The sequence below is a fragment of the Tachypleus tridentatus genome, chromosome 8 (genome assembly GCF_004210375.1).
Source record: "Tachypleus tridentatus isolate NWPU-2018 chromosome 8, ASM421037v1, whole genome shotgun sequence".
Taxonomy (NCBI): domain Eukaryota; kingdom Metazoa; phylum Arthropoda; class Merostomata; order Xiphosura; family Limulidae; genus Tachypleus; species Tachypleus tridentatus.
Window position 1 is genome coordinate 5,892,413 of NC_134832.1, and position 144,179 is coordinate 6,036,591.

The 144,179-nt window shown below is 32.3% G+C and overlaps 3 protein-coding genes and 3 long non-coding RNA genes across 28 annotated transcripts; 4 read left to right on the forward strand and 2 right to left on the reverse strand.

Annotated features, from left to right (window-relative positions):
* Positions 1–14,137: 14,137 nt before the first annotated feature.
* LOC143258449 (uncharacterized) lies at positions 14,138–69,550 on the reverse strand. 7 transcript variants are annotated; one of them, XM_076517431.1, is made up of 11 exons: positions 69,415–69,550; positions 67,840–68,027; positions 53,023–53,146; positions 52,114–52,314; positions 47,950–48,031; positions 45,943–46,177; positions 44,323–44,524; positions 28,457–28,619; positions 26,587–26,947; positions 23,722–23,941; positions 14,138–22,016 (listed from the first exon to the last, which is right to left on the reverse strand). In XM_076517431.1, exons 3-6 carry the CDS (start codon positions 53,037–53,039, stop codon positions 46,049–46,051), a joined length of 429 nt encoding a protein of 142 aa, XP_076373546.1. In that variant the 5' UTR covers positions 53,040–53,146; positions 67,840–68,027; positions 69,415–69,550; the 3' UTR covers positions 14,138–22,016; positions 23,722–23,941; positions 26,587–26,947; positions 28,457–28,619; positions 44,323–44,524; positions 45,943–46,048. The 7 variants fall into 7 exon arrangements, with proteins under 7 accessions (XP_076373546.1, XP_076373548.1, XP_076373545.1 ...); XM_076517433.1 differs by lacking the exon at positions 28,457–28,619 and having other exon boundaries at positions 23,819–23,941; XM_076517430.1 differs by lacking the exon at positions 28,457–28,619.
* On the forward strand, positions 54,902–58,486 carry LOC143258450 (uncharacterized). The gene is made up of 2 exons (XR_013032285.1): positions 54,902–55,539; positions 56,713–58,486. It is a non-coding gene; the product is annotated as an uncharacterized LOC143258450 (long non-coding RNA).
* Positions 69,551–76,150: 6,600 nt separating the features above from the next.
* On the forward strand, positions 76,151–81,377 carry LOC143224091 (uncharacterized). Its single transcript, XR_013013203.1, has 3 exons — positions 76,151–76,630; positions 78,871–78,940; positions 80,835–81,377. It is a non-coding gene; the product is annotated as an uncharacterized LOC143224091 (long non-coding RNA).
* A 5,917-nt stretch (positions 81,378–87,294) lies between these two features.
* Positions 87,295–90,572, reverse strand: LOC143258451 (uncharacterized). Its single transcript, XR_013032286.1, has 2 exons — positions 89,506–90,572; positions 87,295–88,523 (listed from the first exon to the last, which is right to left on the reverse strand). It is a non-coding gene; the product is annotated as an uncharacterized LOC143258451 (long non-coding RNA).
* A 10,999-nt stretch (positions 90,573–101,571) lies between these two features.
* On the forward strand, positions 101,572–117,717 carry LOC143258453 (motile sperm domain-containing protein 2-like). Of its 2 annotated transcripts, none has more exons than XR_013032287.1 (8): positions 101,572–101,871; positions 105,540–105,686; positions 107,075–107,161; positions 109,211–109,365; positions 110,356–110,416; positions 111,071–111,109; positions 113,530–113,619; positions 117,209–117,349. XR_013032287.1 is itself a non-coding variant. In XM_076517437.1 (8 exons), exons 1-8 carry the CDS (start codon positions 101,757–101,759, stop codon positions 117,323–117,325), a joined length of 846 nt encoding a protein of 281 aa, XP_076373552.1. In that variant the 5' UTR covers positions 101,572–101,756; the 3' UTR covers positions 117,326–117,717. The 2 variants fall into 2 exon arrangements, 1 of the variants encoding a protein (XP_076373552.1); XM_076517437.1 differs by having other exon boundaries at positions 113,495–113,619; positions 117,209–117,717.
* A 3,240-nt stretch (positions 117,718–120,957) lies between these two features.
* Positions 120,958–137,745, forward strand: LOC143258454 (uncharacterized). 16 transcript variants are annotated; one of them, XM_076517442.1, is made up of 5 exons: positions 121,192–121,617; positions 126,557–126,717; positions 126,958–127,592; positions 128,396–128,600; positions 137,398–137,745. In XM_076517442.1, exons 3-5 carry the CDS (start codon positions 127,584–127,586, stop codon positions 137,529–137,531), a joined length of 348 nt encoding a protein of 115 aa, XP_076373557.1. In that variant the 5' UTR covers positions 121,192–121,617; positions 126,557–126,717; positions 126,958–127,583; the 3' UTR covers positions 137,532–137,745. The 16 variants fall into 16 exon arrangements, with proteins under 16 accessions (XP_076373553.1, XP_076373564.1, XP_076373554.1 ...); XM_076517444.1 differs by having other exon boundaries at positions 126,557–126,649; XM_076517451.1 differs by lacking the exon at positions 126,557–126,717 and having other exon boundaries at positions 121,196–121,335; positions 121,590–121,617; positions 127,546–127,592.
* The last annotated feature ends 6,434 nt before the right edge of the window (positions 137,746–144,179 follow it).

Here is a 144,179-nt window from a genome sequence, read left to right on the forward strand (position 1 = left end):
TGTTTATATGACGCACACTTTTTCCCAAAACTAAAGTTATGTGTCGAAACAAATTAATTTTGTGTAACGTTACCTATAAATTACAAATTTATTTTTTGTTTCACTTATCACTTAGTAGAAAGTTTGTATGTTTGTTTTTGAATTTCGCACAAACTACATGAGGGCTATTTGCGCTAACCGTCCCTAATTTAGTAGGATAAGACTAGAGGGAAGGCAGCCAGTCATCACCACCCACCGCCAACTCTTGGGCTGCTCTTTTACCAACGAATAGTAAGATTGACTGTCACATCATAACGCCCTCACGGCTGAAAGGGCGAGCATGTTTGGTGCGACTGAGATTCGAACCCGCGACCCTCAGATTACGAGTCGAACGTTTTAACCCACCTGGCCATGTCGGACCATTAGTTTAAAGTAAATTTTTTACCAGTTTTCTAAGACTTTCCTAAACATGATTTCAAACATGAACCAAGATAGTAGCTCATAATAAGGATCGCCCATAATTGTTTGTTTGTTTTTGAATTTCGCACAAAGCTACAAGAGTCTAGTCTGCACTAGTCGTCCCTAATTTAGCAGTATAAGACTAGAGGGAAGGCAGATTGTCATCATCACCCACCGCCAACTCTTGAGCTACTCTTTGATCAACCAATAGTAAGATTGATCGAATATAATAACGCCCTCACGGCTGGAAGGCCGAACATATTTGTTATAACGGGGAATCAAACCCGCGATCCCCAGATTACTAATCCAGCGCCCTAACTATCTGGTCATGCTATGCCCATCGCCCTGGAATTTCACAAAGAATATTCGGGCAAAACATATATTAAAATCAGACTTTTTCTTCAAACAACACTCGAGACCTGCTATCCAAATTGTTAAGGCTGATAATAGTTGTTGTTGTTACTTTGAATTAAGCACAAAGCTACACAATCGAAACCCGGTTGTTAGCGTCATAAGTCCGCAGACATACCGCTGAGCCACTGGGAGGCCTACTGATAATAGAAAAAAACAAAAACAAGACGACTTTCCGATTGTTAGACAAAGTTCAAAATCCATCGATTTCTTATTCATATTGTTATTATCCATATTTTTGTTATACAAGCCTATAGAAGAAATGACTATGAATATTTTATTTAAACCTAGATAAACCGAATAAAAAAAACTTCTCCGCAGGCCATATAACTAAGTTTATGTTTATTCTTGGAAGATTTATCAGTTTTTCATCTAAAAACGTAACGAACAAAATAATTAAATATTGTTTTAAAAAGAGGTGAAAAGGAACGTCAAACTGCTTATTAGTAAAATTGATAAGTATTGTAGAAGTAGAGTCAAAATAGAAATTTGTAGCTTGTGATAATAATGTATACACTATCAAACAGCCTAATCTGTTTACTTTTTTTAGAATCCCTAATTTTATGCGTGAAAATATAATCTTTGCATTTTTATTCAACTAATTTTTTTATTTTAACAATTTTTAACTATCTTGTAGAGGAAAGAATGTTTCATTCTTGCCTTAAAATTGATTGTTTTGAATTTTGCGCAAAGCTATAATGCACTAGCTGTCTATAATTTAGTAGCAATAGACTAGAAGAAAGACAGCTAGTCAATACAACCTACTGTCAACTCTTGAACTACTTTTTAACGAACGAATAGTGTGAGAATCTTCAATGAGAGAGTTTCGACCCCAGACCCTCTGGTTGAAAGTTGAGCGCTCCAACAACCAGGCGATTCCAGGCTACATGGTAGTGGTACTTGACTCGCAATCTAATGGTCGTAGGTTCGAATTCCTTTGCTCGCCCTTTATGCGTGGGGACGTTATAATGTAACGGTCAATGTCACTATTCGTTTGCAAGGGAAAATTTAATTAAAAATAAGAAAAATAAGGTACTACCATCTGAGGGTAAGTAAATTAAAAACTTATCTCTTGAAGTTAGCATTCCAGCCCCCATTATGGTAGAAAGGTACTAATTGATAGCCTAGTAAACGAATTATTCTTAATATTATTTTTCAACTAATGTTTTCTTTTTTTACTATGGAGAGCAGTCACCTTCCCACAACTGCCTCCAGACAGTGAAGAATGATATAGATGTGGGACGTTGTTGACTTGATCACCCACATCTCGCTCTCCTAATTTCTATTTCTATATCTTTTTCACTCCTATATGTTATTTCTTTATGTGAGACTGGCGAAAGGAGGTTAAGACTAATTAATAGAAGGTGTATCCTCACGGCAACGTGGGTCCTACTCTCTCAGTCACCTCCAAAACCTAGGGTACATTTTATATCCAACATTATAGCTGATACCCTGGGACCTTTTTAATTAATGCAGCTTTTTTGTTTATTATTTATTAATTTATTTTTGTTATCGCTTGTTTTTAGGTTATAGCAAATTAATATGTATATTACACTTAAAATTATTTTTGCAGCTTTTAATTAACAATATGGATTTAGAATTAAGCTAAACCTTCTCAACTGGCTGGAGCTTATGAGGTATTATTGAAATTGCAAATAGAAATATCGGTTGAACGCACCAGTAAATGCTTTAGCTTTATCGTGTAGTAACTTTAAGTACTTCTAATCAGTCAAATTATTGGCTTCATCAGTTTCTAAACTAACATTTTGTTCCTGATCTATATAACGTAATAATTTGATCAGAGTTTTTGGTTTGCTCATGCCCACAGAATAATTGTTTATATGTTTAGTATATCTTGACACAAACTGAGTGATTCAGTCAAAGGACGAGTATGTGTTCAAACGAATCACTTTTTTTTTCACTGCCTCACTATTTGACTTATCTCTGCCTTTGTTCCCACCTCCTTTCTACTATCTTTCTGTTGAATTTGCCTATTTTTTGCTGCACCCTTTTTCTAATACAGAGAATAGTGTGGCTCATTAGTTAACTTTTCAGACTGTAGCTATAAGGTTTCTTGGTTTCCATTCCGTTTCCGCTAAAAAAAATTACCTTCCGAACTTTGGAGCCGTGGATGCGTTATAAAAATGACGATGAAATCTAATTATTCACTCTAACAAAAATGGGCCAAGGATTTATGAGATAGGTAGTCTATTGCTTCAAAATGAGGGCCCACTAGCGCAGAAAGCCTTTATGTAGCTTTGCGTGAAATTCAATAAAAACAAAAGCATTTTTACCACTGTTGCTACTTCGCTGTTTGAAATAACTCTGTTTTGTTACTTCATTTTTCATTGTCTTATTTGTATGTGATTGGTTTTACTGATGTCGTGAGAGTTCTATGTTAAAAACGTCATATAATATTTTATATCTACAACATAGCATATTTGTAAGATCAATAAAGTATATCCATTAAGATAATAGTCGTCCAATATAAACGAATAGAGATTGGTACATATGTATATACGTATGTATGTGTGTTTGTACGTAGGCAAAGGGCTATTTGCTGAGTCACTGAAAAGAAGTTGTTAGACAAAAGCAACAAAAAAAGAAGTTGAAAAGACAAGAGGGCAAGTACCATCCCAAGTACCCGTTCAATAAGCAAAATTCAAATAGATACCAAATTCGAATTTCTCCGGTTGTTTAATCATTTAAACTCGATCTTTGGAAGGTGAGAGGATTCCACCTGAATACCTCTATCAAATTTCACCGAAATGGGTTCAGCAAGTTTTTCAGAATAATCTGTGAAGTTAAGACGGCTCTCTTTATATAGATAGATAGATACTTGCACTCTACTGGACGTGTTCAGCCTAAAGGTAGAAATGTTAAATTAATTTAGTGTTCGCTTGGTGAAAAGGCGAACGAGGGCGTTTAAGCAAACCACGGTTGCACATGTTAGACAAGAATAAGTAAAACTTATGATTCAGTTGGAAATAAAGTATGAAACAACTAAAACCAATATACACAAGGGAAAGTAAGTGTCGAAGTTCCACCTACGTTAACTCAACACTATAACTTATTTTCTTTTAACCTTCTCTGTGTAAGGCTTATTTACGAAATGGGCTGAAAAAATCCGGTATTTTAATTTCACTTTTTTGATAACATATGCATATACATTAATGAAACAAAAGTTCATTTAGGATCTGTTACTACATTTATACACAAAATATACTTGTTTAATAAATGTTACATGTCTGGATTTACACGTGATATATCGTATTTCAATGAAACTACAATAAAGAATAGGAACTCTTTTCTCTAATGTTTGATCTGGAGTGGTCATGAAGTTCGGGCGTTCGACTCGTGCTCTGAGGGTCGTGGGTTCACCACTTTCAGCTTTGAGGACGGTATAAGGTTCACTCAATCCCACTATTAGTTAGTAAAATAGTAGCTCAATGGTTGGAGGTGGATGATGATAATTGCTAAATTACGAACGGCTGGCGTAAATAGCCGTCGCGTAGCTTTGCGAGAAATTACAAACAAACAACCTCTAGCTCTTATGGTGCTTAATTCAGAATTATTGTAAGTATTTTGAAGCATAGAAGGCGCTCGAGTTATTTCGAGCTACTTGTCCAAGAGGTTAACATCCTCTTTTATCCCTTTTACACCTTATTTACTTCCAAACTATATGGATGTTTCCAGAAATTCATATATGAAATACATCATATTTGAAGTGTTTGTTTGTTATTAATAACAAAGCTACACGATGAGACATCTATGCTATGCCTACAACGAGTATTACAAACAATTTTTTCAGCGTTATAAGCCTACAGGCATTCAAAGAGATCTGTTAAATCCTTAGCACTTCAAAAGGTGGACCTGTTTTCTTTATTTTCTTTCACTTTTTATCGTCTGTTTTGTGCTGAATAAAAAATATATAATAGTAAACAAATCCATACTGATGAGAAAATGTTTTTAATTTTTAATTGTTCTTTGTACTATATGACACTCAAAGTGATCCATGAGTTAAGTATAATATTTAACAACATAGTAAGCCTACTATAATTATTTTGTGACAAATATAACTTATTATAATCATTTTCGCTAGCTTACAAAAAAAATGCGTTTACACCAAAAATAAAATCTATAACAAGTTTCCTGACATCTTATTTCATTTTATGTCCTATAATTAATAGAATATATTCGTATTTCTGTTTCTTATGATGGAATTGTACCATGTACAAATATATCGAATAAGATAAAATATTCATGCTATTGTAGAGAAACAGTTAATTGTTATCTTCTACGGGCGTTTAAATAATCCGAACGTACGTATCCATTTTTTCCTTCTTTCATCTTAACAGTTCTGTAACAAAACGTATCTGAAATCTCATATACGAAGAAATCATAAAAAAAAAAAAACTGATACATATAATCTCTGTTCAATTGAAGGATTTTATGAGTATCACAACGAAACTCAAACATCTGAAACCTCTCACTCTCTCTAAATCCTCTTGGCAGCATATTCTACGAACGTGTGCTTTTCTTTCTGAATTTTTATTGAGCTGTTATCTAAAAACAAATTGTCGTTATAGGTAAATCCTATGTAATAAAAACGCTCACCGTAAACTGTTATTTCATTTTCCTTCCATATTAATAGTACTTAAGATTTTTAAACCTTTCTATTATTGTGTCGTTCCTGGTATTTCGCTGTTATGTTTTTATTTACGACTGTCAGAGATTAAAGTTCGTGATTAGTAGTTTTCCTCGTCATCTTTATTTGGTATTTTATTGATTTTTTTCTTAGAATTTTGTATTATTTTAACGTATTTTGATTTTTAAATTAAATTTCTACAGGTATTTGTAAGCGAAATTCAATTATTCTCTCTAAAAGGTAGGCTAATTTCTATAAATGTTTGATCATTAAAGATGATATGATATGTTTCATATGTTTCATATTGCTCAATTTGTTTGAGAATATACCAATATTGTCTATATTGTTCCCTCTAGTTAACCTAAGGTAAACATATCTTGAGAAAAATTCCCCGAAATATAACTTTTTGTACTCTTTCGTCCGGAAAACAAGTATTATCATAAGGATGTTATAACAGGAGAAGAAACACAATACATGCTATACAAAATATTTCCTCGTATACACTTTTTGCAACAAAATCATAATTTTTTAAAAATATCTGAGAGACACCCTTTAGTGATAAACAAATCATATACAAAATTACAAGTCATATCAACACCTGAGAAAGTTAGTAGATTAGATACAAAACATTCACAAAGCCATAAATTTCTAATAATACTCTCTGGCTGACATTATTTAATGCTTGTAGCTGTGTAACAAACACGCTTACATAGTTATCAGTGCGCTCAGTAGAACAATAGGACAGGGACCATGTGCTAGTATTAACGTTTTTCTATACTAAACATCAATAGAAAGCTGTTTCAGGTGCATCAGGTAATACCTAGAAAAGAGATGCCATTTTAAAATGCATACGTCCGCTCGCTCACTCTGTAGACTGAGTAAGCGTAATCATAAAACAGTGAAGAGTGGTGCGGACTTCTCGATGCACAGTTCTGTGTCACAAGATCTGGAAATTATGAGTAATGTGGGGTATGTCATCATAGAGTGGGCCATGTAAGGAATATATAATACGTATTGTAAATTAAATCAAGTTTGCATTCTTGAAATATTTAATACATAGTGTAATATTATGATGCACACTCACACTGATGATATAAATACAGGAAATCACAAATGAATGGATGATACATGAGATCATGTAACCTTGTGTGAAAAAACTGCATGAACAAGTGGAAAAATATTTGTGAACACACTGAAAGTGTAGCCACGAATGTATTAAAAAGTGAAGAAACAAGGTAGGAATAGGCATAGTGTAATAAAGCTTCCTCTACAGAACCTCAGAAGCGGACGTGAGGTCCAGATCTACTTTATTTTTCTCTGTCCATGATATCATACAACTTATAAGTACATACAGAAGTGTGTCTATAATTCCTCTATTTTTGTATTGACAGTAACGAATCAGCGATACCGATACACAGAAACCTCTTAAGATTTTTTTATAGCTAATGTATGGAATCTTGTTGCCTTCTTATGCAATTGCAATAGAAGGGACAATTTGTAAAGAAAACAATACGTACAAGTTATGGGTCTACATGAATATTGTATTCTTGTGATACCGTATAAACAGACTTTACAGTTCATGTATTACCTCCAATAATTCAATTCACAGAAATTTTTAGTCATTATTTGATAAGCCTAGCTAAGTTTGATAAATTTAGTCCATCCGACTTATTGTATACAGGACAGAAAGAATAAACAAAGTAGGCATGAACCGGATGTTGAACCGTGTGAGATTGTACAAAGGATATTTTATTTGCCCATCTCTACTTTGTTTCCTCACTTTTTTGGTGCATCCATTCCTAAACTTTAAGTTTGTTTGCAAAAACAATTCTATATGTATTCACAAAACAGAATAAATTTAACAATGTTTTTAGTGATGACGCCGAAGATGACGCTAATAAAATTAAATACGTTATAAAATAACATCTTTTCTGCTTCTAAAGTTTTCGTAATTACTATAGCAAACTGACAAGAAGTCTGATTTCAAACATAAAACAAAATCATTTGTATCTAGTAGTCCTTCTGGAAGATGTTTATCCACCAAGCTTTGAGAAACCGGCAATTAAATAAACCAATTATTGTTCGATCCCGAAATTATTTAAGATGTTCTTAGCAATTTGTAGTTTGTTACTTAATGTTCAACAGACAGTGTGATAAATCCTGTATTTTCTATACATTGGGTTTTAGACACCTGTCGACAACGACCTAAGGTATTATTCAAAATGCTTAATTAATTAGTGCCATAGGTTGTTGTTTCAGCTCAAAGCTACACAAAGAGCAGTCTACGCGGGAAATCGAACCCTGAATTTTAGCGTTGTAAGTCCGTAACTTTACCACTTCCCTACTTGGGAACTAATAAACACAACATTCGTCTATATAAATTCATTCGGCCCGGCATGGCCAAGCGTGTTAAGGCGCGCGATTCGTAATCCGAGGGTCGCGGGTTCGCATCCCCGTCGCACCAAACATGCTCGCCCTTTCAGCCGTGGGGGCGTTATAATGTTACGGTCAATCCCACTATTCGTTGGTAAAAGAGTAGCCCAAGAGTTGGCGGTGGGTGGTGATGACTAGCTGATTTCCCTCAAGTCTTACACTGCTAAATTAGGGACAGCTAGCGCAGATAGCCCTCGAGTAGCTTTGCGCGAAATTTAAAACAAACAAACAAATCGTCACAAAAAGTGTACGTTATGGCACTGGTGGATGAACCAATACAAAATAAATTTAATTGCTTCCTCGGCCGACGTTATATAGCGATATAACTTTATTTATCAGAAGCTTGAACAATGTTAGATAAGGGTATACAAGACACTAAGTATGCTCTATCACAACAAGTACAAAGCATTTTCCTAAGTTAACTAATTTAATATCCTACTTCTCAATGATTTATTAAAACACTTAAAAACTAGTAGTTTACCTTCAATAAATGTTGAGGAAACTGTTAAACCAAGTCGAGGAGATATTGTTTTCCAAGTACACAAAATTGATTGTATAACAAAAATGATGGCATTAGTTTTACACCAATAAATAGCATCATATTTTTAAGTAAGCGTTAAAAGTGTTTGAACCAACCAATCATGAGGTAGAAAAGTACTTAAATGTTTGAATTTCATGGTTCTGTCAAAGTTAAATATTTATGATTATTTGTTTCTAGTTAAGCACCAGTCTACACAATGAGTTATCTGTGCTCTTCCCACCACGGGTATCGAAACCCGATTTCTAGAGATGTAATTTCGTAATATCCGTAAGAAGACTTCAGCAGGAGGCCCTAATGTTATCCAGACAGCTGGTTCCTCGTCATGAAAACCTGCTTGAGGCACACTAATTACCTGAACTTACAAAAATTTGTTTTTCATGTGAAAAAGAAAATTTGATAAACTAATAAAGAAAAAATAATAATGGTTCAGTCCTTGAAACGAATGTCATGTTTTCTGATACGAATCTTAAGACATTTATTAAAGGTCATCCGTTAAAGCAATCCATGTACAAAATGTTACAGTGTTTTGAAGGTCTTCTATGATCTGATGATAAGGGGTTTGACATATAAGATATGGGTGGTGGGTTCGAATCCCATCATCTAATATGCTCATACGTTCAGCCATGAAGGCGTCATAATGGGACCATCAATCCCTTCCTATTCGATTAGAGTAGTTCTTGAGTTGGGGATGGATAATGTTGAGTAGCTGCTATCTTTTTAGTTATTTCGCTTATAAATTACAGACAGCTATGGCAGCTAGTCCTCGAGTAGTTTTGCGCGGAGTTCAATAAACAATTAAACAGGTTTCGATCCATAGACACTGCATCTGAAATTTTTGTCACCCGTATGTAGAGAAAAATGTGATTTATATATTTATTATATTTTAAAACGTCTTTTATTACTATTCCCAATTCATTACGCTAAAGAAAATGTCAAACCAGTAGTTTTTAACAAAATTTTGTTCTATTTTTCTATTCTATACTTTTAAACAGTGCGACTAAAAGTTACAAATATGTAGACTATAATCTCAAACATTACATACACATAAAGTATCAGTGTATCTAAACTCAAACAGAGACAGCTTTGCGGATTGGGTTTAACTTCTAATTGTAAATCTGACGTGTAAAACAAAACCAATTTTGAAGTTCGATCAGTTCTATGTACCATTACATCTACTGTAATGTACCATTACATCTACTGCTGTCGAAGGAAATTTAATCCTTCCACTCTTTGCAGAACAAAACAACAACAACTTACAAACAAGGTTAAAAAAGTTTTATACATGAAAAAAAACAGAATCAAAAATCGCAATTATCAAAACTCGTTTTTGCAGTCAATTTTATCTAATGAACTCATGACAATCTTTAACCCTCCATCTACATTTTAATGAGCCAATGGATGAAAATATTAAACAGTTGTATTGTTCATTGACCGCTTTCAGCTTCCTGTGCTGACGGCTTCCAAAGAAAAAATAATTTTATTAATGGATTTTAAAATATTTTTTTTTATATCTTCAAAGCTAAACAAGTCCATTCAAGTTAAGATCTATGCATAACCATTCTTAAATAAACACAACAACAAACTTCAAAGCTAAACAAGTCCATTCAAGTAAAGATCTATGCATAACCATTCTTAAATAAACACAACAACAAACTTAAGTAACTTTGAAACTTCCTTTGACGATTTTTTTTTTACTCTTTCTCTCTCTCACTTTTACATCGTTTTCTATTCCTGGGACAAATATAAATAACTAAAACGGATTTTATACATCACATTGGTACTAAAGATGGTTATTACTTCGTACCGTAGTATATAATCATTTTAACAGTTTATTTTTTTATGTTGAAATATTCTTGCAGTTTTTGTATTTAATACGATACTAATTTGTTCTCGGTGTTTCAGACAATTGGTAAATACTTGAGTGATTTGTTTTTCCTCAGTGTTGAGTTTTTTTAACGAATATTTTAAAAAATGAACACATAATGAACAAATAATTAACACATAATCTATAGACAAATTAAAATATTTGCTTGAAAGATCATTAAAGAGAGATTTCAGCAATTACTGTCACCTATATCCTACTGAACAGTACACCAGCAGTATCTACTGCATCGTTTGCAAGATATACGTTTTTATTTTATATGAAAGTGTAAGATATCATATTTGAGACATTCTTTTAATGGAAACTTTACTGAAACTTCTTAAGAGTAAAGTAAATTGAAAATAGCGGGTTTTACCACGAACCCGGAATTAAATGCAATCTCGCCATAGAAATGTTTCCCGTGAATGTCCTATTATGTGTTCAGTAGCAACCGTTTACGAAAATGATGTCTGTGTAAATTGTACCCGAGAGAAATTAGTTAAAACATCAGTACAGACTTTCAATAAATGTGTTGAGCTTATTTATTTCAACATCGAATGGACGGCCATTCTGAAGACGGGAATAAAATTGGATACACAGAAATACTCTTAAACTCTTTCAATATGTTAGTCTTTAATTTAGAAACCAGACTGGAATTATTCAACTCCCGAATTCTTAAACTTTATCTAAGTCTAATTAAATTGAAGTGACCTATATTTTCGCTTGTTATATTACCCCATTTTAATTGTGCATTGCATTAGGAGTTAAATTTGGCGCCTTGCCTAATTAAACATACTCTTAAACTTTGGCGACATTGAACTTCCGCATAATGCGACGAGATAGGAGATGAATTCAATTGTTTATTGAAAGTACTAGAGTTGCCTCTCACATTCCAAATCGTTATTCCAAACTCTGAAGTAATTTGCTAATGTAATCTTGAAAATTACTTGTGAACAAATTCAAGTCTATTCAATTATAAAGCCATATGTTTACATATATATGTGTGTATTATATAATAGAAGTCTGTAATTAAATATTTCATATTATTTTTCTTTCCCGCTGGTAGAGCGGTAAGTCTACGGACTTACAACGCTAAAATAAGGAGTTGGACTCCCCTCGGTGGGCTCAGCAAATAGTCCGATGTGGCTTTGCAAAAAAAAAAAAAAAACCTAAACGTATTACTTTTAGAAACAAAATTTGAATTTTTTTAAGTAACTAAAAAATAAACTAACTTAGACCTTTATTGTATATTTTATAATTTGGTTTACCAAGATATTTTTATTCCTTTGAAATTATCTTGAGTAAAAGGTTATCACAATAAACTGTAAAAGGAAAACAAAATATAATGACGCAATTATGAAAATACGATAACAGAGATAAGATAAACGTCAATTAACAGTAAAACTTTTTTAAATTAGCATCTTTTAAAGAAATAAATACATTTTAACAACATTTTAGTGCAGTGTCGTACCGAAACAAATATTTGAAACTTATATCAAAATTTTGATTCTATAACCTATAAAGATAATTTTGTTTCTAATTGAGAACATATAACATTTTGAGTCAAAATATACGTTCTGAGGTAAGATATATTATATCTTTTCAGATTCATAAATTTTCAGTATTACGAACATTAAAATAACTAGTTTAAGTCTAAAATTATTTTAGACCAAAATAATTAAATATGTGGATTTCACTTTTGACCTCCTATTGTGTGTATGTTTTCATATACCAAAGTCACATCGGGCTATCTGCTGTAACCACCGAATGGATTAGAACCCCTGACTTTAACGTTGTAAGATTTCTTATTAGGAAACTTAACATGTCTTGAAAAGAGTTGAAATTTTGGAGATCTGGGCACTTGACTCTCAACGTGAGAGCTACAACTACGAATACCCGAATAAAAGCTGGTTATTTAAGGTATATATGCTTTGTTTCGAATTTCGTGCAAAGCTACAGGAGGGTTATCTGTGACGCCAGTTCATACCTTGACAGAGAACGACTAGACGAAGAGCAACTAATTATAAACACACGCACACAAATCACCAACGAACAGTAGGGTTGGCCGAAACGTTATAACGCACTAACAGAGTAAAGGGAGAGGATGATTGCTGAAATAAGTATTCAAACCCGCGAACCTCAGTTCGCTAGTAGAGCCTACTAACCACCTTGTCATGTGGGCTTCAGCCATTTAACAAAAGAGCACATCACATCAGTGACAGCGAATCCCGTTACTCGATTCAAGTTTAATAACTAAGTTCTTCTAATACTCTGTCTACACTCCTTCAGTTACTGAAATTTGCGAACCACGAAACATTAATCGTGATATATTTGTTACGTTCATGTGTACATTCAATTAGCTAGTAAAATATAGCTATTATAGTTATTATAAGAACATACGAAGAACATTACTCAAATACAACCTGCTATTTTAGATATTTGATTGGTATACAATAAAAAACCAAGCATTTTCTACATCATTTTCAGTACTCTTCAAACAATATTAAAATAAGCAAGAGAAAGGTAATGAATTCAAGTCTACTTGATTCTTGGAAATATTTTCACACCTATTTCTACATGGACAACAAAAGAAGACAAGTCAAAATTGGAAACGATATCTTCACTACTTCAAAGAATACGTAGAATATTTATTGAAATTTAAATTACTTCTATAGCCCACTGTCACATTTTAAACTTAGCGAGTCCAGTAAATTGACGGATAATTGACAAACCGTTTTTCCTACCGATATCTCAAACAAAATATCCTCAAACATGATTTTGTGAAATAAAATGCTCTTGATAAAAAACTTTCTTAAGAATGTTAATCTCAAACGACATTACGAAAGACCACGCATCAAAATTTCTAACAAGTCCTAACCTTCTCCGATTCCCCTTCGTCTTTAAACTCGAAAGGTTTTTACTTCGTTCCATAAATAAAGAAAAAAAGCTATCACATAAGTATGAAAATAATTTAAACATAGTTTTATGCTTCCATTTTCTACAGTACAAAGAGTAATTTTTTCTTTAACAATTATGAGATTCTACATTTTCATCTAATATTCTTTTTAAATTACTTGTTGCGGCACGGTTTCTAGCAGTTAGAGTAGAGAGCTTCGGGAAATGACACGAGTTCCACACTTCATCGCAAAAAAAAATCTCCGCCATTTAAGCTAAGAGCGCTTTATATCAGAGACAATCAATCGCCGTATTTGATTCAAAGGGCCAAGCAATGCCAAGCGTGTTAAGGCGTGCGACTCGTAATCTGAGGGTCGCGGGTTCGCATCCCCGTCGCGCCAAATATGCTCGCCCTTTCAGCCGTGGGGGCATTATAATGGGACGGTCAATCCCACTATTCGTTTGTAAAAGGGTAGCACAACAGTTGGCAGTGGGTGGTGATGACTAGCTGCCTTTCCTGTAGTCTTACACTGCAAAATTAAGGACGGCTAGCGCAGATAGCCCTCGAGTAACTTTGTGTGAAATTCAAAAACAAGCAAACACATGAAGTTCTTCCCTGTCGACTGGTTTATTTTCTTCCCAGACAAAGTGAAAAATGTTAGTTAAGTTTTGTTACACTTATCCAATATGTAGTCTATCCACGTAAAGTAGACCTCAACTATATTGTTAGTGTTTTGTTACGTATTATGATTTATGTCACTTCAGCTTCCAATTTATTAGGTTACGTATAACCATTTCAAATAGCCTAAAATTGAGTTAAATTAAAATTAGAATTTAGAGGTTAATTAAATGTAGAGATGTACCAAATGTACGATATTTCCCAATAAGATTGATACGTACAGTTGTCTTTCTCAATATTTTAATATTCAAACAATAACACAATTTATAATGATGGTTATTATAAGTAATTAATACAAATAACGATTTATATACAAAGGGTATACAAACTTACAAATAATATTGAGTCTTCTTTCCGGTATGGAACATCCTTTATATCTTATCGAGGGTTCACGATGAGTAAATGAATTCCGAGGTAACGTAAATACAATTCACTTAATAGGGAGCTAGCTTGTATTCTTCATTGGACTCACGCCATTTACAAGCAGATTTTTCACTACTGGAGTTATGTAACGTATTCGTTAAAATATTGATGTCCAATGCGAATTCACTGAAATTGAATATTTTGTAACGTTCGTGATCTACAAATATTCTAGGTCAAATGTATGTAGTTTCCCGATTAAAAAGCGTTAATCACAGTTATAGCTTTCGAGGTTTATAGAATACTAATTATAGCAAACCAACAATACACACTGTCTCTCTGCGTTGCGTTGGTTATATTTTATAAGCCTGAGAAATTTTTTTTAGAAATTTTAACTAAGACAACAATACTGGTAACTACTAGTATTTACACACACATATAGTATAATGATGATTTTTACACTCGACAATTTTCTAGAACTTTAGTAAATAGGCGGGAATTTCGCAATACACATTTATTAGTATAAGTAACATGCATTTCTAAAAATGTTTAATTGAAACAAAAATCGATATTAAAATAAACGTATAATAGTAAATCCATCAAGTTAAAATTCGAAATTATAACACAATAAACATAACAGTAAGAGCTTTTTAATTTCTTTGTATACAAATTAAACAACCGACTATTCTATACATAGAAACCACTAACTGCATTTCTCGTAGAATTTACAAAAAACACATGAAGTTGGCCCAGCATGGCCAGGTGGGTTAAGGCGTTCGACTCGTAATCTGAAGGTCGTGGGTTCGAATCCCGGTCACACCAAACATGCTCGTCCTTTTAGCCGTGAAGGCATTATAATGTGACGGTCAATCTAACTATTCGTTGGTAAAAGAGTAGCACAAGAGTTGGCGGTGGGTGGTGATGACTTGCTGCCTTCCCTCTAGTCTTACACTGCTAAATAAGGGACACATAGCCCTCGAGTATCTTTGTGCGAAATTCAAAAAACAAATACATGAAGTTTTTCCCTGTCGACTGGTTTATTTTCTTCAATTTTATAAAAAAAATTTCCCCGCAAACAATGTTACAATGCAAATAAAAAATTATTTATATATATGTTATTTTACCACTCCTTTATTTGTTTCTTTCCATATTTGGTAGCTTTATACTAAGTTCACTGCATAATCAGCCTGAAGTGCATAATGCTTTGAAAGAAAAATCATCTACAAAATCTAAAGAAAAGAAACTCGAAGCCTAACGGGATTTGAACCTATTATTCTTATTGAGTACAAACCACGTAACCTATCAGGCGTTAAATATTTTTTGTTTACACTGATGGCAAAGCCATTACGGTTACATGCCGCGTTTCCTGACTAGCATCCTACCATCCACGCTAGAGGACTGACTGTCACTCTTATAGAATGCACTCACAATTTAACGTGCAGGTAATAGCTTGTCTCGCACAATTTGAAATATGGTCGTCAGCCAACCTGTCATTGCTTCTTTCCAAACGAAATACGCACCGACTTTAGAATAAGGAATCTCAATGTAACTATCATTATATCAAGTAAACAAAACCAAACGAAATTTAGAGTATTCAATAAAATTAATCTTCTATATATGGCCTGTAAGGGGATCGGACCCACCCCCTTCGTCTTATTAGCACGACGCTCTAGCCAAGTGAATGAACAAGCCACGCGACAAGTTATATTTTTTATCAATATTTATTTCAATACTGGTGCACTTTTTACCGGAATTGCATATTTTATTAGATCGATATCCGTATTATCACAACTAGAACACATATTACTTTTTCTACTTTACATTACTGTTCTAGTGATAGCGATTGACAGGAAAACTCATGAAACTGTTTTACGGTACCAATTCACTTCTTATATCTACAAATACTAATTATTATGACTCCTTGTACTATATTTTACAAGCATTAGAAGAATCTTTTACTGTTAATGTCAAAAACATTTACATCGCTAGCTCGTAAGTCTCTTGTTAACTACTGTCGTTCAATTAGTACCCGCTATTCTTTATTTCGAATTTGCTTTCTGACTCTTTATTAAAATCATTGTTTTCTCACGAAAGAAAATAACTTAGATTTCAAATGTTTTGTACTTTTACGTTATTCTTCTTTCTTTTATTATGGACTTCAAGTTGACGTTACATTTACATGCTTATGGTTTGAAATTCCTAACGAGCGAGTTATGAAAAATGTCATCTGAAACAAAACTAACAGTTTAATATTCTCTTTTCACCAATATTACTTCTATATGATTTCATATTTCGCTGACTATCGAAACGTAACAGTTAGAGATATTCATATAACCTGCGTAAAACATTACCCATTTACGACTTGCGATTTGAGACATTTGATTGATATAAAACTCAGAGCTAAGCATTTCCTAAATCATTTTTAGTAGTCTTCAAACAATAACAAATAAAACATGTACAACAGAAAGGGTAGTAAATTCAAGTCTACTTCATTCTTGGGAATATTTTCATAGCCATTTCTGCATCGGCAATCAAAGGAGAAAAGTCGAAATTGGAAACAATATTTTCACTACTTCAAAGAATACGTAAAATATTTATTGAAATTTAAATTACTTCTATTCCACACTGTCACATTTTAATCTTATAAAGAAAGTCCGAGAGGTGTGAACCACTACAGTTAACACAGCGAGGCACTCTTTGCCACCACAACGAGCACATGACAACAAGCCTTTGAATGACCTTATCACTGATATTGGAAAGATCGAAGATGGTTGGAAATATATGGCTGTACTGCCTTGAAGGTGGCAGGTGGCCGTGATTTTGTAAACGTCAGTATTAGAACACTGATAGGCAGCATTATTCCGTCCTTATGAGTGGAGATAAGGCACACTGCAGAAACACCTTGGCTGGAGAAACCAGCGAGAATCTCCAACTCAGGAACGTTCTTTATACCTCTCTCAACTTTAACACCTCTTGAGGAATTCAAAGTAGCATGGGGAGTAACCTCAATGGCCTTTGAATTCAACAGGAGTTTGGGGTGTTGTGATGTTTCCAATAATATGTCTCCAGAGTGCAAATTCCTTATTTACTTCCTCAGACCAGAAATGAAGGATGATAAATCAAGGCGTGCGATTGGACTGTGACTGTTAAACAGAGTCACCATGTGTGGTGGTTTTTCGATAATCTGTTTTGTTGTTTTTTTCAGTTTTAATATTATTTTTTTCATGGATTGGGGTAATAAGGACATTGTAGCAATGCTAGGGTTTCGTGAGCACTATGCCAAACACTAGCATCAGACACAATGTCCACAACGCTGCTTGTTGAGAACATCCAACACTGGTACTCAGTTGACCCAAGACCAAGAGGACCAGCAGATTGATTCTTGGGTTCACACCAAGGCTGCCCGTCTACAGGATTTCAAGACCAAAATAACGTGTTGGAGTTAAACCCCTCAACCACCAGGATCCTCTCCTCCCTTTTATGGATCGCCATGTACAGCAAACACGTGGGTGCATGTTCAGATCCCAGAGGTAAACCGAAAGTAATAAAACCTTCTCTGGGAGGTCTCCTCACCAGGTACAGGAACCCACCTTGAGGAGTAATAGATCCATCTATAGACTTTGATTAGAACTGTTTTAAAGTGGCCAGGCTATGTTAGTTTACTGTTGTACGTGATGCCTATAAATTTTATGGTGGGGTTAATTTTAGTTCTGTATTGTGCATTTTGAGATTGACTTTGGAGAGCAATTTTCTTTTGTGAGATATCCTTCTTTTGAAAATTATTGCTTGGGTTTTTGACACATTAAGTGCCACTTTTCAAGTATTGCACAAGATTATTATACAGTTGAGGGAAATATGGACTTTGGAAGCTGCAAGCGTGGGTTTTTGAGAAGTGCTTCAGATGGCAATGTTTTCTGCATATTGTCAGGTGTTTATATATATTAGCTTCGGGAATGGTATGTCATTAACAAACATGATGTAGAGTTGGGATCTGTTGGTGTTACTGTGCTAGATATAGAGTTTTTGATTTTCACTCTGGCTGTTCTTCTGGCAAGAAAGCTCAAGACCTATCTTGTTCCTTGTCACCAGTGGAAACATAATATGACAATTAGTTTCACTATTTTTTAGTAAAAGAATGTGTGTGTGTGTCTTTCATATAGCAAAGCCACATCAGACTATCTTCTGTGTTCACTGAGAGGAACTGAACCCCTGATTTTGGCATTGTAAATCTGAAGACTTGGGAATGGCATTGTGCTGTAGTCTTTGTGCAGCTTTGCACAAAATTCTAAAACATAAACTATAATTACATTGACCACATGACACACAAGTTTGGCAGAACATACTGTCAAATCCCACAGGATCCACTGTGACTCAGCAGCATGAGGGCTTATGACACTAAAAATGGGTTTTGATCCCACTATGGAAACAGCAAAGATATGCAGAGAGTCTATTTTGTATGTTTTATACTTCATGATAAATTGCAACAAGCTCATAATTAACATCTTTTAAATTATGTTTCTGAACTTGTGAAACCTTCAGATTGTTTTTTTACCACAAATAACTTCCAAAAATATCAGCTAGCTGTACAGAAATGAAACCAATTTGTAGTCAATGCTCTGATTTCACAGGGCTTTACGCAAATGATAAAACAACAATTAAAATATATGACCTATTCCAGGTTCAATCAAAGGTATCACCTGTCATTACAAATTCTGATATCTTTAATACATTAAATATTCCTATACTTTACATTTGTACAAATTTCAATATTTTTAAAGCAAAGTTACTGATATAGTACAGTATTAAGTATGTTGTATGAAAAATACTTTAAATACACAAATCAGTAGTCCACACTACCACTACAAACAATATAAAGTTGAGGTAGAATAACATGTCAGAACTACATATTGTAGATAGCGTGAATCAGTGTGATGCCACTAAAAATTGATCACTTTCAGAAAGGTGTGTAGTATCCTTTTCTAATGCAAAATAAATACCCATTCAGGACATAAAGATGCATCGAGATCCTGAATTTGAATTTAAAGACTAGAATACTCCTTATATTTAATGGCTTTAAAAACCAAAAGCAATATGGATCAACTGGGGAAGTGGTAACTATTTAAAAGAATAAAAAAAGAACTTGCTGCAAGTCATACCTCAACTGTGAAAAGAAAAGCATAGCATCTTAGTAATGGGTGGGAACCCACAAACACAAAGGTTAGTGACAAAACCATCCACGGGACTCGGGCAAAAGCACACAACATAAACAAGAATGATCTCTGTGTTGTGTACACAAATTGCTTCTATAACATATTAGTTAAAATGTTTACTACCTCAAATAACTAGAGAATGGCACAGAAATCAGACTGCTGGATGAAACACTTAACATTTTTGTACAATCATACTGTTGAAACAAGCTTTGAAAAATTCTTGTCCTCATATATCAGATGGATTATGAAAAAAATAATGAGAGGTATGCAATGAACAACATGGCAGTATTACAATGGATACTACACTGCAAGGCTGTTGTCAAGATACACAGCCATCAGGTATAATACGAATGGACATGGCAACATGGACTATAAAAACATGATGCATTTCCAAATTCGTTTTAATATCCTTCACTTCTGTATAAGTAATAATGTGCAAGTATCCTTTATAGAACATTCAAGTCAAAATTGCTTGATGGAGGAACTGATGCCACATACTTTCATTACAATACATATGATAGAAATGGAATTTATGCTTAGACAAAACCAAACTGAAAATACTATAAATTCTTATACCTTACAGTTCATACTACATACAAGTCCTTAAACTCAAACAGACACTGCCACCATCCAGCCAAAAATTATGATTTACCCATCAGGCAATAGCAGCATCCAATAACATTTATGTATCTTCTGTTAAAAACTAATCCAAACCAGGTTATTATCCACAAAATTAAGAAACCTGAAGTTTTATAAGGCATACTGAAATTACGGTTTTAAAGAGTTAATGCAATATGAACATTCTAAACGGTATGATTGAGAACAAAAACAGAATAAAATCAGTTGGTAAAATCACACAAGTTATTGGAAAATACTATTTATCTTCAAGTCTTTATTCCATAAATTTTACTTTAAATAACAAAACTGTCTTAAAATAATAACATCAATGAAATTATCTACTGTTAGTAAAAAACAGTTTCTGGAAATAGGAATCATAAATACCATAACACATAGGAAAAAACAAGAGTATTCTATGTTTGAATTATTAGTGAATGAAAGCAAAAAAACTCTTTATATAAATATAAGTATTATATTGTCTGATGATAAGATATTTAATCATAAAAGGTGGTTGTTTTGAATTAAGAACAAAGCTACACAATGGACTATCTGTGCTCAGCCTACCACCGATATTGAAACCCGGTTTTTAGCATTGTAAATCTACAGACATACTGCTGAGCCACTGGAGGGCATCACAAAAAATGACAATCAATTATAAACTGAATATTACAAAACAGATTACAAAAGAAACATTTTGCCATGGCATTGAAATATAATTTTGTTATATATATATATAGTTTTCCCAAGCTTCCATCTTTATATATATATATATATATAACATTTTCCCAAGCTTCCATCTTTATCTACAGGGTGTTCGGAAAGTCACTGTGCATTTATATATTTATTCACACACGTTTCAATATAGAATACAGGAGGTAAATATGAGTAACCCCTGTTGGCATCAATACAGGCTTGGATCCTTCTTATTTTGTTTCTAAACACTGCTATCAGTTGCTGGCTTGAAATTGACTGAATAAAATATTATTACAAAACTGCACAGTGACTTTCCGAACACCCTGTGTATATAGCTTCCATCTTATATATAACACTTTCCCTAGCTTCTATTTTTATATACATATTTTCCCTAGCTTCCATCTTTATATTTTTACATACTTTTTTTTATCTTTACATATTTATTTTTTATTCTTGTTTTTCTTTCTGATAAGTCGACTTGAGTTTTTCTCTTTTTTTTTCCTTTGCTCCTTATACAGCTTGTTACTTTTCTTTTTACTTTATAGTCTTAAAAAGTGTTGGCATTTTTCACAACTAGACTGCTAAATCCAACATTTCACTTCTAAAAATGTTTATCTATATTCTGTGACTTAAATCTTTCAAGAATGAAACAGCTGTCAACAGATATTTGTAAACACTAGAGCATATAAGAAAAAAATAAGAGTATTACTTTGAACTAACAATGAAATAAGGCAATAAATGTGATCTTATATTCCTATGAAACAAAATAACGAATTACAGAGAGAATATTTTAAAACATTAATAACAGAAGTTTTGCTTTGAAATTTAGATAATTATATATACATGTGTGTGTGTGTGTGTGTGTGTGTGTATAAATATATTGTACAACTATGCCATTCAACAACTACAATTCATAAACCTAATACTGAAAATATTATTTGACTGAGAATTTTGAAATTCCCAAACATAAATAAACCTTTGCCTTTTAAGATCATCTACATGTATAACATAAGAAAAAGAACATTTAATCAGCAGTTACAGTTTTGTCAAGCTCAAACAATTTATAATGATAGTTTGAATTTCTCAACTTAAGGAAAGTTTTCAACTTGTATTCAAAGTCTGCTGGTATTTCCCAGAGCATTGGAGGCTCAGTGTTCATTTTATCCGAGATTGTAGGAATTAGCTTGCTGATATCACAAAACTCTTGTAATTTCTTTCTGTACTTCTGTCTGGAAAGTTATGAATGTTTGAGATTAGAAGCTGAAAGTGAATTCAAAAACAACAACAATGAAAATCAGTTTCATCCATGAAAGTATGGTCACTATAGAACACAAAAACTAATTATTGGACAAAAATCTGCATATTTATTAGAAGACCCACCTAAAATATGTCTTCATTTGAGTACTACTGCATATATAAAAGTTTTTCTACTTGAAGCCTCTCAAAAGAATTAAGTTCATTCACCAAAACAGCAAACACTGTATTTGCATAACAGCTGAACTATGGCTAAAATATATGTTTGACAAGAAAAGACAATACTGATATGACAAGTTAATTTTCTTCAAGAATATGTTTCAAATCCAGATTAGTAAAATTTAAACAATATTTAAATATAGCCAAATGTACACTGATGTACAAGTCATGGAGTTACACCATGTAAATGTTAATTTGAAGAGTTATCTTAAACACCTACTCTACAAATTACCCTCAGATCATTGGAACATTATAAACTGTTCAGTTGATAAAATATTGTTCTATGAATGGGACTGAAAACTTACTATCAGTGTTAGTTTTAAATAGGAGAAAATCTGATTTATGTGCCTAACTACTTATTTGTTTGGTTATTTCCTTGCGAGAAATTTACTTCCAGTGTCTAACAATGATTGGATAACATTCCTAACTTGTTTTATGATCAATTATTTGTTTGTTTAAAGTTAAGCACAAAGTTGCACAATCGGCTATCTGTGCTCTGTCCATTGAGGGTATCAAAACTCACTTTCTAGTGTTGTAAACTGCAGACATACCAGTTTAAGACTGACAGAAATATTTGAACTACATTATAAGTCAGATAATACTAACAAAACTGGAACTGATAGTTTAAAGAGAGATTAACATATAAAAGCAGTATTTATTATCATTCTCTTGGATTTTACTTTCTAAAGCATTTATAATCTATGTGTACACACTCATGTAGTTTATTTCTCCCCCATGGGAAGGAAGAGATATAATATTTCTTACACTCTTTATTTTCTCCAGCACTTACAACTGTGTACTACTCCATTAGTTCTAGGCCAAAGGTGAAACTTTAAAAGCATGTACCTTGCTCCTATATACCACACTTTTTGTTTTAGGCTCCAATTCCAATTTTAGGGGTAATATACTAAAGATAACAAAAACACATATTTTGACCTGTAGTTTCCTTATATTTCCATCAATCCAAATGAGACTTGGCATAATATGCCTTGCAATAACCTAATCAGATTAAATCAGACAGAGCTGAGACTTGTTTCTTTCTTTAAATTTAAATGTGAAAAAATGCTAAGTGTCTTGACTCACATGCCTAAAACTACATATACCATATCATAGAATAAGATTTTATTCACCAGAAAATTGCCTATAAAGTGTTTATTATGAATGAATCTATTAATGCTAAAATGGACTATTCTACATATTAGAGTCATAATCTGTCACATTTCAGTGCATCTTTCTACCATTCTGAAAATCTTTTCAAATTAGGTGAATGTGGAAAAAATATTTTGTTTTTATTGCATATGTTGACCTTTGTAAGTTTTTTTTACAGATAAATTTTTTTAAATGGTAGTGGCTTTAAAGTTTAGACAGAACACGTGAAGTTTTATAATGTATGTTTCATAAATTCTTATTTTGTTGACCATTTAAGTTAAGAGAACAAAACAACATTCTACATATATTTACTTTTCAGACTCCAAGAAAGATAAACAAGTGCTGAAGCTTTGGCTCCCAAATAAGAAAAAAATGGTTTTGAGCTGGTAAGAGAAGTCATTGTCTTTACCAATATATCAGAAAATTTCTGTTTCAGATAGTCCACAGTTGGCAGTGAGTTTGGATCCAATGGTTCTTGAGGGGAAAGAAAATTCACTGGAAAGCATTGGTATCCCATACAAGCTTGGAAACCCTTAAGATATATTTACACAAATGTGCTAATTCAATTTCACCATCAGCATATGTGAATTCAAGGTTAAACACTCTCAAGTACTATAAAACTTTACATGATTCAAATAAAGATTTTATGAAACACCACCCTAAAGATTATTGAAGCATAAGTAAAATTAGCAATGATCACACAAAAAAGGAAATCGTTTTTATCTTATACCACTAAAAATTTCCATTCCTAGAATTATAACAAAAAGGTTACAGCAGTTTCTAATATATTAATATAGGGTATGTACTAAGTATACAAAAGTTTTACATTCTAGTTTAGAATAAATAGAATGTTTAGAATGAAACAACTGTTGGTCTCTTATTTCTCAGAAGAAATAATAGACCAGCAATTCATTTTATAATTATTCTTATTAATGTATTTGAAAATGCATGCTTGAAAATTAATGTCAATGTTCATTTCATTTAAATAACTCTTTGAAACTAAAACCAAATCCAACTGGTTACAAGAGAATAGAAGATGCAGATTGTTGACTTTTCTGTAACATGTGTGTACTTATTACAATAATGACTAGCTAAAATATAAAATACTACCAAGTATAAAACACACTAATGACATGAAGAAATCTAGATGACAATCATGAAGACTAAACAGGGTAAACATACATTTGATCAGATAACATCTGTTAAAACAACAGCTTAAAGTTAGTTATTATAAACATCTTAAATTTGAAAAGTTCAAACATCTACACCAAAATTAACAAAATAATATTCAAGTTTCACATTAGGGTAAAAATTCTCAGATTTATACAAAGAATTTACAAATTTGAGTGACTATTAATTCAAAATCAACATATACACATGTGCACCAATTTAAAATCAGACGTTTTGAAAAATAACTGCACCATTAAATCCTTATAATTTGGTAATATTTTTAAAAAGTTAGTATAGTCAGTTCAGCTAGTTTATAATAATGACCTGAGAAATTCCTGAAGTTTACTCTCTGAATCAATTAGGCATATCTTCCCAATATATTTTGCAACAAATCTTATGCTACCTTTCACTAAAGCTTCATCCCTATACCACAGAAAGAAATTTAAATGATATACATTTAGAATGACCTCTAGGGTGAAAATGTAGAAATGTAGAGACAGTATTCTTGCAAATTCATTTCTTTAATTCATTAAGTATAAGCCTCTGAGTAACAGCAGAATGCAGTAGTGTGTTCAGTGAGAAAAAATTGGCTTTCAAATGAAACTTTGGTCTTTGACCATCAAAAAGCCATCAAAAGCCATGGTAACAATTCAAATAAAAACCCATCCATCTATTCAATCACAGCAATCCTCTATGAGAATAATTTATACTGTTTACTAACTTTACAGGTTAGTTTTACTAAAGAACTGAAACATAAAGAAATTCTTTAACAAGCAACAATAACTACAATTTTATTGTCAAAAACTAAAAAGTCAGAAACTACTTTTTAGTGACATATACAGTAAAATAAATATATGGGTATAGTGAGCTAAGGATTCTTCTACAGTAGGTGTCTGTGACATATTGATAAGTTCAACAGTAAATAAACAGCATGCACTCCACTTGTTTTTAAAATGGTGAATATACATTTATATTTAAAGTGAGTTAAATGTATCTACAAAAAATTATTTACACTATTGAAATCATAGCTGTGTCTTAAACACTATACAGTTCTCTTCTTCCTGTCAAACATCCACTTAGACTAATGCAATTGACAAGCCAAACCATTGTTCTCTAATTTTATCACAATAGTGTCCATGTATGTCACTTATACTGTCATGTGAGTTACTGCAGTTTTATCTTGATCTTCCAATAACTATCTGCTTTGCACACTTCCAATAACACAGGCCTGTTAATTGAAACTTAATAAAAGTTGTTTTTATTTTAATGACTGATTTTCCATAGTTCAACAATGCAGATGATGAAAATAATATTCAATTCTTTCAACCATATATTTTTTTAATTATTCACTTATATAAAAGTACATATGACATTTCGTAAAAAACCTGTACAGAATGGAGAAAAATGGATATCATTTTCAGACTCAACATACAGGAATTATTGTGGAAAATGTAAACATTTCAAGAAAATGAAACTATTTCACACCTGAGTAATCATCTGCTCTTCATACTTCCAATAATGATCTGCCTTTTGTTAAAATCCACACAAAGGAGTTCTGTAAGTTTAAGTACTTTTTTGCAAGACAAATTATTCTCCTTATTTCTTTCAAACTATTAATCCCACTCTACCATATCAACCATTAGGGCATTCACTCCCACTTGACTTCACTTTTACTTTGTTTTTGCTTGTCTGCTCTCAACTATTTATATATCTATCACTTGGACCTTCTAGAAGCTCTATAGCCTTAGCATCAATAGCTCGTAACCATAAAATTAATAACACTTTGCTAAACAGTGTTTTATATCTAACAAAGTGAAAAACAAATATTCAATAACTGTCACAGGTTAAATAACATTCATAATATATTTCTGTTTTCCTTGCAATATTTTAAATCATTTCTTTGTATTTTAAAATTTTTAGACTGTACTTGCATTAGTTTGTTATTTGTGTAAAAAAAAGTTTTATAAAAATCCACTAAACAATCATTCCAAAAAAGTATGATGATACCTATTATCTCCAATAACATATGTCACTGGGCAAGCTCCCCTAAGAACTATTTATGTGTGTAATTCTTCCACTCCATATAAGCAACAGCAATGTGGAAGCTCATCTGGAAGAGAAACTATCTTGGCATGTAACTTAGAAACAAATATTTCTGGAGTATCTAAAAATTGTTTAAGTGTCTCTTCTGAAGAAAGTCTATAATACTTCTGCTTGTACTCTGTTACGTACTTCTGTTCTTCATCTCCAGAACAATCCAAAAGTTCATCTTTGCATAGTGAAATCAGACAATAGTGTCTGCTCTCTTCAAAACATTCATCTAATTGAGTTGGAGTCACACACAAGTGAAAAATTGATGTAGCAAGTCCTAAAAAAATAATGTTTAAAAAAGTAATACTTTAACACTCTCAAAAAATTCACATTTCCTTTGTGTGATACCTAAAACCTCCTAAATGCATTTGATTTTTTTTCCAGTAAAACTTCATAGTTTATCTGTTATTTTCTATAAAATATCTCAAAACAGAATCAGTCAATTTGATCAACCTTATAACTACCAAAAACAAATCAAAATAAATCTAAATTACTTTTTTTCTTTCAAAATGATTTCTAATTCATTTATCCTGAGCATCTATAAGTTTGTAACGTATACCTCAATTTATATCACAGGCTGCTCACATGTGCACCTCATGATACATTATTAATGTTATTTTACCTAATCTAATTTTAACTAACCTAAAAGGATTCCTATTTTTACATATCAGTTACTTATATAATTAAACATAAGATTTATTAACAAATTATGAAAGAGAAGATGCCACAGGTAGGTGTAGCAGGAGGGGTCTGGTTTTTTATTCAATAGCTCTATTACTAAATAAAATTGAAGACTATACAAACTATGGTTTGTCTGAGCTATGATGATTTTACAGACAGTAATTTACATTTAACTTTGTACTTTTTTAAGGGGTGGTGGATAAAACAGGAATGATGACACGACAAGAGAAAATGTATCACATGTATCATACTAAGAGAAATTCAGGACTTTTTTAATATTCCCTTGTAGAATTAAAAATTTAAAACATATGTACTATTAAAATATGGATTACTAGCTAATATTTTATTCTATTCTAATTAGTATACTATAAACAAAAAGTAGTTTAATAAAATTTTGAATGTAAGACACTAAAACCTTATGGCATGTGCAATAAAAGATACTCATGGGGATAATTAAAAAGTGTTTAGGAAAGCAAATAAAAGATTACAAGCACATAAGATAGTAACAAAATCCACAGTAGTAATTGGCCTTTTAACAAAGTTAATTATTCTTAAGTTCAAATAAATTCTAATTAGTATGTCCTGGTTTACATTTTTTGTATTAATTACAAAACTTTTTTCACATATTAGAACTATTTGCTATTACTCATTAAAAAACTGTGTTTAGAAGTCTTCTCTAAATATGCTTTGACACTAGACTATGTGGTATTAAATTTAGGGATATTTAGTATGCCAACAAATGGAATATTGTTAGCTATTTCTAAACTCTAGGTCATTAGAAGTAATACAGTTTTAAGAGCCAAAAATATCATTAACAGTTAGGGTAGTGGCACTACTTTATGCAGATGTACATTTTAAGTCACACATAAAAGCACAACAGTCACAGTAAACTTAGTATACTGATACAGTTCAATGTCATGTCAATCAGTGCCTCTACCATATTGGGAGCAGGAATGCTAACTTCAAGAGGTAAGTTTCATTTTACTTAGCCCCAAATGGTAGTACCTTATTTTTTATTTTACCTTTATTTTCATTTTTTTTCATCTCTTTATGTTTATCTTTTTCTTATTTTAACTTAGAAGAGCAGTAACCTTCCCGTAACTACCTGCAGGCAGTGAACGGTGATATAGATGTGGATGTTGTAGGATTGAGCACCCATATCTCACTCTCTTAATTCATAATCTTCTTATGTGAGACTGGCAAATTGGAGGTTAAGACTGATAGATGGTGTATCCCCACTGCAATGTAGGTCCTACTCCTTCAGTCACCTTCAAAACCAAGGATCATTTTATAATCCCTCGTTGTAGCTTGCACTCTAAGCTCTTTTTAAAAAAATTCAGTGTATTTTTATTTTATTTTAATGTGTTTTTTTACTTAAAATTTATAGTTACATCTTCATTTAAATGTAATTATTTAATTTCACTAAAAAATATATGTATATATGTTTAGTTTAGATCTCAGTAGGTGGCTTGTTTTCATTGGAAGTTAACATTAGTTACTGCAACATATGCAACAGAAGACCATTAATGCTGTGAAATACATAAACCACTCTTGCTCCCTCATTAAATTCAAGAAGTGTCATATTTGACTAACTTCTACACGATAGAGTATATAATTCATATAAGAGAAACCAAAAGTAGCAGTAACAGAATAATATTATAAAAATTATGACCACTAAATTGCTTAAAAACTACACTACTTTCAATTATTTCAGAAATGTATCTAAAAACAATCAAAACACATCATCTATACAACATCATAGCATTATAGCATGTTATAAGTATAGACAGAGTCATTAGAGCATACTTATCTACTGTTTTTCATTGTATGTTAATATGGGAATCCACAGAGAAATACAAACAATATTACAAAAACAAAATCCAGAAAATGTGAATAGATTTTGATTGGATCCTAATCACCACAATCATGACAAGTATGCAAAAACAAAGCAGACAAACCTTCTCCTTCATCTGAAGAAGCCCAAAAGGCAACATCCAAGGCTCAAAACAAAATTTTTTATTTCTTACTCAACCAAGGGAACAGAACTCATCTGGTTTGGAATCATGAACATTCATCTTCACTCCCCAACCAAGTTTGCAAGGAGCCTTCCACTTGCCCCCAAAATTAGAGGAAGGATGTGGAACAACTGTATTCAGCCAAAATGAGATTATTCTGCATTTGGAAATGCAAGAAGACAGTGAACCCCCTTTCATGAATAATATACTAAATTGATACTGATTAAAAAGAAGAGTCATGCAAACCCCAACTGGTTAGCTAAGTTTCAAATTTGAGTCAGTATAACAAGTAAACTCCCCAACAGGCTGGTTCCCCAGCAACTGACATCTATGAAAAAACATCCAGGGACCAGGTTATAAAAGACCCCATCTTCACCCTCAAGAGTGGAAAAATCTACATAACACTAGAGAGAAAAATCGATGTCCACTATCCCAGCAACTGAAAATCAGGTGTGGTAAGGACTCCTCAGCTCCATTAGTAGAATGTGCATTGGGGAGTCCAGAGGAACAGTGCTCTGAAAACAGAGCAATAGATGAACCTAGTTCCCTAAACTTTTAAAAGCAAACCAACTTCAATTTATTTTATCCAATATTCAGCAATGACAAGCAGAATCCCTTTTACATTTACCCATGATAGTCCATATATATCAATCTGAATTGTATGGTAAGACCACCTAGAAGCTCATCATGTGGTATTATGAAACACCTTATTTCTACAGAACCTGTTACAATTTGTAATAAGTATAATGAAATAGTAGTTGCTAATGCAAAATTGGTTTGATAAAAGCACACCTGGTTGGCCAACACTCATCATAAAGTGTGATCCTGTGAAAATGAGATTAGGGACCCTGAAAGGTAAAGAGAAAGAATGAAAATAGTCATCCCTCTATACAATTTAGCAGAAGAGATTAAGTTAGCTACAGGGGATAGCCAAACACCTTCAGATAGAGATAATGCCAAATCATGTAAATAATGTGATTAGACATAGCTGGTGGAATACTTATTACCTTCAAAGAGAGCCCAGAATAAGAACTGTGGAAAAATGTTGTACCTCCCTTATCAATGAAGACAAAATCATTATCAAGCCACTATTACAGTAGGCAAGAAAAGCTTCACTACTCTCACTGAAGAGAACAAATTATCAAAACCTGGACATTTATAGAAATAAAAAGTAGCAATCAGACAAACTGCAGAAAATAATTTATCCCTTGCTGTACATAAAAGTGTCACTGGGAAGAAGAACTGGTGTGAGGACATAACTACCATGATAAAGTGCCCTGTGAACAATCGGCACAAACCTCTCTGCTCAGCATGTCAGTAAGTTAGCATTCATGAAAAACAAACTTTCAAGTAAAACTGATACATAACAAATGATGCCAAAGTCACAAGTGAGTGTTAAGAAAGAGCATGTAACATTTCTATTTAAAAACATCCATCACTAAAGAGATAAATGTCAACTCTAGAAATGAATGGTTTGTTTTGTTTTGAATTTTGCACAAAGCTACATGATGAACATCTAAACTAGCCATCTTTAATTTAACAAAGTAAGACTAGAAGGACGGCAGCTAGTCATCACCACCGACTGCCAACTCTTGGGTCACTCTTTTACCAATGAATAGTGTGATTGACTGTCACATTATAATACCCCCACGGCTGAAAAGGTGAGCATGTTTGGTGTAATAGGACTTAGCTGTCCTGTCTTATAAATGAACAGTTAACCTTCCTGCATGAAAGACAGTGTGGATGGAGAAAGAACTAAATATTCACAATCAGACCTTACAGCCATCAAATAAATGCAAGCTCAAAAGTATCTGGGGAAAGACCAAAAACACATGCTCAACATCCCAACTGAATAAAACAACTCAGAAACAGTTAATTTCAAAGTGGCCTTATTTTTAATGTACAAGACTTTTCTAATTATATATGTTAGGAAAAACTTGTTGTTAAGTAAGTTTGTTTTGTCAGAGCAAAACAATGTTGGCTGTGACTCTGATAGGGATACTGAGCCCTAGACTTCAGTATTGAAAATCTAAGCTTACCACTGTTTCACAGGAAATGAGAAGCTAACAGAATAACCAGGAAAAATCTAATTGAAATTCCCAGCAAAATGTTGGAGATCACCCACCATTACAACCTCAAAGCTCCCTAGAGAAACACCACTGAGCCAAATACTTGCCTCTACCTCACTGAGTCTCAACTAAGAGTGACACCCCTCCCTAACATTAGGCAACGCTAGGTATCAGAGGTAAGATAGGAGAGACATAAGTTACCTCTGTGGAGAAAATAACAATCTAAGAATTTATACCATGTTTTAACTTGCCAATGACAAAAAACAAGCAATTTTTTTGCTTGTTTGTTTATAAAATTCAACTAGATACCACTAAGAAGACTCAAAGCAGCTCCAATGATTGCAGTACTAGCACAGAGAAGTCTGTTAGTGAATGCTTTGTTGAGAAAACATAATAACCTTGTCTGAATGAGGTATATATACAGTACCAGAACAAAGCACATTGATGTAGGTAAAGAGTATAATGAGAAAAGTACCACCAAGTGCATTTGAGCGAGGTGTAAAAGACTGGGGCAAACAAAAAAAATCTAACTTATGTTAATATGGGCAAAGGATGAAATTCTTGATGTTGAGTAGAAGCTGTAAGTGCCAATAAAGGTGCGTTTTGAATTAAACCATTCTTTTAGACCTTTACCCTAATTCTATATATAAAAGAGAGCATTCCTTTTGTCTAGTGTCACAAGTTGTTGTGTGTAAATTTGCCAGATGAACTCAGGAACATGCTTCAAAAACTGGGTTTAAATTGACTGAGCACTTAGAGACTGACAGCCATTTCAATTTTTACTACATGAAGAGAGTAACTCAGTTGATATGCAATGTAAATGACACACATACATGCTGTCCAACCACATCTATTAAACTATTAAATAAGTGCTGCATGAAGCAAGACTGCCTGCAACAGTTTTAATATATTTCAATGTTTTTTATTTCATCTTCATTAGTTCAATTTCTAAATTACCTCAACTACTATTAAGAACAGTTGAACTGGAACTACAAAACACAATTCTAAATATCAGAGAAGTATTATTTAGAAGACAAAAGTTTAATATTAAACCACAACTTTTAAAAACAGGTCCAGAAATGTTTTTCTCATCTGGGGATTTCTTGAATCTTAATGGTTTAGGATAGATTTTGACCATGTGAAGGACAAACTCTGATCAGCCTGTTTGTTTATCCTATATTCAATTTTCCTGCCTTTTTCTTATCATCTCTCCTGTGGCACTTCCTTTCCAAAGCAATCCACAGAGACCCTGAGGGTTTTAAGAGGGATTGCCTCTTATTGATCACTCTCATGGTGACACACTTATCTTCTTTAACTCTACCCTTACACATGTAATTTCTCTGTGGTTGGGATCTCCTTGGAAGGGACATAGCCCTATTCTAAGTTTTTTACAGACTACTTATCTCTGGGACTTACAAATGACCACTTTTCTCAAGTAGTATATTTTTAGTAATATTCCTTAAACCTTGAAGTCCTGCATGGAGTCATTGCAAATATCACAATACATTTTTTCTTTAGTGGATCATTTGTCATATTCTGATTGTAGACATGTTCTTATTAATCTTTCTCATTCATCTTCTCAGCTTTCACCTGTTCCTCCCTCCAGGCATTCCTAATCTCATCATTTTATTTGACATAAATGGGCACATCACCAACAGTACCAGTGACTACTTGCTGGGTTCCAGTCCAATGGGGGCTCACTTGTTCAATTATGTTCCTCTTTGGTGACCTTTCACTATATGTCTGTGGCTTATTTGGGTTTTATTTGAATGACTTGTCATACACTCTCTTTTTCCTTTATCTGTTATCTCAGATACCTATTTATTTTCCATTGCCTTGGGGATCCTGCTACTAGTCAGCATCTGTCTGAGGCTGTACAAGATCATTTCTTCCATCAGGCTGTTGAACCTGTCAATCATCCTTCTTCAGAATGTTATTCCAGGCTATTTGTAGTACCAAATAAAACTGGAGACTGGCAGACTATGATCAATTTGCCTTGCTTCAACCAATTTTTGGTTCTGCCCTGATTTACAATGAAGCCTTTTTTCATCCTCATGTGGGATTTTTCTCTGTGTGTCTGGATGACCAGAGTATATATTGTGAATATTTACATGCATATCTTGATATCTAATCAGTTGGTTTGTTAACTGCAGGGTAGGTATTTTAGCCCTGCTATTCAGGCTTGGTTAAATTCTGTATGTCTTTTGTCAGGTGGGCAAGGCATTTACTCAACATTTACATACTCAACAGTTATACTTTCATCATTACATAGATGACTGGCTTCAGTTAGCTTGTTCCAAATGGGAATTTACCCATGACACCCAATGTCTACTCCTGGAGACAGCTTATGTGTGCAGGTTAATCAACTTGAAGGGGTCATTATTTATACCTACCAAATATCTTGTTTCAATACTCATTTCATTCAAGCCCAAACTTCTCTTTGATTTGTTCAATGGAGTTTTCAGTTCCCCATTTTCTTACTGTTTTATCTCTTACAGCTCATGAAGTTCTCTCTTTTGGGGATGTTGTCTTTGATAAAAGTCATTATTCCCTTGAGTCAAGCAAATATGTGTTCTATTTATTTGACTCTGCATGACCATTGGAGGCTCCTATTTTTCCTTCTGCTTCCCTTGTAGATAATCTGTATTGGGGGTTGGACAAAACTCACATGTTAGTGGGTATTCTACTTATCTCCCTTGTCCAGATTAATACAACTTCACGATTGCTTCCCTTCAGGGCTGGGAGCATAGATCAGTCAGCATGAAGCTTCAGATTGCTGGTCTCCGACTGAGAAACCTTACCATATCAACATCCTGGAGCTTCTGGCTGTATATTATGTCTTGGATAATTTTATTTATCTTGCCAGGAAATATTTGGTCATGATCATTTCCAATAAATCTACAGTGGTTATTTATCTCAATAACCAGTATAGTACCTGTTCTCTTCTTCATCTTTGAGTTCATATATGTAGTGTTTGTACTGTTGCATGTAATGTTTCAGGTGCATTCAATCTTGTTCTGGATGAGCATTACAATCTAGGCAAAGTTTATCTAATTGAGTGTTGCCTGACTAGAAATACTTATATACAGTCAAATCAACACTTTAAGGCCATGATGACTTGACATTTATAATTTCCATGGCTACTAAATGCACACTGCTGAGATGGGTTATTTTACAAAATCACTTGTAGCTTTATCCTCATGATATATTTGCTTTATTAATATGCCTGTTATAGATTACTATGCAATGGGCTTGATGGATAAAGCAAAAGGGGGATAACTGCCTATCCCTGTCTTTCCTTAGACTGAACAAATTAGGACTACTCTTCTTTTCAAAATAGGGTTTTCATGGTCACTAAGTGCACTGTCTCTGGTGTTGTCACTGCTCTGGATTTTCCACTTTTACTTCTAATGGAGTATGGGAATCTTTATCATTTCCCAATTGCAAGCTGCTGGTGGTATCCCACTAAATGTGATAATGATAAAATATACATATAATAATAAAACCATTCTGTTCAGAATAGGGCAGTGGTGTTCTACTGGTGTAGATGATGAAATATCTTTAACTGTGTGTAATTGGAGTGAACTGCCAAAACTGTCGTTCACCACTTTGATAGGAATCTCTCAACCTCTACCAGTCAGTTCCTAGTGGCTAGGTTTTGGATTTAGAGCTGAAGCAATCAGCACAAGTCCTCACACATGTATTACAGGTGTCTATTTCTTCACTCAGTTGTACTCTTGTTTTTCCATCCATGTTGTGGGTTACTTGCAGATTAATTTGGTTCTTCCTCTTATGCTTTCCTTGATGACTTTATTACACCAAGGATGTAACTGTGCTATGGCAGTTCCCATCAGTTTGGTTTTGAGTGAGATGGTTTACATTACATAGACATCTTTATGATACCAGAAGTTGGGTTTCCAGATTAGTTAATCAGTTTCTCACATTGCTGTCATGTTTTTTTCACATACAGGGAAGTGTGAAATTACTTCTGGTCTGATGACTTGAGGTGAAGACAGTATGATCTTCTTTCCTATCCTCACCAAAAATGAATGAGAATAGCTATTTATATGATAGGAGGTAAGTACTTATTGGGGAGATTGTGAGTCTCAACTCTGAAATACATGATGATAGCAATTAGGTGCTCAAATTTAGACCGTAACTTAATTTTACCAGTTATTTGTAAACATCATAGAGTAATAGACTGAATGCAGTAGCCGTTTTTTTCTCTACCAATCCTTATCCAGCACTACTGTGCTTAGTAATAAATAGTAAATCAACATGAAGGGTAAGTAATGATAAATATTTATTTTTCTTGTAATGGGTTCTCTACTTCTAAAATAATGATTAGAAGGAATCCTACTATCATTTTCTTTCATATAATGTTGTTATCTACTTCTGATTTACAGTAAGCATCTAATATACCCTGTAATATATACTAATGGGAGTTCGTTTTTTTTAAATCCAAACTGACTGGATGTGATAATATGACTTCAATAGAGATGTGGTTTCATTGACAAGAGAATTATCTAAAGCTTATAGTATTATAGAGAAAGAGAAACTAAGTATTTATAAAATATGTAACTCATAATTTAATGCTGCCATTTTAAAATGCAATTATCTATAAAATTTATTATATTTGAAGTTTATATATTTAAACATATTCTTAAAGCCTTTATTTCAATCGTGTTAGAATATTATTCAAGGAATTGACTATCTACGAAAAAACATGGAAACAATTTAGGCATTGATAGGTGAAGATTCAGTTAAATTAATGTAAGAGTATCAAGTTTCACAAACCTGTTCCAGTGTAGAGATAATGTTTTCAACCTGTGCTCTTTCTATCATTCTAATATTTTAACCTTAGTTACAGTTTATTTTATTTTTTCCCCAACATATTGAAATATCACCAAATATCTTGTAACATTATTTTTTCCAGAGATCTTAATTCTTGTATATTTTAGCTGGTTCACATATTGCATCTGCAATACACTGGTAACTTCTCTGCTAGTATATGACTTCAAACTCTCTATGTAAAAGAATTGGCTGCTTGTATGGAACCTTATTACAATACCTTAAATTTATCCAAAACTGAGCTTTGTAACATCATTCCTTTCAAACTAAATGAAACAATGTTTATAAAGTTTTTATTTATTTTAAAATGATCCAGCCTTCAAAATTATTTTAACTGTTTGTAGATACAAAGAAGGTTAAAAGCATTTTGCCTGAAAATTAAACATGTTTGTGTGTGAACTTATTGTAGATATTTGTCACAATGTTTCAGAATATTGCCTTCTGATTTCTGGGTCTTTCTCAATAGCATTGCACCTGCAATCCCATGTTATTGTTTTATTTTCTTAAACAGGTATGTGTTTGATGGATTTCCTATGACTGTAAAACAAGCTCAGTTAATGTCAGGTCGACAGATTATTCCATTTATTGTAATAAGAGCTTCAACTTTCTAGAAATATAGCTATGTACAGAATGGACTGTGAAGCAAATAAACTTGTAAAGTGAGGTTAAAGTATTTCAATTGAGCTATTTTTTGTCAAATATAATATATTTTTCATTTCTCATTTTTTCTAGAATGAAGTTTTATTCTACTTTTATAAATCTAATAATTGTAAGTTGTAAGAGCACTAATTTTTATGTACTATGACATTGATGTTATTGAATGTGGAGAATTGTTTCATAATTGCACATTGTAATAGATCACTTTCAATTTAAACCTTTTCAAATGAGTTTAGAATATTTCTCACAAATATATTGGATGAATTAAATTGTGTATGGTTTGTAAATTGATACTAGTTATGTGATTGGAATTGCAAACATTAAAAGATTAAGATAGCAAGTAATGTAGAGTTGAAATAGACATCTTGCTTTAGAATTAATGAAAAAGACTGTTGACAGCATACACAAGTGGAATGATAAACACATTCTGAATCATGATTGTGGTTCATAAGTTATTGCAGGGAATTACACAAAACCATAACAGAAGGTATGGGCAAAAATCACTTTAAACAGTAAAAATTCAGTTTAAAATAAACACTAAAACTTTTAATGTTGACTACTAACGCTGTCCATGTATAAAAATGCACAAAGTAAGTATGCTCACTAGACTGACAAGGAAAGGAAAATCCATTCACAATGGCTCATTTGTGATTATTCTTCTCATTGTTATTATTATTCTCTTGCCAGCCTACAATGAAAATAGATTGGTATATTGCACAAAAACCTTTTGCAAAATACTAAATGAAGGTTGTAGGGTATTGAAAAGTCAATTTGTTTCTTCTATATTTTGCATAAGTTAAAAAAAAACATCATAATTCTAGTGTAAACTATGTTATCATTACCCCTTGAAGCTAGCTTTCTGACAGAAACCTGATGCTCTTTTAACATGTTTAAGTACAGGGTGAAACAGGAATTACCAACCAATGACTAACCTGTAGATACTCAATCTATGAAGTGAAAAAGCAAAAAAATTAAATCAAAAGCACATATTTGCCAATTACTATGTATTATATATGGAGAATTTAGTTACAAATGCTCACTATATTTGTAAACAAATTTCCATGAAAATCACAAACAGCAGCTTAACATTTTACATCTCAAACTGATTCAATTAAACAGTAAATAAATAAATCATGAACTGTATTAGTTAGCAACTAGCTATCTTTACTATCATTACAAGGTATAAGGTTAACTATCACGTCAAGTAATCCTTTGTCTACACTTGAGCATAAAAAAGTCAGCAAAAATAAATAAAAAATTGGAAATTTACAAAGCTGTAAATAGGGATCATAAAAAAGTAAGGAAACAAAGCTGCAGATGCTGGAGACAATATTTAATCAAACTAGACATCCCTATTTTAACTCATCTCAACTGCACTCTCACTCTCTCTTCTCATATGGTCTGTCACCTTCGTGAACTTGAAAACAAATATTTTTTTTAATGAAGAAATGAGCTTTAAACTTTGAGCTATGAAACACTATAATCATATGGAGAAGCTGCCACCCTTTCAGTGCATCATTTCCATGTTGTTTAAGTCAGTTTAATCACTAACACTATCACACAATACAGTGTAAATATTATAAGAATCGTGCATCTTGATTAAGAATTCCACACAATGAAAAACTTGTGCTTTTATGGGTGAGCATAGCTGCACTTCTGAATTTTCACTTAATTTAATTGTTCAGATTTCTATTCTGTTTCCATTACTATACCACCAATTTTTTTAAACTATTGAAACTGATAAATTTAGGACAGCTTTACAATGTTTGATAGCTTTATCAGATTTAATAAGGTGTGAACTTCAAAGTGTGTGTCATAGGTTCTTGTCCGAATACTTATTAGTTCCTTTTAATGTCACCTGAGCTTGAAATGAAAATATTCAATTTATTTTGTATGATTTAATTATCTGTTACTCTCTTGTTTCGTAACATTTCAAAAAGAATGGTATTAATCATTAGTTACTCTCAGATGTTTTTTTTCATAATTCACAAGATTTTTGGCTCAAACATAATGACAAGTTCACAGTACCCATTTTTAATCTTCCATAACTTTGTGATTTATTTTTGTCTGTTCTGTCTAAATTAGCTCTAGAAAAGAGTTTAAAACTTTGTTGCAGCTTTCAAAATGTCAATTATTTTCAAATAAGTAAATAACAACTCACAACAATATTCTATGCAAATATTTTTCACATGTTTTAATTTAGTTTTGCTTTATATTTTCAGCCTCAAATTGCCTGCACTTCTTGAGTCTCGCATATTATCTATGTATTATGACCAGAGAAAAAAATGTATTAGTGGTTTGATGTTCAGTACCATAACTGGGTGACGCTCAATGTAAATTTCTCAATGTAGCAAGTGTGGCATGATGCTCAATATTTCATATTCAGTATAGTGAAGCACATTCAAGAATAACTAGTTAGTGTTCAAGAAGGTAGAGTGTAATGTTTAAGATTCAGATAGCTTTTATTGTGTAAACATGCACTGAAACCTTGCTGTAACCCTCACCAATCTGAGAAACAAAATGTTTACCATGAACCTTACTATCTGGGAAGTGCGGACAACCAAATACTGAGAGAATGAGGTACTGTGTAACAAAGACAGGGAACATGAAATTGGGGAAGTGGATAAAAATATAACATACATCAGAAATTATGTTTAAAGAAGTCGTGCTAAGCCTAGCTGATTCTGCAATAGGAGATAGAGAAACAAGGCAAAAGCATGTTGTGGAGAAAGGCTGTAAAAATCCTCATCGACCCAACCAGATTTGGCATGTTTAGGAGGAATATGTGCAAGACCAAGAGAAGCAGGTTGACTCATATAATGAACAATCTCATGGCAGATGATAGTGGATAAATCCAAAGACGAGTCTCCCTTACCTATAGTCAGTGTGTGTGTGATAGTAGAAGTTATGATATCCAAAGTGGTAACTTGAACTTCAGAATTCATTGTACAAAATTTTGAATCAAGCATGTGTGTTTGAAAAAAAAATAAATTAAAAACTGGAAAGTAAGTTATCTGAAAAGGCATTAATTATTCCCAAGATAGCTGGTATGGGTATTAGAACTTTAATTAAAATAAAGTACAGAACAACATTTCGACCTTTTTAGGTCATCTTCAGATTAACAAATTGAGTTTGTAACTGACTTTTGTCAGGTACCTCTTAGACAAGAGTGTAAACAGGTAATGAAACTGTAGGAGGCTTTGCAGTTAGATTTTACATAACTAATTAGTATAGGTATAAAGATGTTCCTTTATATTGGCTTAATTTTGGTTTGAGTTGTTATATAAGTAGGACTTCTTTGATTTTGCATTTGTTTATATTTGTTTCTCTACTTAGTATCTCGGTGTTTTCTATGATTATGCTACATTTATTTGATTTGCAGTGTTCAAAAAGATATAAAGGTGTTTTTTTTTGTTTTTTTAATCTGGTTTCCATTTTTCTGCTTGTTTCTCCAATAAAGAAGTCATGGCAGTTGTTGCATTGTATTTCATAAATGATGTTAGTGTTGTGTTTGTTAGTGCAGCTTTTACACAGTATGGACTTTAGTTTTGAACCTGGTTTCTGAATAAATTTGGTGCTCATTGGAATGTTGTGTTTTGTTGAGTTTTTTCCAAATGTTGCTTATATTTTCACTGATATTGGGAATATATGGTATGCAAAAGTGTAAAGTTTTGTAGTTTGTTGTTTCTTGGAATTTATTATTGTTTGTTTGTTTGTTTGTTGTTGACCTGTGTGTGTGTATATAATTTTTTGAATGGTTTTTGGAGAACATTTGTTGGTGGCATTTTATTTCATCATTAATTTTATTGGGTGAGCATAGTTTGTGGCTGTGTTTATTTGGTTTCTTAATGTGTTGAGTACTTCCTGGGCTAAGTCCTAGGGAATGTTTAGTCCAGTATGGGTGATTTTTCTGTGGATTTCTGTTTTGAATTGTGTATCGGTTCTTGTGATCTTGAGTTAGAAAAATGTTATCTGGTTAGTTGTTTTTTTTTCGTTCACAGGTGAACTTAATGTTGGGTTGTATGGAGTTAACATGGTTGAAAGAAACTAAATGTGTGTTCTGTAAAAGTGAATCCAGCAGCTATCATCAACATGCCTGTACCAGTATAGTGGTGAATGTAAGGCTAAATTGATTGCCTGAGATTCAATCTGTGTCATGAAAATGTTGGCTAGAACTGGTGACACACAATTTCCCATACTTAAGCCATTTACTTCTCGCTAGTTTTGGTGGTAGTGAATTTATATAGCTTGCTAATTGGTTGCTGGGGATATGTATCAGTGGGTCGGGGTCAAGGTCTTGGACGTAAAGCTCTAAATCTATGTTGCATGCTTCCATATTTAGGACTTCTGTGAAGTGGAAGATTACATCAGAACTGGTTTAGATGATCAAGAATAGATTTAAAGTTACAAGAGTTTCTGTAAAAGAAGCTAATTGATGTTATATATTTAGAAAATGCCAATGCTATGTATTTACTAAAGTTGTAGTTGAATAATTCATAGGTCAACATTGTGTATCATAGTGAACAATCAGGTATGTGAGGTTTGGGGGTGCCAAAAGTTGTGATGCATGTGAATCAGTCTTGTGTAGGTGAGAATAAAGGTTTTCCAAGATTGTGTTGTTGTTGTTGTTGTTGTTGTTTTATTTCATTTGTAATAGTCTTTTGTTTAGTTGGTTTTCATGTATTTTTGTTAGACTTGTGAGTATTGGTTTAAATTTGCTTCTATATGATTAAATGTTATTCATTTTTTTGAATGTATTCATTTGTGTTAATTATAACTATAACATTGCTTTTATCTGATTTTAGTATTTTGATGATGATGTCTTGTTTTAGGTTGTTAATAAGATTAATATCCTTCTGTGTGAAGTTGTTTTTTAGTTTTCTGTGAAATTATGTTGATGTTATTGTATGAAATTTTTTGAAGAAGTTATTTGAGATACTGTTTTGAGGTGTTTGGGGGAAATAGATGTTTCAAGTTCTACCTGGTATGACAGGTTATTAGTTGTCAAAAGTGTCTTCTTTTTGGTGGTTGTTTTCCGTTGTGTTGTTGGTATTTTTGGTTTGTGTAGAATGGATCACTAATCTTCTACCTGTGTATTCAAGACAGGCTTTCATTTCAATGGATGGGATATTTCTAGGTGTTAATGCAAAGTTGAGTCCTTTGTTGAGCAGATTTATCTTTTCATTGCTTAATTGTTGGAAGGATTTGTAAATTATGATATTAATTGATGGTTCATCACGTTGAAGTCTATTTTGTTGTTGACATCTTAGTTTATCTAGTTTTTTTGTTGTGGTAAATCTTCTTTTCCTGGTCATTCTCACTATTGACTTGATTGATGTTGCTTTGTATGAGTCCATAAATGTCTGGTTGAAAACAGCAGGCAACTTTATGGTCTACATTAACTTTGTTTCTGCAAGCCATTTAGTTTTTTGTATTTTGAATTTAACAGGGCTTTTAGCAGTTTTTTTCTGTAAATTATAAATAATGTCTGTACACTGAATAAAATTCTTGGATAGTTTTATTTTCACAAAATTAAAGATTAGTTTTTCCTTTCAGAACTGTTGAATGAAATAAATGTCATTTTTTCTACTAAATTATTTTTTGGATAAAGTTTCTCAGTTTCAATAAGATCACATAAGTGTGTATGGTTAACAATGGCATAATGTAGGTAAGTTCATGCATAATGGGGTATAAACAGATAACACAGTTAACAAAAACACTACAGAATTACATTTCTTGTATAATTGCCATGATGAAGTAATTTGTGATGACAACAAAACAACATTCCAGTAAACACCAAATTTATTAAAAAACCAGGTACAAAACTAAGGTATATACTATGTAAAAACTACACTGACAAAGACAACACCAATATTATTTATAAAATACAATGCAACAACTGCCATGACTTCTATATTTCAGAAACAAGCAGAAAAATGAAAACCAGATTCAAAGAACACAAAAATCACCTTCACACATTTTTGAACACTGCAAATCAAATAAACACAACATAACCATAGAAAACACCCTGACACTAAGTGGGAAAACAAATATAAACAAATGCAAAGTCAAAGAAGCCCTACTTATACAACAACTCAAATCAAAATTAAACCAATATAAAGGAACACCTTTACACCTATACTAATTTATAACCTAACATCCACCTGCAATGCCCCCAACAATCCCTTATCCATTTACACTCTCGTCCCTATGACGTGTGTCTGGCAACAGTCAGTTACAAACTCTCTTTGTTAGCCTGAAGATGGTCTAAGAAGGTCAAAAATTTATTCTGTACTTTATTTCTATACCCATACCATCTTAAGAATACATTTTTACTTCAAGTGGGTTTCTTGTCATTGTGAATAGGAATTAACTGTTGAAGAATAAAAATAAAAATCCACTTTGGAATAATAACAAAGATGAATAAATTCAAATATCACATAAGAAACCATCTTGACACAAGTACTGCCAAATTAGAAGTGACAGTTCGATACAACTGGATAGGAATCACGATAATCAGAAAGTGTCATATTCTTATTGGAGGGGTGATATGGCATGATGATTTGCATGTGAGATGCATTAGAATCAATCGATTGTGAGGTATGTGAAAATTCAAGCGTTGCGGCATGCAAAAACATTTTTACATGCATTGAACAATACACCATATCAGAATGAGTAATTTTGCAATTGATGTAACAATCTATTAATAAATGAAAACATCTATTTGAATTACAAATGAATTCTCTGAAATAATCATAAAAACACAAACTTCATTTCACACTAACAAATATTGAAATACCATTGCAAGTCCATAATTGTTAAGCATAGAGGCTTATATAGAGTAAAAAGTGATCATGTTTAATAATAGTAAAGCAGACACATTAAATACAGTTTAGTACACATATTACAAACAGTACTCCTCTGTATAGGAGAGTCAATAAAATTCACTTAACAAGGAACTTAAAATGAATGCTCACAAGTGGAAAGTATTGCTACATCTCTTGTTGCTACAGGCCAAACAGCAAGGCAGTTGAATCAAATTACTACAGAATAACAGACATATAATACAATAATACAGCAGAATAAGCTATATGGGGGAGTGACAAAATGGTAGGAGGCAGTTTTTTAGTGAATTCTCCCCTGCCATAACCTGATACTGATGGTACTATTCATGTATACAAATAAGTGAATAAGATCAACCTTAACACCGTAAACATTCTAAATTAAAACCATATAAAAACTACTAAAGAATTTCAGTGTTATTTGATATTACCAAAAACACCAATTCAGTTGAACAAATTCTGACCATTACAGATAAACATTTCAAAAGCTGTAAGTTTGCAAAATATCACATACTTACATATCAAATGACAACTTACCTTAGAACAGTGCTGTGCTGTCCCATCAGTGTTTCCTCTAAAGCCATGACAGCTAGATCATCTGAAACAGTCAATCCTTTCCATAGATGCTCTTTCAGTTGGAATGCAAGATAAGTGTTAGGACGATGGTTTAAAATATATTCAACACAATTGCCAAGTGACAAACTAGATGTTTTGTCAATTTTCTCAAACTTCTGTGCCTCTGTTGTAAAAAATGTATTTAAAAACTATGTTTGTTTCAATCTCAAGAGCACAAAACTAACAAGCTTATTTAATAACTGGCAATAAGATCATCTTATAGTCATGTTACCATTAATTGATGTTCTCACCTTTCAAAGATTCAAGTGTTGTTACTTAATATAAACCTATATCAAAACAGCCATTTAACAAATAATTTCTAGACCCTACAAACACTATAGCAAATGGTGAGTTGTTAGTCACAGAATTTAGAAACTTTTTAACACAGTAAATTTATAATGTATCAAAAATGCGAAATTCTTTTTACAAATTCCAACTTTGTAATTTAGGCACACAAATTTGTTTCGTATCTGGATTAAAAAAACATGTTTAACTTACTATGAAATGTGTCATAAAATACTTTTGAAATCACATATATAGATGAAATGTTTACTTTCTTACATCATTTCTTTTTTACCTCTCTCTATGAATGGACAGTATTCATGTAACTTAAAATAATCACTCCAGGTTTGAATGTAACTGTACAGAAAAACTTTACAGTACAAATAAAAACAGTTAAATAATAAAATCTAAATTACAGTGGAAATAAACAAGGAAATAACACAATTCATTGAATTTTTTTTTACTCTTTTTATGACACACAAGCAAAATTGTGTGTCCCCAATAATGGTAAAATTTAAGTTAATATATTTAAATTACTTTATGGCTTTAAAAGGGTTAATTGTGTTCAAAAGTTCTGAGCTACTTATACTAGCAAACAGAAAAAGTAATTATGTATTTCAGTCGTGTTAAAAGCCGCTTAACAATAACATAAGGAAATCTACATCTTTTTCCTTAAATTATGTCACATTTTATAACATGAATGATACTACGATTAATTTCTAGCAAGTTAGCATAGAATATCCTGCTTGCAAAAGAATAGTTAGCATTAGCATTATTCATGCTTGTTTTCCCATTACTTCTAAAATGAATGTTAAGCTTTGACTGCATGCAAAGATTTTGAAATGGGAGACAGACAAACATTCAGACAGACACCATAGTTTGCAATATCTATCCATCTTTATGTACATAATGTGTGGTAAAGATTGGTTTAAAATATCAAATAACCAACAGAGTTGTATTTTGTAACTTCTTTTTAAAGTGCATTATTGTCAAAGTAAAGTCACATTACATGATCCACCTTAAAACTCATACTTTCAAGCACTGATGCACATGTTAACCTTAACTAGTGTCTTAACTTTCAGGGCTAAGATAAGTAAATTTTCATTATTTTACATGGTCATAATTTATTAAAGAAAAGCACATTTTTATTTCCAAATTGATATCATATCAAACTGTTTAAAGAAAAAAATGTCCATAAGTTCCAAAGTAAGCATGCTCTCTTTTTTTTTTGTCTGTCATAAACATAAGAAATATACTCACATGTTGTTTACCCAGATTTGTGAGGTCCAGCAATAGCTACACAAATGCTTACAGGTGGATCCCCACTGGTTCTGACAGATATTTCTAAGGATTTGCCATAAACTCACTAATTGCCTCTAAGTTTGATAGAAAAAAAGATGTGTTTTCCTAGTACTACAGAATAGGTCTTTGATGTTTGTTTAGATTTTACATGTATGATGTTTTGGAATGGAATAACTGGATTTCCAACAAAAACCTGTAAGTGAGTAAAAGTAATGGCATTCATATTAAATCTCTCAATAAAAAACAAAACACATTTTATAATGACATTTTAATAAGCATACATGCACTAGTGTGGATAGATGAAATACACTGTTGTGTATTTTTCAATGGTTTTCACTGATTGGCAGGTTATTTTTCTCTTTACGTTATTCTGTAAAAGGAATAAGATATTCAGTCAACTTAATAAGAACAAAAATATTTTATCTCTCCTACTAATTGAGTACATTTTATAAAAGTTCCATGTAATTAACAATAGAGCAAACTTCACAAATAATGCCAAACAGTCACTCATTTGCAAATTTTCCTATATCTGCAGTAGTTCATTGGAAATACAAACTAAAATTTACAGCACCAAAGTAACTAATCATAGCAGTAGACTCAACCACCAATAACCAATCAGCTCTAGTTAGTATATTATATTGTTTCATAAACTTGTAACAATATTTTAATCATTAGGTTTTGTGTGCACATCATGTGACATCAACTCCCTATGGGTAAACAACACTACAAATTTTAAAATTAAAGCACCTACTTTAAAGCAGTACATTACAGAAACAAACTGGTTAAATAAGTAGCCAAATTAATAATCTGTTCACATTAACATATTCTGCAAACTTAAATGTAAATCTACTTATCAATTGAATGCTATTGATCATAATCGTTAACATGCTACTTTGGTTGTAACATCGACTCAAGCAGATCTCAGCTTACTGGTCTCTAACTTTTATATTTTATTAATTGATGAAATGTTACAGTTGTTGCCACTCATAATTTATAGACTTTATATTACCTACTTTACCTATTAGGATGTTGAGTATGATGAAATATTACATTATGACTGAAAATATTTTTGAACACTTTTTTTCATTAAAGTTACTTGTTAAATATGATTTACCCAGAAAGAAAGATATACAGGATGTATAGGTTGTGCACTAGCATATTCCTTTTAAGTTCTAGCCTTCCTGCAAGTGTTTTTTCTTTTAGTTCATAACTATATTTTATTAACTGTGTTGTTTATTTTGTCACTTCATATGGCTGGGAGAATACAAAGTAATTCTGTTATAATACTGATTATAGACGTTTCAAATAGCTGCTATGACAGGACTCAGAGAAATTATGATGGCACACCATATTTACATATTGCTGCAGTAAGGAAATCATTGCAACCAATACTAGAGTAAAATTATCATTATATATATTTTGTCCTTATTATGGAAGTTACGAAAGTTTTGTTAAAAAATATTCCCAGCCATAATGGAAGATATAAAATGTAAGCATTGAATGAACAATAAAATAGACTAAGATCACGTATGAAATTTATTTAGTATTAAAAACTCATGATTCATTATTCTGCAGTTTTTGGAAACCATAGGAATATTTGGAAAAAATAGGAACTCACAAACACAGTAGTTCTAGGTATCATTATATGTAACTATAGTTTCATTAATTTCAAGAACCTTTAATGACAATTTCACCCACATTGTTTCCTAACCTTTAAACAAAATTCTAGCCATTATCACAAAGTCGTTTCTCTAAATATTCAAAACAAATATTAAGATTTGTAAAATGTTCATACTGATGCTCTTAAATGTGAGAGATCAAAGAGTATAGTGGATCTCAGGATCAGCTAAAGAGATTAACTTGAAAATCAACAGGAATACCTAAACAATCAATCAAAACAATGTATTTCAAAAATGTTACATTGTTGTTGTTTGACATGAATTGTGACTGGTAATAATGCCTTACCTGGACAGAGCACCAGCAGTGAAGGTAGCTCAGTGTTTTGTACCCAACACGAAGCAAAGACTTGGCTCTTTCCAATGAAATTCTGTATACATTTGTGAAAATATTAGTTTGCTTCTGATTAATTCTTCCATTTATTTCTTTGATAGTTTTCCTTAAATTAAGGCCATTGTGAATCTCAATAAAAGGAATTTTTTTGTTCTTTAAAAGTACCTAAAAACCAAAGTTATTACTTCAACCCCTAAATATTAAAGTATAAAGTACAATGACCAGTTATATTTAACACAATGTTTCTTTAGAAAAAATTATATTTATTTTTTAATATGACTTGTGACATCAAACAAAAACAATCAATTAAGACTGCTTGAAATAAACAAAAGATAAATGAAAATGTTTAAATCAAAGAATTTATTAATACACTGATTTAGAGTATTATGAAATCTCACAATCAGATATTTTATCATTAGCAGATAAAATATTTGTAATTATTATTCTGTGATGTAATTATTACAGTAATAAAATAAATATATTTTATAAATTAGTCTACAGAGAGAAAGAACATAACATCTGTTATAATGTTTACATCTCAAAATTTCTAAAAGTCTGAAATAATATAAACATCACATAAATATTATTGTAGTTTTGACATAATAAACATTAAAGAGAAGTTATCAAAACTTTGAGATAACAGAAACACCACGTTTTTAAAGTTTGAAATAGTATTAACATCACATACATATTATTAAAACTTTGAGATTATATAAGCATCAAATACCAATTTGTCAACTTTGAGATAATATAAATATTACATGCATATTATTCTTTTTGTTATTAAACACAACGAGCTATCTGTGCTATGCCCACCATCAGTATTAAAGCCTGGTTTTCAGCAGTACGAGTCCAAAGACTTGCCACTAAGCCACTGCTTGTTATTAAACTTGGAGATAATATATCGTTATTGTTCATACACGTTATTAAGATGAAACATTACACATATTATGAAAGAATGGTTGCTATGCTTACTAACTATAACACATGTAAATTCCATGAAAAAAATGTAATTAAAATTATTAAAATTCATTAGCTAATAAAATATACTTTTATGTTTTCTAATTTTCTTGTTTCTACTTTATGAATTTCAGTTATTTTTTCTGAAAATCTCTTCAGCTATTTCCGTTGTTTCTTCCTCATCTTCAGTTCCAATTTCTTCTTCTAATTCACTTCTATCTCCTGCTTGAATGGTTGATAAAGCAAAGATATTCAATTCCATTAAATGCATTTGAATGGTAAAGTGGAAGCTTGATTGCCAAATTAAAAAAATATATTTTCAGCATAGTTTATATTATTTTCTGAAAAAAGAAAATTCTTGAGGTAAAATCCTTGAAAATCCAATCAAACATTCTTTAAAATATAGCTGAAGCCATGTGCACTATGTGGCTTAAGATAAGACTTTTTACCTTGAAGATAAGTTGTAGCAGTCAATGTAGCACTAAATTCTGTTGGTTAAAGATTGGCTTCATACAGTTCTTAAGTAATTTAAATATGTAAATATTTAATTGCTGTTCAGTTACTAAAAATAAATTGTTAATTTCTATTTTATGTAGCAGTGCAGTATGTCATATCTTTAATTGCTACACATGTATGCAAGATTTTAGAGATGAACCATTTTGCCAGCAAATAAATTAATTTTTCTACAAGTAACTTTTACAGGATATATCCAACTGAGAAAATGATTGAAACTTTCAATGAATTGTGTAATCTATAGAATAGTTTAATAAACTATAACATATGCGAAAGTCCAATGAATTTCAGAAAACAAAATTGAGAAAATAAGATACAATTTATATAAAACATCTTACTCTACTCTTAATGAGTATACAACACCAGATGATTATTTTGTACTTGTAGAAAACATTCAAGTGTTTTATAAAAACTTACTCCAATCTTAGTGAACATACATCACCAAATGCTATTTTATATCTGTAAAAAAATATTCAAGTGTTTTGTAAGATATAGTGGTTCCTTTCTGTCTTTTAGCAATCTCTATTAAAGGCTTTACAAAAGAACAAATGTAGCATGTAGCAAAGGTTTTATCTTAATTTATTGGACTGACACACAAATAGATTCTTGATGAGTTTGGATGAACAAGTTAGAGATACATTGCAAACCCTAATATACAGTTTTACATTTTAGAATTGCTGATGCCACACAGACTGACATTCAGATAAATACAGAAAGATTACAGAAAAAAAACCTGTACCTAAAATGATTACACCTTACAAAATACTTGTCCTAGAGAAACTAACTTTCATCAGAAGTATATACAGCCTTATTAAATAAGGTCTGAAGAAGACAAAGTGTTCAACATATTTTCCATGTATACTCAATGAGCACGTTACGCCTACTTTTAGATGAAGTCCTCTACCATGCTCTGCATACTAACATATGTTTGATTAAGTTTAATCTTTTATTTTTCAGAGTGAAAAAGAAGAAAAATAAAATCAATGTGAGAAAAGTAATTCTGGTATGAATTAATGTGGTATAGCATGGTTTTGAAACACTGAATACCATATTAAAACTTTCCTGAATAAAATTTATAGTTTTAAATGAACAAATGACAAAACTCTGTTCCATAAAAATAAGATACATCATTTTAAATAATGAGCTCTCATTTTAATCACCATCTACGAGCAATGCTATATATTGTTCATAAAATACTGGTTCAACATTATAAAAAACATAATAAACCAGTAGCAGATACACAGTTTGACTTTTTTTCTTCCCCACATAACCATGCACTGGATAACACACAGAGGGTCATCAAATTATACATACTACTTTAGAATAAAACATGTGAAATAAACATTTCAGTAAGTTTTATTTTTTATTTCATATATCTATTCATACTTTTTAGCTCTTTCTGATAGAAATGTTATGTCTGAATATAAATAACATGAAAAATTAATATTTTGGGGGTTACCTTATATAACTTATAATTCTCTATAAGAAGTTGAGCACTTACAATATATAAAAGTATTATTTTATCAGGATTCTTTTAAAATAAACTGTATAGTCATAATCACAACTTATAAAAACATGAGATAATTAATAGCATCTTGTTTTCAATTCACTAAAATGAGCCTAATAATTAGATTTCAGAAACTTAAACAAAACCAGTGACATAAGAAATATGAGAGTTAATGAGTTTGCTCCAAGACATTAACCAGAAGTTGTGTTTTAAACCGTAAATTATTACAAATCACCCAAATAACACAACCAATTATTTTAGCTGGAAATTAAGTTATCCAATTCAGTTCTTGTATAAAAAATCTGCTATTAATAATACTTTAAACAAACCTGCATGTGGTCCAATGAGTTCTAGTATTGGGGAGAAAGTCCAGCTGGCAGAAGTGTACAACAAAATATAATTAAAATGTAAATGATGTATTTCTTTGCTAGAAACCAGTGGTGGACAAAGATTGTAGGTCTAGGAATGATTAGCTTCTGTCTCATTACATTTTACAGACTTTAAAACCATAACAGATGATTCAGATCAGTAGATAAATAAATACCTAATGACAGTTTACAAGACTCAAAGAATTTGCTGCTTTAGGCCAGCAAAGATAATAATGAAAGAAGGTATAAAGTAAAAAAAAATGTTACCATCACAAACAAAGAAAAAATTTAATTGATAAAAGCAAACTACAACCTCTTTTACCAGAGTGATTATAGAGGCATTTAAAAAGAAAAGGATAAAAAGGTAAGGATTATTTTTATTTCTGTAACTTCAAAAAAGATGAGACATTATAAAGATCCATTAAAAGAATGACCTGAGAAACTATGTATTATAACATCAGCATAAAGATCAACAGGTTGTGTCCTAATGAAACCAGAAATACTATTAAAATACTCTTTTCTTATTTCTTTTATAAAAAATTATACAGTTAAATTTTTAGTGATGAGCAATAGTGAACATTTATCAAGCGGCTTTTTAAAATATAAAAGTTCTTCATCAGTTCAAAACTCCAATGAGCTGAAATATCATGTATTTAATCCTATCCTGTCTATGTATATTTTGTAAATATTCTATAGTTTATCACACACCCTGAAAGAATAAACTAATATTATCTAAGTGAGCTGTGAAGAGAAACAAGAATGTTTTGTAACCTTTCTTTCTTGATCCTGTTCACTTTTTTTTTATCTCTTCTATTTTTCCATTCTTCAAGACGATTTGGCAGTCTCTGTCTAGCAATAAGTTTTAAATCAGTTTTCAGATACAAGATCAAGTCTGGATACCAGGCTTCTTGAAACATGTACTCCACTTCACTGATGTCATTAGGAAAGGATTGTAGAACAAAACCTTGGGTCCTGAATGAGCCCAAAGATAATGAGAAAATAAATATCAGACATTATAAAATAAAATTTTATGAAACAAAACTTGGGGACTTTGTTCTCAATCCAAATCTATAAAAACCTATCATTCACAAACTTTAGAAGATACTTGTTGATTTTTTTATTTATACAAAGCTGCACAACCAAACCTTGGATTTTATCATTATAAGTTTAAATAATTTTCATTGGCCTATCACTTTACAGACAGAAGCTTCATACAGCTACGTGAATGATAACCTCAAATATGCTGAATTACAACTAAAGGAATGTGCACGAGACTTCAATCCTATTCTTCCTTACATGTAAATAAATCTTTCCTTCTTATCAATTTGCAAAAGTTTGAGTTTTATTTTGTGTATATGAATGTGTTACTTTATATACAAGATAAAATAATTTGTACAAAAACCTTATTTCAAGTTTGAAAACAATTTTTTCATACCCAAAGCATTTTCAAACTGAAAAACTTTAAACATGAACAGTAACAGCAGTTTAATTCCCACAGAAATTCTAAAGAAGCTATGAAAATGGTAAAAGATGAAAAATATGGTTTCCAAGTTTCTTTAACCAAGTTAGTTTTAACGTAAACGCATCCACGAAAAGATGATTTGTTATGCACTCAAAAATATAAGTAACATATAATATTGAAATTATGAAACTGCAAAACAAACAACAGTTTATACTTACTTAAAACGCTCATTCATCCACTATTTTTTCACAATCTGTAGGGTGCTATAAGGACGACTAACATCAGCTCCTTTGAGAATTGTTGAACATCTTCTATACTACCATTCAGGTTATCTTCCAAAGTCTGGCCAAAAGTAAAGTAAGATTTTTCAGTAGTATTATTTCCTAAACAATTATTTAAAATTCTATAAATCTGTGTGTGTGTGTTTTCCTATAGCAAAGCCACATCAGTCTATCTGCTGTGTCCACAGAGGGGAATTGAACCCCTGATTTTAACATTGTAAATCAGTAGACTTATGCAGTACCAGTGGGGGACTCTAAATCTGTTTTATGTCCAGAACCTCACTTAATGATATTCTGGCCAAGCTCATATACAATCATTTATAAGATGTACAAAACTAACACTTACAAATTTATATTCTCCAGAAACACCTAAAAACAACATCTTAAACGATTTTTTCAAAGAATTTTCTCACAAAACCATCAACATAATTTCACAAAACAGAAAACTAAAAAACAACCTTACAAAAAGAGACATTAATTCCATTAAAAACCTAAAACAAGACAAAAACATAAAATTCTAAAAGCAGATAAAGGTAACGCTATAGTCATAATGAACACGAATGAATACATCCAAAAAATGAATAACATCCTATCAGACACGAACAAATTTAAACAAATAAACACAAATCCAACAAAGACACACGAGACACAACTGAACAAATTACTACTACAAATGAAAAAAGCCAACACAATTTCACAAACACTTTATTCCTACCTACGTAAAACCGACTCACGCACACCGCAAATATACGGCATCCCCAAACCTCATAAACCAGATTGTCCATTTACGACCAATAATGTCCACATATGAATCGTTTAATTACAATCTTGGTAAATACATAGCATGGGCATTCTCCAAATATGTAACATCAGCCAGCTCATTCATCAAAGACTCTTTTAATTTCAAGTCTAATCTAAATCAACTTAATCATAAAGCCTTAATGGCCAGTTTCGATGTCATATCCCTCTTTACAGAAGTTCCAACCACTGAAGCCTGCAAGATAGCCTTAGAACTATATATCCGAGACCCTAACCCAACTATAGAAATTCCCAGTAACCAGTTAGCAACCCTCATAGAATTCACCACGATAAAGACAAACTTCATGTTCAACAACCAAAACTATATACAAACAAATGGCCTAAGCATGGGCAACCCAGTATCACCAGTTCTAGCCAATATTTTTATGACACAAGTTGAAACACAAGCAATTAACACAGCATTACATCCACCACTATACTGGTACAGATATGTAGATGACACGGTTGCGGGATTCAAATCTACAGAACACATACTTAATTTTTTCAATCACATTAACTCTATACATCCCAACATCAACTTCACACGTGACTAAGAAGCAAGCAATCAAATATCATTTCTTAACCTCAAAATTACAAGAACCGATACACAATTCAAAACAGAAATACACCGAAAAATCACCCATACTGGATTATACATTCCTTGAGACTCAGCACATGAAAAACAAAAACTCAATATACTAAGAAACCAAATAAACACAGCCATAAAACTATGCTCACCAGATAAAATTAACGATGAATTAGACAAAATAAAACAATACTTCATCAACATCAATAAGTTTCCTCCACAAACCGTAGAAAACATTATACGCACACACCCAGACAGAAAGCAAAATCAACCAACTAAAGTAAATACAGCTCACGAATCAAAAAACCACGAAACCATATACTGCTGTATACCATATATTCCTGACATCAGCAAACAAATAACCAACATTTGGCAAAATTAGTAACAAAATATGACATTCCAGTTAATACCAAATTTATTCAAAAACCCGGCACAAAACTAAGGTCTATACTATGTAAAAACTACACTGACAAACACCACACCAACATTATTTATAAAATACAATGTGATAACTGCAACGACTTCTATATTGGAGAAACAAGTAGAAAAATGGAAACCAGATTCAAAGAACATAAAAAGTCACCTTCACACGTTTTCGAACACTGCAAGTCAAATAAACACAACATAACCATAGAAAACACTCAAATACTAAATAAAGAAACAAACATAAACAAACGCAAAATTAAAGAAGCCTTACTTATACAACAACTTAAACCCAAAATAAACCAATATAAAGGAACGCCTTTATACCTATATTAATATAAATAAAATTATATATTCAAACATCTAATACCGCCCTCTACATTTCGACACACAGTTACACAACCCCTTTCAAACATGTGGTCAGCTTCCGGTCAGTTACCTCTTTCTTTGTGAACCTGACGATGACCGAAGAAGGTCGAAACGTTGTTCGCTCTTCTATGTAAAATATTTTCTCAACCCAAACGAGCCGTTTTTGCATATAAATTTCTCAACAAGTGGGTTTCTCGACATCACTGATATTTGGGATCCATATAGTTACAGCTCTTGAAGAGACAACCTAGCAGCTAATCATCCTCCAAACATATCATGTAATATCACGTGAAACAAGGAGAAGCATGGTTTTATTTTACTTTAGTTATTTTGTTTATTGTTTTACTAACATTAATAGGGTAACTCTTACATCTATTTTACTTCATTTTAAGCTAAGTTGTGGAATTAAGTTATGGCACATCAGTGGCTGCAGACTTAAAACACTAAAAACTGAGTTTTGATACATGTGGTGAGTATAGCACAGATAGTTCATTGTGTAGCTTTGTTCTTAGTTTCAACGAAACAAATTCTGTTTCAAATTTTAATAAAATATTTATCTGTGTGCAACTGATTAGTCACTAATATAATTTGAGTGATAAAGTTAAAAAACTTTCATGCAATCTAAGAAATATTTTTATAACATTATTACATTTTATATAATATTACAAAAAAATTCCCAATTTTATTCCATCTAAAATGGACATTATATAGTTCTTACAACTGTCAAACAAAATATGCAACTGAAACTTAGTTATCATAAATTCCCTGATGAAGCAAAGATTAATAAAGTGATCAAGATTATTTCAATAGAATTTATGAAAAAAGTACACGAGAACTTTTTTTTTTTTACATGTAAATATCAAATGTAACAATAGTATCATAATAAATTGGATGAGAAAAATACTTGAACATCAGACAATTTAATTTAAATACAAAACATAAAGGTATATTATTGAATCATGATGAATTCAGTGACATATTCACTTAATCATCAATAAATTTAACTAAAATACAAATCTATAAAAACTATCATTCACAAACTTTAGAAGTTACTTGTTGATTTTTTTATTTATGCAAAGCTACACATGATGAATTCAGTGTTAAATCCAGCTGCCCATCAGAATGTATATCCTAACAGGTTGTCTAACATTGACACTGTCAGACAGGGTTACAGTTTTTCATTAGTTTTTCTTTTTTATTTTAAACTTATTCCAGCTTTTTATTTTCAGCCAATTAAAACAAGCCACTGTTTTCAGCCCACCAAAAAAATGCTATTGACAAAACTGTTGACTACATAAGTACCAAGCAATCAATGAAAGTTTTGTGCACATTTACTATAGAACAGTGGTTCCCAACCAGGGTGCGAGATAACATTTCAGTTTTTTTTAAGGGTACTGTCCTATATATTCAAAATTATGTTTGATTTTTATTTCTTATTTTTCTTGTTACAGAAATAGAATCACAAGAACTCAACCAAATGCTAGCCTATTTGAGTGATATTTTCACTCGTATGAATGACCTGAGTGTATCTCTTCAAGGGAAAAGCATAAACATATTGAAATGCTGCAAAAAGTTGAATGCTTTCAAAGAAAAGTTACATCTTTGGTGTCAATGAGTTAAGAGGGAACCTTTCAAATTTTCCATCACTCAAAGAAATGGTAGGTGAGGATGATCCTCTAATTCCATGTGTGTATGTGAAGAAATTGTGGATCATTTGGAAATACTATCAGTCATTTGGATATTTTGGAGGAGAACTGGAAACTTGTGAAGAATGGATTATGAATCCATACTCTTCAATTTGGATATGTCATATGATGAAGAACTGAAGGAAGATCTTATTGAACTGCACACAAATCGAGTTCTTGAAATGCAGTTTGAAAGTAAAACTTTGGAACAATATTGGTGTTCGGCAATGAACATGTTTCCAAGACTTTGTGAAAAAGTACTAAATGTGATCATCCCATTCTCGACGACATACTTATGCAAGTATGGATTTAGTGCCCTTTTGTCAATCAAGACAAAATCTAGAAATCGCTTGTGTGCACAGGCAACAAAGTGCCACGCTTTGAAAAATTCATAAGAAATAAACAGAAACAAAAGTCATTAAATTTAAATTGGCTTATGAACATTTGCACATTTTAAATTCAAAGAAATTTCATTTCATGCATGGATGAAAATTTATTTTTTTGTTGGCCATGTAGGGTTTATGCAACTTTTAGTTTGTTGTAATATTTTTTCTTTTTCAAATGTTTCGTTTTTGTTTATATATCATTAAAAACTAATTATAAAAATCTGTTTTGGCCACCTTCACCTTTATTCTTAAATAAATAATTACTGTGAGGGTGCAAAACATTAAAATTTTTTAGGGGTGTGGGGCATAAAGGTTGGGAACCACTGCTATAGATTATGAAAAGAACTGTAAAGTTACAAAATGCTGCAATGTTTCCACATATTATTGTGATGGTTTAATACCTGAAATTAAGTTACAATAAAAAGCAGGAGGAAATAAACCCTTCAAAAAGTAAAAAAAAAACTCAATTGTTGACTGAAACACAAATTTCATTTTGAAAAAACAAAGAATTTATTAAGCACTTTCATAAGGTACATATCTTGATAAAGCATTACAATAAGATTTTCCAATGGCATCTCAAAAAATTTCTTTCATCTCATAAATTAGACTGGAGTTCAAGGATTCACAAATTGTGTTAACCACAAGTTGATAGTAATATTAGTGACAGTTCAATAGCTTATAACTCTGCAATAAAAGACATTTTTTCAAAAATTATATAGAATTTTTCTCTCAGCCTAATAGGTTAAAATAATGTACAAAAACAGGCTTCTGGTAAGGGTGATTTTTTTTATAGCACCAACAGCCTAGTACTACAAATGTATCACTGGCTAGAATATGAGCATTAATATTACAGCATACAAACATATCTCAAAACAGCAGGTATGGATACTATAACTTTTAATAAAATAAAGTAGGGACCAACATTTCAATCTTCAGGTCAAAAAAGGGAGTTTGCAACTGAACATTGTGGGCACAAGTTTTAGGGACGAGAGGTACGGGATTTGTAGGGGTCGTTGCAGTATACATTAGGTTATTAATTAGTTTACACACATCCCTAAGAAACGTGCCTGGCAATGAACAGTCCTACTTGTGACTTTCTTTACAGCCTCCTGAAATTTGTGACATTTTATAAGAAAATAAAAGTTATAAAAACTACCTAGAGAATTATGAATATTGTGTGTTCTGCATGTGAAAAGACAATATTAAACATCTGTGAATGTATAAATGAAACAACAATATGTTTGCAAGACCATACTGATAGTGTATGTAGGTACAATTTAGATTAAAAATGAATATCTTCCTAAATTAAAATGCCTAAACAGCAAGCTTAAAAACATAAATCATTTACCGTTAAAATGGAATAAAACTCCCGTTTGTCATTTCTAGATACCTTGTTAGTAAACAAGGGCAAAACTCTTTGCACTGAAACTTATCCCATGTCCAAGGCTCTCAGGATTATATATAAATCCTAACAGATCTACCCTGCTAAAATACTAATAAAGCTTGATCACAATTATTTGATTACACAGCCCATTTCAGTTTCCAGTATGCAGGCTTGTTTTTAGAATAATTTAAACACAAAAAAGTGATAAAAATTTCTTTCCCTGCCATAGCCATAAAGTGAAACTTGTGACAAAATGCTAACACCTTCAAAAGTATGTGCAAACTAAAATACCAGATTATATGTAATACCACTAGTTAAAAAGGTCTTCCTACAAACAAAACTTTAGATTTTATTTAAAATAACTATGAGGATAAAAAGTATTTTATTTTCAATGGCAAGGTTGATACAATGAAAAGCTTAATGATTATTTATGATTAGCAATTTGTCTGCAAAAAACTTAGTCAGTGACCATCACCTTAAAAATACATAAAATAACACATTGATACCAAAAACCTTACTAGTTCAATCACATCTCATGTCTTGAAAGTATACAGGAAAAATGCAACCTCAGCACAATAGGAACAATGAAAAACAACCCCACAACAAAGAAAGCCTATCTATCAAGAAAATGAGAATTAAACTGAATCAAAATACAAGTGCATCAAGTATATTATACATATGAACCCTATGTTTGATTAGAGATCTTCTAATTTTAAGTGGGATAATTTCCACAACAAACTTGGTTCAAATGTGGGACAAAATTCTTGAGATTTAATGTCATATCTTGTATAAGTAGTTCCACATCAATTAAAAATAAACATAACAGTTCCTATTTCTAATTCAAAGCAACAAACTCTGACAATGTTTAAATATGAAACATTTATAGGTAAGAAGCTGATAGGAAGATTTGTACAACAAATTGAAAACAATTACAAGGAAAAGTGACCTACAAGAATTCAATAAAGTTAACATACAAAGTTACAAGGTTTTTTGAAATTCTTTTACAATGGTCTTGTTTTCTAGACCCTTCAGTTCCAATCACACAGATTCGCTGTGCAATCCAAAACCCCAGCCACTAGTAACCAACATCCATATGGGGATAGGAAAGAAGATCATACTGGCAGCAAGTCCACTGCTATTCAAAATCCAGCCATATGACAGGAGTAGGAAAGAGGATCATACCGTCTTCACTTCAAGTTCATGAAACTGGAGAATATCTCATAGCCCCACTCACCCATGAGTGAGGCACATGATAACAATGTTAGCAATGAAGTCTGAAGAATAGTTACAGGCAGAAGACGTTAACCCAAAGGTGAAAATACTGCAATCTGATGCAAGTAATAAGAGATGAACATACAAGTAGTAGTCCACACACCTAACTGAAAAATTTCTTCTAAAAGACAAATATGAAATGCCAATGAAAAATCAAGAAGACACTTGGAACAAAGTACAGGAAGAAGACAACAGAAAAGAATAAGCTAAGCAAAGTAAGACAAACACTACTAGTGAGAGTGGAAGAAAAAAAAATCATGATAAGAGAATGCCAAAAAATAATGAGGTGCAAATGGATACCATGGAAAGAACTCATCTACTGGAAAGACAGTCCACTGAGGTGGAAAAAAAAGCTGTAAGAAACACATCAGTGTGGAAAGAGTAGGAAAGGTAAACATTCTACGGTACTGGGAAAAACAAAAATTCTGAGATTAGGTAGCCTGATAAATCCTGATTCAGAAGACACAGGACCTCTAATAAAAAAAAAAAAACGACTAAATTTTTAATATTAGAAACAGCAAGTCAAGCAGGTGGAAACCCATGATCCAAAGACCAATGACAGTAAATGTTTGATTTACATTGATAAACTCCCTGGAGGAAGGATGAATGGACCTAGCTAGAAAAGAAGAGGACTGGATAAAAACCAGACATGAATATGGAAGATAAGTGACTGAGAGTGATGAATGAATGAAGTAAGAGAAAGAGGTAACAGAGGAGTGATATGGAGCTGGAGTAATCATGAAAACCATGGTAGAGCCAGCCAGTAAGAAGTAATCAGAAGGATCTGACACAAAGTGGCTGGCATAGATGATCAAATCACCATGTGAAGAAGGAAAATAGGCATACCAATATTTTCTGGTTCAATCCTGACTGAAAGCATCTAAAGCCAGAGTAAGAGGATAAGTAACTGAAGACCAAAACTTAGGTAATTTTATGTTCAAGAACATGGTAACTGCACCAACATGAGATGTTCCCCAACGAAGGCAAAAGGTAACCGGAAAACAGTAGGATTAAGAGACCATTCAGTCAAATAGACTTTTTCTGGAAGGGAAAGCCAATCCACAATAAGATTGAAAACATCAGAATATGACATGGAATGATATGAACATCAAGCATGCCCCCACCCCCCAAAAAAAAGATTCAAAATATGAAAAAAAAGGAATTGTAGAACTGTCAGAATAGATCATTACCAGATGATTCCTGGCTAGATGAAGAAAATTAACCAACACACAATATACAGCCAGAAGCTCCAGTAGTTTTATATAATGAGACAACTCAACCACATATCAATGATCTAAGGTGTCCTGTTGATCAACCTATGCCCCCTAGCTATGAAGGAACATGTGCATAAAAACGTGTAAACCTGAATGAGGAGGAGAAAGCAGGACATCCACCAATGTACGAGTTTTGTCCAATCACCAATGCAGGTTGCAGCAAAGGAAGAAAGAAGAGATACAGGAGGATCTTATGTAAAATTTCACTAGTTGTGAAGAGACTGCATATGTGTAAAATCTAAGGGGTAAGAGCTGCCATGGAAGACCACATCTTCAAAAGTGATAGAACCTCACAAACTGTAATAGAGGGAGCAATAAAGGCACTGAGAACTTGAAAGCATCACTCTATGAAGTCAAAGAGGAAAAGGTTGGACCCAACAGAGATGGGTGTTGGGAAAATGCACCCAAATAGAGAACATATTTGGTAGGCACAAAGGCAGCATTCTTCAATTTGATTAACCAGCCCATATAAGACATCTCCAGGAGCAGCCAACAAGTGTAATGAGTGGATTCCTTTTGGAATGAGCTAATAGTAGCCAGTTGACCTTACAATGAAAGAATAACAAACCTTGAACATATATGTAACAGACAAATGTTTTGACCACCCAATAACAAACATATAGTGCCAAACAAGCCCTAAGGGCAGTGTGCAAAACCCATAAACTACCCCTTGAGGAACAAACCAAAGACAACATTGAGACAGACAAAATATCAAAATATGCATGTAAGCATTCACAACATCCATCTTGGTTCATCCACAAACCTGGAGAAATAGCTCCTCTGAAGGTGAGAAACAACTCCATGGTAAAGTGGGGTAGAACCAGTAAATGTTTGAGGCAGTACAAACATATCTCAGTTTCCAATTTTCTTGAAAAGACAAACAGCCTGAAGAAAGATGACAGACAGGTCAGATGGCCTGTTGAGTTATCTCAACTCTGACAAAGTGTAGCTAAAGAGAAAAAGGTAGAGTACTGGTGCACTGACTCCACATATGATTCCAAAGTGTCAGGTACATCACCATAAACACACCACCAACAAACAGTTACCATACATAAATTCCTAAGAAAAAGGACCAGGCTGTATCTCTACCAAAGAAATTACAACAAAAGAGAAACCACATGGGAAAAATGAGAGTCAAAGACAACAAATGTGGATATAGTCAGGGAAAGGCTCTTGAAGAAAATACCTCAGGATCTCTGTAGTTTGCCTCAGAAAAGAGATAGATAATAGATAAATACTGCAGAAGGGATGTTAGGGTAAGATGAAGGTACAAAAACTATGCAGAGGATAAACCAATGGGAAAATCAGGGACTGCCCCTCCACATGACTAAAATCAACCTCAACTGCTGAGAGCTGAGAAACAAACAATCAGCCTGATGGTAAGCTAATGCAAACTGACCAGTAGCCTATGAAATGCTAAGAGTGAACTCTAATATCTGAGGAGGGGGAATAAAGTACTGAGTGGAAGAAGTATCATACAATAAATGACAGGAATGATAAGAAATCACGGAAATGGACAAAACATCACATACCTCAGAAATCATGTCTAAAATTGCCAATAATAGACCAAGCTGATCCCACAAGAGGGGCATAGGAAAAATCGAAAAATATGGTGATAGAAAAAAGCTATCAAAATCCTCATCAGCTCAAACACGTTCTGCTTGTTCAGGAGAAGGTTCACCTGTGTAATGATCAATCTAATACTATCTAACAGCAGATAAATCAGCAACATGTCTTAATAATTTGCAGTCTGTGAAACTGTGCTAGTAGGAAGTATGATACCCAAAGTGATAATGTGAACCCTAGATTTCATATTAGAAATATAAAATTAAACAAATGTTTGGAAGAGAAAAATGATCTAAAGTGAGAAAAAAAGACTGGGAAATTAACTGATAATTTTATTTATTTTTTTATATTTTCATAGTTGACAATGTAGAAATTCCATTTCAGAAGTTAAACTAATTAAACTCACAAACTTGTACAGTATGAAGATCACTAAAAAAGTGTCTTGACATGAGTACTGTTAAATGATAAGTGATAGTTCAGTAAAATTGGATAGATGAATACACGTGCATCAAGAGATTATGTCACACACTTATCGGTGGAGAGTTATCGCATGATGATTTGCACAAAAGACATACTGAAATCAGTCAATTCTAAATGGATAGGAGCTTCAAGGCTTGTACCATGCATATAGAGGGCAGCACTGAATGAGAATAGCTATTTATGTGAGAAAAGGTAATGTATAATATCGTAAACAAGCTTACTTTTTACTTAGCCTTTCAGGACTTCTAATCTCTAAAAATGAAACATGATTTATCATGATATTGTATTAAAATATTGAAGTGTTTTGTCTAAGAATAAAGACAGTTTGAAAGTTAATTCCCACCAAAGAGAAAAATAATAATAATAATCCTATTTCCTAAAATTACTTGCTATCACTTGGATTTGTACAACATATAAACTCATAACTGTATAATTTGGAAGCATTACCATAAACTTGTCTTTGCATTATGTTTCAATTAATCATGTGATTTTATTTATGGTAAATAAATATTATATTAGAGGCACCAGTGGCTAAACATTTTTATACCATGGTATAATATAAAGTTGTACATTAAGGTGTCCTATTCTGATGTGTCACCACTATCATCACACCAGCTATTACATAACATACAACACACAAAACTGGATGTCAGAATATGTAACAAAAAGCCTACAACAATTATTTTGACAATCATGCTAGTTACAATTAAATGTACAGTCCACAAAACTGGATACATTAATTTATAACAGGAAACAATAGTTATTTTGACTATCATTCTAGTTATCACATAATGTACAGAACACAAAACTGGAAGCATTAGTCCTTTTACTACATTCTTGGTGGACTACACTGAACACATGACTACAAAGTAACCATTAGAATTTCCATACTCTAAGTTATAACATGTTTGGTTTTTCTTCATGAATATTTAAGTTTTTATAAAACATTACAAGTCTTTTTGTAAACTAACATATCAGAAAAACTTGTTAGGGAATACAGGGAGTTAGAGAGTTGACAAGGAGTCAGTACTGACTGCTCCAAGCACAGAGTGATTTTTCAATTTAAGATTAAAAATACATTTCTTCATCCAAAAGTTAAAGTTTCATTTGAAGAAACTCCAAAACCTCATATATATCAGATATTCTTTTTCAGAAAAAACTACATATTTGTTTCTTATTCTTCCACCTACATTAAATATGTATGTATTAAATCAATATGAATACTAGCCACAAAGTTCCAAGATACTTCTCCTGAAAGTTTCTTCTCCTAACCTTTTCACATCTATATTTTGTGTTCATTTTACTGTTAGCAGCTGAAATAAAAACCTGCTAAACATAAGGTGATGAATCACCACACCTACCATTAGATGGTTACATAACACTGTAACACGACTCCATCGATACCAAACATGCACATGTGGCTGCAATAAGCCAAGATTCCCACAGAATTTATCATAATTCTCATTCCAAGAACATAGTGGAATAAAGTTTATTGGCTTGCTTTACAGTACAGTTGTTGCAAGGAGAATAGTCTAAAGCAATAAAAGTGCAAAAATATATTTTATGTCATTTGTTACAAAACTGATTGATTTGCATCTGTACATTATATTTGCTCAGTCTTGTTTATACTCTCAAACCGAGGAGCAAAACAAATTATTTTACTCAACTTTAGAGATACATTTTAGAAATTCATAAAACATTCAAGTTACTTTAATTGTTTACACAAAATCACTTTATGTGAGTTTAAAAACTCTAATATTGAATCAGTCAACACACTTCAACATTTCCAATAAAACTTTGGCTTTATCCTTTAAGCCAATTACAAACACCTGTCAAATTTAAACAGTTTGGAATATGTTTGTTCTAAGCATGAGTAAACAAAAGGCTTTAAAATAATGTAGCAGTGAGAGAAGTTACTCTGGTTTGCTAAGTATATTGATATCTTAACAAATTAAAAATATGGAAGGTTCTTATTTTATATTCTAGCTTATCAATGTCTGTTTTCTAACTTTCCATTGGTTTTCTTACAATTTCTACCGTTTACGTTGGTTTCTTTGTTTCTGGGGTACAGTTTTAAAATGGCACTCTCACCCAAAGCTATTTTGACCAGTCTTTTGTACCATTGCAGCAAGATGAGACAACCCTCCACCAATTATACTGCACCACTATACTAGCAAAGGTAGCTCCCTCCAACACTGTAGCACAATCATCACTTTTGAGAATTAGCAGATAAAGCAAGAAACACCAGAAATCAGTGGTGAGGAAGAGTGGGAAGTGGGTGAGTAGAAATACGTACCTACCAGAAATACATTTTCGGAGTTATAAAATGTTAACTTCCAAAACAGCACAACATCTTCTCACACAAAGCAAGAATCCCATGTTGCAAAGATGAAGGGGCCACTGAATAAGTGGCTGGTGGTCTTACAGAAACATTCCATCTCCATAATGAGCACTTTAGAAGTATATAGATTCATTGCAAAGATATAATATTCTGCATACCTGAACAGACAACACCTGTTACCAGGTGGGATCCTGACATATCATGTATATCAATTAATTAAAGTAAAAAAGAACAACATATTGACTTACACCAGGCAAAAGTAAACAAGTATGTGTAGAACTGCCACAGGAGGAAGACAATACCCACTTAAGAAATACACAGCTATGTTGTGCAAATAAAGAATGACAGATATATTGGGAGTTGTACACATACCAGTCTGAATGATCTCCTCCAAAAGATGAAGGTTGCAAAGAGCTAAAGACAAATGTATGTTTAAAAAAAAACATGATTCAGACAGCAACTGTCCATGAACATGTCAAAATATGTCATTTGTCCAAGTTTACCAAGCCAACCAGTGAGCATAATAGGTGAAAAAATTCACAGGAAACAGAAGAATTCCATAAAACAAAGAGACAGGAATGAAAACCACATAAGGATGCAGTATGAATATAGCAGATAACAAACTGGACAAAGACAATTTGGATCCAAATGGAAGAAAAGGGAAATAAAGGAATGAGAGAGGAGGCTTAACAACCTTCCAAGGCAGCCAATTACCTGGGAAAAAAGGATTGATCCAGATAGCAGATAACACAAAAAGAATCGTAAAGGATGTGGTAAACAATAAAGGCACAAATATCTGAATGACAATAAACCACCTGCCAAGAGAGGGGAGGAAATAAGTCTTAAAGGAAATGGTATAAGAAACACATTGCAGATGGTTCAAAGGGAGAACTGGACAGGGCATGACTCAAAAAAGAAGAAAAATAAATAAAGGAAAGAAGGCATTCTAGAAGTGGGAGAAAGGGAGGGGTTTAACAGGGTGACTAAAAAAAAGAGCAACAGTTGAAAGAGACAAACCCTGAACAAACACCCAGTTGAAGACCTGGAGTAGATGAGGAACAGAAGGAAGGTATAGACAGAAACCATAGTCAACAGAACAAAATCAGAAGTATGATTCTGACATGTATACAAGGAGGCCTGCAAATGGCACAGACAGGGAAAGGTAGTACACAAGAGTTGAGTCCCAGAGCTGAGATAAGGAACCAGACACAAATCACACATGAAGCTGAAGTACAGTGATGTTGATATAAAAAATGTCCAACTGTAGTTATAAGAGGAGTGATCAGGATAGAGAGAAGGGTAGAGGCTGTATCTCCAGTAAGCGTCAGAGCAGAGGGAACCTTGTCTGAGCTGCCCAATGTAGTCAGACAGAAAATGAGCTGGGTATGCCAACTGTGCATAGGCCAATTGATGAACTTGAAGAATACTGGACAAAACCAATATGTCGGATTAAATAATGGAACAGACAATAAGATGTGTCCCAAAAACTACAAGGTTATTTAAATAAAAATCAAAGATAATTTAGATGAAAGTTCTAACTGATAAGTTTGAAATTTAATATTGTTCTTTCACATAATAAAAAAAAAATTAAGAAAAAAAAGACCACGTAATTAATACCAATAAAAGGTTAAAACAATAAGTACATAAATTCCAATAAATTTTATGGGGAAAAAAAAACATCTTTAAAGACAAGCAGTGCAGAAGACAGAAATGAGTCTGTACTCATGGGAATTACTGTGCATGGAAGATGTTTCAACCTTACTACTATGGAAGACTGTAGTCTAATAATTATTATATCATAGAGTGCCAAAATACATGTAGAGACAGCAACTTCGTTCAATACTTGTAGCATGCAAAGGAATTTACCAGGTTGTGTGTGCAAAGTAATTGTGTGATACAGAGAAATGTGTAGCTTTTCTGAACATTGCATTCTTATGAACAAGAATACTCTAACAGTTACTTGCATATAGAATTGCTACTGTCATGGTAGACTAAATAAAAAAAAAAACATCAAAGTTTCAGATCTAGTATTCAATTTCAATTTCTATCATATTCTTTATCAGTTTTAAATACTTTTTAGAGAAATAACTGCTTCTAAAGGATTTTCAAAAATCATAATTAAATACAATTACATGCATGAATATAAGTACATTCAAAGAATGATGGGAGTAATGACAAACCACTTCTCACCTTAGGACCCTCATTTAGCCAGCAATATTCCTCAGGGTTTTCCAAAAACTTGTCTTCCTGTTCCTTAGAGTTAAAAAAATACAGGAAATCTTGATATGTAGCTCTCAACTCTGACTCTCCTTGACATAGAACAAACTTCTCCCTCAATGTAACAGGACAGAACAGTTTGATAGGACCAACTGAGCATCCTAGATTAAAGGTAATATATAACACTCTTTGAAATCACATACTAAAAATAATACTGTATACTTTAATATTTATAATAATGTTGTGCACACACAATTCTATGTATGCTACTTCTTAAAATTATTTTTAAAAAGGTGCAACAAAAAACAGGAAAAATATAATCACTTTCACTAAAATAAACTCTTAAAATCATTACTAAAAAAACAAAAAAGATGTAGAGCTGATAAATGATAGACTTAAAAGACATTCTGGACAGACACAAGAAATAAAGAATTCTACAAAGTCAGGAGTTAATCTAACTATTAATTTCATGAAATAGTAAGTCTAGGCCTAATGTTCCTTACTGTCTGATCTGTGGTTCAATGCAAGTCCATAGCCATTTTTTTGTGTTCTACTTAAACATCCAGTGAAAAAAAAATCTTATGAAATATTTTATTTTTTAGAATAGCTATAACTTACAAGTTGTTAACAAAAAGTGGCAAGTTTTGTCTCCCTTCTAAGTTAATTGTAAAATAAGAGAACCTCATAACTTTCACTTGAAATGGTTCTTGAAAAAGTTGAATTAATTAAGAAACATCGCAGGCCTATATATATTATATATACACTTTTGATGATCTATATAAACTTTACATTTTTTTTTTCTGTCCAAGTGCAAATCTACACAAAGGCTATCTCTGCTAGCCATCCCTAATTTAGCAGTGTCAGATCAGAGAGAAGGTAGCTATTCATCACCACTCACCACCAGCTATTGGGCTACTCTTTTACCAATAAATAGTGAAATTGGTCATCACATTATAATGCTCTATAGTGTAGCAATACACTAATGCAAGAGGTTCACAGAAAAACTTAAACATCTTAAAACTTAATATTTCCAGATACAGGTTTATCTCTGAGATGCTTTACTTCTTAACTTGTATTTCAACTTTTTCTTGCAATCCATAAGCCTACATAATGTATACTGTCATTAAATGCATCTAACATTTTATTAAAAACATGGCTGATCAAAACACAATGCATTTTGCTTACTCCCTCACCACACAATAACAGGGGTTTAAGTTGCAGTTTCTAATTAGTTTATAAAAAGTATACATCTACTGTTTATCAAAACTTATATTGAATATCCAGTGCTAAAAACATCAATATATACTTCCAGAATTAAAAACAAAAAATGTCATTAAAGCCATTTATTCTGTGTTTCAGAACTTAAATCTTTTCCACAAATTAACATTTATTAATGAAACAAATATAATCATAACTACATTACTAACCAGCCTGTTTCCTCAAGACATTAAAATTCAAGAGCACAATGTTACCACAAACTTATATAATTATTCTCAAGCATTGTTTCGGTGGTTTTTAAGCAATTCATCCACTTATAAACAAACTTACAGTCAAGAAGATACCACCACCACCATCATCAGAGCTAGAATTTTCTAAACTTTCATCTTTAACTTCAACCACCTTAGCTTTGTAATCAAAAGTTTCTGTACATGAAACAATAAATGCAAAGTTAATATATGGTATACTGAACAAATTATATGTTCACGGTTACTGTATATGTGGCACTCGACATAATTTACATGTACAAGTGTATATATTTTTATTGATATAAGAAGAAAATTGAATCAGTACACTTTGAAGCCTTTTCTGTTTAACAGCACATCACTTAATCATAAAAACTTCACAACTAAAGCCACAAATTTTATAAATTAAAACAAAAAAATTATAAATACAAATTTATGACCAACTTGAAAATACTTGAAAACATTTGCTTTTTTCAAAAACAACCAAGTATAATGGACAATCTCTCTGTGAATAAATGCTGATAAATCCTCCAATGACCTGTGACCTGAAGTATGGCATCAGATGAATGAGATGAACTTGAAGAGGAAAGCATATTGAAAGCATTTATTAACTAATGTTTTGCCACCAAATCTCTTGCTTGCTTGTTTAGTATCAAGCATAAATTCCAAAGTTAATGCTTTCAATATGAAATTGAAAAATTCTTGAAAATAAATGATTTAAAGTGTAGGTTAAATTAAGGTAAACCACTCTGTAGCAGCACTGAAATAAAACAAAGACACCTGAACTTAAGCACTGCCAAATGAGAATGATGGTTCAATAGTAGTGCACAGAAGGAGTCACATGCATCTTATGATTGCAGCAGTTTCCTATTGATTAATCTGCATGATGAAAAGAGGTACAGAGAGTTTGTGGCATACATTATAAAAAAGCTCACATATAGAAAGTAGCATAAAACAGGAAACGTTAATATTGTGATAGGAGGGAAATATCATATTTCTACTTGGTTTCCACAATCCAACTGGTGTACAAGCACAATGGATTCCCAGGAACTATTTCAACAGTCAGATCACACAAATACCCATAGGCACTTAATCTTGTGATTTGAAACCCATTATGTTTGTATATAGAACAAGACAAACAACACTTTCATTCTGTATCTGTTTGAGGTTTGAGATGGTTGAATGTAAGAATTGAAGTATCGATTCCAGATGGAGATCCTTCTTGATTATGTTGTGTACTGTTGTCCGAGGTATGTAGACAGCTTCTGCCACTGACCTTTATATTCATAGATTTTCACATTATAGGATGTTACACATTGCTTACTGTAGCTTGGATATATTTTGTTAGAGGTATTTTTCGGGGTGGTCCTGGTGTAACAAGTTGATCCATATTCCTCTGTTATTGTTTTTTTCAGCAGCATGAATAAAATGGATATCCTTGGAAATAAAAAGTCTCTGTTCTGAACACATCTTTAAGATATGAATGTAAGAACATTTTGTATTGGAAAGGGTTATCACAAATATTTCCAAAAAGTGATCAATTTTCAATGACACTACACTATCTACCAAACACAAAACAATATCAAAATGTAATTCTGAAGGAGCCATTTGATTGTGATTTTATATCAGCTGAGGTTTTCATGTAAGTGGAATATTCAAAATTGTTTTAATATAATATATTCAGCCTTCTGTAATTCCATCATTGAATGTTTTACTTCCATAGCATAAAAAGATCAGAAATGGAGTGACACACTCTCCAGTTGGAGTTACAGACCATGTTCTCTAAAAGAACTTTTATGTCACTCTAAAACATCTCCAAAGAAAGCACAAAACAAAATATATACATCATTCCTTCTCCTTTAACAAAAGTAAGACTGAAATATATCCTGTATTAGGTATAATGTGTGTGTGTTTTATTATAGCAAAGTCACATTGGGCTATCTGCTGAGGCCACAGAGGGTAGTCAAAACACTGATTTTAAATTTGTAAATCCATAGACTTACCGCTGTACCAGCAGAGGATATAAAGTATAATACCACAATAATCTGGTTTACTAGAAGAATCTTATAAAAAGTAGTTTTTTAAACAGACTGTCTATTTTTATCACAGAAAGACAGAATAAAAAGAAGTCTAACTGTCAAAAATAATAGTGTTGGGCTTTTTTAATATGTGCTTTATGCTACCAGGGATTTATTTTAAGATATGTCAAAAGTTAATAAAAGACTTAATAGGTAAATTTTGACATTAATACTTCTATGGATTCTTAAAATTTCCAAATGATAATATAATGTATATGCATATCTATAACATTCCATAATAACAAGAAAGCCCACTTGTAGAGAAAGATATACACGTAAAAACGACTGGTATGGATAGAGAAATTTTTTATATAGAGGAGCGAACACCGTTTCGACCCTCTTCTGTCACTGTCAGGTTCACAAAAAAAAAACAAAAAAACATACGTGACTGATAGCTGACCACATGATTGAAGGGTGTTGTGTAATTGATTGTAGGAACGTAGAGGGCGTGCTTAGATGTTTGATTATATTTTTTAATACAGATATAAAGGTGTTCCTTTGTATTGATTTATTTTGGGCTTGAGTTGTTGCATGAGGCTTATTTAATTTTTTGAGCTACGTGAGACAAGTTATAGATGTAGCAATTAAAACTTTGTAATAAGTTATACTTCAAGGAAACAAAAGGAAGATTTTATTACTTTTCAATTTTAAAGAAAATCTTGTATGTTTTACGTTGGTTTTCTAATACCCAACATAGTAAGATAATCACAATGCAAAAGTTATTAACAACCAAATTTTGCATGTCTATTAACTTGAAACTTTCTATATGTAAAATACAAATCAGTAATAAAGTGTTGGTTTTAAATAAATAATGTATTGATAGTTATCTGCCTATATTTCAAGATATACATTTTTACTTTTATAAAGGGAGAGCAGGTATAAAATGTTTATACATGTTGGTTGACTTTTAAGATGAGAGAGAATACGTTACTTTCATTTAATGAGCCAGTTTTTGTTACCTGATCAATATATATATTCACCCCCCATACCAATAATGTCACATGTTTGATAAAATACAAATAATGAAAATAATTTTTTTCAAGAACACCTTTTTATCCAAAATTCTAACGATAAAACTAAACACTATTCTGTGTGAAGGAGGTTGAATATTGGCAAAACCTGCAATATAAAAACTTTTACTGCGTGTCTGTAGTAACATTTACGTGTTTTGTCGCTGTATGAAATTTAAGATGATTATTTTTCAGTAATGACATCTTTTTTGTCATTCGCCCATACATGTTAGTTTTGTATAGGGACTGGAATATTATCAATGTATGAACACTGACTCCCACTTCAGACGTGGAACTTTGCAAATCTTTCAAAATAGCTATTATATTCACAATGATATCCCTAACCACTTTCATGTTTGCCCATCTGCATAGTTTAAAATGGCTGTTTAATCTGGGTGGTATGAAGCACATTCAACTTCTTGATGATGGAGTTCATCGTACTCAAAGGGATAATCAGCGACTTTTAAAAGTTATCGTAAACTCCTGATTTGTGCTTCTCTATTACCACTTTATTCCTGACTTGTTCGGGAAACCCCTTTGTTTCATGATTAGTTTGTCGCATCACTCTGTGAGTTGTGGCTTGAAAAGATGCATTAATTTTGAAATCACGTTAAACCACTTTTATTCCTCACAGACAGAGACCATTACATTAATTTTGTGACCTTTGAAACTAATCTTTTGCGCCTGAACTGAGGCCCGGCATGGCCAAGCGTCGTAATCTGAGGGTCGCGGGTTCGCATCCCCGTCGCGCCAAACATGCTCGCCCTTTCAGCCAAGGGGGCGTTATAATGTGACGGTCAATCCCACTATTCGTTGGTAAAAGAGTAGTCCAAGAGTTGGCGGTGGGTGGTGATGACTAGCTCCCTTCCCTCTAGTCTTACACTGCTAAATTAGGGACGGTTAGCACAGATAGCCCTCGTGTAGCTTTGTGCGAAATTCAAAAACAAACAAACAAACAGCACCTGAACTGATTTAGGGTGCTATAGCAAAATAGTTGAATATTTCTCCAATTGAAAATATTTCCAATTTTCTTTGAAAAAACTAAATAACGTACGTAATATCAACGTTTTTTGTTTTTAGCTTTCTCGGTTTGAAGTAGATTGTGTAGATCCTAAATGTAAAGTTTCAATTGAAAATTTTGTGATTGTAAATAACTTCAGTCGACAACAATATGTGGAAAATGGCTGAATGGTAAATGCTTTTCCAAGGCACTGTAATTTTCAAGTGCATTATTTCATAATTATTATTAGGTACACCTGCTCTTTAACGCAAATAGCGAATCATGCGGCTGTAACTCAATATATATAAAGTATGCAGACATGGTCAAGAAGTTCAGTTGTTTTTCGACCAAACATTAGAATGGGGAACACTCATGATATATTTACCACTTTGAGCGTGAAATAATTGTTGATGCCAGAAGTGGTGATTCCAGCATCTCAGAAACTGCTGATCTGTGATTTTTGCTCGCTACAGACTCGAGAGTGAACACAGAATGGGGCAAAAACATTCAGTGAGCGGCAGTTCTGTAGGCAAAACCATTTTGTTATTGATAAAGGTCAGAGAAGAATAGCCAGACTCGTTCAAACTGACAGGAAGGCCACAGGTACGCAAATAACCACATTTTACAACAGCGATATGCAAAAGGGCATCTCTGAATGTACGACGCGTCTACTTTTGAAGTGGATGGGCTACATCAGCAGAAGACTACACCGGGTTTCATTCCTGTCAGGTAAGAAACAGGAAGTTAAGACTACAGCAAGCACAGAATCACCAAAACTGGATGATTGAACATTGGAGAACGTCGCCTTGCCTGAAGAATCTCAATTTTTGCTGCGACATGCATATGGTATGGTCAAAATTTGATGTAAATAGCATGGATCCATCCAAGCCTGCGTCAACAGTACATACTGGTAGTGGTGATATAATGGTATGGGAAATGCTATCTTGGTACTCATAAGCCTCCTTAATACTAATTGAGCATCATATGAATGCCACAGCGTTCCTAAGTATTGTTTCTGACTGTGGTCATAAAGGGATGCACACATTGCCGTTTTCCAATGGCTACTTCCAGTAGGATAATGCGTCATGTCACAAAGCACGCATCATCTTAAGCTGGTTCCACGAACGTAACAATGACTTCAATGTACTCCAATGGCGTGCACAGTTCTCAATCCAATAGAGCACCTTTGGGATGAGGTGGAACAAGCGGTTCCCAGCATGAATGTGTGGCCGACAAATCTGCAGGAACTACGTGATGCTATCGAGTCAGCATGGACCAAAATTCCTGAGAAACGTTTCCAGCACCTTGTTGAATCCATGCTGAGAATAATTCAAGCTGTTCTGGAAGCAAAAGGGGGTCCTATCCAGCACTAGATAGGTGTACTTAATAAAGTGGCCACTGAGTGTATACTGATCAATACTTGTAATTGGAGCAACGACAAAGAAGTTACACAGTATATCTTACAGAACATATATAAACACTAGTTGTTAGTTTCTAATAATGTTGTAGATTTAATGTAGGTTGAACAACATAGCATCACTATAGTCATTAAAAACGTTTTGTCACTAATCGAAATCCATTAAACAACTCCGACAGTGAAACTTTAGAGGAGTTGGCGATGGGTGGTGATGACTAGCTGCCTTCCCTCTAGTCTTACACTACTAATTTAGGGACGACTCGGTGCAGCGGGCTAACAACCTACTCACTTAAATACCTGTTGAAGAATTCGCATGCGATTGCGGCCCTATGTTCCTTGATGGAATCTAATGGTGAATGGATGATGATGAATTTATATCTGGGTGAAATTGCTACAACACCTATTACTGTTTAGGCGTTTAGCCAGTAATTAAAATAGAACAATATTAAATGTAATGCAGTGAAAACAATATATTAAAAACTATTAGGAAACACTTAAATACACGCCAGGAAGCAATAGATCAAGTTAAGCCTCTTGCGTAAGCTGAAGCAACTGGAAAAATAATGTGTGATATGTCTATGTGTGTGTATAAACGTTATCCTTTATGAGTGCTATTAATAACTAGCTATGATAATGAAAAGTAATTGTTTAATTTCAGTTCTATCGTAATGTTTGTTTTATATTAAGTTCATTGTTTTATAATGCTGATTTAATTGCGTGTTGACAATTAATGAAATCAAACATAAAGTATTACTCTTGTTTATTTATATATCGTCAATTATAAATGTATTTGAAAAAATTTAAATAGACCTTGTTTGTTTGTTTTGGAATTTCGCACAAAGCTACTCGAGGGCTATCTGTGCTAGCCGTCCCTAATTTAGCAGTGTAAGTCTAGAGGGAAGGCAGCTAGTCATCACCACCCACCGCCAACTCTTGGGCTACTCTTTTACCAACGAATAGTGGGATTGACCGTCACATTATATACCCCCACGGCTGGGAAGGCGAGCATGTTTAGCGCGACGCAGGCGCGAACCCGCGACCCTCGGATTACGAGTCGCACGCCTTACGCGCTTGGCCATGCCAGGCCTTTAAATAGACCTAGCACAGGTAGAAGGATAGAGCGGTTGACTCACAATCTTCGTGTCGCGAGTTTGAATGCTCATCCCATTAAACATGCTTGCCCTTTCAGCTGTAGCGACGTTTTAAGTTATAGTTAATCCTACTATTTATTGGTAAAAGAGTATCCTAAGAGATGGTGGTAGGTGCTGATGTTTAGTTGCCTTCCATTTAGTTTTCCACTGCTAGATTACGGATGGCTAGCTCAGATAACTTTCGTGTTGCTGTGCGTGAAATTCAAAACCAAATACTCTTTCTTTTTTTTAATTTAATAAAGGCTCAAAAAATGTCCAGAAACAAATTTGATTTCTGATTATGTTTGATGCCTAGGCATGTTGACATAAAGCTTAAAAGATAAAAATTGCATTAGATATTGGCTTAATGGTAAATAATGATGAATGATGGGCATTTTTCTAATTGAAAAAATGTGACTCCTTAGGAGTTTTTGGTTTGTTTTGGGACTTGTGCTATTTGTTATTTAGCATTTAATTTCAATAATTTTTTACTTTCATCGATAATAATTCTTCATGTGCTGGAGTTAATAAGAATGACTATAAATTATAATATTGAGATTGTTTCTCCAACTTAGACTGAAAAGATTTTGATAATAGTAATAATGGGTCAATTTTGTTTTTTTTTCTTTTGCTGAGTGTCCTGATAGAAGTGAGGATTATTGTACTGTGAGTATACTTTATGGTCTTTTAATTCTCATGTGTTACTCGTATTAAAAAAAAAAAAAGAAGATATTTTTAACTGCAGGCATTTGTGGATGTTTTAAGAGTTGGTATAGTATGTATTTTTATGATATATATAAATTGGGAGATTGACAGGCTTAGAAAGTACTTTTGAACTTTAAAATCTAACTAAAATATGGAGATATTTAAAGAATTTAAAAGTGACTTGCCTATTATGGTAAAAGAATAGTTGGTCTTATCAAACAAAGAGGGAATTCTGTTTTCACAAATTATTGGAATCTTGGAGCTGAGATTCTATATAAAATTTAACAAAGTTTCTTGAAAACTTGCAGTTAGTAATGATAGTCTCAGTGATTTTTTCCTGCTATTCCAATGTATTACTAATATTTTAAAAACTTTTTCACTTGTAAGTCGCTGACCTTCACTACTATTGAAGACAACTTATTCCAGAACCAACCACACTGTTAAAAAAATAAAAATTTCTCAATGCAGCCCTAGCCTTCCTTTTTCCAAATCTCACATTTGTATTCTTTCATCCTGTTGAGAGTAGTGCGCAAGGATGAGTAGATTTTATTCTGTCATTTGATAATATTGCAAATTTTAATAAAATCACCTCTTTCTCTTCTTTTGAGATCTTAAATTATCTTCGTAAGATAACCCTTTCTTACATAGAATCATCTTAGCAGCCCTCTGAATCTTCTCTGAGAAGTCAGTATCTTGTCTTAGGTAAAGAAACCAAAAATGTGCACAATATTTTAAGTGAAGCCTAATTAGTGATATTTATGTGGTGATAGTTTCTACTATGAAGTTGTGACAAGTATATTAACTTTATTACCAGCAATAGAGCAGTATCACTATACCAAAGTACTTGTATTCATTCATCGTTGAGTGGCATGGAAAGGAAGTCATACCAAGAGAGATTAAAATCTCTGAAATTATTAAGAAAAAGAAAAAGGTATCTGATTGAGGTGTTTCAGATTGATAATATTATTTCTTGACACTTGTGTATAACGTTAAAATAATAAATAACACATAACTTTAGAATAGGTATACAGTTAAAAACATTTTAATTAAGGCCAATTTATGACTACTATGTGTGTTTCAATATTTTCATATGTTATTTTCAGTCCAAATTTTGTTTGTGAAAGAAACATATACAAGTATAACAAACTCTAAACTGCTGCAGATTGTATGACATTAGAAAAGTGTTCAGCTTAAAGTGATACATTGAAATTTGGCATCTTTCTAATCAGTGAATTTTCCATAACTTTAATCCATGTAAACTTGTTCTCTAACAATGGATATGAACTCTATTTAGGTTACATTACATTGTGCATTTATCTACTATCCAGAATGTTATTTGGGAGTTTCTCTTTTGGATTACTGTGAAATCAGTTCTTAATTTAGAAATGAAAGCTTCCTGTTTACAATTGTATGATTTTTTTTTCTTAAACAATTACTTATTTGTCAAAAATTGTAGTCATCAGAAGTATCAGGACCAATCTCACTTAAAATAAGTGTTCATATTTGATGTGATAAATTTGTCAGTGATATTTATTGATCAACATTTTTACTAAGTCATATGAGAATATCAGTTATAAAACCTGGCTTTTCAGCCAAAAATCTATTATGATATTCATTATGAAAAAATAATTTTTTTTGCTTGTTTTATTTTCAGTATCACACCAAATTTTAAAGAGCTATAATTTGAAATATAAAATATTACAGGAAAGAGAGTTTTAATTAAGTTAATTTGAAATCCTGCATTTTTGTGATGTACACATAAATTATGAAACACAGTACTTAACATTGTAAAATGTTATTGCTTATTGCAGTGGTTAGTATAATTGTATTATATGATAGATCACTCAACACTGTATAATTGTATTACTTACTTGCTTCATATATTTAAAGAGTGTGTGGATTGAAGACTGATTATGGTGTTTTGTTAAGAAGAACCTGCTTTTCTTATCTGTGGAAAGCCTGGAAGTGGAAAATCTACCCTGACTAAGAAACTACATAAAGAATGTAACTGCATTCATATTAATGATACAGTATATTTTTTGGAAAGTAATGGCCCACAAACACTGTACTTTATATAAACCACACAGAATGTACATTTGGTGTTTGCACATTTGAAAACCAGTACCACAGATTTAAGCAAAAGCTTACTTATGATATTATATCCAAAACTAATCAATGTGTGTGTATTATATACAAAATAGAAAAGAATACCAGCAGATAAAGACAGTAGAAGATTTCTAAACCAGATCTTCATGTATGTGGAAAAAAAAAGTAAGAAACATATAACCTGGATAAAATTAATATTAAGTATTCTAAATAAATTAATCAAAATTCTTAAAAAGAAAAAAACAAACTGAATAAATTAATAAAAAGGATGATAAAGAAAATAATTTGATAGCAAGAAATGATCTGACCTGAAAAATTATTTATAATCTGTAACTACTAAAGAATTACCTAAACTATGTTTTATTGCTTGCATTAGATAATTTAAGTCTTAAATGTATGCTAACACTATTACTATACAAGAAATAGCATTTTTTTAATACAAATGTTTTTATCACATTTGAATCAACTAAGTATATTTTAGTGATTTCTAAGTCGTAATTGCTAAAGTCTTTTGATTAGAATTATTTTGAATTATGTGTAATTAACTAATGCAGTATCATAATTTAACAGCACACTTGACTCAACCTTAGGTCCAGTTCTGTAAGGTATATATGTCATGTTCAGAAATTTAATTTCAGTCTACTTTTTTGCTCTGCATACTTTCCACTTGGTGTCTCAGCAACCTAATTTAATTGTTAATGTTTAATCATATAGGGATTTAACAGTTCTACTGAGCTTGACGAGTCTGAGTGCTTTGTTTTACACTTAATGTTTGTTTTTGAGCAGGTAATGCTCGTATGAATGAACAACAATAAACTACATATACCAGACTTGAACATTCTAAGGATATAATATGAAAATAATAGTGCCTCACTTGTACAATGAAAGATATATATAAACTCAGAGACAGTTAAATCTGAAAAGATGCCTAATGTAATAACTTGTGGATAGTTAAAATAATCACAAATTGATATGTCACAAAATTAAGCACTATAGTATTGAATTCTGATAGTCTATATATAACATTGGGCTTTAAAGTACTCTTGACTCCGTGTAATGATGAAGTCTAGGAGTACTATCTTAGAAGTAAAAGATGTATAAATTATCTTGTATTTCAAATATACATATTACATTCCTTTTCTTCTATTTAATGTATTAATAATACTTTTAGTTTTACATATACATTATTTTCATTAATGTTAAACACTGATCAAAATATGCTGCCTGCATAGGTTAGAACTAAAAATTAACCGAGTTAAGAACATAGCTAATTTAATATAATGTTCATGTGTTCTTACTTATAATGATTCAAATACATTATTTCATCTGTTGGGTATGTGTGTTGTTTACTCATAGATTACATGGTATGATCCATCAAAGTAGTTTAAATCTTTGGGTTAGATGATTTACAGTGTGTCACTTGTGGGTTTTCTACTTTTAGTAATATAGATATTTTCAAAATTATTGATTATTTACTTTCCAAACTATCATGGTGGCAACAGAAAGTTACTAACATTGTCTTTTTCAAGTTGCTTTGCTCTTTATTCTTTCTGGTAGAAAACATCTTTGCTTACTGTGATGTTTCAGTATTACATATAGAATCATGGCTAGATGGGTTAGCATTGAAATATCCCTGGGTGGCCAATTTTTACATTTTTTTTTTATAATTTGACAGCTAACTAAAGGTTTCAGGAAGTATAGGTCACAAGTTTATCCCATCCACTGAACAAAGAATGCAAGCTAACATCCTAAATCCAAGTGTGCTTTCTTAGTTCAGTTCTCCATTAGTTAACCTGCTTTTTTTCTGGAAAAATCTTCATGTTTGGTATTGAGCATTTGTTCTTGAGAGTGAGAAAGTGACAAGACCAACTGTTAATGTCAACTTGTCCATGGTAAATATGCTCACTGGTTTTCTTTTTATTGTTTAGATAAAGATTCTTTTCATTCAAGATGTGCCTAGATTTGTCATTTATATACTAAAGAGAACATACTGTTTATTTGTTTCTATCATAAAAAAAACATTTGTACATTTCCTGGGTGAACACTACCATTATTACAGAATAGTCTGATGCTTGTTGAGAACTTGATCCCATTGATGAATAGCACAAGAAATGCTGGATATGCTGACACTACCTGCCTGCAACATGTATCAAATTTGAAATACTTAGTGCCTTTTCAGCAGGATGCCAAAAAGCTCAAGATCTGTTGGAAGATGTATTTTTATGCAGTGTAGGAAAATGATGTTGTCATTGTTGTGACAGTCAAGGGTTGAAATTAATGTAGTCAGTTGACCAATGATTCAAATAGATACAACTTTTCAAGCCAAGACTTTTAAGCATTTGTAATTAATCTTTATGGATAAACCTTAAAAAGTCGATTCCTTATCATGCCTTTCAAAGTCACATAGGGCTGGTGCTTTTGAACTCCAGTAACAAATGGCACAAGCAAATGAAATGGGTCCTATTCACCTGGATAGAATGATAGTCCATTGTAGGTTAACTTCTAGCTGGGTAAAATGGAACAGGTGGGGTAAAGTGTCTTGTTCTAAGATACAGCAGCATGGCCAGCCTTGTAGTCACAATCTGACTCTAAGTTTAAAATACAAAACCGTTAAGTCACACCACTATTAGTATTTTATTTAAATTTGTTGTTTTCACATAACATCTTGCATTGCCTAGTCTGTGCTACATGCTCTAAAACATATTGCTACTTACATGTTATGACATCCTAGTGCATCAACATACTTCAGAAGGGTAACTTCCAATTAAATAGTATTGGAATGCAAAATATTTCAATACAAAAATACAATATTTTATAAATTCCCATAATAACCATATTTCTCTAAGAATGTTTGTAAGAACTGAAAAGACTAATGAGTGATTTAAGACCAGTTATTTATATATTTTTGAACCCCATTGTGTACACACTTAAATGTTTAATTTTGATATATGCTAAAGTGATCATAAAAAATGATTTTTGAGAGATGGAGATGTTTAGTAAACTGTACTTTTTATTTTAAAATAATTTTCTCTGTTATACTAATTTCTCTTGCTGTTGAAGTGCTCAGGTCAGAAATATCAAAGGGAATCCAAGATAAAGATTTGATTAAATTATTCCAGAGAAGTGATGTGTCCGAAAAACATGTTTTACCTCTAATAAGTGATGATAGGAAAACTTACTTGTAGAGAAAAATATATACGTAAAACGGCTGGTTTGGGTTCACTTCTCTACATAAAAAATTTCTCAACCCAAACCAGCCTTTTTTACATATACATATTTTGCCTCTTTTGAAGAAAATATCAAAAGGGTACAATGAAATGATTTTAAATTAATGACTTTATATTGGCAAAAATAAGTCTTTTTGAATGCTTTAATTATAGTCAGTAAGTCAAGTATGAGATAGAATGAACTCAGAAAGGTGTGTTGAGTTGAGTTGACTCTGACTTCAGATTAGCAAGAATAAGTCTTTCTTGTTTCAACAAGACATTTAGAAGGTTTATTATTTTGTTGTTATGATTTGTTTACATTTTTCCAGAATATTATTTGTAAGGTAAATAACATTTAAAATCATGCCATGGATAACATACATTTTGGGTGGGATGGAATTCACTTCTATGTGAACAAGGATATATATTAGAGTTCTGCCTTTTTGGAAAGAGGCACTAGGAACTTCAGGAAATATTTGTTAAAGATGATTGTTGAGTTGTAAAAGATGAAAAACGTTTTTCAGAATTTATGAAACATTTCTGAGTTTAAACTGACAAGTTTGCCCTTTGAGAAGAAAGGTCCACCTTTTGAAAGTACTTGGGTTATAGGGTTTTTATTCATTTCTGTAAAGACTTCTTGAACCTATGTGTTTTTCTAACATCACAAAATCATACAATAAATAAAAAATGTAAGAGTGCCTAGTAAATTCAAGTATATGTCATTCCTGGAAATATACTCTTCAAAAAAAGAAACGCAAAAGGCAAAATTTGAGACAAAATGTTAACAAGTTTATTCCGGGTAGTTCTGTATGATATGTGTGAAACTTTGCACATTCACTGTTGAACATCCAAAGTCTGCAAAGGCGAAGTCCACGCTCACTAGTTGAAGATTAACGTCCCTCAGCGTCAATAACGAGTATGCCTCCGTGTGCATCAATAACTGCTTGGCATCTCCTGCCCATGGAAGCGATGAGATGGAAGTGGAATGGCTGTCCACTCAGTCTGCAAAGCTGCTGCAAACTGAGGTAGAGTCTGCGGTTGAGGTTGTCGCCGTCGCAGACGTCGGTCCAACTCGTCCCAAAGATGTTCGATGGGGTTTAAATCTGGTGATCTGGAGGGCCAGGGAAGAACGTTGATGTTGTGGTGTCTCAAAAAGACAGTGGTGAGTCGGGCTGTGTGAGGACGGGCGTTGTCATGTTGAAAAACGTCGTTGACGTTCACCATGATGAGTTGCACATGGGGCCTAAGAATCTCGTCGACGTATCGTTGAGGTCTGTTCTGGCAATGTAGGCGATGGCAGCCAACATCATGACGCTGCCACCACCAAATATGTCAACTTCCTGCACACAGTTTACTGCAAAACGTTCACCTCGGCGACGATAAACACAGGTGCTTCCATCCTGCCTACGAAGCATAAAACGTGATTCATCGCTGAACCAAACATGCCTTCATCGTCGATGAGGCCATACCCGATGTGCCCGAGTCCACTGCAGCCGTGCTTGACGATGTTGCTGGGTGAGGATGACGCCTCTGACTGTACGTTGAGGTCGGATTCCTGCATCTCGTAGACGGTTGCGTACGGTCTGATCGGAAATCCTACGCAGCACTAATATGGTTGAGGCAGTAGACGTCACAGTGGTGGTCCTATCCCGAAGGTGACGTAACCGGATGTAGCGATCTTGTGCAAGCGTGGTCACACGAGGTCTGCCAGATCGTGGACGGTCACGAGTTGATCCATGTTGTTGGTGACGATTCCATAGCCTTGTGATGGTGCTTGGGTGGACATTCACAGCTCTGGCAACATCTGATCGAGATTCGCCTGCTTCTAAGCGACCAATGGCGTTGTTGCGTTGTGCTTCAGTCAGTCTTGGCGTAACTGTATTGCGTGTCGGTAGCTTAACACTGAGCTATGGAAACCGAGAACCCGTCACTTTTATAGGGATTTTGCATTTGTTCCACTTGCAGAACATGCAGATCTCTCAAACAAATTTATTGGACACGCATGCTTTTTGGCGAAAAATCCGATGTTTTCCTCCGTTTTCAAAGTGCACAACTTTTATTGTCATTTTCGTCTGACAATCAGTGCCTTAACACGTGTAACATCACATACTCTGAGCTTGTAACGTTATTACATATATTTCTCTTTAAAATAAAAAAAATATCCCTTTTGCGTTTCTTTTTTTGAAGAGTATATTTTCACCACGTCGACGATTAGTGGAGAAAAGTCGAAATTTTAAATAAAATCGTGCCTACTTCAAAAATACATAGAATTGTATTGAAATGTTAGTTACTTCAATTCCATAGAGTCACTTTTCAAATTTAAGGGATGAAATGAATTGACGGATAACCAACAAATCTTTACTCAAATCAAAAATTTTAAATAAATCTCCCTTAAAAATAAATTTGGAAAAGAAAATGCTTTTGATTAAAAATTTCTTAAAAACCGTTAATCGTTTACGTCAGTACGAAAACCACAGATCAAAATCTAGCTCGTGATTCCTTATCGTCTTGACACGTTGGCATCGCAAAAGTTTTCAAGTCGTCGGACAAAGAGGAAACATATGCTACGAAATACGTATTAGTATAATTTAAAACATATTTTTCTTTTCCATTTACTGCAACACTAAGATTGATTTTCTCGTTAACAAATATGTGATTGTATGTTTTGATTGTAAATTTTTTTTGACTCACAGCAGTTAAAGTACTGGACTTTGTGTAGTAACACAACTTCCATAAGCTGTCCCTGCGACCAGTGTTCACCATTTAAGCTAATGGCGCAAAATATCAGTGACACTCAATCGCATTATTCGAAACAAAATTACAAACGAAGCTTGTTTTGTTTTTGAATTTCGCATAAAGCTACTCGAGGGTTATCTGCGCTAGCCGTCCCTAATTTAGCAGTGTAAGACTAGAGGTAAGGCAGCTAGTCATCACCACCCACCGCCAACTCTTGGGCTGCTCTTTTACCAACGAATAGTGGGATTGACCGTAACATTATAACGCCCGCAAGGCTGAAAGGGCGAGCATGTTTGGCGCAATAGGGATGCGAACCCGCGACCCTCAGATTACGAGTCGCACGCCTTAACACGCTTGGCCACTAACGAAGCTCTTCTGACGGTGAATATTCAAGATTGCTTACACTCATTCGAGTAAGTTATCGAAATTAACGAACTGCGAGACATGAACCCTGACATGTTTATTACGTCCTCGTGTACATTTATTCGGTTTTTAGTATTGGCAAAGTGAAAGATTATGTAAATCTAATTATAAAATGAGTTGATCCTGAGAATGGATCAGGTAAATAGGTAATTTTCAATATCTTCCTGTTCTTCTCAATTCTATTGTACTTGTTTAAACATTCGAAATTGTTCCTTATATAAATTTAACACATCTCTGTTCTATAGATCCGTTAATGCCAAAGATAAATTAAAAACTTGTATTATTTGCAAAATACCCTTTAATCTTTTTGCGGAGCATCGACGACACACAGTGCCTAGTAATGTTCTTTTAAAAAGTTGACTTCCCTCTAGTCTATCGCCTCAAAATACCAGATGGAGCGAGATAAAAGAATACTAGTTATATGAGCTTATTAAAACTTCCTGAATGTCACGATTAACAATACGTAATACTAAATCAATTGTGTTAAGAGTATAAAATCCAAAAGGTTTTGAAAGGGTTTCTAAATATGTATAAATGAAGTAATTATCTCTCTATAAAATCGCTCTGCGTTCAGTATCTGTGTCCTTACAAATATTAACTTATCATATCCGTCGCGCCAAACATGTTCGCCCTCCCAGCAGTAGGGGCGTTATAATGTTTCGGTCAATCCCACTATTCGTTGGTAAAAAGAGTAGCCCCAAAGTTGGCGGTGGGTGGTGATGACTAGCTGCCTTCCCTCTAGTCTTACACTGCTAAATTAGGGACGGCTAGCACAGATAACCCTCGTGTAAATTTGTGCGAAATTCAAAAACAAACAAACAAAACTTATCATATATGGTTCTGAAAAGAGCCACAAGGCTAATTTTAGAAGGGGAAATATTACCTTTTAGAAATATATATATGTCTTAATGTGCGTACTCTGAAGAAGAGGACTCAAATTTAAGATCTGAAAAAAGACAGACTAGACTTGACTCTTATGAGATTCTGTTGATCTCGGAGAACGAAGATTAACTGAAGCATAAAGAGACGCTTTTACTTCTTTCAAGGGTTGTTGTGCTCGGACAGCTTTCATGGTCCGACGATCTCTCCATTCTCCTACGTTATGTTAAATAATTAAAATGCGTAACTCTAGACATTCACCCCTAGTTATTTTATCCGTCAATTGATTTTCTAGAATTAAAGTACCCTCGGACTTTATAATCAAGAATAGTAATGTAACTTTTCTGCGGCACGGGCACAAAAAACTAATGAAAGTCCAGACCTTTGCTGGAAATGAAATTTGTGCGTTATTGGTCCGTAGAGAAATCGAACCCATAACTTTCGCGTTATTAGCACGACGCTCTAACCAACTGAACTAACGGGCCGTGTAAACATCGTTCAGATATGGCTTTTATCACACAAACATATACAGGTGTACTTTCTGAAGGACATTCGCATTTCCCTTTATCGTCAAGCGTTTAATCACAAGTTGAAATCGTATTTGTTTTCTACTTTAAATTACCCTTCTACTTGCATCGATTCACATGAAACAATTAAGCCAGAATTAGGAAAGTGAAATTACCTCACAAACATCTCATACGTGTGAACTAGTTTTTTTTTACGTTTTTTAAAGTAAATGTTTTTAATGCTATCTGTATAATTACTTTTCATCGCTCAATCGGATACCTGTAATGTTGTTTCCACTCAAACCTGTGTCAATAAAGTAATGTATTTTATAGGCAACTACGTCAAACTTGTACGCTTCTTAGTTAGTTCCTCATACTCTTCACCTAACCAGAATTACCTTTCCGTGTTGCACATTGTTGTTACGGGCCCAACTCATTTTTATGCAAGAATAACATATTCATATATAAAGATATTGTTCTCCAAAGTTAAGGAAAAAAGCATTTGTGCTCAACATCCACTTTGTTATTTACCTTTTGGATACCGGTGCAGATCGTTTTCAACGAATTCACTGACAGATCAGTGCACTAAATGTAGAAAGTAAAATACATAAAGTACAAAACTATCTTGATAGTTTCAATAACAAGATAAATAACGCACGTCAAATCTAAAATAAAATTTAACTTCATTAATTTAACGTCGTGATTAAAAAATAAGTTGCCGCCGATTTTTTATTACACGAAATCTTCTCTTGGCAGTAATATGTAAAGGTTTTGAAAATACACAAAACTCTTTTATTTTTATTTAAATACAGTAAACCACATTCGTGGATTAATTATATATCTCTAATATCATGCTACAAAAATCTCATAAATACAATCACTCTGCTAGTTTACAATATACAGTAAATTACGTCATACTTTGTAAACTAAGTACCACGATACGGATGGCTCAAAGGAAATAGCTATTGAAGAATAAAATGGATACACCTCGCGAAAAAAAAATTAAAACAGGCATATGTGCATAACACCTATTGAGAACCTTTAATTTCTACAAAAGATACCTCTGTTGTTTAACTTAACACTTGATATCACACAGTAACTTTAAAATTTACCGTCACCAAAACCATTTAATATCATGAAAATATTTCTAAAAACTTTTCAGAGACAAACGTACATTGTTATTTCTTGTCAACAAAGTAACAAAATCATAATTTTAATCGAATAAACTATAAATTATGATCATATTAAAGCAAATATTTTACAACGCATATTAAAATGTTTTAAATACATTTACGATGATACGTGGAGAGGGTCAACAAAGATAAATTATACTAAAGAAAATATTTTTAAGTATTTACTAAATTACATTCCGTGGATATTAACAGATTTTTTTTATCATCAGGTACGAAGCCTTGTCAAAACATTGTTCATTTGTTACGTTATTAAACTTGTAATAGTTTTGTTTTATAGCTTGTTCAAATCATTATCAAACTGTTTTGTCTGAAAGTAGGATCTTTGTCATCAAATTTCAAATAAACTCACGTATTTATAGACCAAATGTGTTAAGCAAAAGTATTTCTATAGAAGCAAGCATGTGTTGTTTATCAATAATTTATAGCTAAACGGGAGTAATGTTATATTATAGCAGCTAAAAAAAAATCTTCATCTTCGAATAAAAACAATTCATTTGCATTTGTGTGTATGACTCATTACAATTTACTACTGAGCCAGTCTGTGGTACATTTAGTGAAAACTCATTTAATAGTCTTTGTACCTTACATTTAATTACAAAATAATAAAAAAGTAAAAATAAAGCGACCCTTCTACAAGTTTTATAAATAATAGTGATGATTACGGTGGAGGTAAAGGTAACCCGTTAACACAACGATATGGACACTCTCTGCCGGCACTACAGCAAATCTTTGGGCATGGACAATCGCTATTAGTGGAACATTCATTGGGTCCTGACGTTTGTCCTGTCACATCAGAGCAGATCATCTCTATTCCAAATGGGCAAAATAGTCCCGTAAATTAAGAAAAAAATATTATTAACGTCAATTTATATTTGTACCATAGTTGTTGTTTTGTTGTGCTAAAAGGTAATGGTTACTTAGAGAATTAGATACGACATTATATATTAAATAAAATAAAAAAAACATTGTTTCAAGAACTGACGCTACAAATAAAAACTTGTATTAAAAGTGTATACAATTATGTAAATGTAAGAAATCTGAGTAGTATATATAGTTTTTTTGCGAGGTTGTTAGGCATAAACTTGCTCTGTACACCGCAGGTATCGAAACCGACTTTCAGCATTATAAGCCTTCAGATTTACTGCTGAGCTACCAGATGGCTGCCTTGCAAGAATCTCATCATCGGAGTTTTAGATTTTTGCTCAGGAAATGAAAATGTATAAAGAACCAAATTAAAACGTTGCTTGTTTTAGCGTAAACCTACACTAGCTGCGTTTTGCCCATCACGAGGAATCGAACCTCAATTTTCAGTTTTTTAACTACTCAGGAGAAATAAAGAAAAAGTGATGTTATTATGTTTTATCTATATTTTGACTAGAAAATTTATTTATTCCCTAAATCTACGTGGTTTTCCTACTTTCCTCAAAACAGAAAGCAGTAAATTAGTTCATGTGCTGTAATTATTAATAACCATTTCTGTGCAAAAATAATATAACCATGTGGTCAAACTTGAAAACATTGTTTCTTACTCTTGTTAATAGCGTTATATTATATGAAATAAAAGCCCTATTTAATTTATAATTAATTTGATAAACATTAATGATCTCTACAGTTTCTATTGAATGCATATCTTTATTGTTACTCAATAACAATAAAGATATGCAATGAACCTATTGTGGTGAACTATGTAAATACGATCCTCTTGGGTGTTGTGAAAATACATAAATACTGTAGCATATTAACCAATAAAGCACATATATGGTGAGCTTTAAAACGAACGAACTTACTATTTCTTCTCTTGCAAATGTCAGTTGAGCATAATGGAGAATGGCATTTCCTGTATTCTTCGGCACAAAGAAAACCTGCTAATGACAATAACAACATTAAGTGCATAGATTTTAACACGGGAATCATTATTCTGATATTGAAACTTTGTTCTCTGACACCACGTGAATACTTTGTGTCAGAATCGATACTTAAATTATGTTAGACAGAAATGTCTGATCTTTCTTTTATAGTTAAACCCCTTCAGTGCTCATTATACCAATTGATTATATCACACACTGACGTAGAACAGGATGTTCTTTTCCTGGTTGTTATCACGATTTCCCTTTCAACTGTCTGGGGTGTGGGTTCGTGGTTAAGATGCACAGTGTGCAAGTCCAAGGCTTCGTGTCTGAACAAACAAAAACAAAACGCTTCTAATCAGTGATAATTTTTAGTTGCTCGTTATTATAAGAAATAGTTGGGTGAGCTCAACTAATGTTTATTTGCACCTGTGTCGTGTAACCTTGACCCGAGTTCACGACTACTTACATCCTGTTTACTGTTATGTTACCTAAACGCAACGCAATATTTTATTTCGTCAAAATAACTGCCAGTTTATCCGATCTGGCCCAACGCATTGCACGAATAACTTTGCGAAATATTCCTTAATAAATGAATAAAAATAAGTTGTTGTTTTTTTTCTTCCTAGTCTATAATAACACATGGCAATTTTCAGTGCTGTAACACTTACATCCTGGCTTTAGCACTTTTACCAGTATGTATAATAACAACTCAATTCAGTATTCTTCGATAGATTCCGAGATATATCCCATTTTCAAATAACTCTAATGAAGCAAGGCTCACTTCTATTGAAGTATCCAAGAAATTCACCGCTACTGAACCAGTTTCAACTTATGTGGAAATTCCTAACAAGTTTTTCAGCGTAAATGTATGTTGTTGTTTCTTGACAAGAATAATAATGAAAACAATTTTTCAACAAGATAAACAGGTTGTGTTAATATTAAAGTAGCTGTATCGTAATCCGTACTTAAATGTTTCAAAGAAACTTGAGACTCTTACAGTCATAATCATAATAAAGTTTAGCAATAAAAATAAATAAATCGGAGACAATATATTTCCAACATTAATCAATCTTTCCTCAGAAAATATTGAAAAAAAAATTAGAAACTACTTAAATCTCTAAATATCTATCGTAGGTAAATTAACGAAAGGAACTAAACTGAGTTTCTTAAAACAAAATAAATACATTTTTTACAAAAACAATAAATTGGGCAGATGCTTGCATAAACTCCTGCGAGATTTCTCGATGTTCGCTCAGAGAACTCACCTGCCCTGCGGACACAGAATAATAGCTTTATAACATGCCCAGTATATTTAAAGAAACAAGTATTTTGGTAACAGCTGTGTAATATGTAATAAATTTAAAAGAGGGTTCATCACACTTTATTTTAACATTCTGTTTGCTTATTCAGTGGCATGTAGTTGCGGTTACAGGCGACTTGTTTGGTACACATACATATGGTTTATTGTCTCATGCTTAAATTTCGTAGGGAATAAACGAAGGAATACCGTTGAATTGTACGCTCCACCATCAGGTAGAATTACAGTTATAAAAAACACAAAAACGTCCATTTGAACTAGTAATAATATGTCCGATAAAAAAATGAAACATTAATTTTCCACTATTGTATATTCTACCTCCCCGTGTTACTCTTGTTTGTTTTACGCGAAAATTTTAACTCTTCAAAATTGCCATCTTCTTCAGAACGCGAAATAATTTGGAAGTTCTGATTATGGTCAGGCAAACAAATGATTTAATTAAATATAAATTTGTTATCATATTTCACACACTTGTGTAAAACGAATTTCTGCATTTGTTTCAAATCAACTACTTGAAAAAAAAAGACAAAAACAGTCGTTTAACGAAATAGGCTTCCTGTGAAATAGAACAATTAATACAAATAACTAAATACATGACTATAATGTTATCTTAGAAAATAAATGTAAATTTATACAGAAAACATTATAGTATGGGTGGCGTACTTATAGTAACAATATCTCACTGAACAATATATATAAGCATTTAAAACATTTTAGTGATGTATAATTGTAATAGTTTATATTAAGAAAAACAACCTGAAAGTTAAGATAAATGTACTTCTGATATTTCAGACATTGTTCGTGTAGCTACAAATTATAATACATATACACCTTATTTACTTACGTGACAAAACGTTAAATCTTTATCTGTTTTGTTTTCTTCAACTCTACTTAACTTTCATATCATTATCCCAAAACATTGGTACATGTTTATCATTCCAAGTAAGTTATTAAAGTAAACTTTCTAACTTCTAAAGCACAATGTTTTCTTTTACAGCTGATTCAAATTTCCAACTGACGAACTTGGCAGCATTTTTCAGAAATAGGTGCTAAGTTTGAAGTCGTATCACCTTCAATGGGTGTGGAAAGCCATCGTGGACGCTCACTTTCGTGCACTTAGTGCTTCTCTAGGTATGTGTTAATACGAATGCGTTATTGCTTACTTATTGCGAGAAGCCTAAAATAAACATTATACATGATTAACAGCCCATAAATAACACTACGGTAGATTCAGCCAATAACCTAGCTATTATTGAAGTTGTTCACGTGGCGGTTGGAGAACTGTATAAATTACTAGGGTGCCATGTGAAAATGTGGCAATATAGGTGTGTTATATAAACACGCGCGTCTTTAAAACATTACACAGACCCCTTCACAGATGTTTTGAATAAATTAAAACAAATGAAGAAATCATACACTAAGAACGATGATGAATGATAAGATGATGGGGAGACAAAAAGAAGGACAAATTACTGTGATCTCGATGTTAGGAATTGATAAATGTGATGAATAACATGGGAAAGTTTAAATATCGTTTTCATCAAAGTTGAGAAAGCTTTACAATTTCGACTTCGATTTGTTTGTTTTTGAATTTCGAAGAAAGATACACGAGAGGTATTTGTGCTAACTGTCCCTAATTTAGCAGTGTGAGAATAGAAGGAAGGCAGCTAGTCATCACCACCCACCGCCAACTCTTGGGCTACACTTTCACCAATGAACAGTGAAAGTGATCTTTACTTTATAACTTTTCCAAGACTAACATGACGAGCATGTTTGGTGTGACGGGAATTCGAACCTGCGACCCTATCCATCTGGCCATGACGGATTTACAACGCTGAAATCAGCAGTTCGATTCCCCTCGGTGGACTCAACAGAGAACCCAATGTGGCTTTGCAAAAAGACAAACATACACATAACCAAAATAACAATAAATTAAGCCTTTCAGCCTACTAACCACTATTATAAATGCTTGCATTATATTACATCTTGTCTAAGTATTACTTATGATAAAAAACAAATTTCAAAATTTACTTCTATTATATTTTTTCGTCTCTTAATTCGTATAGCTTTGTGCGATATTAAAAAAAAACAAAAAAGCTACTGCGCACTGAAAAATTAGTAGTCTGTTTATTCTTTTTATTTGTTCGTTGACAAAATTTTTGAATACAGTTCTACAAAGGATTTAGAACTAGTAACGAGTGGGTGTTCTTCTTATAGCAAAACCCCAACCGCGAGGAATCGAACTGCTAATTTTAACGTTGTAAATCCATAGACTTACCGCTGTACTAGCGGGGGACGTTTAAAATGCCACAAAAACATTAAAGTATAACGAAGAGCGTACAATTCAATGGTATTCCTTCGTTTATTCCATACGGAATTTAAGCATGAGACAAAAAAAATCTTTGAGTAAAATGTGAAGTAAGTAACAACTGATAATGTTATCGTATATTTCAAACGTAAAACGATTATTGTTGCCATCTGTATTTATTTTCCGTCAATCATCATCAATAAACCTTTGCTTAACCTCTCCAAAATTGCTTAATATCTTATTTAAGTAAAAATATATATGCTGAACATAGTGATTACAAAAACGAATTTCCAACTTCACTTATAAAATTGTATTACTTTACCAGCCATAAACTAAAAGTTCTGGTGACCGATGTTCGAACTAAAATAACCAAATCGCTGTCAAAAGTACAATGCTTTGTTTGTTTGTTTGTTTTTAAATTTCGCGCAAAGCTACTCAAGGGCTATCTGAGCTAGCAGTCCCTAATTTAGCAGTGTAAGACTAGAGGGAAGGCAGCTACTCATCACCACCCGCCGCCAACTGTTGGGCTACTCTTTTACCAACGAATAGTGGGATTGATCGAAACATTATAACGCCTCTACGGCTGAAAGGGCTAATATATTTGGTATGACGGGGATTCAAGCCCGCAACCCTCAGATTACGAGTCTAGCGCCCTAACCTACCTGGCTATGCCGGGCCATATCGAAAAGAAAGACTGTTTTGTAAACAGATTTTTAATATTTTCGATCAATATCCATACTTATTACATACTTTGTATCATCGTCATTATCACTGGCTTTTAAGTATATGAATAATCTGTATAAATGGTATGCCAAACTTTAAGATAATGGTTAATTAACCTATATAGCGAACACTTATAATAGGAACACGTAATGTGAAAAAAAACGAGACGAAAATTTTAATCAACGAGGAATGAAAGTGTCTAGAATCAGAGAACGGATTATTCAGATAGTCGAATTGCCGACAAAAAAAAAGCGTAAAATCGTGTTGTTTTTTTTCTCTCTTTTTTTTTGCGACTCATGGAGATTCTGATGGTTTCCAGGTTGAGCACGTCTTTAATGCTAAAAGAGTTTGTTTGTTTGGAATTAAGCAGAAAACTACGTAATGGGTTAGCTGTGCTTTGCCCACCAAGAGTATCAAAACTCCGTTTTTAGCAGTGTGAGTCCGCAGACATGCCGCTGTGCCACTGGGATATGCTGTTAAAAGTGTTTTAAATTCGATCGTAAATAGCTTTGCGTGGGAGGTGGGGGTATTCTTAGGGGTGTTAACAGGATAAATATGAATTTTAATGTCTAGAATATTTATTTAGGTGTATTAGAATAAATTACACGGTATTAAGTGTTAAGCGTCCATGCAAGATATTAGAAAATAATAATCTTTAGATATATATATATGGAGATACCAATTATTATTTACTTCTCTTTGTTTGGTCTGGAGATGTAAGTACCCAAGTTCCGAATTCACTGTGAAGCTCTTGAACTGTTAAAAAAAGAAAAGAAAAAGTAGTTTGTAATTGATCTAACTTCGTTCCAAAGTTGCATTAATTACTTCATGTGACAAGAGGTAAATTGAACGAAATAATTTTTCGTAAAAATTAAAATGGGATCTACAACAATCATAAAGAAAGGAGCAAGGTATATTTCAAGCAATGATTAAATAAAAACTCTTCTTATGATGAAGATTGGCAGGAAGAGGTATAAAAAAAAAGAAACTGAAAAACATGTTTCCATATCTGTTTGGATTCTTAGGATCATTTGGAAGTATTTATTACCACAAATGAGAGAGTCACGCAAAAATTAACAGCTGAGTATACAGATGGCCTTTTAGCTTTAGTACCAACAGTTTATGATTGGTTTTATTTTCTCTGGCTGGGGCCCGTCATAAAGTAAATAACTCTCTGGTTGGACGTTTGATAGAGGTTAACGTAACAATCATACGTTTTCTTTTGTTTGTTTATTTTTTAATTTCACGCAAAGCTACAAGAGAGCATTCTGGCGCTAACCGTCCCAAATGTAGCAGCGTAAGACTAGAGGTAAGACAGCTAGTCATCACCAACCATCGTCAAATCTTGGGCTTCTCTTTTGCCAACGAATAGTGGGATTGACCGTCACAATATAACGCCTCCACAGCTAAAAATGCCAGCATGTTTGGTGTGATGTGGATTCGAACCCGCTACCCGTGGATTACGAGTCAAGCATCTTAACCATCTGGCGATGCCGGGCTCACGTCTTCTTTTAGAGAGTGGCTTCAAATTTCATTTCACTTACATTGAGTGTAGAAAACAACAACAAAAAACGCTATATCACTCTAACTAGACGCCAGTCAAAACTTCAAACAATACACATTGGAGAATTAATTTTAAGAATAAAAGCGTGTTAGTGCGCATATATTCTAAAGGCTGTTGTTATGGGTATCAACAATTTTAATTACAATAAGGTACAAAACAACGTTTTGACCTTCTTACGTCATCTTCAGACCATCTTCTTTGTTAACGAGTTTCTCGTCTTCATGTATTAGTGCGCACTTTTACACTTTGTTCATCTTCAGGGATTGACAAGAATAGAGCTAGAGAGGGTTATGCAAAAAACACAACAACAAAACATTCATCCCCCAGCGGTCATTAAGAGACCTTCAACGTGTAATTAAAACCACAAAAAAATGTACAAAGCTAGCCAGCAGAAAATTTAATTGTATTTCTTTCTGTCTTTGTTGATTTATTTTACTACTTGACATGTGATGCTTAAAATATAACCCCCGCCCACCCAATGAGATTCTGCAACCGTTCCAGGTGACTGGCAGCCCAACTGAAGGGGCATAGGAAAAGCCTTAACGTGAGAGTATCTTTTACAGACACCTTGGACTACTAACCCGACTTTTTTCCTTCAAAGTCTCAAAAGTATGTCATGCAGCCCCTTTAAAACCAGAACTTTCTCATATAAATTAACTTCTAAAACTTCCTAACGATAATAAATTTCCACCTTTTCATTTTTATCATCAATTAGTATATCTTAAAACTTGATTTTTGTATCTTATCCAGTTTAACTAGTAGTCTTAACCAGAAATGTGTTAATATTTTTTCTAAGAAATTGCTAGATATTATTTTATATATGTATATATATTAAAAACTAGAATAAATCAATAAACTTGAGGTGCGCTTTCAAAACTGAATGTAGGTTACTTGAAAATAATCAATCTACAACATTAAACATACATTTCTTGGTTTATTAATAAGCCAAATGATCAATGGTTCGAATCCACCTAACACTATTGAATAAGGTCAGCACTTTCAGCTGTGGATGCGTTACTGCAGTTGTCATTCTGATATTTATTTAAGAATAGCCTGTAGAAGTGTGGTGATTCCGATTAACTGGGCCCGGGATGGCCAGGTGGTTAAGGCACTTGACTCGTAATACGAGGGTCACAGGTTCGATTTCCCATCACACCAAACATGCTTGGTCTTTCAGTCGTGGGGGCGTTATAAAGTTACGTTCAATCCCACTATTATTTGGTAAAAGGGTAGCCAAAGAGTTGGCGGTGGATGGTGATGACTAGCTGCCGTCTCTCCAGTCTTACACTATTAAATTAGGGATAGCAAGCGCAGATAACTCTCGTGTAGCTTTGCACGAAATTCAAACCAAACCAAAACTCATTAACTGCCCTTCCCTCTAATCAGAAGCTCAAAATTAGCAACTGCTACACCTACTTTTGGCCCGGCATGGCCAAGCGCGTAAGGCGTAATCCAAGGGTCGCGGGTTCGAGCCCGCGTCGCGCCAAACATGCTCGCCCTCCCAGCCGTGGGGGCGTTATAATCTGACGGTCAATCCCACTGTTCGTTGGTAAAAGAGTAGCCCAAGCGTTGGCGGTGGGTGGTGATGACTAGCTGCCTTCCCTCTAGTCTTACACTACTAAATTAGGGACGGCTCGGTGCAGTGGGCTAACAACCCACTCACTTAAATACCTGTTGAAGAATCCGCAAGTGATTGTGGCCCTATGTTCCTTGATGGAATCAAATGGTGAATGAATGAACACCTACTTTTGAAGTCCTTGACATGGCTACTTACTGCATTTGTAACATAAAAACTGTTCGTATTTAAATTATCAAGGTCTCATAGATTAATATATTCTGGTCTTGCCTAAAATAATTTCAATATTAGATTTGGCTAAAAAAGATCCTGATAAGTAATAAAATCGAATCGAATATGAGCGCGCCATACTTTTAGTATTACTGGCGCACAAAAATTTAGATAATAAAAAGGGGAGAAAAAATAATTTACTCTTATACTACATAAAAGAAAATAAAGTGCAGCGGTTACTGAGGATTCACTTCTGTTGTATGATTATCCATTCTTTATTGTCCTCCGCTGGAACAGCGTTAAGTCTTCGGATTTACAGCGCTAAAATCAAGAATTTGATTCCTCTCGGTGAACACCTGAGATAGCCCTATGTGGCTTTTCTATAAAAAAATACAAAATACAACGTTCTTTCTTTTGTTGCAAAGAATAAAAAATATAAAGTGTAGCCGTGAATTTCGACGCGAAGTAACCTTATATATTGGATATCACTCTCTTTGTTGTCGGAATTTGGGGTTAAAGACACAAGGGTCAGTTTCATATTGACCTCTTCCTCCAAGAATCGTCCTTGTTTGTTTGCTTTATATTTCGCGCGAAATTCCACGAAGACTACCTGCTCTAACCGTCCCTAATTTAGCAGCGTAAGACTAGAGGGAAGGCAGATAATTATCATCACCCACCACCACCACATCATACCAATGAATAGTGGGAATAACTGTAACGTTATAATGCTCCTAACCACTCGCTGTAATACTGAAATGTATTTCAGCAAAGCTAATTTCACATTTATTTTGTTATGAAACTTTTTCATCCATTTGTATCACATAACTTATAATGACGACTTTCGAAATATCATCTGATTAACTAAATCACATTTTTATGATATTTCAACACAAACCTATTGTTTGAACAAACTTATCATATATCGTAAATATTTCTGTTTTTGTTTAACAATCAGATTCCTTTTCACCTACTCAAAGTGCAACAATTTTTTACAAGTTAGTGAACTTGAAAGAGTACAGAGTTATGAAATTTGCGGTTCCTGTACTTAGCAGGAGAAGAGGGCGTCGTTATAAAGTGATGAAGCTTACAGTCACAGAGTTAATTTATAAAGCAGAGGCCAATACAGGTGATTTTAATCGTAATTTCAAGTTATTATATGTGGTAATTAACAGTTGTTTTTTTTTCGTGAAACTGTTTTTATAGTTATTACAGTTATGTGTGTTAAAACTATTTATTTGTGAGAATTATTCCTGATCGTAACGCACTACGCTAGAATTATCATTTCTTTGGATTGAGTTTTTCTGTTGATTTTTCTTAACGTTTCTTTTCATTTGGAAACGACATTTTAGGTTACATGTTGAGTCATTCATCAAATTCACTTTGGATTTTCTAGAAAATTAAGTGAGTGACTCCTTTTTCTTTCATTGAAAGCTTAACGTTTCCACCAAAGTTGCGTTTAACTTCTAATAAGCTTGTTTAAGCCTTTTTTTTTTTCTGTATGTTAACCACAAGTTTTGACTCTTTCTATTTAACTTCAGGCCAGATTTTTATTATCATTTGTGGTCAGCTGCAGTTATTTTTAATCAGGTTTATTTATTCAACTTAGTTACATTCCAACAATCATTCTGTATTAGTGTTTTATGTGTGCGTGTTGTTGTTTTTTTAATTTTATTTTCTAAACTGTACTTTCCTTATGTTTCCGACCAATCGAATTCGCACACGTTTCTACTTGTTAATCGAGACCTAGCTACTGGTTTGTTTAAACATCCTATAACGTAATACCAAATTAGCTTTGACCTTGAATTTCTTGTTTGATCCTTTTCTGTTTTTTTTTTCTCTAGAAATATATCGTAAGCAAAGCATACACACAAAAGCGCTTTTTAATTTTAGTAGTACATAATCGTTGATGAATTTACGCCATTTTGTTGAAGGATTCACGTGATAATTTACTGGAAAGGCCCTAAACACTGAGGATTTTGTTGTTGTTGTTTTGGGTGGGGGGATAAGCTGACAATTTGTTGTTGTATTTTTTGCAATATCAATAAGCGCCTTAATCGATCTGTATGTATGTTTCAGTGCCATACCTTTTGTTTCTTTGTACGGAAAGACTGGATTTTATAGTTAGTAACTTATTAGTCAAAGATTAATTACTATTCAGTTACTTTTTTATTAGTAATAGATACTAAAACTAATTAATTTGTATTTTTCATTTCGACTGTTATCTTATGCCGACTTCAAGGATGTCGGTCTAATAATTAATTTATTACATATTTTAATTATTTTTAAATATTAAAATTAGTTTATATCCTTCGTTCTGCTAATTAGTCTTTTGTGTGTGTGTGTGTGTGTGTGTGTGTGTTATAGCGAATCCATATCAGGCTATTTGCTGAGTCCACTGCGGGGAATCGAACGCTGATTTTAGCGCAGTAAATCCATAGACTTACCGTCTACCAGCGGGGAACGATTAGCCTTTTTAACACGAAGATTAGAAGTCCAATAATGTCCCCCCTGGAACTACATTTTAAAATTCAGCAGGACAAAGTAATTATACAACAATATAGACGAAAGTAACGAGAAGACGATTATTGGCATTAAACATACCGTCTGTATCATATCTGTGATCCTTGATTTAAGAAAATAGTTAGTTATGAAGTGATTACAGTTTCGACAGCCACCTGAACTTAGTTATTAACTGACGACGTTTTCTAACTTGAATCTAAATTCATAATCTAACATTTCTGACATCGACAGCATTTAAGTTTATATAATGTATATCTATTTTAACCAGTATTACGATATTATTGGTGTGAAACCATGTTAAATTTTATAAGATAGGCCTCTCAAAAACAAATGTTGATTTTGGTTGGTTAGTACCAAAAAGCTCAATAAAAAGGTGGGTGAAGGTATGTCCACAAAACTGGTTTATCTACATTTGTATACATTGCAAACCCAACTTGATGGGATGATGTTTGTGATATTAGAGACGTGCTTTCAATTACTTAAAGTACTCTCCAAGTATATAGATTTTACTAGTGGCACAAAAATAACTGCTCATACAATTTATTATAAAATAGTGGCATGAATACTACAATTACATGTACTTTGAGAAGATGTTAAAATGTTAAGTCGTAACGCATTTTCTTCATATAGTTGCTCAGACACTTTGCACTTAAGAAAACATAAACTATACTTAAGTGGTGCAATTGTGATACATGGATTACAAACATTTAGTAGATATGGTCAAGTAAACAACTTTTTGAGAATATAACTATTTGATCATATTTTCACCTTTAGTCACTTTGTGAACGAGGTCGTTAATAAATTTATTCTTTTTTCAAATAATCAACAAATTCTATGGCTTCAGTTTTCACTAGTTTATTGCCTACGGTACGGGTCTGGAAAACTTACTCAGTCACGTGAGCATAATAATTGTAAGTTCACGTGGATGAAGGGGTGTAATTAGGATTAAGCTTTGGAGATGTAATCCACTATTCTAGAACAAGAAATACATTAAGTTAAAAACTACTCAGAGATGATCACTCTTTGTAATACATATTAGTTGTAAGTTTCTTGTTGTTGTTTGTTTGTTTTTCCCTCCCAACCGTGGGGACGTTATAAAGTTACGGTCAATCCCACTATTCGTTGGTAAAAGAGTAGCCCAAGAGTTGGCGGTGGGTGGTGATGACTAACTGCCTTCCCTCTAGTCTTACACTGCTAAATTAGGGACGGCTAGCACAGATAGCCCTCGAGTAGCTTTGTGCGAAATTCCAAAACAAAATATATGTTTGTTTTTTGTTGTGTTTTTTTTTTTTTTTTTTGGGGGGGTGATTTCCCAACGATTTATTGCAGCTTGAAGACGCTTGTCACACAATAAAACTGGTTTCTTGATGTAAAACGAACGTCCTTGAAGCAGTACATGAAAAGTGATGTGTACAGTTTGTTGAAACAGGGGAATTCCCTCTACCTAACGTAACAAAATTAGTGAAAGTTCAAAATATTACGAACCTGAATACCGTTAAGATCTGAGTGCCTTAAAAACATTTCATAATTCCAAACTTTGTGCTATGTTCCCATATAAACTTGTTATTTTTATCTACATTTATGTTTTATGAAAACAAAAATGTAGGTGACAAGAAATGCAACAGATGACGCGCATGTAGCAAGTTAACTTCTACTGTCAGTTTTTTTCACGTAGATGTCTGCGTCACTGAAGGGACCTTCACACCAAGTACCTACGATTGGTTGCTTGTAGATACGTTAGAGACATAGCTTATAATTAAACGGGTTACGTAGAGATGACCTTCGGCTGAACAAGGAGAATTGTATCAAGAAAGAACATTTAAACTCCTATAAATCGCCTTTCTCTTACACTTCATCATTTACCAACTGAATTAATGTGCTGTGTGTTAAAAAGATTAAAGAAACTACTAATAATATACTAACGTAATTTGTTTTACTAATTTATCCAATAAAATAGAAATTATATGAGATGGTTCGTAGACTAAATACATTTATCAAAGAAATAGAAACGTTTAGTGGTCCAGATGAAGTGAAAAAACTGAGACAAAGAGTGATCAAAGAACTTGACGAAACAGATTGGTCAGGTAAGGTAAATAATCAAAGTAGCTGAAAAATGGATAAAAACAATAACTTAAACAACAGATGGCAGTGCTGGTGAAATGTCAGTTAGTTAAATGTGAAAATACGGTATATTTATGCCAACGAAAGACAAGACAAAATTTTACGGTGGTTCTTGATACTTCCTCAGTTTTCTATATTTTTTTCAAAAGAGTGTATATTTCAGAAGCCGTACCTTATTTTTATTCTAAATTAACTCATCGTTTAACAAATACTTAGTGTAAAATTCTTTAGGCATACATATTTTTATATTATAACACATGTATATTTGATATTTTTGTAACAGTGAAACCTCTTCATTATGTATTCACGAATGTAAACGGCTGCCTATTTTCTTACACCAGATGTACTAGACTTGCAGCATATTTCACCAAAAGGCTTAAGTATCAGTACGTATATCCTGTTAATCAAACTCAGCTGCGATACGTTAAAGAAGATAAATTCATAAAGTAATCCTGCTGTGTGATCAGATCAAGATTAAGAGTTATACACTAGTGCTACTGGATGTTTCGATGAGGGTTAAGATGTAGAGTATAAGATACACACTAGTGCTATTGAATGTTTAGATGAGAATTAGGGTTTAGAGTAGGAGATACACGTTAATCCTGCTGCGTGTTTAGATGAGGGTTAAGATTTAGAGTAGGAGTTACACATTCGTGCTATTGCGTGTTTAGCTGAGAGTTAACATTTAAAGCAGGAGATTAAGAATTATGAAATTGAAAGAAACATCACGCACTGACACCCTAATAGTGTGGTTGAATATATGTTACTTTTATCTTACAACAGTTCGTTTCAGTAAATGATCAGACAAATGTCTTGTTATTCAAAAATAGTACTAATTTATACATTTCGTTACGATTGCTTAAAATTCAAGATTATGTAACATAACTTTCGCCCGTTTCTGTTTTACATCAACAAACATCATAATCAAATACAGTATAAAATACTGACATTCTACACTTTTATACATAAAAATCTCCAAAAGCAAGAACCGTGTAAGTGATATTTGAGTCGAGTTTACGTCTATGAATACCGTATAAATCATTTTAGTATCAAAGTTCCACTCTTCATCAGATAATATTTTCACTTCTTGAATTTTATTTTTATTATCAACTCGTAATCACGTATTTATTTACATGTAAAAAATATTTCAGGAATATCCACGAAAAATATATAAATGTTGGTTTGTCTCTTGGTTATTATAATATGTATACTTTATTTGTTGCTACCAAGGGGTCGTCATTTTAAATATTTTTATATTAGGTTGAGGAATAATTCGTGAGCGTTTTTAAATAATTTCATTCAAGCATTACATGCAAGACTATACAATACTTCAATGCATGAACACATCACACCCAAAACATTTATTATGATACTTTATTTCATGTAATACCTAGGTATATAGTATGCATTGTTTTAAACGAAATTGCAAGAAATTAAATGCGAAAAGCAGATGGTGTCGAAAATGCTCGATTTTGTCCACTTGACATTTCATTTAATGAGCTGAAAATGAAAGCAAAAAATTAAAGACATATGAAAATCAAACACACCATCTATTAGAGCAAAAAATTATCTACCAAATGACATGAAATATTTTGCGAAAGCGTTTCATTTATGAATATATTTTGTTAACTTGAAAAAACGCTCACGCATTATTCCTCAACCCAATAGTTCTGATATTACAAAAATAACTCACCCTTGAATTTCAAACTGTGGAACAGAAGAGTGAAAGTTAAATTGAAGTACAGAATCTAAACCAAAATTAGGAATCTTTCCGGGGAAGTTGTATTAAGTATTTCAATTCCTGTAAAGTATTGACCTATATTGAATACAAGTTTTTATAAAGATTTAGATCATTGGAAGGTTGTTGATACTTACGCTTTTTTGTTGTTAAAATTATCGTGCTTAACATTTGAAAAACGGGGTTTGTCAGTGTCAAGCTTTTATATGTATGGATGGGCTAAATTCTTCATAACAGATGTTATGATTTGTTGGAAATAAATTTCAGCAAAAAACAAACAGCACATAGTCCACTTATTTTAAAATAATATATTAAAACAAGACAAACTTATATACAAATGTTCGCTACACTGTTGGTTATCACAGTTGTATCCAGAGCTTTAAATAATTCTCTTTCTTCGTCAAAATCCACACAGGTGAGTTCTGATATTTTAAAATAGAACTTTAGAAGTCGAATTATTCTTCCTAATTTATTATTACAATACAGTCTGTGATACTTTCACCTTAAAATTCAATTGACATGACAAATTACTTCTCTTACTTTGTTATTGTAACACAATCCGTGATAATTTTGTTTTAGAAATCGCCACTATAAGATCAAAATCACTCAATCTTAATATATTTGGACGCATATATATAGCCCAAAAGAAGCCTAGAACGCTCTACACTCTAAAAGATATTATGATGCAATAATACTTAACTGGAAAAAATTAGGTTTTAGTCACATGACGCAATAATTTAACAATCGTTAATTAGTAACTACACAACGTATAAATCAGGGGTTCGATTCCCCTCGGTGGGCTCAGCAGATTTGTTTGTTTGTTTGAAATTTCGCACAAAGCTACTCGAGGGCTATCTGTGCTAGCCGTCCCTAATTTAGCAGTGTAAGACTAGATGGAAGGCAGATAGTCATCACCACCCACCGCCAACTCTTGAGCTACTCTTCTACAAACAAATAGTGGGATTGACAATAACATTATAACGCCCTCACGGCTGGGAGGGCGAACATGTTTGTCGTGACTCGGGCGCGAACCCGCGATCCTCAGATTAAGAAGCGCACGCCTTAACGCGCTAGGCCATGCCAGGCCCAGGCTAAGCAGATAGCCCGATGTGGCTTTGATGTAAGAAAAAACAAACACATACACAACGTATACTTTCTGAACAATTACGTAAACAACCTCGCGATAAACCACTGTTTTTAAAAATAACTGAATTTTACACTCACGCTACATAACTCTCGTATTAAATTCAAATGGAAACAGTCGTGTATATCTAACGCTTAACCTTCAGACATTTTGGAAAGAATAAAACAGCAGAATGAGTTAGTGGTTTCCATGACTTTTTTTAAATTATTGTTGTTATTGATTTTAAAGAAAAGGATGCTTTTACAAATAGTAACTTCATATAATTTATAAATCTCTAGCGTACGATTAGTCACAATGTATATCTTATGTGTGAAAAAATAATAAAAGAAAATCATTGATGATAAACTTGTTATTTTCAATAAAAATATCAAATACTACTAATATCTTTTACAAAAGAGCAAATATGTAATAAAATATTTTATCTCAGACTTGATTATTATTTTCAACTAAGATGTCAAACAGACAAGACGCCCGTTTGTTAAGACGACTCGCTAAATACACTTCCAGTATACAAAATACTTTATAGTCTTCCATATATATAATTTATATTTGATAGAACAACTTGTTATTGTTTCTCGATGCTCATAATAAATCTATCACAAGTTACACGATTGAAAAACAAATTGTTGATATCCAGTTTTCTAAAGACTATAATTTATGGTTGTTATTAATTGCATTTCAAATCTATATGATCTACAAGATATTCAGTGTGTGAAAGATTATGATTACTACTGTGATTTGATTTCCAGATCTATATGATCCACGAGACGTCCAGCGTCTGAAAGATGATGATTATTTCTGTAAGAGAATCTTGAGACACCGATCTGGTAATATAGATGCCTCTGTGGAAATAATAAAAACTGTATTCAAATGGCGAAAAGAATTTGGTATTCATGGTTAGTATGTGTTTACGGTACGGTAATAAAACGTAATATTATCTGACTACTAATATTTAGTTTGTGATTATGCTATAGTAACCAAAAACAATATTATTTGAGTGTGAGTGATTTGTCTATTTATAGTGTTATAGCTCAAACTATCATTACTCGAATAATAATGTTTTTGTTTACTAGTACATAATTATAACGTGACCATCAATGCTCACCAAAAAATTATTATTTGCGTGTAAATGATTAGCTCATGTTTATAAGATTTTTATTCATTTCTATCGAGACTTCTCGAAACTACATATTTTTCTAACATCATGAATAGCCCACGTTTATGGCGTAGTAACCAAAAATTATAATACCTGGAAATTAGTGGTGTTTTGTTTCTCTGAATGTTCGTATAATAAATTATCATATTTTTATGTGTTCAAAACTAGACAGGTATATTTTTAAAGCAAAATGTGTATTTCAGATGCAGTGTGAATACAATGAATAAAATCATGTTTATTTGTGTATGTTTTTGAATTTTATAAACATTTATAACAAAAAACTTAATTTTTAATTAAGTTGAAACTTTCGTTCTTTTAGGATTAAATTATTCCTTCTGCTTACAATTAGTTGTTTGTCTATCTCTAATTACTTTAGGGTGCTTGTACAAAGCTAGTGCTCATAAGACTTAATTAATAAATTTTACTTTAGATACTTGATATTAACGCTAATAATTGTAGTAAACTGTAGAATATGTTTGAAGCTAAGCACAAAGCTACACAATGGTCTCTGACCACCACGAGTGTTAGCGTTGTAAGACTGCAGACATACCACTGTGCAACTGGGAGTTAATGAAACTTGAATGACTAAAAGTAAATTTTAGCATGGAAAGGAAAAAGCTTTATTATTACCTTGACTGATCCGGCTTTTTAAGGTTAGATTTAAGCTTAAATAAGTTGTGATTGTTGCATTGGTGCAATGTTTGAAAGCACGAAAATAATACCACACTAGAATAATAAGTCGATTTTATTCACATTAATTTGGGATGGATCGTTTGCTTTGAAGTCTGAATAGAGAAGCCGTTTTAGTATTGATTAAACGTATGGCTCATTTCAAATGGTTCTAACTTGTTTTAAAATCCTGACCATGATAATCCTTTTCCTGGTAATTACTTAAAATAATTAACAAAGTCCTCAATCGACAAAAACAAACTTTTTTTTTTCATTTCATTCAGTTCACCCAGTGTCTAGCTCAGCAGTAACCTCGAGACATTATAACACAAAACTCAGGGTTGTATATTTACAATGAGCGTGACTTAGATAACACATTGTGTGTTTTTTTTTTATTTTGGAAAGCATATTTCTTCATAACATTAAATATTTTCGTTGTTGTTGTTTTACGTGTTACAGATCTGAAAGAAGTAGACATAGATTCTGACATCATCAGTAAAGGTGCTGTTTTTACGTACAATGAAGACAAGGAAGGGAACCCAATACGTAAGTAAATACGTGTATATTTTATATTAGTAACCCTTATTGTGGTGTGGTAAGTGTAAGCTCTTACGCAGCTCGACTGCTATTTTATAATAACAAAAAAACAACTGGAACAACGTTTAAGTAGGCTTAAAAGAAACGTAGACAATAGGAAAGAAATAGTTAACTCTATTCGGTACTTTAGAATAAACTAATACCATTGCCATGTTCGCCACAAACACACGTCGATATTGTTTTAAGGAGAAGCGATAATTTGCTAAGATTATACTCGATGGTTATTTTGAAGAATGTTTGCACGAAACTACTTGCTTTTATTGCCTAATATTTGTTCTAACTAAGGTTGCGGTTTTCAAACTAATGCTCTATACCAGCACACTCCATTATATTTTTGATTATAACATAAGATAAAGTGAGTATTTGGTTAACAAACTGCTCTCGTTTCGTTATAAAGAATAAGTCCTTTTTATTTGCGATGATAATTTATTGTCCTCGTACATGTATAAACACTTCCTGTTAGTCTGGATTTTTAACACAACCAGATACACTATAAGACAGCTGTTAACCTATATATATCTAGTATAACGGACAGACAGAGTCCATTTTGTTTCGGCATTGTTTTAAGCCAAGCTTGAGAAAAATTAGTAAATTTACTCTTGTTGTTCTTCTTTTTCTTTTGTTGCAACTTTTGTCTAAGGAGAAAATAATTAATATATACCATGCTCATACGTACACATACACGTGTGTATATCATGTGAACTAGTTATTTAAATTAAAGTGAATTTGGTCTTCGTGAAGTTAATCAAAAGTTAAATTTCAGGAATGAAATTTACCATATGATAATTACATACAAATACAATTTTATATATTACATACAAAAATATTTCATGTGTCATTTGGAGCTATATGCAAAAATCCGAAGAGGGAACATTTACTATCCAGTTGCCATTGCTTGTAATTCCAGTATGTTTTATCTCTTGCATTGGAACATTTCCTAAAATAATTAAAATATGCCTCTCCTAGAAATAATTAATATTAAAATGATTTATTGAATGAGACGCAAGCGGATCTATTTCATGAAATGCACTAGAAGTGAGTAGCGTTTTAAAGTGTTTCACCGTGTAATGTCCCACGGTGGGAACCGCAGTAAGTCTTTGGATTTATAACGCTAAAATCAAAAGTTCGACTCCCCAGACACAAAGATAGCCTGATGTGGTTTTTCTACACACAAACTGTGGAGTTTCTAATTAGAGATTAGAATTCAACACAAAACACTGCAGAAAAATAATTAATAGGAAGAGATTATGAGTCCATTTATTGTATATATTTGTTAATATGAATAAAGACACTTTGTATTTTTTTCCAAATCAAAATTTTGTTTCCTGTTTACATACAAGCAATTGCTTTTATCTATTTCTAACGAAAAATAACAAATTGATTATAAGAATTCCTCATCTTTAATGTTCTCAAATATTTGAAGAATGTCATTATTTCGAATAAAAGACAACTGTCAGTTTTTGAAAATACATTTTAGAGTAGGCTGCTTGTTACCCTATAAGTCTTGATTCAAGCAATAGTAAAATATCTTGAACCTAATATTTTCTTTTGTGTGTGTATGAGCAGGTTTTATTATTTATTTTTTGATACACTTTGACGAATATTTTCGTTAAAAAGTGTCTTGTTTGTTTGTTTTTTTTATTTCGCGCAGAGCTACTCGATGGCTATCTGCGCTAGCTGTCCCTGATTTAGCAGTGTAAAACTAGAGGGAAGGCAGCTAGTCATCACCACCCACCGCCAACTCTTGGGCTATTCTTTTACCAACGAATAGTGGGATTGACCGTCACATTATAACACCCCCACGGCTGAAAGGGCGAGCATGTTTGGTACGACCGGGATTCGAACTCACGACCCTCGGACTACGAGTCGAACGCGTTAAAAAGTGATCGAATGATAAATTGTCGTAGAAACATGATCAAGTTAGAATTAATCTATTAATACAGTTTTCTGTATTTTGTAGGATTAATTGATAATCTGTTATTTGTGGTCGTTTACTAGTGATTTTGAGGGTAAATTGCCACAGAAAAGATCCGGCCACGGTGATTGAAAGGAAAAAAATAATATGCTACTGGACTGAAAAACTCGAAAGAGAAATTAAAGACGGATCAATGTCTGTTCTCTTGGATTGTTCAGACACTGGCTTAGTTAACATGGTAAGTTTTATTTATTTATTGTAATGTATATAATATAAAACTTATTTTGAACCTCGCATAAAAATAAATCAGTTTAGAAAGTATTAGTAGACAACTGATAAGTCAGCACTAGAATTTAAAATATAATTCGGCAAAAATTGAGTAAATGAAAAATTAGTACTTAAATTTTGAACTAAATAAGTTTGCAAAAAGAGTTGGTCCTACACGTTGTGTTACTTATTACAATTAACCTCAAATTTCAAATCAATTATAATAAACATCCGCATATCGTTTTTATTGTTATAGACTATTTGATCTGAAGTAATGTGATTTAATTCTTTAAAAATTCAATAATACTTTAAACAGGATATATTTTTGTCCATGGTTTGAATTAAAGTATAGTTAATTCTGAATTTAAATTGCCGGTAGATTTCACTGAAAAATAATTCACTTTTTTCTTACTCAAACCTTTCTCTATGACATATTTTGCATAAAAACATGATTTTCAATTTAAAATGAAAGTTGAAAATTTTACTGTTGATTTATGTTCAGAGAGTAAAATAAAAATAATTGGGAATTTTTTACTGTTTGTTACTACAAGGAGCAGTGGTTTTTAAATTGTGTTTGTGAGCCTCCAAAAAATTCAGTTGCGTCTCCTCACAGTTTGGAATTTCAGAGATTACGGGGGGAAAACCATATAATGTAATCTGACGTTTAATGGTGGTTACGGAATGCTACCAAGTGAGATTAATAAAAGTTAATTGCAACATTATTCTCTCTCTCTCTCTCTTTTTTCTGTGGTTTATTTCTATATAAACTATTTATTTTTTATTACCAAATCTTTTTAAGACAAAAGCTGACACGTAACTAACTAGGGATTTAGTAACTTTATGTTACAATGTAGAAGGCGAACAAAACAGAAAATCGTATGCTGATCAAAACTCACAATTATGTGTATGACACTGATTATGCTAAAACATGATTATGTAAGTAGTGTATGCTCCTTCACAGGATGTGGAATTCACACTGTTTCTGATGAGACTCTTTGCAATTCATTATCCTGCGTTTGTTGGTGAGTGTTGAAAAAATTATTGTTGCAAGCTAAAAATATTTTAATACAATGCTACAAATTATAAATGTGCTGTTTTTGTTTTGTTTTTTAGTTTACCATATCTGGCTCGCTAATTTTTCACCTAGTTTATTTTTATTTATTATCATATATTATTTTGTAGCTCAATCTAAATTTAAATGTCACTTAAATATTTCTGTAAGGTCAAATTATTATTATACGATAGGTATTACAAAATTAAAGAAGGACTATCGTTAGCAATTAAACTGAGTAATATGCGGTGTGTGGTTTCGTTTTATCAAACAAATAGGTTTTTGTTTACCCTTTGCTTTAGTTAGTAATCGATAAACTATTCTTAAAGTGAGAGCTAGCACTATGTTTAATCGACTGTGTCACGTGGTTTGGAATCACGATCTTTACAAAACTATTCTAAATTGAGCCTTTCACACGCCCAAACACAATTTATATTTTTCATTTCATGCATCTTCTCGAGAGAATATAAATAATCAAGGTGTATTATAAACTTTTTATTTCTTGTCAGAGTTGAATTTATTCTTATCGTAATTACTAATGTGAAGATAACATATGTTTCAGAAAATTGAACATTCATTTGGTGTTTACTTTCATTTTTTAATTCACATTTCTCAAATGTTTCAGACCATATTTACGTATTTGACATGCCATGGATAATGAATGGTAAGTGTTTCTTTTCATTACTTTCTTTCTTAATGAGAATTCACTACAATATATCATGCTCATAATTTGAATAAACTCTATCTTATAAGCACGAGTACAGTTGAACAAGCAAGATTAAAAGTGGTTGACGAAAAATTGCACTTTTAATACTGAAAGAGAGGAACCTAAAGGAACACAGTACCAATTGCTTTTTCTATGAAGATGGGTGGTGAATAGAATTAAAAAAAAAACTCCCGATATTCAGTGGTTTTATTTTCACAAATAGGATGCAACGTCAACAAAATGAAGTTTATTTCTTAAGATACACTGCTGGTCACAATCTTAATACCAATGAACATAAAGAAAAATATGCATTTTGCGTTGTTAGACTCAACCATTTATTTGAGTAGTTTCGAAAGATCAAAATAAGAAAAGGGAAAATAAAATAAAAAACTTTTTTAGCATTTAATAGGGAAAATGTAAACACTATGAAATTAGCCTAAATACTAGCTGGTCAAAAGTTTAAGACCATACTGTAACGAAGCGTTAATCGGTAATCACGTAACGAAATTCAGTCATTTGTGTTCAAGCATTAGCGTTGTCAACATCTTCCACTGACATCTCGTGTGTTACATTGGGTAAAAACAAGGCAAAGGCTAAAACGTTGACATAGTTTGAACGTGGCAGAATTGTCGTGCTGCAAAAGCAAGGTCTCTCTCAACGTGCCATCACTGGTGAGATTGGGCGTAGTAAAACTGCGGTTGCAAATTTTTTAAAAGACCCTGAGGGATACAGAACGCGAATTTCAAGTGGTCGGTCTAAGAAAATTTCGTCGGCGTTAAGCAGGAGGATTCGACGGATTGTCCGGCAAGACACCAGCTGATCGTCGAATCAGATTAAAGCCTTTACGGACGCAGAAGGACAATAAGACGGCATCTACGAGAAAAACTTTAAAATCCGTAAACGTCTTCAAATACCACGCCTTCTTCCACACCACGAAACAGCTCGGTTAAACTTTGCTGAGAAGCACCAAGCATGGAACGTAGAAAGTGGACGAAGGTTTTGTTCTCTGATGAGAAAAAAATTAACCTAGATGGTCCAGATGTCTTCCAATGTTACTGGCACGATAAGGATATTCCACCGGAGACATTTTCTACACGACACAGTGGAGGAGATTCCATCATGCTCTGAGTGCTTTCTCCTTCCATGGAACAATGGAGCTTCAGGTTATACAGGGGCGTCAAACAGCAGCTGGCTACATTGGCATGTTGGAGAGAGCATCCTTATTGACTAAAGGCCCTCGCTTGTGTGGAAATGACTGGATCTTTCAGCAGGGCAAAATCTTTTTCGTGGCGAATAACGTGATTCTTTTGGACCATCCAGCGTATTCGCCCGAACGGAACCCTATTGAAAATGTTTGGAGGTGGATGGCAAGGGAAGTCTATAGAAAGGGACGTCGATTCCAAACAGTGCATGATCTTCGTGAAGCCATCTTCACCACTTGGAATAACATTCCAACCAGCCTTCTGCAATGTTTATATCGACCATGCCAAAGCGAATGTTCGAAGTTATTCGCAATGACGGCCGTGCAACTCACTACTGAGACGTCTTGTTGGGCATTTCCTACCCTGTTTAGGACTTCTTTTTGGTATGGTCCTAAACTTTTGACCAGCTAGTATTCAGCCTAATTTCATAGTGTTTGCATTTTCTTTATTAAATGCTAGAAATGTTTTGTATTTTTATTTTCCTTTTTCTTATTTTCATCTTTCGAAGTTCTATTCAAATATATGGTTGAGTCTAAAAACGCAAAATGCATATTTTTTATTTATGTTAATTAGCCTTAAGATTTTGGCCAGCAGTGTATATGTGATGTAGCTCCGATTAACGTGTAGAGATAAAATATTTGTTTATATTATTTTTAGATCAATATCTGGTCTTTCGCTTAAATTGAATAATTCGTATGTGTTGTGTGATGCTTCAGATATAATACCTTTGTTGTAATCTCACACAAGTGCTCAAGCTAAAATTTTTGAGAAAATCACATGAACTGTAAATTTCTTTCTGCATTCCTATTAATTTGACTATTTCGGATTCAAAAACATGCCCTGTTTTTGAATTCAAAATGGACAAATTAATATAAATGTGTGAAAATTTTCGCTGCTTATGTGATTTTTATCACAACCTTTAGGCCAAATGTTTCAAATGCTTCATAAGTTTCCAGGTTTAAACAATAACAGTTGCTTTCCATAATGAATGAAACTAAACGTACACGTTTAACTGATAAAGCTCGACTGAGCTTGAGCAGGCAAAACAGTAAACAGTATTGACTTTTTTACTTCAGAAATTTATACTTGTTCATAAATGTTGTATAAAATTGTTACTTTAATATAACACCAATTTGAATAGCGTGTTGGAAAGTTATCAAAAAAATACTCCCTAAGGAAGCGGCAGATAGGATCAAGTTTCTATCCACGACATCTTTCACGGATTTCTTTGATGCCAAATCTCTTCCTCCGCACTTAGGTGGTACCGTAAGTAATTCTTTATTATACTTTCTTTTTTCAGTGGTTATTTTTTGTAAGATAAGTTGAGTAAACGAGTATAGTGAATTAAGCATGTTGATCTAGCGTTTGGTTTGGTCAAATGAACACACAAATAAATTAATTTGTTAATAATAGAATAACTGATAAGATAATCAAAGCGTAGGGACACTATTGAAAAAAATGAAGATGTTCCACTCAGAATTCTTGCTTTCCTACACACTTTGTGGGTATTTACACTCTGATCTTGACCCAAAGGATGATTTAGGCTTTAATATTAAGAAAGGCAGACGATGCTATACTACGATATCTGAGTGAAACAGATATGGTTGTTTGTTGTTAACTTTATGACAGACGATGCTATACTACGATATCTGAGTGAAACAGATATGGTTGTTTGTTGTTAACTTTATGACAGACGATGCTATACTACGATATCTGAGTGAAACAGATATGGTTGTTCGTTGTTAACTTTATGACAGACGATGCTATACTACGATATCTGAGTGAAACAGATCTAGTTGTATTTTGTTAACTCTCTGGCAGACGATGCTATCCTGCGATATCTGAGTGAAACAGATCTTGTTGTTTGTTGTTAAATCTCGTTCGGAAAGTTTTCTAGCAACAAAAAACACCAATTAGAACGCAGTTAAAGACCAACCATTGATTCTTTTCATCAAAGTGTGAAACTAATGATCCAGAAAAGGTAATTTTTTTATCACAAAAGCCCACAGCCTAACAAATCAATAAATTTTAAACTGGTAAAACTAGGAAACTGCGACATACGTAAAATAGAGAGTAGGGGAAATCAATAGTGTATCAATTTAAAATCAAACTCTAGAAATAATATACATGGATTTTGATACGTTTGTGTTAATATTCTAGAAGTATGAACTTGTTTATAAGATTGCCATAGGAAATTTATTAAGTGATAAAACGAATTTATGTAAACACACTTTTTCACTTTTTAGATTTTATTGAACAATCTAGAAGGTTAGTTTAAGAATAATTCATAAAAATGTATTTCTATTCGTAACTTCTCTCGAAAAATGCAGTTGTATAATTAAAGCCAGAAGATCGGTTATTTTTGTTTCGGAACGTAATTTCTGGTACTTAGCCTGAGTTACTTTCAACTTAGATATTGCAAAAATCACTTTTTTTAAATCAAATCAGTATTGTCTTATACTCATTTTTCCCTTTTATTCCTCCATAAGTAACGAGTTAATTATATTTATTTGCTGGTTTTCTTAAAACAACTTGTATCTTTTGCTGTCTCAGTCTGGTGTAGGACAGTGAATGGACTTCTTTAGCTGGAAGTTCAATTTACTACCCATATATTAATACCTTCAACCTTATGTAAATCTACCATCACCTCATTAACCTAAAAATACGAAACTCTAAACAGTAATAAACATATCTATATTACTTTGAAAAAGTTAATGTAAATGTATTTTAAGTTTCCATTTCAATAATTTGATATTTATTTTAACCTGGCTTTATCAGTTAAATGTCTTCCACAAAAATATAATCACGTATTTTAAAAATTTTAAGGTTTTATATTACAGCTTTTAACATTTAATTTATCTTGGAAGCACTTCTGAACCTCGCCAAAAGTATATTTTTGATAAAATTTTGTTGCTAATACCCACTTCATCAAGACAATATTGTATGAATTGTGTACATCTAAATGAGAAAGATGTATCTCAGTTTCTAAAATGAAAATACATCCTGAGAATCCAACTGAAATGAAGGTGCAAGAAAAGTCATTGAACCAGTTCGATCATTCATAAGTTCTTAAATATGAATTTTTATCTGCCTTTCACAAATTGAGTTACCATTTACTAAACACAACACAATCCAGAACCTAAGCGTATGCTTACAAGAATCTACAATGCATGAAGACCTTAAATCCTTATGATGATAAACTATTATACTGGTGATAGTTGAAACTCCTATATTAGACGACTAAAGAATCCAAACGCCTCGTTGCGAACATATAACAAATTTACGACTTCGTTCTTAGTCATCTGTCAATATGCATGTCCAAGGTGTAACCACGTCTGTATAGGCTCTGCAATTCGTTGTTTGAGTTCGATAACAAAAGAAAAAAGGGTAATTTTCCATCGTTGTTTACAAGACTGTGACTTCATTTCTAGTGTTAATGATTTCGGCAGATTGGAAGGTGCATCCAATGAGAAAATGCTAAGAAAGAGAAAGGTTGTGAACTTACAAAATACGTTAGAATAGAAGAAGCTAGAAAAATCTCAGTTTGAACATTATAGTTGAGAAGAACCAGAAAGAACAAGAATTTAGATTCTCTGTAATTGTGAAACAAACAATTTTTATCACGTATTATATAAAAACTATTGGTTTACGGGAGAGAAAGATCGTCACTTTGTGCAATGAATAATTGATCACACTGACTTTTACAACAGTGTACAATGTGTTGAGGTTTGATTCACGCTAATCTGCTCTAAGACGGCTTTAATTATATCCTGAATGTAGTTTTCCATCTCAGTTTTGCAGCAGTAATGTTGTTTAATAGGAACTTTCAAAAATCGATAAACTTAGAAGTAACAGTCGTTACACTTCTTAAGTTACAAGCGTGTTACTTCAATGGTTTCCTTAATGACTAAACGAGAAACGAAATTATGTTCTACACCAGTTAGAAATACCATTTCCGAACAAATTAAAGTTTCTGGAAGATAAGTTTTAAGTCATTAAATTTCACAAGATAATGCAGTTAAAAGTGAAAAATTATCATTCCAAAAATCATATTAAAATATCTTATTTTAAAAAACTTTCAAAAATGATATGTATATATGGGCCCGGCGTAGCCAGGTGGTTAAGACACTTGACTTGTAATCTAAGGATCGTAGGTCACATCAAATATGCTCGCCTTTTTAGCTATGGAAACGTTATAATGTGACGTTCAATTCCACTATTTGTTGGTAAAAGAGTAGCCCAAGAGTTTGCGGTGGGTGGTGATAACTAGCTGCCTTTCCTATAGTCTTACACAACTAAATTAGGAACGGCTAGTGTAGATAGCCCTCATGTGCTTTGCGCGAAATTCAAAAAAACAAACTACAAACCAATGTTGTATGCAAAAACGTGTTAATAGCTACAACTCGATTGGATCATTATTCGACTGAAAAAGACCTGGCTATAGTTTGTAATCTAAAATCATCTGAGCAAAGGCGACGATTTTATTAATGTTAAATATTCGTAGTCATTTCAGTGAAAATTCCAAGGAAATTGAAGTGATTTGTTTATTGTGTACAGACTACTGTGTTGGAAATTCTAACAGTTACTACAAATCTGCGATACTTTTACTCTATAATTATCTGTATCCTAGGTTGCAAGTAGTGCTAATCACTTACGATATCACAAACGTAGTTGTAAAGTAAAACTACTTAAGTCACACTGTCATTATATCCTTGAAAAAGAACATTTGTATTTCTCGAAGAAACTAGATTGTCGGATATCACAAACCGGAAATGCTAAAAAATAAATATAACCTTGACTTTTATAATATGCAATAAATCGTATTAAATATTCTTTTTTCTTTACTTTTCATCAGTGCCTAAAAGAATACAAACCGATACAGTTCTCAAATTTCACTGAAGAAGAATGTTTAAGCAGCGTAGGAAAGGACTCCACATCAATTACGAAAGAAGAAAGAGAGAAAAAAGCTTAGCACCTATCAACAAAGCATTTTTTGAAAGCATTACAAAAATATAATTTTTTTTGCTGAGGACTTTCATTGGATCCTATGATTTACGTGATGTCTTTTTAATTACATTTCTAAGAATATTTTATATTCTATATAAACCTATACACTTCTATACAAACACGTTAATTTCCTATATGAACCTAATCAAGAATACTTTCTATGGGGTTTTCTTGGTCCATAAAGCTGTCTAAATTGTGCTTTTTATACATCAGTAATGTAATAAAGTGACGCTTATCCTCCCTGTTTATCTCAGTTCATTAATGTGAATAAACCGTTTTCCATTTACACAGTTAGCCTTTTATTTTTTTGTAAATATGTGTATTATCAAATTGAAAAAATAAAGTTGGAATGTTTGATATTTATTGCATTTTTTGACTTCCTTGTTCACTAGCAGTGTAGTTTAAAGTTAAAAATGATGAGGGTATTTATTTATGACTTGTTTAGTTTATTCGATAAAACATGAAGCTGCTACCTTTATACTAAGGGAAATTCAGAATTTTCTTTTAATATTGCCTTATAAAATTAAATGCTTAAAATTTATATACTATTAAAAGTTGGATTACTAGCTTTCGTTTTTTGCAAAATTTATTTTCATAACATCATAAAAAAATACTTTAATTATATTTTAAAGTAATTCACGAAAACTTTGTGACATAATATAGAAAAAAAAAGATGCCCATGGTGAGAGGGCACTAAAAATAAGATTTGTTTAAAGCATACTCATTATTTCTTCAAATTTAGGCCAAAGGCACTATTATACAGTGTGTTGTCTGACTGTCAGTCAGTAGAAAGTAAAATTATGTCACATAGGAAATGCTTAATGTTGCAAGTTCTACTGTCGTGACATCAGTAAAACATGCGCATGCAATGAATCACGAGAAGAATTATGCACTCTGTGGGCTACAACACAACATGACATACGAACTTGAAAATCAAGCAATGAAAACATTTGTTACTCTTAGTTTTGGGTTTATTTTATTTTGAAACAGAACACTTTTGGGGATTCTGAGGAAGTACATCTAGTTTTCAATATATAATGTGTGCAAAACATGTTTGTCATTAACAGGTCTTTAACTTTTTTTAAATACTCTTGGCTTACTTATTTCTTACTTGGCTTACTGATCATAAGTTGCCTATTAATTTCTTTATCTAACAAAATCAATAAGTACGTGTTCTTAAGTTTGGTTAATTTTATACAAAAAAAACAAAAGTTATTTTTAAACACTGAAACATTGTAAAGGAATGGACACACATTTCAATTGAACACTAATTAATATTTTCTATCAGAAAAACGCATCGGACTTGAATTTAATTATATTCGTATTATTAATATAAACAAAGGTCTTAAGTTCAACAGGGCTAGCGGTCGAAACTAAACTTCACAATGTATTTATATCTTTCGTGGCATATAATTAGTAATCTACATTAGGTGTAAGAACAGCAAAAAATAACCAAAATATAAAATTACACTAATACCAAAATTAAATATAAGTATTAATATGTAATCTAATTTACAACAATTGAAAATATAACTTGGCAAAATAACTTTCAAAAACAAAATATATTATTTGTCGTCTTTGTAATAATAAAGGGGTACACTTAAACGTCATTTTGGAAATGTATCTTGAGACTTTGAAACGTTGGAGTACCAATTAAAATATGACGATTTTATTTTCTAATTCCCAGGTTTTATAAGTAAAAAAAATAGGACTTCAAATGTTTGAGACTGAAATTGCACAACATACACGAATGCTTTAGCCAGGTTGTTGTAATTCTGCAAAACAAAAACACTCATGTCCAATAACAGTTCTAAGATCCACATGTAAGTAACATTGGGAATTTTTTACTGATCCTCGGTTTTATAAAATAATCTAATTTTCTTCAAAAAGTTCTTAATATTTAGTTACTACACCAAAAGAATTTCCAATCAAGTTTAATTTGTTTCACCATTTAAGAAAACAGTCCAAAATATTGGTCAATTTATCATTAATACGACATATATTTACATAATGTATGAAATAACAACAAAAAAGTTTTAAAATGCTCTGGTATTTTGTGTTTGTTCTAAACAGGACAATACTTCTTACTTTTATGCTACCATATCGAACTAAGACTTTATTCCAAGTGTCTGTAATCGGTAACTGTTTGACTTTCTCAGTTTCCATATAAGTCCAAGGCCCGGCATGACCAGGTGGTTAAGTCACTCAACTTGTAATCCCAGGGTCGTGGTTTCGAATCCCCGTCACACCAAACATGCTCGCCCTTTCAGTCGTAGGAGCGTTATAATGTGACGATCAATCCCACTGTTCGTTAGTAAAAGAGTAGCTCAAGAGTTGGCATTGGTTGATGATGACTAACTGCCTTCCCTCTAGTCTTACACTGTTAAATTAGGGACGGCTAGCTCAAATAGCCTTCGTGTAGCTTTGTGCGAGATTCTAAACAAACCAAAACGCATAAGCCAATACAGTTTTGATAATATTCGTATCAAGGCTTTGTGTAGTCCAAGCCTCTATTATTTCCAGAGTACAGTTTCATCACATTTGTTGCATAACTTTAGATCACTATATTGCTGGAAAATGAATCTTTCCCAAGTAGGTCTTGTTATTGAGGAACTGATATAATGAGTAAAAGTGATTGCACCTTAAACAGCAATCAGGATGTACACTGCTGGCCAAAATCTTAAGGCCAATGAACATAAAGAAAAAATATGCATATTGCGCTGTTAAACTCAACCACTTATTTGAGTAGAGCTTCAAAAGACGAAAATAAGAAAAGGGAAAATAAAAAAAAACAAACTTTTAACATTTAATAGGGAAAATGTGAACACTATAAGATTAGCCTAAATACCCACTGGTCAAAAGTTTGAGACCACACCAAAAAGAAGTCCTAAACAGGGTAGGAAATGCCCAACAGGAGGTCTCAGTAGTGAGTTGCACGGCCGTCATTGCGAATAACTTCAAACATTCGCTTTGGCATGGTCGATATAAGCGTTTGCGGTAGGCTGACTGGAATGTTATTGCAAATGGTGAGGATGACTTCACGAAGATCATGCACTGTTTGAAATTGACGTCCATTTCTAAAGACTTCCCTTGCCATCCACCCAGAAACATTTTCAATGGGGTTCTGTTCGGCCGAACACGCTGGATGGTCCAAAAGAATCACGTTAGTCGCCATGAAAAAGTCCTTTGTCCTGCGGGCACTGTAGATTGCAGCGTTCTCCTGCTGAAAGATCCAGTCATTTCCACATAAGCGAGGGCCTTCAGTCAATAAAGATGCTCTCTCCAACATGCCAATGTAGCCAGCTGCTGTTTGACGTCCCTGTATAACCTGAAGCTCCATTGTTCCATGGAAGGAGAAAGTACCCCAGATCATGATGGAATCTTCTCCACTGTGTCGTGTAGAAAATGTATCCGGTGGAATATCCTTATCGTGCCAGTAACATTGGAAGCCATCCAATGTTAATTTTTGCTCATCAGAGAACAAAACCTTCTTCCACTTTTCGACGTTCCATGTTTGGTGCTCCTCAGCAAAGTTTAACCGAGCTGTTTCGTGGTGTGGAAAAAAGGCGTGGTCTTTGAAGACGTTTACGGATTTTAAAGTTTTTCTCTTAGATGCCGTCTTATTGTCCTTCTGCGTCCGTAAGGGCCTTAATCTGATTTGACGATCAGCTGGTGTCTTGCCGGACAATATCTATGCTAAAATAATTGAAGTCTCATTTATTAAGTTAAGAAAAAATATTTGTTAAAAATATGACACAGGATAACGGAAACTTAAATACATTCAGTTTATTTTTATAATTATTAATGTTTGTCATAAGACAGATGGCGATTAATCGATTTAAAATGGAGGATGTTTTAATATCGTGTTTTTTGTGTATAGGTTGTGTTAGAGTTTTGATTACAGGCTGTCGTTAGTGTTAGTTCTCTTCAGTTCTGTGTTAATTTATTAAAATAGTATTCTGATTTTTCATAACGGTAATATGTGAGCTTTGAGGTTCACCGATGAGTGTTATGTTTAATTAACTTAGATTAAGTAGGTCATGAAAATTTGAACTTCAGTTTAATATTATTATTACTAATACTGTCTCTAACAAAAATACTGTATCATAAATATATGAATCATTTAACATATAGATTAGTCCAAGACTAGGTCTAGAGTAAGATGTAACTTGTAAGTACTACAGTATCAACAAAGACTACAATACATGATTAAGTTTTACTTGTTTCAGTTTGTTTGCTAATTGCATGGTTCCAGTGGTAAGTTGTTGTTTGAAATATTTTAAAATTTATCATAAAAATATCAGAAAATAAATTTGAAATCTTTTGAAGTGGTTAACAATAATGCCAAGAAAAGCACTGTTTTATTTTCAGGAGAGAGAAAGAATCGTGAATGTTGCATTAATATAAATTATCTATATTGTCATTAGGTGTGTAAACCAAAACATAAACATCAAAATGTTGAGTTTATAAACATATGTTCACTCATGTTTTCATGGTGAAAGAAAATACTTCATTTCTCTTTCTTCCTGAAATTGCATAAAACAAAAATTAATTTTCAACTGTTTTAATTTAACGTTAAGAAACAAGATTTTAAATGTTTGAGAAACAAAAAAATGATTTATTCAAAACAGTTAATTGAAATAGGATCATATATTTTTTCTATTTCAATTGCACCTTAAGCTATTAATAGCCAATGAAAAGAGCAAGATATATTATTTTAAACTTCATAAACTCTGTCCAAAAAATAATTGTTTTATAAGGAAAAAATATTTAGTTTAAAAGGTTTATGAGTAAAGTTTGTTCTATGTTGTATGAAAAAGAAAGAGAATTGATGGATTTACTTTACTCATAAAAACAAGTGTTAATACTCATTCATAATCTTAAGGTTGTGGAGATGCACTTAAAATCTCCACACCTAGTGTAACCGTGAGAGACATTGGGCATATTTTGTACACTACATTTTAAGAAAGGCATTCTCATCAATGAGACCAATATATTTACCTTGCTAATGAAGTGTGCTTGAATTTTATGATTTAATCATTTTGATAAAACTGTTTGTATATAATAAATTAATTGTCAAGATATTTTATTGGAGTTCAATGTACATTCATGTTAGTAAAAATTAATATTGAAAGAGGTGAAGTTTTTGTACTGAGTGTTAACTAAAAGCAAAAAATTGTATTTGGTATTGTGATTGGTCTGTAGATTTTAGTTCACCTTTGACAGATCCTGATACCAAGAGTTTTGTGTTTTTTTTCATCCTAGTTACAAAAAAGTTCTAAACTTGACCTTGAGAATGGTATTAAAGTGTAGCTTTTTTATTTTGATCCAGGTAAGACTTACCACTGTACATAAATAGTTTCTTGTGTAAATAACATAAGGTATAAAAAGAAACTAAACATTTATTAACTAAAATTATTAAAAATGAAATCAATAACAGCAGCACATTGAGAAGATAGACCCTGAAGAAGAAAGGTCTGTCTTATGAAAGATCTAGAATCATTAAGTTTCTTGGTTGTTCATTTTATAATTTTTAATTTAGTTGTTGTTGTTCTTTTCTAAGTTAATAGTAAAATTTATTTGTTTAATCATTTGTAATTTAAGACTGAATTTTCACAAAACCTTTGAAATCAGAAATTTGAGACATGAAAAACAGACACCACTCCATTCAAGGCAATGTTACTTTTCTAATAGACTAAAAATGGAAGATACTAAAATAACGAGGTCTTGGTCAAATAAATCATGAAAAAAATCCCAGATATTTCTTTATCAATTACAGATGGGAGATCTGCCAATGTCAGTTATCTATGATCATCAGTTATGTTGATTAGTGTCACATAAAAATTATTAGTCAATGTAAATTGCAGTTAAACTGATTAATGTCACAAAGTAATAAACTAAGCAAAGTTAGTGTTTTCAATTATTATTGTTTTTAATTATTTCAACTATCTAAGTAATCAAAATATTGCTATCATGATTTCTTAGTTTCTTGTTAATTTAAGATTGTTTAGCTTAATTAATTAGTGTCTATAACTTTTAGGATTTTAGAGTATGCCAACCATCTAAATCTCATACAAAAATTTTATTGTTTGAATGTAATTGACTAATGATCCTAATGAGTAATAAATTAACAAATTCCATTAATCACTCAGCTTTATTCTCAATTAATCCATGAAGAAGGAAGCTTATCTTCAAAACATGATTGTGTTACGTTTTTTCTTGTTTTGTGATTAGTCTAATTATAATTAGTATTATGTTTGAAGGTTTGCTTACTAGGCAAGAATTCAAAGATAGTTCTAAACATTTGAATGTTCTTCAGGTACATTCAGTCAATGTTAGATTACTTTTTCTATCTTGTTAAGAGAGAGTGTTTAACAATATTTGAATAGTAGTCACACATTCTATGTCACTCGTGGAAAATTCAATCTTTTATTCTTACTTTTGTGGACAGAGCACATATATCAGTTTCTATGTATGTAATCAAAACTTCTGTGCAATTCTGCTGAATGGTAAGACAAACAAAAATCCATAAAAAATTTCACACTTTAAGTATTCAAGATTTTGATAATTGGAAAAATAACTGTAGTATATCCAACAACCATTTTCTTATAATATAACAATTTTAAGTAAAATTACTCTCCTCACAACAAGAACATGACATTCACTACAACTGTATGTTAGGATTTGATTATATCTCTGAGAGAAATCAAGTGGAAATCTCAAATTGTTCTCTTTAAAAAAAAAAGTTAGGGGGATCTGGTTGAGGTGTTTAAGATTGTAAAGGGAATGTATAGAGTTGATGCAACATCTTTTTTCATACTTAACTATAAAGGGAATGAATAGAGTTGATGCAACATCTTTTTTCATACTTAACTGTAAAGGGAATGTATAGTGTTGATGCAACATCTTTTTTTCATATTTAACAATGAGAATAGTTGAATTAGGAGAGACAAATATAAAGTTTGGCAAAGTAGGAGTTATCTTCAGCCAAGATAGTGTTATTTTCTAACAAGGTGGTTGTCTTAAGATGTTGTGGGGGGAAGAAAATTTAAGTGAATTTAGCTGAAAGCTTTATAAGTTAATGAATGATAAGTACTGTTTTAAAGATTTTTTATTCCTTAAATTTATTTATTAATAGTTTAGAGGATAAAACAGGTGAGAAGAACCAATAGATTCAATGTTGTCCCAAAATGTAGTACTGAGAAACTGGAGTTTTTAAACAGCTATTATGATTTTAATAAATAGTATAACTTTTAATGTATACAAACATTACAGTTTGTATAAATAAATTATATAAAAATTTTGAACTCTGTACATTGAATCATTTTGATGTAATAAATTATATAAGAAAAAAGCACAGTTCAAACACCTTCCCCATGCAGTACTTCCCAGAAAAATAAAATCCTTTTTACAAAATGTTCACTTTTTTAATATATTTTTTTTATATTGGGTATGGATGCTATGATTAGTAATTACCAGCACAAACAGCCACACATATGGCAGCATTTCTGCTAGTTTATGTAACTTCCATTATGTAAACAAAGTTAATGTATTAAAGAAAAAGACATCATAAGAATGTTATATGTAGCAACTGTTTCTGTGCACTTGAACAGGCTGTTATCGTGAAACAGCAAGAAGATAATGTTTAGTGGCTATATTGCTTTAATAAAATGCATTGAATTTATACTGTAGAAAATGTAAGAATACTTTTGATGAGTGTTGTACTGTGTCTAACTGTGTTGTAGTTGAAGGTCTGTATACATTGTTATTGTTAGGCCATTTTGTTTTGCTATTTATTTATAATTGTTTTCCTATTATAATTTATTCATTTATTAATGACTTGATTCAAGGCATATGCTTAATTTATCAAAAATATTGTTAAAATAATGACATAATATTTATTTACATAAATCTTTAAGTTATATATTTTTTTCTGATCAAACTTGTAGTGGTACTCTGCACTGTTTTGCTGTTTATTTATGATTATGTTTATTGGGAATGTTTAATTAATTAATTAAATTTATTTTTAAGAGACTGTGACTGTTATCTTGCTAGGAATTGTTAAATAAAGATTTGTTTTACTTCTGTCAGTTTTTCTTTTAATTGGCTTACTGTATGTAACAGTATGAGCATTGCACATAGCATGTAATACATACATGTAATCCAGTTACTTTTTATATAAAACATAAAACCATAATTACTATTTTGTATAACATTTTGCTAAACTACATATAAATGTTTTCTTTCATATGTATGGATTACCTGTAAAGGAAAAACATTTTTCAATCAATATTGATAATTCTTTAAGTTTGTGAAACATAAGAATATTGGTGAAAAATGAAAAAATATTAATGGATATAATGCTTAGAAGTATAAATGAAACCTTGATTTATTAAATATAAGGTTTTTACAGCAGTTTTTAAATAGAGAATAGTTTATTTGATGTTGTTTTGTATACTTGTAGCTTATGTTTTAATACTATTGGAAATTTGTGTCTGATAAATTTCATTTCAGAGTTTAACCTACTACCCTAGAGCATAAAGTTAGATATTGAAGCCATCATTAATCACCATCCTGAACATACCTGACTAAAATATGTGCATGCTCTAAAGTAGTAGGTTAAACTTTGAAATATTGATTTTAGGTTTTCAGAATTTTGAAGATAATAGATAAACATGTTGGGTCAAATGACATGTTATCAACATGTTTGTCAGTTGTTTTTTAAGCATCAAATTTAGTATGTGGAAAAAGTAAGTTTTGCAAATGATACTAAAATTAGTTAGTAGTAGTTATAAGTTCCTTATTAAAGATATTTCAACTGCAAAGTAGTAGAAAAATGGATATAAAGCAAGAATAAAAGTATGGAAAAAGATTACCATCAAATCAAAATCATTCATGTAAAGTAAACTAAAAACTTTAAATAAAAGTGGAAAGACAGTCCAGAGGTTGTTTGGTCCACCAACATACATCTTGGAAAACGTTGTTAATTAGTGGTTAATGAATCAAGAAAAAATGTGTTTTTATTTATTTATTCCAAGATGCTTTTAACAAGTGCTATGTGAAATTGTAAGTCTACTAAGAAAAGTGTATATTGTATCTTAATATTATGAATTTTGATATTCATGCAGATTGAGTGAAAACATCCTCCATTCTATAAAAATCAAAGTGATAGACAGAATCATGCTTTATATTACAGTTATAATTATGGCTGTGGAAATTGCAGTTTCCAATCGGAAAAAAGACCACATGCTTAATTCAGCCAGCTAGCAACTAAAAATTGATAAATACTGTGAGAAATTTTTTTTCATCTCGTATTTGTAGAAATTTCCAGTCAGCAACAGTTTGATATATTTTCAAGTTAGCATCAATGATTTTATTAATATAGGTATATGTTTACTGTAAACTGTATTTAACATACTAATAAAACTGTAAGCAAGTCCTCTAGGAGAAATTTGTTTGTTCCTGGAGTAAATTTTAAATGTGTTAGTCAGTGCTGATGTCATTTAGGAGTATTGTTCAAGATGTAGCATTCATGCATAATGCATCCAGGAGTAGTGCTATGTCTAATTTTAAGCTAAGAACTGATTTTTTTTTTAGGTTCAGCATGGCGTTGGAATTACTGTGGTTCAAGACATTCAAGTAGAAAAGAAAAACCATTAAGTTGATTACACAGTTGAAGATGCAAGAAGACCATTATGTCATCTGATTACACAACATTATTTAAGCTGTTGTACCACAGTGCTGATGTAGATTTAGGATTATAATGTTACTTAGAAAATTACAATCATTTCATGTCACTTTTATTCTTGAGTTGGTGTATAATCTTTGATTCCATTATATCAGGTGTTTTTGTTTATTTGTTTGCATTTTTATTGTGTTGCACAGATCTTAGTGAAGTCAGTGTTCACATTGTTACTTATTGATGTGGCAGTAAAATATTTTGCTGTGGAAATAAATTTTTTAACTATGATTTGGTTGTATTTATGAACAGTTTTTGTAGAGTTATTTGTTTATCTGACTTGTCTGCATTGAAATGAAAATCAAGATTTCAAAAGTAAACTTTTTGTTTTCTCTTTATTAGATTATTAACAGCTGTTTACAGTCAATTATTTCTTACTGTAAATAAATGCAGATAAGAAGTTAATATTTTTGCTTCTGCTTCTCATTCTTTGTTTTCCATTACAGGGGGCAATGTCATCAAAACTTACATTAATTTTCCATACATGCATAATGTAAGTTTTCAGTAATTGTTTTGAAATATTAAAAAAAAATTTATATAATTTTGTATAGATAAGATCTGCTAATAATTTGTATAAAAAATATAAACATAAACATTTTGAATTTTAGTTGTAACTTTGATCTTTTTTTAGAAATAGCTGCAGATAGAATACAAGTTGGCTAGAATTATATATATAGTTCCATAGTTTTGACAGTGTTATCCAATATTAATTAATAATAAGTTTTCTCCTACATTTTAATCCTTATTGAAGAAATGAAGTACAAAATATGACTTGTAAGCTGCTACTTTCACCTTTTGAATATGTCATACTGAAATGATTTAAAATGGGGACATTTCTTGCATAATAAAAAAAACACCACAAAAACTTTAAATCTTGACTCCCTTCAGTTTTATAACTATAAAGCATTTCAAAGAATAAATTTGTACAAATAATTGAGTGCATGTGGAATAATGCAAGCTTATGTATGAAGATCTTATTCCAAGTAGATAAACACAAAATGTTTTTTGGTACGGGAAATTTTTCTAAAAATAACATTCCAAATTAGTAAAATATAAAAGTTTTATAAAAGAGGCTTTATTAATAACTGTTGCCACTCTGTTAGTTATTCCATTATTCTTCATCGTGGTTTCATAAATCAAGTGAGAAGTAACCTCAAATTAAATATAAAAATGTTAACTCAGTATTAAAGCTTAAAAGAAGATTGTATGACGTGTTAGTTAGGGACCAACTATTTGTCATAAAAAATTAATGTAGTAAAAATTATACATACTTTTTTCTCCCAATTTAAACTTCAGCTGATGTTGCCAGATATGCTTACAGAAGATATTATTTATCCAATAAGACTGTGTAAAGATTACAAGAAGATGACCTGTAGTCTTATGGCTGCTTTGTTCACTAAACAAGAAATGATCAATAGTCACGTGACAGGAAAAAGACTTACCATGAAAAGTGGAGAGACTAAAGCAGTTTTGAATCAAGATAAAGTGAATCTAATTATTGGTGAGTTTGATGCTAACAGAATTGTAAATTTTCAAATTTTAGAAGCAACTACAATGTATTGAGATTCTGTGAATTGTAACTTGTGAGTTAGTTTATGTTTTTACTTTTTTACTCAAGAATATCTGGTATGAAAAAGTTACACTTGATCATTTTTTCCATGATTTGTTGGTACAAACACTTATTTACAAACTATGAAACATTATAGCTTGAGCATCTTGGAAATAGTAATTAAAGTAGGTATAATAGGGAAAAAAAATTATTAAAACTTTTATTGTTCCATTTGTTTAGGACCAACTATAATTTACAAAAGAAAAATTAAATGAGATGAGGTGAATACCTGAAGTCAATGTGTTAAATGTTTATAGTGCATTGAAATGAAAAAGGTTGTGAGAGTGTAGTTTTGTAATGTTGGTTTTTGCATAAGACTTAGAGAATAACAGTTTGACCATTACTATTAGAATTTTTATTTCACCATAAAACCTTGAAGTGTAACAGTTTTCTCTTGTTTTCTTGTTTAGGAAATATAATGCAGTTTTAGGGTTAGTTTTGATTTTCAGTGTAGTTTCTTACATTGAAATTAGTAATATCATAATACTGCAGTCATAGCAAAAAGTAATTTGTGTTACTAATGCATTAGATGCTTGTATCACGCTGCATTACTGTAACTTTAGTAGTTTGAGAAACTAAGGGATTTGGTGATGCTAAGATTTTCATTACATAGTATTGCATTCTATAAATTATTGTAGCACTCTGTGATAGCAATTCTAACATTGATATCTAGCAAGGTCTATCTGATCACATTTCTGAGTTTTCATTGATCTATCATGAGCCACAAAGATAAGTAGGTTTGTTCCAAATGCTTTTATCATGTCATGAAGTGTCATAAATTTCTGAAAAAGGTAATTATGGTGAATGAAGTGTTACAAAAGACAACCAAAACAGTCAAGTGGATTTCATGACATCCAGAACTTGAAAGCAATTTCAAATACCTGACCAGTCTTTAGAAATGGAAAGGATAATGATTAAAAAATTGGGGTATTAAATAAAAACAAAGATCAACAAGTCATGCAAACAGGAAATGTTCTTCAAGGTGGACTTTACATTCCTGCTGTCTAATGTTGCACTCTTCTTCAGTCGTATGACAAAACAACCATATGAGCAGAAAATGTTTATTAAGGTGCCCTTGATGTTCCTATTGTCTGATGTTGCACCCTTCTTCAATTGTGTAACATAATGTGCCCTTCTGAATATCTAACAAATAGCAGGTACGTAGCTATCTATATAAATTGTTATGCTATTTGTATATATTAAGCTTAAAAAATATTCATGGAATTTATTTAGTATTTAAATAAACTTTTTGATGACCCCCCTCAAGGATAAAATTGTATAATTGTATTAAAATAATTATTGAAAATTCATTTGTAGTCATTTTTCCATATATTAAAAAAATGAATTTATTAACTTAATATTACTTTTACAAATATATGAAAATATGCAATTTTGGGTTGATTTCAGCACTTTTCCTAATAAACTGATTGGTACTTGTGAATATCCTTAAATTTGTCTGGGAATAAATTAATATGTCATTCTTATATCCCTTGGAGGAAAGTTAAAAGTTTGACAAAATCACATTAATTTGTCATCATAACTTGAATACAAGTGTTGTATTCTCAACTTCAATTGTCTTGGTGTGATGTAATAGAATATTTCAGCTTTGAAAGATCATATGACACAGTACTTACTTAATGTTATGAAAGTTTTTTGTTTTTTCAATTGTAAAAGCCAGAAAGACTTCCAGTTCAGTGGAGTTTTGTATAGAGTTTGAAAAACTAACAGCTTAACTTGAGGATCTGTCACTGCAAACAATGGTGTTTGTGAACAACTTCCAGTACAGTTTGCAGTCCATTTTTTAAAGCTTGCTTTCTAATTCTATACATCACTTAAATTATGATGTTGAAGTAAAGAAGAATGTATGTCAACTACAGTATATTTACTACACCCACTGACAAGACCTTTCACCCAGTAGCAGCTCAGTGGACTAGCTGGGATACAACACAGTATTTGTTGAAATTCTGTGTATATGATAATAAAATAAATATTTATTGCAGAACAAGATGAGATAGGCTTAGTTAAGTCATTTTGTCCATGACCATGTCAAGTTTCATGTCAGTGACAAGGCTGTTGTGCTTAGGTGCCTTATCAGCATAAGTAACTGCTTGAAAGGACAACAGAAACATCAAAAATATATAACTGAGTATAAAACTATTTTAAAACTAATTACAAATATTACATAAAACCCTCTGTTTAATAATAAAAAAAAAGGTTGCCTATAATGTATTTTTCTTGTATCACAGTAATCATTAAATACAATGAAATGCATGTGTTTTTGGAGTAAAATTAAAATTTACAGTTTTATAATATAAAAATTACATATTCAAGTTTTAAAACAATGTATGAAAACAAAAATTAGTAATTAATATCTGTAATAAAGATGAGCATTTTTTATTGTTTCTTAAAACATATCACAATGAAATTTTTGAAATTTCATAGGTAGGTAAAATTTAACACAAAACATCACATACAAAAATAAGATACATAATCTGCAGAAGTAATTTTGAAAATTCAAATTATTTTTTATTAATTTTTCTTTGCACTGCAGTAAAATAAAGTGTACCACAACACACGTGGTTCTTGTAGATTTAACATTAGTTGTCTATATACTTATACTTAGCCCTTTGAAACTTTTTATATATATGTATTTTCATAAATAACAATACATCAGTTCCAAACATGCTCTTGTAAGTCCCTCATCTTTGGCAATGCCTTTTTTGACTATGAAATGAGCATTTGTCACCTTCGCAATGACTGCATCCCTGATTGAAGTGTGTGTGGCCATAAGCTTCTGTCATGTACTCTCTGTCCTGAGCAACTTTTAACCTGTAAATTTTGCTACTTGAATATTTGTTAGTCATCTGTTTCAGGTATTTTTGTTTTTTTACCCAAAGTTTTGAATTTTGACACCAGTCAGTTGAATAAATTTGAAGTACTCAGAAATAATAATGAGAACTTGCAACATTTTTATTAGTTGTTTATGTGACATTTATGGTTATTTTGATTAATTTAATTAATCACCCATTAATTAATCTTTAGTTTATTGTGCTGCAAATCGTAAGACCCAAAGTTTGAATTGTTATGACACTGAATATGTTGCAGAAACACTCAGCTATGGATGTAGTATATATAAGTGGTGGTCAGTCATTGTTTAGTTTAAGCACCCCTTGTTATCAGTAGTCCAAAGTAAGAAATTACCTGAAACCTAGGTGTCACTCACGTTCAGATTGAATATACAGAGTCTAGTTACTGTCTAGTTTTGATAGTGTCACCAAAAACTACATTCAACTTGACCATAAAATTTAATGAAAAACCAAACTTACTCAACCCAGACTTAAGTAAGGAAGTAGAACTAATTGTTAAAACATGGTTTATGTTCCTGATTTATTTCATTTAAAAAGAACAAATCAAGAAGAGCAAAATGAAACACAAATGGAATACCTAAAAACAAAATACTAAATTAATATATTTTTTATAGCATGTCATGTGCTTTCTGGACTGGATGGACAAACCAATGAAATTATAACATACGACATTAAAGGAAAACAAGGGAACTTTTGGTCCATCTAAATTATCCTGTTCCCTGAATTAAACTGAACCAAAACAAAAATGCCTTAAAGCCAGCCCTTACCATTCAAATATTTATCAAACTTTCCCATAAATTAACTGCATTCACTACATCTAAAGGCAACCCTTTACAGAGACCAACCACCCTGTTAAAACATGAAGCTGCTTTAAGTGAAAATGACTTCTTTCTTGCCAAAATTTACATTTATGTTCCCTTGTCTTACCATTCTCACCACTAGATATTAAAAAACTCGTGCATAAACACTGTAAAATCCCCTTATCTTTCTTAAGCACTCGATCAGATTCCCTCTAACTATTAGAGAGTACATTTTCACATAATGTCATCCAGATGTCATCCTTGTCGCTCTGTTATAAACCCTTTCCAACAATATGGTACCCTTTATAATATAAACAGCCTAAGACTGAAAACAGTATGCCAAATGTAGCCTAACCAGTAATTTATAAAGTGATATTATAACCTTTTTATTAATATATTGTTAATTATCACAACAATGTTTAGTTTGTGAAAACAGAAATCACTTGTGCATGTAAAATATACCTTAAGAAAAATTTGTTTACCAGATAATACTTGTGCTACCACAAGTCTCAATTTTAATGACTTCCAGTTGTCTATCAGTTTTATTAAGTTGATGTATAATTTAATTTTGACAGGGCATTTGTTTTCTGTTTAAAATACCATATAATTTATAACAAAGTTATTTGTTATTAGACTTTTTTACATCTTTATAAACTTCTCAATCTTATTTTCATAAAATTTAAATTTTGAAAATTTGGAACCAAATGTGTTATCTTAATTAAATGTGTGCATCTAAACAATGTGCTAAGATTGTCATTAAAAATGAATCCTTGCTGTGTGTCAGTCTTTTCTTTCGATGAACTACTATACTTCAGATAACCCAGTACACTTTAGTAACTAGTGTAAATAATTTTTGAGACTCTCATGAGTCCAATTTTTCCTGTTTTTAAGGCTTTTTTATTTTCAAATATTTTTATGTGCAAAAATTGAAGGCTAAGGCCACTTGTGTGAGTCCTCCTCATGATACAAGATGAACAGAAAACAAACAGCAGCATTTTCAGGTTAACGTAAATAGAAGCCAAAACATATAGATTAATTTTATTTTAAAATTATGTTATTGGACAAGCTTTTCTGTGAAATGAATTTTTTGTCAAGTTCTTACTTATGTTGTGAAAAATTCCAATGAAATTCCTGTGATTTCAATTCCAGTTTTTTGGTGTAAAATTCATATAAATTGGTCATATCTTGACTGTCAGTTTCCTGTAAATATATCTTGTTTCACCAAAAGGCACTTAGAAACCTGCATGTGGCTCAGTTTCACAACATCTCCAAATTTATTTGCATAACCACCAAAACTGGAAATTATAATTTGTAAGCATTTTACCAGTAGAATGCATACAGAAAAATAAAGATAAAAGTAAACGAACCAATTTAAAAACATACAAGTTGACTGAATATTATGGAGCTTTTGAGCCATTTGAGAGAATAGAATATTTAAAAGAAGTTATTTCCTTTATCTAATTTCATTGTAAACATTCAATCTTTCATAAAGTGGTCTTACAATCTTTTTAACCTAGGATAGCATTTTTCCTTGTAAATATTATATTATAGTGTTGATTCAAAATAGACAGATTTACATCTGAAACATGATTGGCCTCTTCTGATTCAGTTGAACTATCTTTTTTAACTTCATATGATCTAAGGTTCTAAATGTCCTTAACATGATGCAGTGTTTGTGTAACTCTGCTGTCCTGCCTTCCACATGGCTTATTTACACATGCATCACTGGTCTGCTTATGCTCTTCCTTCCTGCAAATACCATATTTTTTGTTGACGTTTCATCAAGCTTTCAGATTTTGCTGTCAACAATTCTGTTAATTTGATCAGTTCTGCTTGTTCATTTGAGGCCTTATTTCAATGCTTAATTCAAGTATAAAAGATACTGCATTGTTGGTCCTGATTGATCAAAGTATTCTGGCTAGGCATTTTTCCTCATATCAGAGCTATTGCCAACTATTTATAGAAACAGACCCAACATTCATTGTATTCACATTACTTCTGTTCACTATACTATTGGTATTTCATTGGAATTGGCTCATTTAACTTCACAATCACTTGATCGTCAAATGTTTTATTAGTGGAGGAAGCATCTAGATGGACTTTGTCTTCTCAGTGATAAACCTCATTTTGAGATTGCCTTCTACTCAGCTGTTAGTGAAAGGCTATCCTTGATCTCCCAGTTCTTTTTCTCCAGAACTTTTCACTCTAGCAGTAGTTTTTGTCAGATGTCCTCCCTGTATTAGTTTATTTGTTGACATGGATGTTCATTTAACTGGGTATGATTATTCCTACTGATGTTTAAAGAGTTATTAATATTCCTAATATTATTGTAGCTGAACTTGACCATGTTCATTTCACTGGGTATGATTATTCCTACTGATGTTTAAAGAGTTATTAATATTCCTAATATTATTGTAGCTGAACTTGACCAGTATACGGGTACTTATAATGAGGTTGTTTCACTTACATGGGAGGTACATCAGCAGGAGTTGATGTGGGCATTGATGTCTTGTTCTTTGTATTGAGTCGTTCATCCTTCTGATTTAAGGTTGAGTCTTATTACACTGTTACTTCATTGGCCTACATTTTGGATCACTTCAACGTCTTTAGCTTCTGGTACAAAGCCTTTTAGGACAAAGAAGTAAGAATACTACCAACTCAAAACCCTCTTGTTGACTTAATATTCTTCTGGACACTTTCATTATTTTGTTCATTGAGGGTTCAACAGATTCTTTGGTCTGATGTTTTTCCTCACATTCACTTTTCCACAATGTTCAATTTGTCAGCAATTTCTGGATCAAGAAGTTTCAGATCTCAAAGGTACAATAAAACTATGCACTCACATTTCCAGGGTTTTAGTTGTCTTTTTGAAAACTTGTAATGGATTTGATTACACTCAATCCCTAATTCATTGTATCCCATTTCAAACTGAAAGCAATCTGAGGGTTGTGGGTTCAAATCCATGTCACATCAAACATACTTGTTCTTTCAGCCATGGTGGCATTATGTAATGGTCAATCCCATCATTCACTGGTAAATGAATAGCCCAAGAGTTAGTGGTAGGTGATTATGGCCAACTGTATTCCCTCTAATCTTACACTGCTAAATTGGGAATGGCTAGTGCAGATTTCAAACAAACCAAACCAATAAAACTGGATTACTAAGAATGTTTCTTTGATGAAAATAATGGATATACAAGATTCTTTACATCTTCATTCACCAGTTGTCTTCTTGATTTTTCAGATTTACCATTTTTATCCTCATTATTTTGGTCTGGATTATTAGGTTGACAAGGGGTTCATACCATCAGCTCTTACAAGGGGTTCATACCATCAGCTCTTACAAGGGGTTCATACCATCAGCTCTTACAAGGGGTTCATACCATCAGCTCTTACAAGGGGTTCATACCATCAGCTCTTACAAGGGGTTCATACCATCAGCTCTTACAAGGGGTTCATACCATCAGCTCTTACAAGGGGTTCATACCATCAGCTCTTACAAGGGGTTCATACCATCAGCTCTTACAAGGGGTTCATACCATCAGCTCTTTCATCCACCTTGTTTCAGACACACAAAGCTCATCTTTCAGTTGAATACATCTCTTTAGTAAATCATCCACACTTCCAAATCCAAACTTATTTGAATTCAGTATCTGGTTCTCCTATGGCTCCTTAATCTTCTAGAATTGAAAGTACACAATCTTATGTGTGTTGCCATACCTACAGTTACATATATCTACTTTGGGAACTGTGGCTTCTGTATTGGATATTGTTTTTTGGGATGAGTTTTTACGTGCTATCTTCCATGAGTTTTTCTGTCTCAGTGTAAGATAAGGTGTCATCCATCATCCTAGGCTGTTTTCCTCTACCTAAACACCCTTGCTTCTCTCCAGTGAGATTTGGATCAAGAATCAACTCAATATTAGGCACATCTACTACAGAGAGTCCTTGTGTACTTTTGAGTGAATTTTTAAAACAAACAATATTTTTAGTATGATTGATTTATATATTACATATTTCCATATCTTCATGGCAGTGTGTAAAATGACAAAATAATTTGTCTTGATGTATGACACAAACTTCTGTCAGTGAGAATAGTTCAGTAGAGATGGTCAAAATGATGTTTACTAAACATCATATTTTTAACCATTCAGTAAGAATAATGAATTAGTGTTTTACATTAAAATGAATGAATTTGTTAAATAATTCATGAGCTATTTTAATTCTTATATTACAGCAAATCTTTTATTTTTGAATAAAATAACTCATTTTAATACTTGAATATTATTACAAGCAGTTTTAAAAGAGAATTATTGATATTAAATTTTATGTCTAAAATATAGTTGTATAATCTTTAAAACACTCCAATACTATTTCTGAATAGCAAATTTTTGTTTAAATTAAAAGCTAAAGCATGTTAATTAAAACTGAGATTTTTCAACTTAGTCGTCTTCTTTTGAGCTAAGTTAACATGCATATCAAACAGTGTAAACACAATGTTCCAAATTTATTTTATTAGAAGTCTAAGTGTAACTTGAGTCCAGTGCTTCAAACAAAGGAGTCTGTATTAAGGTGTTTTTCAAAACTAAATGACAGGTTATTTGAAAGAGTTTCATTTGAATACCTCATAACAAATGCCACCAAAATGGGGATAACTGTAATATGCACATATAATCATACAGTATTGTAGTAGCATATTCAGTTTGATATATTTTGCCTGTATTTTGCTGTTTACAGGTTGTCCATAACAAAAAATGTGTATTAGTAAATTTATTAACAGAATTACTAGACATCATACATTAATTTGGTTTTCAAATAGTCCCATGCTCTGCCAACATAAACTTACTGTGGTTCTTATACTGGATTTTTTGTGTTTACTAGTATGGCTTGTGATCATAGTGAACAAGGAGTCTAATAAAACTGATATTCTACAAAATATAGAGAAGATATAATGTTAATTGCATGTGTCAAAGAGAAAAAAATTATTTTTTATTTCCTCAATGTTATAAAAATTTCTTTTCAGATTTTGTGAAATCTCACTTCTCAAATGTAACTGAAACTCAAATCAGGGAAAAAATGACCCAGAAGTGCAAAGATCTGAGAATAACTCATACCAGAAGAATTAAAAGAGGAACTGTCACAAAAGAGTTTTTTTAAGCTTAGTAAAAGCTGAAGTATATGTTTATGCATAACATAAATTTAACCCTGAAGTACATGTTTATGTCTAATATAAATTTACATCTTTCCTTATTTTTTTTAAGTGGATAACAGTGGTTTGTGTTCATCATTGTTTGGGGGAGCTTAAAAATTTATGAATGTAAAGCAAAAATTTATAAAAACAGTAATAAAATGAAATAAAAAATAAGGTAAATGTTTTTTGTTGTTGTTCTACATAGTTAAACTTCTTTAATCTAATAGCAATAAACATTTACATGTTTTAAGATATGAGAAATTTAAAAATTTCTACAAAAGACTAAGTCCATAAAAATATTCCATAGTCACTCTTCTTGGGTCCAAGTGGATCCCATTATAAAAAAAACAATGTATTTAAAAATATTTAAATAGTAATAAACTTATTTTAGAAACAAGAAACACTAACTTTAAAAATCATATTCTTTATTAATCAATAAATAAATAATGAACATTACAACTTTTTCCTTCTGTTACCACTAAACTAAGTGTAACAATATAGCACAAACTAGCCAAATACTGAAGCACTTACAACAACAAACATGTGTACTGCCATCTATCGGTGCTGATGTTTACAAATTACTTCAGAGATCTGAAGACCCCAGAAGAGTAACACAGGATTAAGAAGAAGATATTTTTTAATAATTTAGGTATCTAACTGAAACATATCAAGACAATATTGTGTGATTAAAATGTTAGTGCACCAGTCTTAAATCTTATCTGTGTGGATAACATTTGACTTGCAACACCAAAATTTGTTCATTTTGTGTTAGCTTTTTCAATGCTTACTTCTTATTCAAACATACTTTCATACTAATCTGAAACAGGGAAAATTAAAATGGTCTAGTATACTGCTCTGGAGCAACTATATTCTAGACAAAAAAAAAACATTATTTTCAGAAATTTAAATTGCATTGGTTAATAAGTTATTGTATGATGGAAACTTCGGTGGAAATTAAGTGTTGAAGTTACAGAAACCATTGGAGTAATTTTTTTTCATGTTTGTTGAAGAATAATTTATCCTTTCTTGTTTTTTGTTTTTGCTTAGAAATTGTTCTTATACATTCAGGATTATTGAAACACCTGCTTTTCTGTGTTGGCATGAAGTAGGTGTGGAATATTGGAAAAACTGTTATAAGGCATCTGAGATGATGTAAGGATGAAATCAGTTTAATACAAATGTTTTCTGGTTTTCATATATTTGTAACTATTCAATATAGGGTATATTGAAGCAAAATATCTTTATTTTAAAAATTATGAAAAATGTAAGTGAAACCCATAAGGAAAACAGTGTTACTGTGCATTATAACTTTTATGTTGACATATTTTACCTCAGACCGATAGGTTCAGAGGTAGTGTTTGATAGATATTGATTTTACCTTTATATTGTGACGTCATCTTAGGCAATAAATGGCATTCAGTATGTCTTAATAACCCTGTATTACTATATTTTCTATATTCCACATTCTGCTTCAGAACAAAGGAAAAATCAGAAATATTAACTCTATTTTGCATGTAAATAGACATGAAATATATTTAAGATTATAATCAGTTAGTTTCTCTATTTAAACTTCTTTAAAAATTTTTAAAAATATACTAATGTACAACCTACTTTAATCCAACATTAGTTTCTGTAGAGATATTAAACTTCAGTTCACCTAAGCAATGTAAATAATCTCATTCTACTTATAAAGTTGATCTTCATTAGATGTGTTGTTCTGGTTATGTACTCAACATGTTTCTTAAAAGAGGGCATTGATTAATATCAAGGCATTTTAGGTTAAAATTTGAAAAGCGACTTTCATTTGTTTGGCTTCCATTTTTACAAGAACAAAAGGACTGACAAGGAGCAGGTTTGTACCATTATTTTTATGCATTTGCTCCTAAGACCTTGGAAAATTATTGTGAGGGACATTGTAGCAATAGTGTTACATTTATAATAAAGTATGTACCAAAAACTGCTATAATTATTTCACTTTATAGTATGCATCAGTGTACTTAACATGTCCATAAATGTCAATAATAACACAGTATGTTTCTTTTGTGGATCAGAAGTGTCTTACGGGGCTAATGTGTTGTTTTTTATGAGCATCCTACAAACTCAAATGATGTAGCCAAATTGTACAGAATATAAGAACAATAAACTATTAGAATATAGACATAAAAAAGCCTACCTACTTAAATGATGAACCCAGAAAATACAGAACAATGAAATTTTAGAATATAAACAGAAAAAGCCCTAACAACTCAAATGATGTACCCAAGTTGTACAGAAGATACAGAACAATAACATTTTAGAATATAGACATAGAAAAGTCCTATCAACTCAAATGATGTGCCCAAATTGTAGAAAAGATACAGAAAATAGTTTGTGAATATAGACTTAAAAAAGGCCAACCAACTCCAATCATATGCCCAGAAGGTATAGAATAAAAAAATGTTAGAATGTAGACATGAAAAGGTCCTGAAACTCAAATGATGAACCCAAATTATCCAGAAGGTGCATAATTTTACAGAAGATACAGTACAAATCATTTTAGAATAAAGACATGAGCAAAGGTTTAACATTACTTCTCAGGGTTAAGTCTATGGACATATAATATTGATAAACGTATGTCATATCTGTTCTGCATTTGTGTTGTCCTTCAGTCTCCTGCGTAATTTTAGTACCTCTTTTGTGCTGATATGATGCTTCTCAGAAAACATATTGACACTTTGTGACCCTTGATCTTTAAAATAAAATGGTTGATTACTCATCAGAACTTCTGTATGTTTTAGATAGACTGATGCATGTTATAGAATGGAATACTTAGTGATTTAATATGTATTTATATGACATATCCCACAGACCCAGCAAGATTATTACATTTTAGAATAATAATTTTACCAAGAAAGAGCAGTAAACTACAGAAAAATAACTGAGTAAAATTGATATTTGAAAGCCATTTCGTTTTCAGCAAATTAGAAGTCCAACAACTCACTTGGTCCTAGTAACAAGCATTTTCAAATTCAGCAAGTCCAAGTTATATTAAAAATCATGTTTAATAGCTTTTATTCAGAAATATTTTCAGATTGAAGTCCAAGTTGGAGTTAAAGCATGTTGTCAACTTTTACCCTAAAATTTCCCCTGCAACCCAAGTAATCTGTTACTTAATTTACCCTGTTTTAGCTCTCAGCTTTTGACGTTTTTATTTATTCTTCACGTCATCCTATCGCTCCAAAAGTTGTTTATAGGTTTTGTTTTTTTTCTAGCAATTAAAGATAATATTTTAAGAAATATTTTATGCAACTTGTCTACAAATGGCAGGATGTAAATGAAATAAAATGTTTTACTTATTATGTTAGATATAAATATATTTAATATTATGTTAGTTATAAACAAAGGAAGAAATATATGTTGTAATAAAACTTATTTTATGTATATACATGATAAAGTTTCCTTCAAAACAACTACAATTAGGGAGCTACACAATCGTCGTAAAAAGAGACTTAATGTGAAGATCTTCCAGTAGATGGCAGGCCAAGAAAAATATTGTGCGACATAAAGTTGTTTCAGTGTCACGAACTTTTTACATATCAACTTATGAAGACTTTATATATTAAAAAGAGTGGGGGAAACGGTTATTTGATTTTTAACTTATAGAGGGTACACTAGCATGATTTTCAGTTCTATTTCCCGTAGCTGTTCGAAGTGTTGATGACATAACGCCAGTATCAGTTACGTTCTTATACGGTTAATAACATCTAACTAACTATTGTCAGAACAACAACAAAAAGACAGTGAAACACAAACATGACTGAGCAAAATCGTATTAAAGATGGGGCTTAGCAGTATCAGGAACAACTTTTGCATCACCCTGCATAACGTGTGTGTGTTAGCTAAGTCCTTAAAAAAAAAAAAATAACATCGTCCTTATAATCATTTATACATCGTTCCCTAATCACTTTGTTATAACGTATTATCATTATTCAGTCTTTCGCACACTTAGCAGTTATGATTATCTCAATCAGCTTTGCCATGAGCAAGAAGCTGCTGTTATTGAAGTGCAGATAACCTATTAGGAAATATTAGATGATAAACCACCTAAGTACTATAGCAGCGATGTACGTATTTATATCTTTATATCATTCGCACGACACCACCGTATTAATAAGCACGCTAACTATATAGATAATAAATAAAATTCATTGAACGAGGGTAAATTGTTTTTAATATTCCCAGAATAAGAATCCAAGGATTCTTGGTTTGCATCCATCTCCTCAAAACCACAGTCTGTACTGTGGGTACTCCAAAATATTAACGATCAAATTCCTGTGTTAGGTGAGGTAAGAACTGACGCTTGTAAGTTGACTAATCGCTTCTCCTGTAGTCCATAAATTCGATCTCCTGTTAGGGTGTATGTGTGTCTGCTCAGCCCACCGAGGGAAATCGAACCCCTGATTTTAGCGTTGTAAATCTGGAGACATATCGCTGTACTAACGGGGGGCACAAACAGGCGTGGATACACGTAGTACCCCATGGCACTCAATTCCTTATGTGCTAATTACGAGTGGGAATTCCATCAGGAAATATTTTTGCCCTTTAAGCCTTGGAATCTCCCGCGTGACAGGCGTGGATACTCACCACTATACTACCGAGGAACCGTATCATGGCACTCAATTCCTTCAGTCATCATGCATGCTAAGTTACATGCACGTGTCACAAAAATAAAAAGAGTATCTAAAGTTGGTTTTATTTTTTTTAGTTTGACACAGAAATTTAATAAAATAACCACAGCTAGCTTGAACTAAAACGCCATGTTGTGTAAAATATATATATATATATAATATGTATGTAGTTTATTTTCATCCAAAATGAAATTTCATATCTAGAATCAAAGACGCTTTCAAACGTTGAAACATTTTGCCCTTTAAGCCTTGGAATGTTATAATGTTACATTCAATCTCACTTATTGATGGTCCGATAACGTCACCTTTTCAAAAGAAGATTAGCTGTCACTTCGTGTATCTATGAAAGTTCAAGTATACTTTCTTTTGTTGCTTCATAACACCCTTTTGTTGCTACGTGGAACAGAAAATACCAAGTGGATTAATATAACATCTCGATGAAAATGACGTGAAATATCAAATAAGGATTGCAATTATAATATTTAATTGAAAACTATGTCTTTTTCTTTTTGTAATTCATGTTTTTATTAGCCTTAATTATTTCTTCCTAGCTTTTTGGCATAAAGTGTAAAAAGTAAAAGACTTATGGGCCTCCTGAGTGGCGAGGTGGTTAAAGTGCCCGACTCGCAATTTGCGGGTTGCAGTTTAGAATCTTGCTAGCCTTTTCAGTTGTTATAATGTTGTGATCGATCTAACTATTTGATCACAGTAGTTAGTTAGTGGTGACTTCTTTCTCAAGTCTACCACTTCTAAAAAGAGTGAAAGTGAGCGCAATTGTCGTCGAGTGGCTTTATGCTAAATTCAAGAACAACAAAACAATCCGTGATAAATGTCATTAAAAGTCGATATACTGTCTTACATATATGCATATATTTTTGTATTTTACCAGTTACGTGTCACCAAATGACATTCGTACACATATTTTAAGGGATATGATCGTTTTAATTCGGAATAACTTGACTGATAATGACACACGTTTTGAGTAGGATAAATGAATTAATCTAATCCTTTATTAGCAGAGCTACGTTTAGTGATGCCTACCTTAGCATGTCAAATGAACTTACGTAGCAGCCTTAGTAAGTTAGATCCCTGCATTGTTTGACCTGCCTAGCCTTCTGGTGATTTCATTAGTCTATAAAGTTTGTTTGTAGTTAAGCAAAAAGCTGCACATTGGGCTATCTGTGTTCTACTCACCACGAGTATCGAAACCCAGTCTCTAAGTTCATAAGAAACTCGTTAGAAATTTAACAGGAACTTTATGCACTTTATTTCTAGCTTTTAACGTTTTACAAAGAGGTGTTTGGACATAAAGTGGTGTAAGAAATGAAGAAAATATTATAGCAATATAATGTCATAAATGTACTTTATTACATGCGTTAACGACGTTAAAGGTCCCAGAGTATTATAAATGTACAAATTTACAGACATTATTACATGCATTAACAAATTTCAAAGGTCCATTTGTTTCTAAAGTTCAACCACCAATCAATATAAATATGACAATATGGTTGTATAGAAAATTAGGTTCAGTAGTCGAATTGACGGGTATGTTGGAACGGCAACATGGTCCAACTGGTATGTTTGCGCAAAGAGAAAAAAAAATTACACAAGAAAGAGAAAATATATTCAGACAGAACTGACAGCCAAAAAAACGAGTAGTAACAGCATGTGGTAGTTCTTGGGTTTCATTGGGGAAGTTCAGGATTGAGAAGCCGAAAAAACAGTGGGGAACTTATCTAGTTTCCATCTCCAGAAATCATTCCCTCTTTCTTGTTCCTTTGACAATCTGCTCAACTTCTCGCTATTCCTGCACACAAATATAAAACATCTCCCTCTCTTTAATTGTGCTGCCTTCACCCTATTTGCTTTCATCTCGCCGCCTATCGCTCTTGGGGTGTCTGCCACATCATAACAGGCCTCGCCGATCATTTTTCACCGTCGTTCGGC

Excerpts from the sequence above, each read along its gene's own strand:
- LOC143258449 (XM_076517435.1), bottom strand. Across the intron at positions 48,032-52,113 it reads AACAGGATCAAGAAAGAAAG|AATTTCATTGGAAAGAGCCA; the intron begins GTTACAAAACAT and ends AAATGTATACAG. Across the intron at positions 46,178-47,949 it reads ACTGCTGGTGCTCTGTCCAG|GTTTTTGTTGGAAATCCAGT; the intron begins GTAAGGCATTAT and ends ACTCACTTACAG.
- LOC143258453 (XM_076517437.1), top strand. The coding sequence starts at position 101,757 with ATGGTTCGTAGACTAAATACATTTATCAAAGAAATAGAAACGTTTAGT. Across the intron at positions 105,687-107,074 it reads AAAAGAATTTGGTATTCATG|ATCTGAAAGAAGTAGACATA; the intron begins GTTAGTATGTGT and ends TACGTGTTACAG. Across the intron at positions 110,417-111,070 it reads TCATTATCCTGCGTTTGTTG|ACCATATTTACGTATTTGAC; the intron begins GTGAGTGTTGAA and ends CAAATGTTTCAG.
- LOC143258454 (XM_076517438.1), top strand. The coding sequence starts at position 120,973 with ATGCCGTCTTATTGTCCTTCTGCGTCC. Across the intron at positions 121,000-127,545 it reads CTTATTGTCCTTCTGCGTCC|GGGGCAATGTCATCAAAACT; the intron begins GTAAGGGCCTTA and ends TTTCCATTACAG. Across the intron at positions 128,601-137,397 it reads TAAAGTGAATCTAATTATTG|ATTTTGTGAAATCTCACTTC; the intron begins GTGAGTTTGATG and ends ATTTCTTTTCAG.